We start from the raw sequence: 119,644 nt of genomic DNA on the forward strand, positions 1-119,644 counted from the left end.
CTGGGCAGGAAGGGAGTGTAAGTGTCTGGTAGGCAAGTGGTTAAAAAAATGAAAAAAAATATTTATTTTTTTATTAAATTTTTTTACCAAGGTTTACAACCACTTTAATGTTTGAAATTATTTCAAAATTGACTTTGCTTTTAATATATGATTTTGGAGCAAATGACCTTTCCCCATACAAATGTTCAATCCTGTTCCTTCAAATTTTCCTGACACTGCAGTCCAAAAATGAACGGCGATTTGACCCGAATAACGGTTAGTAAATGGAACGTACGTTTTTCAAACAAAGAACTCTGAACAAAAATCTACTGTTGCATATGAGTTTATTACAAGCTACACTAGTTAAAACTTTTCTTTGTGAACTTTTTTTTTTATTTGCCCAGAGGGGCTTTCTCTAGTCGTCACCTTCCATGTGTTTCTTGTCTTATTCAGTCATTGGTTGTGCTCCTCCCGCCCAGTCTTTTCCTCTGGATACATTGTAAAGCCCTCTCTGTCCATGTGTCATAGGAAACACCAGCCTGCCTCCCCCCACAGCTGACACTCTCTGCAGGCAGGCAGGCAGGCAGGCTCCTTGAGCAAACGGTATGACTGTGCAGAGGGGCTGGTTAGATATTGACTGAGAAGTGCAGACAAATAGAGGGGGTGAGTTTCATGTAGAGGAGGAGTGAGGGAGAGGAGGTCATAGACTGAACTAAGAAAAGGGAGGGAGTTCAGGCCAGAGAAGGAGAAAGGCACACAAGTCTTGGGGGCTGTGAAATAAGCTGAAACGTAGTGGAATCATTGAGAAAGGATTAGCCGGTGACCGAGGACAGTTACTTTCCCTTAACTTCCTGCAGCATCTGGCAAGCTGGAAGCATTCCTGGAGCCGGGATGGGAAGAAGACGTTGAAGCTGCCAAACTCACATAAAGAGAATTCTGAGTTCAGAACAAGCGTCTCACTGTGTGCCCCCCAACGCCTACGATGGGCCAGACGCACTGCCATAAAATGAGTCGCCCAGGACCCCGACAACTCCAATCAGGTGTGTGAATTGGGGGACTGGGGGCTGCTGAGGCCACAGCAACACATGGAGACAGAGGAGAGCCTCAAAGAGACTGGTCTACGCTGCCCACAACTGGTAAGTCATACAACACCGCTGCCATCAAATTAACCCGTGTTGCTACTTTAAAATGCCTGCCGTCTCGAAACGAAGGACCGCCGTGTACAGTGTATACAGGTTCGTAGAAAAGTGGTGAGAATCGAGGCGGATTTCAATAATGTGGCCTCCTAGTCCAATTGTTGGGCTTCTCTGCCAGCGCAGATGTTTGTGTCCTCACATTATACAGAGAGAAATAAATGGTACCCGTTTGTCGTTCAATAATTTTATTCCGGGAAATAATAAGACAAAACCTATAAGATAATGGCACCTTGGCTTCCCCCTAAATGTTTACTGTGCCCACCTATGTGGCCTTTCCACAAAGACGGGCCTGGTAACTGTGTTTCGGAGTACTTGGCAACATAAAGTGTTAATGTTCTTTTTTTGTTGTAGCTCAGGATCTCTGGAGAGGATCAGACAGCACAGCTCACTTTTGTATAAACTTTTATTTTAACCCTGATGGTCCATTCATGGATTTCTTTTAGAAGGCCACCATCATTTTGGTGCACAGTTTTTTGCAATAATTCCATTTCCTTTACCTTCTAGGGGAATATCTGAGCTGCTCTAGTTTCTAGAATAAAAAACTGTCCTTTATGGTAATTTTGTGTGCGTAGACAACTTGCAACTGATCGGAAACCGATCAGTTTTCTTCTTTTTTTTTAAGGCAATGTATACTGGTATATTCAATGTTCTTATATGTCCAGTTTGTGAGCCTAAGACCCCATACACACTATACAACATTTGTTGTCTGATTTCCTTAATGCCTCGTACACATCGTCGGACTTTTGACCATGCAAAAGTCAGTCGGAAGTCCGACGGAAAGAAACAGAACAGGTTCTCCATCTAAGGTCCGTCGGACTTCCGACAAAAAAAGTCCGATGGAGGCTACACACGGCCGGACTTTCCGAGAAAAAATGCCTGTCTTGACTTTTTTTCTCGGAAAGTCCGGCCGTGTGTACGAGGCATTAGAGTTACCAAAACCATGTAGTGCAAGGGCCTGCCTAATGGCATACAAATTGAAACTCTTAAAGGGGTTGTAAAGCTTTGTGTTTTTTCACCTTAATGCATCCTATGCATTAAGGTGAAAAAACACCTTGCACTCTCTGGGCCCCCCAACCACCTCATTTTACTTACCTGAGGCACAAAACTCTGTGGGCTCGCTCCCGCAATGGTTTCCCCCAGCTTGAGGCGGCTTTTCATTGGAGATTGATAGCAGCGCAGCCATTGGCTCACCATACAAAATGAATGGGCTCAAATCGCACTGCAAAGAATCGCATGCGATACGATTCCTGTCAAACGCATGTGGTTTCCCGCAATGTCATCTGAAACAAATGGAAAGGAAGCAGAGAGGTGCCAAGTAGCCCAATATAGTTTAGTAACTCGGTTCATTAATACAAATAGTAAAAACTTATAGTATTGCACTTGCATGGTGGAAGCAACAAAGGGTATGTCGTGATCAGATGATTCTATAAGGACGGGCTCGTAGCTGGCTCAAATAGCTGGAGGCTGGGCGAAGAGAGCCGCCTCTGGGAGTGGGGAACAAAACAGTGGGAGAGGCAGGAGAAGCCCAAGCCACAGCCACTGATGTCCGCAGTCAGATCAGGAGCTGGAGCTTGGCTGGTGGAACTCGTCATGCAGGGAAGTTTCCTGCACTGCTCCTGTGTGAACCCAGGCTGAAGTCACTATGACAAGCCTAGGTTCACACAGGAGCAGTGTGGGGAACCGCATGCGATTCGGACAGGAATCTCACTGTATTCCTGTTCAAATTGCATGCAATTCTTTGCACCGCGATTTGGGCCCATTCATTTTCATTCATTCAATTATACCGCAAAGGTATCCGATTCATGTATCGAAGCATTTGTATGTGTACTCGTGCAAATACTCTGTATCGGCACCGATACCAATATCTGTGCAACCTTGGGTTTTACCAATGGCAGAAAACAGAGAGGAGATGGTATGGTTGCCAATAAAGGTGGATATGCCACATACTGATTACCTTCCTGAAAAAGCTTTCACAACCTTTTTAACATGGAGAATAACTTGAAATAACTTTCCAGTCTCAGGAAACCAGTGCTAATAATTGCTAAATCTACAGCTTATGGTATATTCGCATGGTAGCCAGTGGGAATTAAAGGTCCGCTTCCTTCATTCATAGGTAATTTTTTCATTCATAGAAGCTATGTAGAAGTAGATCTAATTCTGCAGCCATCACCCATATATCACACTGACTGCAACTCCCTTTATGTTGATGTTTTCAAGTCTCTAATGACTTGTTGAACTGTGGTTTATAATTTGTGTATCTATTTATTTGGGATACACTGATGGATTTCAGCGCCTTCATATCAGACTTGGCACAGGAGCTTTAGTGCCGGTTCACACAGGGGCAACACGACTTCCAGCGTGACAACTTCAGCGCGACTTAAAACGCAACTTCAAGTTGCCTCCAGGATAGGCGACTTTGCCAGTGGCCAATCAAACAATAATCGGCTCTGTGGGAGGGAGGGGTTTGCCTGAGAAAACAATTTTCTCTTCCTGTAACGTTGCTTCAGTTAAGCCAGTGATCCGACTTTGGAGGCGACTTCCATTAAAATCAATGGGTACAAGTTGCCTACAAGTCGCAGCAATAGGAGGAAGGAGATGGACAGCCGCACTCCGAAATAACTTTTCAAAAAAGTTGTCTTTTATTTTCAAGCAGGAACATGCATAATCACCACAACCATAAACCAGGACAGCCGACTAGTTTCGCACTCTTGCTAGTGCTTAATCATGGCTTGATTAAGCACTAGCAAGAGTGCGAAACTAGTCGGCTGTCCTGGTTTATGGTTGTGGTGATTATGCATGTTCCTGCTTGAAAATGAAAGACAACTTTTTTGAAAAGTTATTTCGGAGTGCGGCTGTCCATCTCCTTCCTCCTATTGCTACTGCTACGTGCATTGCCAGCACCTTGGTAATCCGACCGTCCCTGATTGTCTATAGGGCTCACCTGGAGCAGTGAAAATCTTCTTTTGCCTACAAGTCGCCTTGAAGTAGTACAGGAACCTTTTCTGAAGTCGGAGCGACTTCAGTAGTGTACATTTAAGATGGCTCTCATTCACTTTAATGTAATTTCTCATGTCGCGCAACTTGGGGCAACGCAAGTCGGATCCCAAGTCGCAGTAGTGTGAACCGTCACTTACAGTGTATTGTTTCTTCAACAACTGTGGGCAGTAAAGACATACCACCCTTGTTACTATACTATTGTACTTTGGACTGTGAGATGTAAATTGCATAGGAACTGCATAAATTGTCCAAAACGGGTAACACTCCAGTAGAATATCGACCACAGACTCTTCTGCTTTAGGTCAGCATGGTTAATCATTGTGCCACCATCTTGTTATGATTTGCTCTATCTAGAAGTACCTATAGTCTAGTTCCAGTTATTAAAAAAACAACCCCTACATGTTTTTAACCCAACACTGACATACACATGCCTATGTTTTAAGAACATGTGTTCTGGGACTTGCATCATCATCATCATCATGCTTAAGGCTGCTTTCACACTGTGGCGCTTTGCAGGCGCTATTGCGCTAAAAATAACACCTGCAAAGCGCCCTGACAGCTTTCACACTGGAGCGATAAAAAAAAGTCCTGCCAGCCGCATCTTTGAGGCGCTGTAGGAGCAATGAATATACCACTCCTACAGCGCCCCTGCCCATTAATATCAATGGTGCAGTGCATCCAAAACGCCTGCAAAGGTGTGCGTTTTTGCGGGACAGTTTAACCCTTTTTCGAGTTAAAACCGCTACGCTAGCACCTGAAAATCCCGGCAAAAATTACGGTTAAGCGACGCTAAAAATATATCGGCACTTTAGCGCCGACGCACCCAGCGCTTCAGTGTGAAAGTAGCCTATCTCTTACCAGAGGAAAACAGAATCTGGCTGATTTCAATTTCAGTCAACAATGGTACTGAAAGACGTCTTTTGCTGCATTTTATAACTCAGACATGCTATTGTTTGCCCGAACCTGTAGAATTGCCAGGTATCCAGTCACTAGCATGCTTTCTCAATACCGTAAACATTGAATCTACTGAAGATATTTCTCTTTGTATTGAGTTGCATGTCTGACTAGGTTTTTCTGTTGTCCCATTCTTGTTGGGGAGGTCTTCTACCATACAAAGAACATAGCCGTCAGTATACCCCCAGCCTAAGTAAATTCTTGGTATGTTCCCATGGAGAATCCACTAAATAGCATGGGGCATATAAGGTCTGCATCTCCTGGCCTCCAGGGCATTCTCTGGAGGAAGACATGGGGGATTTGCTTCAGCTGTTGACAGCAGTAGTGCATCTGGAAAAAAAGAGCTCTGCTTTCATGAACATGCTGAGGGTGGGGGGAAATCTTCTGCTGTTATCCAGCCAGCAAAAGGGACTCTGAAGGAATCCAGACTACACCACCCCAATATTGGTGCACTACAGTCATATTAAAAAGCACCATACATAAATACTGCCCTATTTTAACTTTATGCAGTATAATTTGCTAGTGCTACTATCTGGTCCACCAGTAGTCTGCATTTGCTGTATAAACTGTATACTGTAGATGTCAAATGATCAATCATACTTAGGCCGGCCATACAAGTAGCACATTTCTTTCCTGCAACCCAAAAGAAATTCGCTCAGTTCCCCATCAACATAGAAGTGCTAAACAAGACATTGTAAAGTAAGTAATGAGGGAAAAAAATCAGCTGCAGACAGGGCACAGGCCATACTGGTGCTTAGTCCTTTGCCCTCTGCCTGCCTTTTTTGGGCAAAGCTTCCTGAGTCTAGTTCTTTAAGACGGAAGTATTTTTACAGCACATACCATAATCCCAATGGAATTTGAGCAAAACCATAACACTTTCAGGAAGCAATTCTTTCTTATAATAGATATAAACATGGGGAAGGTTAAAAAAAAAAAAAACTATAGAAGCAGTGCATGCCCACAGCATGTTAAAGTGGTGGCGAGGGGGTAGTATAGTGCCCATTTATTCCCAGGAACCTTAATGTATTTGTGAAGTCACTAAAGTCCCATAAACTTGAACATGCTATTGTCATTTCAACAGTCAACTTAAAAAAGAAATGCAGCTTTTATTTGTTCAAACAATTCCTGTTTTGGGCAACAATGCTCTGTCCCTATCTCCTAAGTGTCCTCATTTGTTGTCACCCTGTCACACAGATTTCTGATGGAGACTACAAGTGGACAATTCAACAAACATTACACAGGCATGGTCTGCTGTTATCACCATCAGGAAACTCACCCTGGGAAATGCCATGCAGCCATTGCTGGAGCACATGCATACATACAAGAGGTGGCTACAAGATATGTATATATTTATTTCCGGTAGTTCTATAGATCAGAGGTGTCCAACCTTTTGACCTTCCTGGGCCACATTGGAAGAAGCAGAATTGTCTTGAGCTGCACATAAAAAATAGCCCAACAACTCCTTCTCCAGATACTATTAGGCTAGGTTCACACTGTAGCAGGTGGTTGTAGGTTCGGGAATTGCAGCTGTTCTAGGACCCATAACCACCCACAGTCAAAACGTGATGCTCTGTAGAGATGCGTGGGGCTGCCATTTATTTTTACTGGCACCCCTATGTATCTAAACCCAGGCACCAAAACGGAGATCTGTGCCGAAGGGGAGCCACACTGCAGCCAACAGTATATACCAGGAGCCACGGCTGTTCACCTCTGCCATAGATGGAGCGAATTTCGGCAAGTCCCTGCTGAACTGACCAAGATTTTATCCATCTGTGGCCAGCTTACGAAACTCTTGAGAACTCCAACATGTCTCCACAATTGTCTGTGATACATGTACTTGTATACACAGTGTAGGGACACTGTGGCACTGCATTCGTCAAGGCCTCGTGAAACATGAGCAAAGTACATGCACAGTTAACACTCATCTGTTGGCACTAATGCACTGTGGACACAATTTCTGTTGGGGATCACCTCTCCCTAGGTGTGCAGCATTTCCGAGCTGGTACCATGGAGCTTGTCCACCAACCCAGCAGTCCTGTTGCTTCACTCAGAGTGAAAATGTCTGTTGTTGTTTCGGGGGCCCCTACCACATCTTTACCTCCCTGATTCCAGGCTAGGTCCCTAGGTACTCTGTGTCACGTCTGTCAGTGTGGGGAACTGATCGCTAGTGAAAGGGCCAAGCAAAACCAAATTCTTCCCTGCTAAAAGATCTTCTTAGATGCAGCATTAAAGGGACAAGAGAAAACTCCATTGATTTTTTTTTAAATTAAATAACAATATCCACTCACTGGATATAACTTTAAAAGAGCCCTCACAGAATAATTCAGCTTTTGTTCCTAGCCAGTAATGCAAGATGGCGCAGAAACTCCATCCTACATGACATCATCAATCTCCTTCCACTTTCAGTGTTCCGTTGCAGACCTTTGAGAGAGTCTGGCAAGGATGCAACACTTCACGTAGGCGGAGCTTAATGACATTCGCACGTAGGGTGGTGTATCCGCGCCATCCCTGCGTAAATCGATAGGTACTCTGCCTGTCTCAGTATGCCAACTTATACTTGGTCTTAATTGCCTCCAGTTTTGTTATCTACAAACTGGAGGTAATTATTTCTTAATTTGGTGCATTAATAGCTTCCTTTTTTTAAAGTGACGCTTCTAGGAACTACTTGAATCTGTTGCACATCTCAATAAAGTTACTTGAATGGGCGGTGCAGGCCATTTTAAAGCGGAATAATGGCAAAAAAGATGTCATTAACAATTCATTGAATTCCTTCCCTCCTGGTCTCTTGGTAGACGAACCACATTTACCTGTACAGTATATATCTGTGCTATACTCCCTCACTACTCCATTTGAACTCTCACAAAATAATGTTTTTTTTCGGCTATGGGGGAGCATGTGACCTCCTCCCATAATTCTTGTTCAATAGTTTTTAATTGAAACTGTAAAGAGGTAGACCGAAAAATACAAAAATAAGGCCTTCAATCGGCCTTGCTTGAATTATCTAAGGCCTCGTACACACGACCGAACATGTCTGCTGAAACTGGTCCGCTGACCAGTTTCAGCAGACATGTTCGGTCGTGTGTATGGCCGACCGGACAAATGTCCGGCGGATCGGACAGGTTTCCAGCGGACAAATGTTTCTTAGCATGCTAAGATACAAAGACCTCTCTATGGTTTGTCTGTCCGCGTGGATTTCGGTTTGATGGTGTGTACAACCATCAGACCGAAATCTCCGAGCGGACATGTCCACTGAAAACGGTCCGGCGGACCGTTTTCAGCGGACAGTCCGCTCGTCTGTACGGGGCCTAAGATTCAAAGATTCCAAGATTCAAAAAGTGCAAAACTGCGATGCAGGCGGCATACAACATTCCTCCTCCCATAATTCAGTGCTAATGCTGTTACATTCAGTGGTTGGACTCCTGAACACTATCATGTGCTGTCAACAATCATATGTAAGCACTAACACAAGCTTGCGTATAGTTTGATTTTCACCTCCGATGGGGGGAAAAGAGCCCTGGAGGGGTGTAGAGTGGACAAAATGATTTGCAGGGTGTACTACCAACAGCATGTTTTTCAATGATTTAAGAGATCATCTCAGTTGCATCCTGGGAGCTTCTCTGCCACTATAAACCATAGAGAGGTCTTTGTTTAGACTAGGGCTCTTTAAAATAGGCCACTTTTATTACTGACAGCTGTGTGTCTTAACAAGCTTTACAGTGGATATTTCTTAATGAGTTGTCCCTAACCAAATGGGCCCCAAGATCCTGCAGGCGTGATAACATACAAATACAATGTAAACATGATGGCTATTGACCACCTTTATCTGTGACCTGTCAGTGACTTTCTACCTCCATCGAGGGCCCAACTAACAGCCAATCCTCCAGAGGCCTAAAAAGCCCCCTTACTGAAAAACTCAAACATTCATTTCATTGATTTCCAGCTCTTGGCCTGTAATCCAGTCACTTGAATGACAAATGCTCCCATGAACAAACAATCCTTCCAGTTGACCAAGGGCCCCTACACGTTTCTTAGGGAGGAATGCTTTGATTGCTTTGATGCTCTTTTCACAGCTTCACCATTCAAAAGCTGCAAACTGAAAACAAGTGTACTTTTGGACTCCGTCAGCATAGCCGTCCCTGTGGCTTCCACAGTGAAAATAGAAATGAAGCCCTGTTCAGTGTAAGAGCACCCCAGATGTATTATGTTTTCTTCTTCTGTCAGAGTTGAAATATACTTTTGGCATTCCGCAGATTGTGAATTTGGCTTGTGACTTCCTGCAGTAGTGCTCCAACGATCCACATTCCGCATATTTGACATCCACTGTATATTGTGATAATGAGAAATCTGCTGACATAAGAGAAATGGATCACACAATGTTTTCTTAATGTAAAATAATCTTAAATGCTAATTTAACCCAGTACTATAAACTCTGCGGTATGAGTGGAGCCTGGTATGTTGAAACCCACAAGTGCCTCACCTCCTGGCCTCCATCACTAGGAACTTTTGGCTGAAGTACCTATTCCTTTTACAACCATTGCTATCACACCTAGCTTTATAGTAGTACTAAAGGTAAAACCAACAATTACATACAGTAGATGTTGAGGCCTGCCAATCGCATTAGTAAAAACACACAGCTGAGCAGCTATTTTACCAGCCCCCTAACTGCTCCCCCTTAAAGTGGATTTCCGTCGAAAAATAAAAAATTAAAGTCAGCAGCTACAAATGCATTAAGTTAAAAAATGTTGAGGTTTTAGAACCACTTTAAAGCATGGTTCCAACCACAATTAGCATTTTTTAAATGTATGTCCTTTCATCATGCGTTTTTATAATATAAATCCGGTCACTTAGGCCCGGATTCACATACAGCGGCGCATAGTTATACCGGCGTAGCGTATCGAATATACGCTACGCCGACGTAGCGCAGAGCGGCGAGCACAGTATTCACAAAGCACTTGCTCCCAACGTTGCGCCGGCGTAACGTAATTTCATGGGCGTAAGCCAGCCTAATTCAAAGTAGGTGGAAGTGGGCGTGATCCATTTAAATGAAGCGTGACCCCATGCAAATGATGGGCCAAACGAACGGCGCATGCGCCGTCCCGTGGACGCATCCCAGTGCGCATGCTCAGAATCACGTCAAATACTCCCTAAGATACGCTGAATCACTGCCTACGACGTGAACGTAACCTACGCCCAGCCCTATTCACGTACTACGTAAACAACGTAAAATACGACAGCTGTGTTCCCTGGCGCAGCCATTTGCATTGAGGGTGCTGACTTACACCTGCTATGAGTCGTAACTTTACGCCGGACGTACGACTTGCGTAAACCGCGTATATTAATGCGCCGGGCGCAAGTACGTTCGTCAACCGGCGTATCTCACTCATCTGCATATTCAAATTGTAAATCAACGGGAGCGCCCCTTGCGGCCAGCGTAAATATGCGCCCACGATACGACGGTGTAGGAAACTTACGTCGGTCGGGAGAAGCCTATTTTCAGGCATATCTATTTCTGTGGGCACAGCGCACAGATACGACGGCGCACATTTACACTTACGCGGCGTATCTCGAGATACGCCGGCGTAAGTGCTACGTGAATCCGGGACTTACAATTTAACAAACCGCCGTGGCTCCACAAAGCTATTCAAAAAAGATAATTTATAAAACTGTCCACACCGTTGTCATTTTGCTTGTGGGCATTGTGAAGCCCACAAGCACTTACTTCCTGGAAGTCTTGGATGGGGAGTGATAATTGGGTAGCGCACTGCATCCTGGGAAATGATGACGCACATTTCCCAGGAGCATTAGAGGGAGATGATGTCAGGATCCTAGGTGATTCCAAAGGCAGATTTCGTGGGACTGCATAGCAACAGGCATTTCCAGATGAGTAAAAACATTTTTTTTTCTTTTTTAGGTCTAATGAGCACAATAATTAAAAAAAAAATTTGGGATGGAAACTCCACTTTAAGTATTGTAAAATGCAAGGTGGGGTCTCCATGAATCAAACTTGTTTATCCAGCACATCCCGTAGATGATCGATTGGCTTGGGATCTGGAGAATTCAAACTTGTTGTGTTCCTCAAGCCATTCTTGAATTTATCAGACCCGGCCACCTTCTTCCATTACTCCATTGTCCAGTTCTGATGCTTATGTTCCCATTGTAGTCAGGAGTCACGGATCGGATCATTTTTCGGATCGGCAAATTAAAAAAAATATTCTCCCCACTGTAATATACACATCTCCCCCCCCACTGTAATATACACATCTCCCCCCCCACCCCACTGTAATATACACATCCCCCCCACTGTTCACCCCACCAACTATAGTACCCCCTCGGTGCAAACACCCCCCCTCCTCTAGGGGCAAGAGACCCCCCCTCCTCTCGGGGCAAGAGACCCCCCCTTCCTCTTGGGGCAAGAGACCCCCCTCGGGCAGTACAGACACTCCCAGAATGTGCTTCTTCTCCACGAGTGCGGGCTCCTCCTCTGTGGGTGTAAACAGAGGAGGGGGTAGGCCGAAGCCGCGGCCATAACATTAGGAAAGGCCGCGGCTTCAGCCTAGCTCTGGAGCCGCGGCAATCCGCGGATCACAGTGTGTTCTGTTTCGAAGGGGGTGACCCGTTCGGATCACGGATCAACTGTGATCCGTTGCACCCCTAGTCATAATGTTCTAAACGGTCGGTGTAAATACCGGATATAAAGTAATTATATAATGATTTGTAGATTTGTGAGGATTAATGATTTGTGATAACCAACAGTAAAGGACAACCACTGTATGCAGAGAAAGTATGGCTGCCCCCATATAATTATGTAGCTACAAAGACACACAACATATTATAACGTTGTTGAGACTTTTTACAATAAGTTTATCTCTACTGTACGTGTATACAGTAAGGGAAAAAGTATTTGATCCCCTGCTGATTTTGTATGTTTGCCCACTGACAAAGAAATGATTAGTCTATAATTTTAATGGTAGGTTTATTTTAACAGTGAGCTACAGAATAACAGCAAAAATGACTTGGAGAGGATCTGCAAAGAGGAGAGGGACAAAATCCCCCCTGAGATGTGTGCAAACCTGGTGGCCAACTACAAGAAACGTCTGACCTCTGTGAGTGCCAACAAGGGTTTTGCCACCAAGTACTAAAGTCATGTTTTGCGAAGGGGTCAAAAACGTATTTCACTCATTTAAAATGCAAATCAATTTATAACTTTTTGGAAATGCGTTTTTCTGGATTTTTTTGTTATTATTCTGTCTCTGACTGTTAAAATAAACCTACCATTAAAATTATAGACTGATCATTCCTTTGTCAGTGGGCGAACGTACAAAATCAGCAGGGGGTCAAATACTTTTTTCGACTCACTGTACTTGTAACAGCATGCTCGTTCCAGGTCGTTGACTCCAAGTATTGGAGTAAAAGTCTGAGACAGCCAAAGAACCAACAATTTTAGGAGGAGGTCAGCAATAGCAGCTTTCATATATCCTCCAATACAGGTTTCCTTTAAATTGAATGTTATTGTATTCGCCCAAGTGGAAAGATGTTAGGTAATCATCAGCCTCTGGCCTAGAAGATGAGAAACGCTCTGGTTTGTAATTAAAATGAGAAATGCTACAATATATTTATATCTTGCCTGTGCTCTCTCATTGCCAAGATTCGCCATTCTGAAATTCCTGAGCCAAGCACTTCTGTTTTCAGCTGTATCAGCACGTTTGCTTCTTGGCTTGAGTGGGTAAATCTTTCCACTACGTAGACAACCATTGACAAGTTCAGAACACATCCGCACCTGAATTCAAAACCTCTATCTAATGTTTTTTTTTCTATTGCTGGACTCCACCTTGAGACAGGGTTGATGAACCTGTAGACATGAGATGGTGTTCACTTGATAGATGATGATCTGATGGTGTAGGCCTCCCTGGTTGTGTAGCTTCGATCCATTAGATCCCAACATACTGGTGTGGATGGGAGGTTTAGATGCACCATCCACCCTTGCAGCTGGAAGATTGAAAAACGATGAGAGGCTGAAAATTTCTGCGGCTGACAGGACTGGACGATGCACTGAGCAGTATGAGCCCAGGAACTAATGCTTGGAAAACAGACTGCGTGTGTTAATACTGCCCTAAACATTAGTACCACTTGGTGCACCATCCATTCCCATCAAGCTGCAACAGTTTTCAGCCTCACATAAAGTTTTCTAGGCTGGATCTTTCCAATCACTGATCTACAATCTACAGTTGCGACACGCTCTTTGAACCCAATTCGTAGACAGTTTCCCCCAACCCGCAAACTTTGTCCCTGGTTGACGTGATCATCGGGACAGACCCAGCCAAACTGATATCCACTTTATATAATATCATACAAACTCGATCAGTAATCCGAATTATTGATATGGCTAGAATCCATTGGGAAGGAGATATAGGCCCCGTAGAGGAATATGACTGGGACGAGGTACTGGAAAACACTAAAAAGGCTTCCCCTAGGCTCTCAGAGCGTATGACACAACTATACATTATACACAATTCTGATCCCGGCGCGAATCGCCAAATACCACCGTATTTATAATCTACTATGCCCTAGATGTGCCAGCCAATCATGTACATTTTTTCATATGGTCGTGCCCAGCTATCCAAACCTACTGGACACAAATCATAACATTTTTGCATGACCACATGGGTTTACCCCTTCAACTGGACCCAAAGCGATGTCTATTGGGCCTACACCCAGAAGTATCTATTGACAAGTTTCTGGCCGCCTTCTTATACGAAACCATCTTTGGTGCACAGAAGTTAGTGGCCCAACACTGGATGAAGACTACCCCCCATACCCTTCAGGCTTGGATTGGGGAAATTAATCTGACTCTATCTTTATAGGAAAGTAATTTACAGACATAGGGGTTGCCCAGCCAAATATAATAAGATCTGGGATAGATGGCTGGATACTTCAGACACATGCAGTGAATAAGTCTGTATTCCCGAACCAATATGGGGGTATGAGAAACATCTTGAGCCTCCCGCAGGCCTTATACTATAGTGTAATCTGTTAGTCGCCCAGAGGAATCCCCGGTACAGGGAGTTGTGACATAACATGACAAATGTGTGTGGGTAATGTTTTTGAAATATGTTTCATGGGTAATCCATATGCTTGAGATTGATCTGTATGCTTCTTTTGTACTGCATGACATGTACTGTATCTATATGCCTCACTTACACTTTTTGTTTAAAAAAAAAAAAAAAAGTTTTACAGGCTGACAAAAGTGGGGCTGGACAGTGTGACTGTGCCTTCCACCTGCTCCAAAACATCAGGATTTTATGTACCAAACACCTAGTGTACATGAAACCTTAAGACTAACCTTCACCTTCCATAAACAGACTCAGAGTGTTGTGTTCTAATCTACTCCACCAGCTGTTTCAAATGTACTAATTTCCCCATAGCATGCAGACTACACAGACCAAACAACTTCTCTACTGATATACTAGATTTGACTTTTTGTCAAGTCATCAGCTTAGCCCTCCTCTCTATTTCTAGCCACTCCCCCAGCTTCTAATGTATGCAGTGGCACAGTGACACATAACATAAAAAAGACTTGTGTCTTTCACATAGACTGTGATTTTACGGCCTGACGTTGCCCATCTCTATACTATAAAAGGCAAAACTTGAATTGTGGTTGATTGCTCCAGAGATCTCCTCCTCTGTACTTTGCTTCTTTCAAATGAATATTTAATTAATTGCCATTTTAGTTAAAACATTTCTTTTCATTTTCAGGTCACATTTGAATGTGGCGAAAATGGCAGTGGAGGTTAACCCAAGACAATGTATCCCTGCTGGAGAAGAGAAACCGAGTGCGGTGTACAAACCCTCAAGGAAGGTCAGAGCTGCAGGTGGTAGGACCAGTACTGAACAGTTGGATAAGCCAGTAAAGCATGAAGAAGAATATGGGGCGAGGACTTCTGTGTTACAAAGTAAGGTGAAGGCCCTGAAGGAAAAGAACATGAAGGAGAAAAAGGAGACCAACATTTTGAAAGATGAAGGTGGAGAAAAGGACAAGGAAGATGTTCTCGTGTCTCCTCAACTTCGAACCTACCTGACGGAGGAGTTATTAGAATGCACTAAGAATGGAAGGTATTCTGGTGTTCACCAAGGGAGCTGGGGATCTGATGAGCTGTGGGGGACGTACAGCTCAGATGGGTCCTCAGATGCTCACAGCAATGGCTGCAAAATAGTAAACTCATCAAACCACAGTCAAAACCCACAGAACAACTCTTCACTCTGTCTTCAGGAGCAGCTCCAGCCTTCATCTAATGATCTGAGTGTGCCGGAGAACACCACAGCACGGGATTCGATCTCTCTGACCCTGGCTGAAAAAGTAGAGAGAAACAGACAGGAGCTGAGGAGTAAATTTGGCAAATCAGTCAATCGTGGTGGAGAGATCACTCACAGTCAAGGGCAAACCAGCAAAAGCCGTGAGTATAACTAAGTGGAGCTAGTGGGGTATATGATATGGAACAGTGAACGCCATTCTTGTATAACTGTACTTCTTTCATTGCAGGGATAATCACGGGTGATGTAGATGGAGACTTGGGGTTGGAAATACCTGTGATTGAAGAGTGTGGGTAAGAGTAAAGCCGATGCTAATTCATTGTATTCCAAAAGTTGAACTATGGGAAGTTATAAAACCAGCAGCATTATAACTAAACTTGACTCTGTGCCAACCTCTTGCACTGCCCTGTACAATGGCATTCAGACTGGGAGAAGGAGGGGCGGGACTGGGAGCCAATCATAATTGCCACAAGGAATATGCTTATAGGCTAAGGCCCCGTACACACGGTCGGACCAAACCGATGAGACTTGCCCGTCGGACCGTTTTCATCGGTTCACCTCTGAAGTGGCCGTACGGCCTGATATGTGAACACACCATCAGTCCAAAATCCAATCGGGTCAGAACGCGGTGACGTCAAACACACAACGTGCTGAATAAAATGAAGTTCAATGCTTCCAAGCATGCGTCGACTTGATTCTGAGCATGCGTGGGTTTTTAACCAATGCTTTTCTGTACTAACCATCGGTTTGGTCCGATGGGGCAGCGGTCCATCGGTTCGGTTTTGAAGCATGTTTCGAAATTTTGGACCGAAGGAAACCAGACCGATAGCCTATAGACACGGTCGGTTTGGTCCGATGAAAATGAACTTCGGTTTATTCTCATCGGACCAAACCGACCGTGTGTACGGGGCCTAAGTGAGCAGAGGGATGACTTTATTTCTGCTGCTGCTCTTTCATTGTTTAATCAACACATTGGAAGTGTAAAGAGATTACCATGGCATTCTTTAACTACTTTCAGCCCAGGCCATTTCTGATATTTCTCTCTTACATGTAAAAGTCAAGATTCTTTTTGCTCGAAAATCACGTGTTATTTGCGCAGCAATTTTTCAAACGCATTTTGTTTGTTTTTTTAAATACCCTTTAATGAATTTAAATGCAAAAAACACAATAAATAACCCAATTTGTAAAGTATAAAAGATGATGTTATGGCGAGTAAATAGATGCAATAAAAATAGAAACGTGACGCTTGCTAATTAATAAAATTAACAATAAAGTGCAATGATTCCAGAGGACACTTAATGAAAAAAAAAACACAACACAATATAATACAATACAATAATTACAATGACAAGGACAAGTAAAAAGATACCTAACATGTCATGCTTTAAAATTGCACCCGCTCATGGAATAGTGACAAGCGCTGATACTTTAAAATCTCCATATGCAACACTTGAAATTTTTTACAGGTTACCAGTTTGGAGTTACAGAGGTCTAGCGCTAGAATTATTGTTCTCACTATAAAGTTTCCAGTGATACCCCACATGTGGTGCGAACACCGTTTATATACTGTATGTGTTCATGACCTTCATATGCGTTTGCTTCTGTGCGCAAGCAGCAGGGGATGATTTTTTTTTTTTACACTGTTTTCTTAATTTTTTTGTATCACTTTAATTCCTATCACAAGAAATGTGAACAATCACTTGTGATAGAAATAAGGCATGACAGGTCCTCTTTATGGAAACATCTGGGGTCTATAAGACCTCCTATGCCCTGAAAAGCATGAGATAAAAAAAAAAAAAAAAAACATTGATCTCATGCTTTCCAGAGCAAAAAATTGCAGTATTTACATCTGTCAGAACCGAAAATGACATGTCATCGATTCTGGCCTCCCAGGACCAAAGAGATGGCCTGGGGCTCTATGATAACCTGGCAATCCCACCAAATCGGATCCCTGGCTTCCCGATCACACAGAAGAGCCCCAAACGGCGCTGGTGGTTTGCAGGAGGGGGGACGTCCCCTTCCATCGCCTGTAAAAGTAATCCATTGACTAGTTGGCTGCTAGGATGGATTTTACATAAAAGGGAATCACTGGCTGAAAAAAAAATCTAGTAACAGATCTAGTAACCCGTAAGCGATGTCATGACATCACTTCCAGTTTACAGAAGACTTAAAGGCGCCAATTTAAAAAAAATAATTACAGCATTCAAAACAGTAGCAAGGCTGTGTAAATATCAGTACTAATTGGACAGGAATACAAATCCTTTAGAAGGTAAAGAGCTACATTAAAGCGGAGGTTCACCCATAGCGAACACATTTTCCCCTTAGCTTAATGCTCGTTTTGTCTAGGGGAATCGGCTATTTGTTTTAAAATATGAGCTGTACTTACCGTTTACGAGATGCATCTTCTCGGCCGCTTCCGGGTATGGGCTGCGGGACTGGGCGTTCCTTCTTGATTGACAGTCTTCCGAGAGGCTTCCGACGGTCGCATCCATCGCGTCACGATTTTCCGAAAGAAGCCGAACGTCGGCGCGCAGGCGCAGTATAGAGCCGCACCGACGTTCGGCTTCTTTCGGCTACGAGTGACGCGATGGATGCGACCGTCGGAAGCCTCTCAGAAGACTGTCAATCAAGAAGGAACGCCCGCTCCCGAAGACCCATACCCGGAAGCGACGGAGAAGATGCATCTCGAAAACAGGTAAGTACGGATCATATTTTAAAACAAATAGCCGATTCCCCTAGACAAAACGAGCATCCAGCTATGGGGAAAATAGAAAAAAAAAACGAATTGGGTGAACTCCCGCTTTAAAATATATGTATTTAAATTGTGCGTTTAGCGGTTTGCCTGGAGTTTATCTTTAATGTAAATGCTCCAGGACCAATATTCTTTCATTACTTTACTGCTTAGTGAGTCACTGAGTATCTCATGTACACATGCTTATTCCTGGTCAATGACTCACCAATCAGTGAAGAAAGGATGGCAGCCATAGAGCTTTCATGCTAAAAGACAGAAATGGCATCTGTTAGATGTCTGGAATCTGATTTCTGTGGGTAGCATTAAAATATTTTAGAATAGTGATTATTGCCCACAGCAACCAATCAAATGCCTGCGTTTAAAGGGACGCTATAATGGTAATTTTTTAAAAGCCTTTAAGTTTATAGGTTTTTGAGCTGAATTTTCTATATCTTTACTTTATCTTTATGATATATGTATCTATTTTTACAAATTAAAATTGAATACAATACAGAGTATACCTATAACACACGATATGTAGGGAATAAATCAGACGTCTTCAAAATAGAAGGCACAACAGTAGCCATTTGCTTTCAGACTTTCTCTCTCGGAGGGAGGTGGACGAGCCACTCTCCTAACTTATTCAGTTGTCTATATTCATTTGAGTTTGGGCTATTGAGCTCTTAACCACTTAACGACCGCCGCACGACGATATACGTCGGCAGAATGGCACGGCTGGGCAGATGGACGTACCGGTACGTCCTTTACATCTACCCAGCCGTGGGTCGCGGGCGCGCGCCCGCCCGCGACCCGGTCCGAAGCTCCGGGACTGCGAGACCCGTTCGGCTCTGGTGTCCCGCGATCGGTCCCTGGAACTGAAGAACGGGGAGAGCCGTGTGTAAACACGGCTTCCCAGTGCTTCACTGTGGCGGCTGCATCGATCGTGTCATTCCCTTTTATAGGGAGACACAGTCAATGACGTCACTCCTACAGCCACACCCCCCTACAGTTGTAAACACACACTAGGTAAAACATAACCCCTTCAGCGCCCCCTGTGGTTAACTCCCAAACTGCAACTGTCATTTCCACAATAAAGAATGCATTTTAAATGGTCCCAAAAATGTGTCAAAATTTTCGAAGTGTCCGCCATAATGTCGCAGTCACGAAAAAAATCGATGATCGCCGCCATTAGTAGTAAAACATTTTTTTTTATAAAAATGCAATAAAACTATCCCCTATTTTGTAAACGCTATAAATTTTGCGCAAACCAACCGATAAACGCTTATTGCGATTTTTTTTTTTTTTTTTTGCGTTATAAACAAAAATAGAGCAAAAATTTTGAAAAAAATTCAATTTTTTTTACCTTTTGCTATAATAAATATCCCCCAAAAATATATATAAAAAAAAAAAAAAATTTCCTCAGTTTAGGCCGATACGTATTCTTCTACCTATTTTTGTTAAAAAAAAATTGCAATAAGCGTTTATCGATTGGTTTGCGCAAAATTTATAACGTTTACAAAATAGGGGATAGTTTTATTGCATTTTTATTATTTTTTTTTACTACTAAAGGCGGCGATCAGCGATTTTTTTCGTGACTGCAACATTATGGCGGACACTTCGGACAATTTTGACACATTTTTGGGACAATTGTCATTTTCACAGCAAAAAGTGCTATAAAAATGCATTGTTTACTGTGAAAATGACAATTGCAGTTTGGGAGTTAACCACAAGGGGGCGCTGAAGGGGTTAAGTGTTACTTCATTTGTGTTCCTAACTGTAGGGCGGTGTGGCTGTAGGTGTGACGTCATTGATTGTGTTTCCCTATAAAAGGGAACACACGATCAATGACGGCGCCACAGTGAAGAACGGGGAAGCTGTGTTTACACACAGCTCTCCCCGTTCTTCAGCTCTGGGGACCGATCGCGGGACTCCAGCGGCGATCGGGTCTGCGGGTCCCACGGCTGGGCACTTAAAGAGGACGTACCTGTACGTGCTTGTGCCCAGCCGTGCCATTCTGCCGACGTATATGTGCAAGAGGCGGTCCATAAGTGGTTAAACATCACTTATCAACTGTTTCAGTTACCAGTTGCTTGAATTGCCCCATATTGCTGTCCATCCAAGCTCCAATGCCCGCCATGCCTACCTGGGATTAGTTATTATGGATGTTATGTAAAGTATTGTTTTGCATGTATATGCATTTTGTATGGTGGAAATAACTTTTTATAACTCAATAAAATAAACTTAAAATAAAAAAAGGACTCGTGCCGTGACCGGCAGCTCTCGTGCGCAGGCGCGTGAGTGACGTCATTGTGGCTCTGGCCAATCACAGCGCCGGAGCCGCAAAGTAATTACAGTGGAAGATGTTGGCCCTGTACTCAGTGCTGACGCCGATTCCAGGCATCGTTCTGAGGTAAGTATTTCATAATGAGCTAGTATTGTTAGTATTTGCTCCGGCCAATCACAGCATACTATGCATTTGTCTTGCAGGTTTTTTTTTTATAGGGTTTACAACCACTTTAAGAGAGTGCCCCTAATCTCAGCTGGCTGCCTGTATAGAGGACACCTGGGAGCCAGAAATCTTGCTGATTGATAGGGGATCAAATACTTATTTCACTCACTAAAATGCAAATCAATTTATAACTTTTTTGGATATTTTTGTTGCTTTTCTGTCTCACTGTTAAAAAAAAAAAAAAAAAATACCATTTAAATTATAGACTGATTATTCCCTCTGTCAGTGGGCAAATGTACAAAATCAGCAGGGGATCAAATACTTTTTCCCCTCCCTGTATTATCATGTTCCTTGGCACTGCAGCACAACAGATTGGACTTTGCGCTGCTTTTCCCTCTCACAGGCTGAGCTCTGCTGTATGGGTGGGGGCTGCAAGAGGCTGATACCAAGTCAAATTCAGGCATTCATACTGTTTGCATTTAAAAGTAATGATGTTTTAATGAATAGAGCTGCATTAATTGTCTTTTATACCTCCCTAAAGTTCAGCTTTAATGAAGTGTAGTCTGCTCAGATAAACAACACACTTGTGTCTTCTTACACACGAGGCGTATTGTGCTGTCATGGAGGAGGATTCTGGTAGTGCAGCTGTTGTTGGAATGGAATTTCTAGCAATACTTAGTCGCTGGCTGCCAGAACACAATGGGAGATCCAATTCTGCAACAGCTGAGCATCGAATGGTTGCTTAATCTTAGACAGATGCATTTCACGGGATTCTACTGTATAAAGAAGTGATCTCCATGAGCTCCCTCTTTTCTCTCTAATGCCGCCTACACACGATCATTTTTCAGCATGTCTAAAAAACAAAGTTTTTTCCAACTTCATCAATAAAACGACGTTGCCCACACACCATCGTTTTGAAAAATGATCTAGCAAAGCGCGGTGACGTACAACACGTACGACGGCACTCTAAAGGGGAAGTTCTATTTGCCTTTGGGCTGCTTTAGCTGATTCCGTGTTAGTAAAAGACGATTTGCGCTTTTTTGTCTGTTACAGCGTGATGAATGTGCTTACTCCATTATGAACGGTAGTTTTACCAGAACGAGCGCTCCCGTCTCATAACTTGCTTCTGAGCATGCGCGGGTTTTTTTCGTCGTTTTAGCCCACACACGATCATTTTTTACAACCCGAAAAACGATATGGTTTAAAATGACGTTAAAAATTGCAGCATGTTCGGAAAAAATTGTCGTTTTTCAGAACCTGAAAAATTATGTGGAGCCCACACATGATCATTTTAAATGACGTTTTTTAAAAATAAAGGGCCAGATTCACGTAGATGGTCGTATTTGTGGGTGGGCGTAACGTATTTGATTTACGTTACAACGCCGCAAGTTTATCATGCAAGTGCTTTATTCACAAAGCACTTGCCTGTAAAGTTGCAGGGGCGTAGTGTAAATCTCCCGGCGCAAGCCCGCCTAATTCAAATTAGCCGGGTAGGGGGCGTGGAGCATTTAAATTAAGCGTGTTCCCGCGCCGAACGTACTGCGCATGCGCCGTCCGGAAAATATCCCAGGGTGCATTGCTCCAAATGACCTTGCAAGGACGTCATTGGTTTCGACGTGAACGTAAATGGCGTCCAGCCCCATTCACGGACGAGTTACGCAAACGACGTAAAATTTTCAAATTGCGACGCGGGAACGACAGCCATACTTAACATTGGATACGCCACCTAGGGGGCATGTTTATCTTTACGCCGCTTATCTCTTACGGAAACGGCGTATCTTTACTGCGACGGGCAAGCGTACGTTCGTGAATCGGCCACTCATTTGCATATTCTATGCCAAACTCAATGGAAGCGCCACCTAGCGGCCAGCGTTAATATTGCACCCTAAGATACGACGGCGCGGGCCGTCGTATCTTAGGCATGTTTAAGTGTATCTCAGTTTGAGCATACACTTAAACATACGATGGGCTTAGATTCGGAGTTACGTCGGCGTATCTACTGATACGCCGGCGTAACTCTTTGTGAATCTGGGACAGAGTTTTTTTCATGCTGAAAAACGATCGTGTGTACGCGGCATGATTCTCAGTATAGGTGCTAGAATGGAAAACTCCCGGGCACATCTTGGTATTTGTGTGTGCTTACTGTAAGCTTGTAGAATTCCATTTGTCGATCTCTCCTCTGCACTTCACATTAGTGCAATGCCAGAAGTGACAACCGCCTTTAATCTTTAAGCCTAAACCATATGTCATGTATCAGTGTCTGCCCGTCGCTGATGTCCTCGTCTAATCATGCCCTAAAATGGGTTATGTCCTAATATTACCTCCTAGTGCGTTTTGTGTGTGTGTGTTTATTTTATGTTTTATACCCAGGTCCATTAGGGGGCACTGTAAGCGTTGGCCTCTCTTCTCGTCCTATATTTTTCTACAGTCTGACGTTGCTTGTAGCACTCGGGGAAGTGGCGTCATTATTAAATCTCTTCTAATCCTCTCCCAGGGAGCTCAGCGCCCGTCACGAACAGGCCAAGCAGCTGCTACAAAGAGCACGGATGAAAGCGAAGGGGGCCAGTCCCTTGCGAGCATCCCACTGTGTCCTTGCACATCCACACTCGCAGCCCACTCTTCGCCGGTAAGCTGGGATAAGGGGGGGAACATAAAGCCTGAATGAGGAGAGTAAAATGTATGGAGGCGTGAGACTAGGCAGAAAAACAGGGGGGATTAAAAGATTCCATAGAAAATCAGAAGTCATAATGTATGAAAACGGAGAAAAGGGATCTCACGGGGACGTGATGGTGTCACTGGAGTCGTTTTCTTTGTTTAAATGTTATTTGTATAGTTGATATAAAGTTGTACTGTTGTCTTGACTCTGCTATAGCCTCCTAGGCACTTCCCACCGTCCCTGAAGGGCTTATTGCTTTATAACCATCTTCAATAAATAATGTCACATGGTACTGAGAAAATCTATAGGCTGCCATTTCTGACCTCTCTATTTTACAATTGCCAGTTCCACAACTCTTATGGTGATCAAAAGACTTTTCTGACTCTCCGAACAAGTGGGTAGATCAGAAGCTCTGATTTTGGCTTTTCTTTGGTATCACTAGCTGCATTCTTGTCTTTGGTCAGTGAGAAGAGAGCCAGGCAACTAGCATTTTCACAAGATGGTTGATCAGTGATGGTGGCCTCCAGATTTTTTTTGCGCGACAGGTGTTCATTGAAAGGCACCTTAGCTGTCAAGTTTATTAACTTGCCAGTTGCTTCTTTTTCCTCTGTTGGCATGGATACATTGATTTCTAGTTCCTCCTTTATAGGGGAATGCAGCACGAAGGGTGAGACTTTTTGGGCAGGTGCATGTTATGAATATGGCAGAATGTTCTTGCTGCTGGGATACAAAAGAGATATTAGAGGCCAGGAAACTATTCAACTAACTTAAAGGGGTTGTAAAGGTTTGTTTTTTTTATTTTCTAAATGGTTCCTTTTAAAGGGGTTGTAAGGGTAAAAAAAATTCCCTTAAAGGGGATGTTCCAGTAATTTTTAATGTCCATTAAAAGTTAGCAGCTACAAAAAGCATAGCTGCTGGCTTTTAATAAACATACACTCGCCTGCTCCACGTTCCAGCGACGCGCCGGCCAGGGCTCCGTTCCTCCCCCCCCCCCCCCTCTCCGGCTGGCGTCTTCATTCTAAGTGTGGGCACCCGGCCGTGACAGCTTTCGGCTTCACGGCCGGGCACCCACTGCGCATGGGCGAGCGGCACTGCGCCATCCGATTGGACAGGCGATCGCCTGGGACCTGTCACGTGTCCCAGGCGATTGCCTACAGGAAGGGGTTGCCAAAAGGCAATTAGATTATTTTAATTTTAATTAGATTACAGCCCCTCGGCAGAAGGAGGAAGTGGGACAGGAAGTCCCACTCCTCCTGAAGCCCCCACTCCACCCCCAAAAAATTACATGCCAAATGTGGCATGTAAGGGGGCGAGAAGTGAATTAAACGGAAGTTCCACTTTTGGGTGGAACTCCGCTTTAAATAGCTTCCTTTACCTTAGTGCAGTCCTCCTTCACTTCCCTCATCCTTCCATTTTGCTTTTAAATGTCCTTATTTCTTCTGAGAAATCCTCACTTCCTGTTCTTCTGTCTGCAACTCCACGCAGTAATGCAAGGCTTTCTCCCTGGTGTGGAGTGTCATGCTTGCCCCCTCCCTTGAGGGGGCGAGCAGGAGAGTCAGGATGCTATCTACGTTTCAGATAGAAAAAGGAGCTGTATGTTAGTGGGCATCCTGACTCTCCTGTAGTCCAAGGTGAGGGGGCGAGCATGACACTCCACACCAGGGAGAAAGCCTCGCATTACTGTGTGGAGTTAGTCAGAAGAACAGGAAGTGAGGATTTCTCAGAAGAAATAAGGACATTTAAAACAAAATCGAAGGATGAGGTAAGTGAAGGAGGACTGCACTAAGGTAAAGGAAGCTATTTAGGGGAAACATGTTTTACCTTTACAACCCCTTTAAGCTAGTGCATTGTTGGTTCACTTACCTTAACCTCCGATTTCCCTTCTAAATGTTTTTTTCTTTGTCTGAATTTCTCACTTCCTGTTTCTCCTCAGTAAGCTTGCCCCATCATCTGGCTGGGGGTTAGTCAGCCAGAACAGCTTATTGAGGAGGAACAGGAAGTAAGAAATTCAGACAAAGAAAAAAAACCTTTAGAAGGGAAATCGAAGGAAAAGGTAAGTGAACCAACAATGCACTAGCTTAAAAAAAACTATTTAGAAAATAAAAAACAAACCTTTACAACCCCCTTTATCCTGCTGGTGGAGCTACCTGATCATTTAGACCAATGTACATGACTCCATTCATCACAATTTTAGGAACTACACAACTAGATAAAATATCGCAAGATTTGAGCACAGACACGGGAATTGTAACTTAGAACAAAACTCCATGCTGAGTTGTATTTAATGGTGCAGCTTCCAGGGTTGTCATTTTAAACTGACTTTGGATTGCCGTAAATAGCTAATTTGCATACTCAACGCGGAATTCGATGGAAACGCCACCTAGCGGCCGCCGAAATATTGCACCTTAAGATCCGATGGCGTACTAAGACGTACGCCTGTCGGATCCCTCCGAGATGCCGTCGTATCTTGTTTTGTAGATACAAAACAAAGATACGACGCAGGAATTTTAAAATTACGCCGGTGTATCAATAGATACGCCGGCGTAATCCTTTTGTGGATCTGCCCCTAAGTGTATATATTCTAGAAGGTTTACATTAATTCACTGATGTTTCTTAAAACCATTTCCTGGGCCTCGAAGACTGGAGTTCTGCAATCCTACTTTTAATCCTACAAGGAAAGAATGTCAATGACGGGAATATTTGTTATTTTGGTCATGGTGGAAGCAAGTTGTAGCATGTATGGTGGGATATAAGATGGGCTGCATTCATTTAAATACATTCTTTCTAAGAACTCAATTTTAGGAAGAGTTTGTACCTGTTTTGATTGCATTGTCTGCATATAGGACACAAACAAAAGAATAATTATGCCTGTAAGATCCTTACATGGCTCATCTCCTCTGGTATTGTCCCTACAAAAGGTGACGCTAATGAAACATGTATACAGACTGTAAATTGGCCAGTAATTGTTTCCTTGTTCTCCTCCTCTGAGATATCAAAGAGAAGTACAGTGCTGACAGATATATAGAGTAGCTTCCTTTGTATTCTGGGTAATAAATGTTTGTTTATACAAAGGCTTAAGCCTGGTGCTCACTATAATTTTTTTTTTGTTCAACCCAGCGGGCTGAATGGAAAAAAAAAAAAAAAACCTGACAGATCGCTGTACTATTGCAAGCAATGATAGTACAGTGATCTCCCCTCCCTCTGCTATTATGTTCTGACAGTAGGACTGCCCCCCCCTCCCCACCAGAACACACTGGTCAGCGCTCGCAGCCATTGGTTACCAGTACTGATGATTTTCCAGCATGCCTGATCGACAGAAGCCAGTTGTGAGACCTACTTCTGTCAGACAGGGAGCTGTATATACGACCCGAAAAGTCTGCCGGTTCCTGCTGAACCTAATAATTTTTGTTTGAATTTCGCACCATTAGTGGGCTGCAGCAACAGCCAATTTTCGTGCTGCCATCGAATTGGAGTAATCAGGCAACAAACGATTTTCTAATCAATGATGGGAGAATCGTGCGAGAAATGTAATTGAAAAAGAAATGCGCATGTGCAAGAAAAGAAAATTCACAGAAAGAAAAGGAGATTCCCAGCCACGAAAATTATTTTCTGTAGCAAAAGGAGGTGAAATTGAAGGCTTGGTTGGTAGAATTTCGAAATCAATGGTGGCACCATTGGATCACAGACGCAAAAATTTCTGATTTTCAAAAGAAAATTCTTTTGAAATTCGATCATGCCTTAAGCTGGCCAGAGATCACAATTTTTTTCGATCGGGCAGAAGGCTGAAAATAAAAGGATTCTTTCATCAACATAGGACAGCCACAGGTGGATCAAATTCAATTCATCTATGGCCAGCTTTAAAGTGATTGTAAACTCTGTTACACTACTTTTCACTACAGGTAAGCCTACAAAAAGCTTACCTGTAGGTACTGTGAATATCTCGTAAACTTGCACAGTTTAGGAGATATTCACTGTATCTGCATGTGCCGATGTCATCGGCACATGCGCACTGAATAAACAGCCTGCTCGTGCCGTTTCTTCGGTAGCTGTGTCGTAAAAGGCGGCTCCTGCGCGCATGCGCAGGAGTGACGTCAGCACGACTCCTGCCAATGACAGCGCCGGAGCCCGCGAACTTGGAAATAACTATGGGAGACATGTCGCCAGTCGCAACAGTGTGCGGGAACCGCTGCAACAGCTTCAATGGAGGGTAGGTATTTCATAATGAGCCAGTATGCAATGTTACATACTAGCTCATTATGCCTTTGTCTTGCAGGTTTTTTTTTGAATTAACTGTTTTTCTGCAATGTGACCCGATCCTCGTCTAAGGCCGGGTTCACACTGGTACTACACAACTGTTGTACGACTGTCATCCTACTTTGCCCTGTGACATCGGTCCTAATTCCATCTGACTTGAATGAACAGGATAGGATTTTTCTCCAACTTTGAGATACTCCAAATTGTCCTTTGACCAATCAAAACAATCCCATTGTGACATAAATTCCTTTTCTTGCTGCTGTAATCACCACGTCGGTGTTACAAGTCAGATGGTTAGGACATGGTTCTGACTTCAATGTTCTTGAATGGGTTGAAACCGGACCAAAGTGAGGGGAACATTTTCTAAAGTCGGACCGACATGTGTCGGACCAGTTATGACGGCTCTCATAGGGAACCATTGATTTGTACACGTCATGCGACATGCTCCCAAAGTTGGAGTCTTTGTCGCACCAATGTGAATCGGGCCTAAATCAAAACAATATAAAACATAATGTGCTGATAACACACAGACAATTCAAATTTTTCATGTCCTGAACACACCCATTAAACATTCATAGTTATGCAGGAAAAAGTAGGCAAACCCTTGGAGTTATGGGTAATTAGTGCAGCGCTAGACGTGTCAAAACACAATACTTATAGTGACATAAGATCCATAATAATAGATATAAAAAATGTGACTAAATAAATAATGAAAGAAGTCCATGTGCAAAGACCAGACACCACAAACAATGTGATGCTGGAAAAAAGTGTACACAAAACACTATATGTGAAATAGTCAGTGTACAGAAATGAGTATATCTTTCCAATCGCTGACGTACACTGCTGAATATCTAGTTGTCTGCAGGGATCACCAAGGCAACAAGCATGAATAATGAGGTACTCTTACCATGGGGTGTGGACTCAGCTGTTTTGCAACAGTAAGTCTGATGCGCTTGATGGATGGCCTCTGTGGACCTGGATCACTGCAACAAGGACTCCAAGGATGATGGTGCGTTCTCAATCACTCAGGTGGGATGAATGCCAGGAACGACGGGAACCAAACCGCTGGACCTTCAGATGCAGGATGAGTGTGGAAAAAACAATTCCAACAGGCTCGGAAAAACAAAAAGAAACAGAGTGCTCCAGATGGTGCAGGTCAAAAATAAACCATGACAGGTTTTATTTAAAAGGTCATGAAAAAATGACAAAAATATGTAAGTTAAAAGTGATCACATAAATAAAAGCAGTATAGGGTGCTGTAAAGCAAAATATCATCGGCAGCCTGCATGACAGTACAGCGCCGAATGACATCATCCCCACTAAACTGCTGAAAGAATGTGCCGATATTTTGGCACCCTCAATCTCACACCTGATAAACCAATCATTTAAGAAAGGCTTGGTACTGCCATCCCTAAAACAAGGCATAATAAAACCCATTCTAAAAAAACACAACCTCGACCCGAAGGACCCAAACCACCGTCTACCTATAACCGGCCTCAATGTCTTCTCCAAGATTATTGAGAAAGCTGTAGTACAACAGCTACAACACCATTTAGATACCCACAAACTACTGGACCCACTACAATCGGGTTTCCGTCCAGGTCATGGCACTGAAACGGCACTTCTCAAAAGACGAAGGAGAATCATGTCTTCTGATACTGCTGGACCTTAGTGCGGCGTTTGACACAGTAGATCACAAAAGGTTGCTGTCTCGGCTCACAGAAGTAGCCAGAGTCGCTGACTCTGATCTACCATGGTTCGCATCATTCCTGGAAAATCGATTTCAGATAGTGAATCTGGGACCGTTCACCTCTGAAGCACGTACTCCGACATGTGGAGTCCCTCAAGGGTCTCCCCTGTCTCCCATGCTATTCAATATCTATCTTCGCCCACTTCTCAAAATTATAGTACCACTCCTACGCTGACGACACTCAACTCTACTTCCGAATAAACAACAAAAAGGATAAAATACGCCGGACTAGAAAAATGCCTCACTCTGATAGACAACTGGATGACAGAGAGTCACCTTAAACTCAATGGATCGAAAACAGAACTCCTTCTGCTCCACGCAAGCAAAAAGAGACTTGCTGGTGCGACATGGATGCCCCCGCCCATATTGGGACAGACCATTACCCCAAGCACCAAAGTCAAAAGTCTTGAAGTCAAAATTGGGTTAACATGCACGCACTTTGACCACGCGGTCTCTAAAAAGAGAGGCGAAGGACTAACGGGGCTGGTTGAGCAGGCTAGATCCTCTCACTCCCTTATAGGGAGTCCCTCTGTCCCGTTGGGCTTCAAAGCGGAGCAGGTAGGGCGGGCTGTGTGGGAGGACCCCCTCACACACCCGCCATTGCCACCCGGGGCATGGAGAAAGGTGGCAGATTGCCTCTGGGGGAGGCCTGCCTACTCCCAACTCCTGCAGTCCGCCTCCTCTCTCGAGTACACGCACAAAATACACTTAAAAAAAAAAGTCTCGGAGTCACTTTTGACAATGGATGCACAAATTGGGTCCGTAGTCAGCGGATCCCACCATCTTCTGCGGTTGCTACGAAGACTCGTGCCCTTCATCCCGGAAAAAGACACCGCAGTAGTGGTAGGTACAATAATCAACTCCAGACTCGATTATGCCAACTCCCTTTACCTCGGTCTCCCAAAATACCAGATTGCTTGTCTACAAGTAGTCCAGAACACGGCGGCACGACTGGTAACAGGGAAAAAACTCTGGGAATCAATTACCCCGTCCCTGAGGTCCCTCCATTGGCTGGCCGTAAAGGACCGAGTCACATTCAAGGCCCTCTGCTTGACGCACACACGTGTACAAGGAACCACCCCCCAATATCTATGTGAGAAAATAAAACACCACAACCCCAATCGCGTTCTTCGGTCCACTAACCAAAATCTACTACAAATCCCCAAGGCCCGCTACAAGACCAAAGGAGAATGAAGATTTGCAGTCCAAGGACCATGACTGTGGAACGCACTACCAACCGATAATCCGAATAGAAGAGAATCACCTGGCCTTTAGGAAAAAACTCAAGACCCATCTTTTCTGAAGGCTAAATAGAAGCAAATGGATACCAAGCGCCTTGAGGCGATATCGTTTGCATTTGTAGCGCTCACTCACTCACTCATCAGTCTACGTCAGCGATTGGAAAGATATACTAATTTCTGTACATGGACTATTTCACATATAGTGTTTTGTGTACACTTTTTTCCAGCATCACATTGTTTGTGGTGTCTGGTCTTTGCACATGGACTTCTTTCATTATTTATTAAGTCACATTTTTTGTATCTATTATTATGGATCTTATGTCACTATAAGTATTGTGTTTTGACACGTCTAGCACCGCACTAATTACCCATATTTCCATTTACTTTGTTTGTTTGAGTGCTGGCTGCTTTCTTGTTTTTGTGGTTTAGCGCAGTTTTTTACCCCCTTTAAACCCTTGGAGTTAATATCTGGTCAAACCTCCTTTGGCAGCAATGACTTCAAGCAAGTGTTTTTAGTAGCTCTGGATCAGACCTGCACAACAAACACTCAGGAATTTTTGCCATTCCTCTTTAAAAAACTGCTTCAGCTCAGACACATTTGTAGCATGTCTTGTGTCATTCCACAGCATCTCTATGGGGTTAAGCTCTGGGCTCTGACTGGGCCACTTCACTTTTTCTGAAGTCAGTCTGGCTGGAGTAGCCACTGTACTAAGTCATCTCTATTTATTGTCGACTGATGGATGCCTTAAGCCCCATCCACAAATATTGGGAGACAATGGGCAGTTAAAAAATCAAATAAAATGGGCAACATTGATTTGTGTGTATGTCTGTCTGTCAGTCGGCTGTTCAGCAGTCAGCCGACACTCGATCAGCGCTCTCAGCCAATGGCAGAGAGCGCTGATTGGAGTGTGCTGGCAAGGGGGCCGTCCCCCTGTCAGAACACAACAGCTCAGCTGGGAGATTGCTGAATTGACCTTGCAAGATTAGTACAGAGGCTCTGATCTGAGCTGTCATTTTTTTTTCATGCAACTGCCTGGGTTGCATGGAAAAAACTGTACTGTGTACCCGGCTTTAATATTTCCTCCAGCACTGTGAATGATTAATAGGTGTGTTCAAAAAAGACGCAGTTAATTAGAATTGGTTGTGTTATCAGGGTAAGCACATTGTGTTTGTCTAATGTTGTGACTAAAGCCGGGTACATACTACAGTTTTTTTTATTGCAACTCACTGGGTTGCATGACAGCTCCGATCATAAACACTGTACCAACCATGCAGGGTTAGTCCAGTGATCTAATCCCTTGCTGAGCTGTTGTGTTCTGACATGGGGATGGGCCCGCTCGCCAGAAAACTTTGATCAGCATTCTCTGCCATTTGCTGAGAGCGCTGATCGGGAGTTTGTCGCCTGCTGGTTTTCCAGCATGCACGTCCGACAGAACCCGGCCAAGCGGCTGGCTTCTGTCGGGCATACTGCCATATACACGGGAAGAATGTTGTGCGTTTTTTTTTTTAACCAGTAAATGTCTCCCGGCATTCTTCCCATGTGTACAGGGCTTTAGGCTGGCCATAGGTTGTTTAAATCTCGACCGGTTCAGCAGGAACCATTCAAATTTATGTATGGGCAGGCTGAATGTACCAAGTTTGATCAAACAACTTGGGTACAACCAGCCTGCCGGATTTGGCATGCGATTATCGCTAGTGGCTGGTTTTGCTGCTAGCAATAATCACTGTCTTATGCTCCCCGCCATACTTTTTCTTGCTACTGTATGTGGCTACAAGGATCAATACACTTAAAACTGGTATTTGGTTTTACTTTACAGGGCAAAAATGCTTCCACCTAACCCCCCCACCCCCATTATAGTTTTATTTTTTTTGCATGTACAGTGCTAATACTCATTATACCAAAAATGCACTTAGCTCCCAATTTTCTGTTGTGGGCTGCAATTACAAGAAATACTGTTGGCCTTGCCCTGTTATTTGTTAAGCTGCCCATACATTAATCATGCATTCATGACCCGATTCCCCGATCCATACATTCAATGAGGATAAGGGATTCACTCACATTTTGCTATTGTGTTCTGGCGGCGGGGAGACTTCCCTGTCATCAGGATACACTGATCAATGCTGCCGGGTATAGCCAGCAGCACTGATCATTCAGGGAAAACTAGACATGCTGGTTTTACAGAAGACAATTGGCAGTTCGACTTCTGTACAACTGGCCTACCCATTCATGAATCGTAATTCGACCATTCACCCTCTCTAATTCTCCTCTTTATCATTATCACAAAAGGTGAAAGTTACCAAAACAGGAATATTAGTGAAATCTTCCAAAGGGGCCAGCTGTTCCAATAACACTGGTGATAACCAGGGATTCCCTCGGTTTAGATGGATTTCCTCTCACTTCCTGTTTTGGAAGTGAGGAGAAACCTTCCCAAGGGGACACAGATGTAAAATAAAAACTAACGGGTTATAACCCTCCCTTGCTCAAAAAAAAACTCCCTTACTGAAAAAAAATGGAGCTCCTCTTTATGGAAGGTTTTGGTGCTATTATTTTATAACTTTACAGCAACTGTAATACAAGTTTTCTGCCTTATTTTTCATATTTTATTCTTATAGGGGCCCCAACATCTCAGGTGCTGTGACAGACGGAGGATCCTTAAGTGACAGCTCCAGCAGTGAGTATTCTACTTGGCAAAAAGGTTTTCGAGGGAGTTCACCTTCTCATGTACGCTTCCAGGATGAGTCTGAGCGGGAGGCTGAAGAAAGATACAGGGAACGACAACAGGTTCCACAGAAGGTCTCTACTCCACCACCCAAGAGACAGCCAAATGGTCCTATTTCCTGGACGGAACAACTGTCACCTTCAGGGAATGGACAGTGTGGAACGTGTAGCTCTTATGTCAAAGGAACAGGCACCAGTCCAGCTGCCACACATGGTACAAACCTACGCAATGTCCATTTGGGTTCTAAAATGACTCAGGATGGCTCTGTGAGCTGCCCTCTGGGGGTTAAACCTTCTCCCCACTGGATTTTGCCCACTCAACCATGGCGAATGTATACCGAGTTGATCCGTGAAACGCACATTGGCAGTGACTCTACTCCTGATTCTTCTGGAGAGGATGATGGTAATCGAAGCCACAATAAGAAAAGTCGTGACTGGGGCATGCACAGACACTGTAGAAATAACTCAGCCAATGCTACTCCTGAACAAGGCGCCAAGGTACACCTTTTAGATACATATTCTGAGAGCGAAATACGAGTGGGAAGATCACTCATCGATCAAAATAATGGAAATGGAATTGGTACTTCAAGCAATGTTTTAACAAATAGGGGGAAAAATAAGTCAAACCACTTAGAACCCATAGGCAAAACATCAGAAACAAATCGGGAGAAAGGCACTGCTGCAAGAAGTTATTGTGTGGACTCAGTGAGGACCGGCTTAAGGAAGAGTCCACAAAATACAGAAGCAAAATCCACACAAAGACACAAAAATTCAGCCCTAGAATTTGACACTAAACCGAATACATCCATCCAAGAAACTGGAATTGGGGCTATTGTGCTAAATATTGACACTAAAGATGGAAATTCTAGAATGCATTTGACAGACTGTAGAGCTCCAGTTACTCCAGTGATTCAGTGCACGTCACAAGCTATTTCTTCCCCTTTTCCATCTGGCCATGTGCCTGCCCCACCTTCTGGGAAAGCGCCCATAATGATGCCATCAAGAAGCAGACTTTCACTACGGCCGGGAGGCATCAGTCAGCAGCCACACAACTCACAGGAAGGCGGCATAGTGCAAGCCCCCCATGAGAAAAGGGAATCTCTATCCAAACCAGTGCCAAACAGCAAGAAAACCACGCAAGAAGCCCTTGGGGCTTCAGATGGTCACCAACTTTCTCAAGGAATGACATCTAAAGATAACAAATCTAGAGAACGGACTCAGAAATTGAAGAAACACACAGAAAATAAAAAGACAAAAGAAGTCAAGGAAAACGGGGACGTCATAAAACACCAGGAACCCAGGGAACTTGACAGACCCTACACCAGCAGTAGACAAAAAGACTATGAGAGACATCCGTCGTTTAAAGACCAAAGAGACAAAAACCACGGTTCGGGAACCCTATCTAAGGAACAGGAGAAGAATGAAACGCATCATTCTAAAAGGGAAGAAAAGTGCACTGAAAATTCAGGAATAAACGGGCAGCTAACTTGCAGCAGCAACACAAATACAGGTTAGAAAATCCTTTACTGTATTTATGCTGCAGGCCATCTAATGGTGGCCTTACCCTTTTCAGAGTTGTGTTTAAACGAGTTATATACAATCATAAGCAAGCGATTCATCATTGATTAAAGAAGTGTGGGAATGCTAGAAAAACAAACATACATACTCACCTCCATGCTGCATCATTGGTCTGATGCAGCTGTACCTTGCCGGCTCTAATGCCGCGTACACACCATCACTTTCTGCGATGGAAAAAAACGTCATTTTCAAAAACGTCAATTTAATTGACCGTGTGTGGGCAAAAACGTCGTTTTATGTCTTCTAAAAAACGACAGAAAAAAATTGAAGCATGCTTCAATTTTATGTGTCGTTTTTCAAAAGTGCACTTTTTACCTCACAGAAATTGACCGTGTGTAGCAAAAAACGTCGTTTTCTAAGACGTTTTTTCATCTACGCATGCCCAGAAGCTAGCTTCAATGGTAAAACGTGGTGGAACGTAACCTGACTTTGCAAGATCATTGTGAGAAAACGATGGTGTGTATGCAACTTCGTCTTTGAAAATTGAAGTTTCAAAAACGTCATTTTTTACTTCACAGAAAGTGTCGTTTTTTTTCATCACATAAAGTGATGGTGTGTACGGGGCATAAGCCCAAGAACTGAGCGATCACATGACCGCTGATTGCTCAGTTCTCAGACAGCTATGAGCAAAGGGAGGTGACTGTCAGTTACTGCTTTCTGCTCTGCCCCTCCAGCTCTCACTAGAGTGCTTAGCTTCGGAGGGGGCTGGAGCTGCTGGCTCAGGATTTCAGTGGTATGCTGAGAGGCTGAGGCAGCTGCCATTCATGCAAATGCATGGATCTCCACATTATTGTCAAGATCCTTCCAAAGCCTGGAGCAGCTCTGTGATGTCAGCTGACAGCAGGCTTTCACCTTCTGTTGGTTGAGTCTGAGTCACAGAAGAACACAAGTAAGTGCACTCCTGTGACCCAGAAGAGATGTATGCCCAAAAAAGCTTTGGCCATATTTCTCTTTTAGAGCTCTTTCACACTGCAAGTGCGAGGGTATCGGCGGTAAAGCGCTGCTAAAAGAGCGCTTTACTGACGTTTTCTGCATCACCTTTCAGGCTCTTTTGCCCTGCTAGAGGGCAAATAAAGGGTTAAAAGTGCCTGCAAAGCGCCGCTGCCGAGGTGCTTTGCAGGCACTACGGCAGCCTGCCCATTGATACACCGCTCCTAGAAGAAGCTGCTTGTAGGACTTTTTGTGACATCCTGCCAGCGCAATGCCACAGTGTGAAAGCACTCAGGCTTTCACATTGGGATCGCAGATGAGGCTTTTTTCAGGCACTTTACAGGTGCTATTTTTATCATTAAAGCGCCTGAAAAACTCCTTCAGGGTGAAAGGGGTCAGAGAGTATTGACACAATAGGGAGAATTTACCGAGACTGGAGCCGCCAGAATCTGTAGCAGCTGTGCGTGGCAACCAATCGGCTTCTAGCTTTTTTCCAAAGATTAATTGAACAAACTGTAGTCAGAAGCTGATTGGTTACTATGCATGTCTACTCCAGTTTTAGTCAATTTCACCGACCCCACTGTATTTTTCTGATCAACCTGAAAAATCAAAGCTATGTTCTATTAGTCATAGATCTAAACAATCTATTAAAAATATAAATTAATTGATCTGTATTATGATTGGTTCTCTGATACACATAGAGATAGTTGTTCGAGTGGTTAAAAGCGATCAACAAAATGTCACCATACACGATCGATTTGGCAGATTCATATGTGAGCAAGAGTAAATCGTATAAATGGAAGGTCTCTGGTTGCTCATTTATATTCAGTTCAATCAGTCTCGTTGCACTGAAGGATCAATTAAATATTCATATCACTAATGTGTGGTCACCACAAGGCTGGTCAAAGAACTATGAAGCCTCGTACACACGATCGGATATCTGATGGAATCCAATCTGATGGATTTTTTCGTCGGATATCCGATGAAGCTGACTTTCATCAGTCTTGCCTACACACCATCAGTCAAAAATCCGATTGTGTCCAAACGCGGTGACGTACAACACTACAACGAGCGGAAAAAAATTAAGTTCAATGCTTCCGAGCATGCGTCGACTTGATTCTGAGCATGCGTGGATTTTTGACCGATTGAGTTCCATACAGACGATCGGATTTTTCTATCGTTTTTTTATCCATAGGAAAAATTTAAAACATGTTCTATTTTTTTTCACCAATGGAAATCAAACCGATTGGGCCCACACACAGTCCATCGGTCTGTTTTCATCGGACAAACCGATCGTGTGTACAGGGCTTTACTGATATCAACAGATGGTGAGAAACTTGCACGTTCCTCCTGAATTCCCGAACTGCCAGGACTCACCGTGACCTTATCACTAGCTGACCAACAGATGCATGCAGAGAGTATATGCCCGTGTCACTGTAGAAAAGGAAAGCCAGACGCATTTTACATGTCAGAAATTCTCAATGGGGTTGATTTACTAAAGGTTAAAAGACAGTGCACTTTGCAAGTGCAGTTGCACCCATTTTCCTTAGTAAATGTAATGTGGTAAAGCTTCACCTTGTGAAGAATACTCAATCAGGTGCAAGGAAGGAAGGGGAAAAAAAATATAGCATTTTTGCTTGCACATGATTGGAAATCAGCAGAGCTTTACCACATGTTCTAAGTAGGGTTGTCCCAATACCGATACTAGTATCGGTATCAGGACCTATACCAAGCATTTGCCCGAGTACTTGTACTCGGGCAAATGCTCCCGATGCTTCACCCGATACCTGTACTGTCAGCGGTGATCAGTGCATGGGGAAGTTACAAGTTCTTCTTCTCTCTCTCCCCCCCGTGCGCGGCTTTCAGCTGCTTTAAAATCAGCGGTGATCAGTGCTTGTAACTCCCCCACACACGATCACCGCTGACTGTCCCGTGTCCTCCTCCAGCCCCCCTTTCGTTTTGCTGCAGTCTCCCTCCCTTCGTGTCCCCCGCCAGGTTTCTCTCTCCCTCCGTGTCCCCCGTGTTTCTCTCTCCCACGTGTATTCCCGCCGTGTATTTCTCCGTGTATTACCGCCGTGTATTCCTCCATGTATTCCCGCCGTGTATTCCCTCCATGTATCCACCGTGTATCTCTCTCCTTCCGTGCTCCTCCTCCACCCCCTGGAACTGGAGAGCGGGGTAGGAGCCGGTAAATCTGGTTCCTTACTGCTCTGAATGGACAGAGTCAGTGATCACTGACTCTGTCTATTCACATAACTGAAACATTGTAAACTGTGATTACAATGTTTCAGTTTATGAATGAAGAGAAGACGCTGTCTTCTCTGCATTCATTTTCAGCGCAGATGAGGCTGCTGAGAAAGGAACTGGGGAATCTGTGTCCCTAGTCCCTTTCTCTGTCTCAAAGGGGAGATGTCAGAGGTCTGTTAAGACCCCTGATATCTCACCAAAGCCCCCCAACAGGGCTGAAAAAAATAAAATATAATAATAATAATAAAAAAATATTATTGTAGAAAATAATAAAAAAAAATAAAAGAAAAAACACACGGACACGGTCCACCCCCCCCCCCTTAAAAAAAAGAAAGCATTATAAATTTAAAAAAAATTGTTAAAGATAAAAAAAAAAAAACCTACTGACACATGTGCCGCTGTCACATGAGATTAAAAAAAAAGTATCAGTATTCGGTATCGGCGAGTACTTGGAAAAAAAGTATCGGTACTTGTACTCGGTCTTAAAAAAGTGGTAGCGGGACAACCCTAGTTCTAAGTGAGTGCAACAGTCTATTTGCCTTTAGTAACTCCACCCCAATGTGTGTTAGTAAAAACTTCCAATGGCAAGAATTTATATCACCAACAACGGCATTGTAAACTGGTTGTCACAAACAATTCTCAGATCCGTGGCTTGCCATGATGAAAGTACCTACGGGGTCACATCAGTGTATATGTAATAATTTTAGAGATAAAGCTTTTTGGCATTCGTATGTAAAATATTTACTTTTCAGGATATGTTGGTGGATCATGAAGCTTATCTTCAATGCTGACCACACATATGGAAATTTCAGCCGCTTTTAACCTGCTTTCTTTGGCAAAAACAACCAAATGGAAGAGCACAACCAGCTTCCAACAGTTTCTGTTGACACTGTGAAAACATCTAAGAGGTATTGGTGGAATGTGTCCATTTGGTTGTTTCTGGAATTTAGGGCAAGTTAACTTGCCTTCAATCTGCTTCCTGTGACCAATGAAATTCTGTCTCAAAGGGATTGTCCAATAACTAAAAAAAAAATCTTAAATATCTTCCACCCAAGAAAAAAAAGTGTCCAAAAAGTAAGGATCTCTGGTTAAATTCAAATAAATCTTTGACACAGATTCCCTACGGGACTTGGTCAGTCCTTCCTGTTATTGAAAACCAAAATGAAGGAGTAAACCAGGCATTATCCACTGACTGATGTTTTCTTTCACCAAGGGAAACATCAGTGGCTCCATTCAGTGCTGTCTGCAATGGTATATTCTCATTTCATTTTCCCCAGAGTCACACAACTTGCTTGGGGAGCACATGTGCTTAGCATTTCTTTTAATACATCCCTGGTATTACTTTTAATACATCCCTGGTAATACTCTGTCGTCTTACCCTTCCACCTTCCTCCAGACACGGCAAAATAATGGAGATCCTGTGAACTCTTATGAACCAGCTTCAAGTTTGCAGGCTCATAGAATGCCTTCCTTCTGATGGAGTAAATTTGGGATTACCGATATTGCATGTCTTTGGATATTGTGTTAATTATTTGCAGTGGCGGCTGGTGCTCAGAATTTTTGGGGGGCGCAAAGAAACTGAAAAAAAACATCAATTACAGCCACTGTGCCCATCAATTGCAGCCACTGTGCCCATCAAACACAGCCACTGTGCCCATCAATTACTGCCAGTTTGCCCCATCAAACGCCGCCTGTTTGCCCCCTCAAACGCCGCAAGTTTGCCCCCTCAAACGCCGCCAGTTTGCCCCCTCAAATGCAGCCAGTTTGCCCCCCTCAAATGCAGCCAGTTTGCCCCCCTCAAATGCAGCCAGTTTGCCCCCATCAAATGCAACCAGTTTCCCCCATCAAATGCAGCCAGTTTCCCCCCATCAAATGCAGCCAGTTTCCCCCCATCAAATGCAGCAAGTTTCCCCCCATCAAATGCATCCAGTTTCCCCCCATCAAATGCAGCCAGTTTGCCCCCATCAAATGCAGCTTGTTTCCCCCCATCAAATGCATGAATCTATCTGATGTTGAGTGACGGGTGCAGGGGAGAGGGGGCGGCGCTCCTACGCCCACTATGGACGCATCGCCACTGATTATTTGGTGTATCAGGAACTCCTTGTGGATCAGGTATGTACTGTATGTACAGGGTATAAATGTGAAACTGATTTTTTTTTACTTACATTACTCTATTTTTTAAAGGATCTGGCCAATGTTTCCGTGAAAACAGCTTTCACTGCCAAACAAGTGACTTGGGAATTTCAACCAAGGACCGCTACCCGGAACTACCAGATGAGGGGTGAGTGAATGCTACAGACATAGGTAGCCTTAAAGGATACCTACACCGAGAAAAACCTGAGACTTCTTCAGAAACTAATCGTTGGCTTACTGGCATATTAACCATTTGTCTTTAATATATTACCGTATGTGTGGATAACTCGGAGCAAGTTCAAATCAAGAGGTGCGATTTTACCTGCTGCATGCTTGTTCCAGGTCAATAACATAAAGAGAGTCTGATAAATAGCATTTTCAAAAGGAAAACAAAGAAAGTTTTTTTGAGTACAGCTTTCCTTTACGGTATAACTAATGGCAAAACATTTTATTTTCATTTTGGATAGAGTGGAGAGGGATTAGAACTACTGTTAGATTTGTATTTCTCTCTGTGTCCCCATGGGGTAAATTCACCCTCTCTATTTGTCCAGGCGATCATCAGCAATAGTGAAAGAAAATCCTAAATTCTGAGTGGCTGTTAAAATTTTTTTTTAAAGCGTCTCGTCCCAACAAGCTCACGTGCAAAAGCAAACGCATACGTGAGCAGCGGCCGCATATGAAAACCACACACGTGAGGTATCGCCGCGATCATTATAGCGATAGCAATAATTGTAGCCCTAGACCTCCTCTGTGACTCAAAACATGCAGCCTGCAGAATTTTTTAAACGCCGCCTATGGATATTTATAAGGGTAAAAGTTTGACGCCATTCCACGAGCAGACGCAACTTTGAAGCGTGACATGTTGGGTATCAATTTACTCAGCATAACATTATCTTTCACAATATAAAAAGAATCGGGCTAACTTTACTGTTGTCTTAATTTTTATTTGAAAAAAGTGTTTTTTTTTCAGATTAAATTGCGTTTGTAAGACCGCTACACAAATACGGTGTGACATAAAGTATTGCAACGGCCGCCATTTTATTCTCTAGGGTGTTAGAAAAAACTATATATAATATTTGGGGATTTGAAGTTATTTTCTAGCAAAAAATATTTTTTTAACTTGTAAACACCAAATCTCAGAAAGAGGCTCGACATTATGTTTGTTTATAGCAGTGAATTACAATGCTATAAGCAAGCATTTTACTGAATGAAACTGATTGTTTTATGGTGATTAGCCAAAGCTAATCCCATGGTACTGATGGGCTGTGATTGGCCCTGTTTGTACCATGTGATCAGTGCCGATCTTGATCTCCCTGGGGCCCTAAGCAAAATGACATGTCAAATTAAAGTTGGGAAAATGACATGTCAATTTAAGATTACTGTTCAGAGGGTGTGTTCTGCTGTCAGAAATTACACCTTTTATTAAAGTGAGAAGCAGGGGGTGCTGACTTCTTATCTCTTCTCCCATGCAGCCAGCGATTTGAGAAGATAATGACTTCTCATCAGGCGGGGCCTCTAGTAATTTGGGGGGCCCTCCGCAGCTTTGTGGTACCCTAAGCAGCTTGCATAGTGAGCCTATAGGGCGGATTGGCCCTGCATGTGATCAAGTTGACCAATCACAGCTAGCAACACAATTCACAATTGTACACAATGGATGGCATAAAATAAAGCCATGTGATTGGTCACAGTGGTCACATGGTACCAACAGCAAGCTGGTACACTGATCAGTCATCAACTGTGTTCCGCACTCGAGCGCGATTCCTGACAGGACATTATATGACATTCAGTCAGGATGGGAAAGCCACTGGCCGTTATCCTGCTATAGTCCAGGCAGGAAGGTGTTCAATATATTGCAGCTTACTTATCATTAAATGTATTGGCTACATTTTTTTTTTTTTTTATGATTTATTTTTCCTTTGTTTTAACAATACTGTTTAGCCATGTCACTAACAGGCATCCTCATGTCTTGCACCCCACAGCTCATTGCAGCCTGCAGTAAAAAAGGGAGACATCCGTAGCGGGATGAGGAAAATCTTTTCCAGTATTGGCCTGACCTCGCGGCCCAAGCTGGAGCGTTTCCAGTCCTCTAGTCTGGAGCAGATTTCTTCCCCTGGGTCCAGTTCAGCAAATGGAGACTCTGAATCGTTTGATGGATCCGTGAAGTCTGGGAAGATAAAGAAGAGTCCCTCGCTGCAGTCCCTGAAACTGGTGAGTGGAGCAGACTGCTGGCTGGGTAAACATGAATCAGCACAGCTAGTTCTATATACACAGCAGCTGATGGCCGATAAGTACCTCTTATAACACCTACTGACTGTCCCTCTGGCAGCTCCTTATCTGCCGTCAGCACCTGCTTTATCTCTATCTGTGTACTGTACATAAAGCATTACACCTGTTCTCCACTATTAGTAGTCAGCTGATAATCACATCACAGCCAGTGACTACAGCATTTAACTTGTTCCTGTCCAGATAGGAGAAAAGGTGATGACATGAAATGAAGGATGAATTTCTGGGCAAAAAAAGAAGAAGGAACCCCCCTATTTAGCCCATCTCTGTAATACATGCACATTGTCCCCACTTCATAATACACTGCAACTACATAAAAAATATCCATTGATCCTGACAGATATCCAGCAAGCTCCTTACTTCCTGTATTAACCGCTTGCCGACCGCCCACCATAGTTTTACGGCGGCAGGTCGGCTCGGCACGTAATATAACGTGATTTTGCATTTCAGCCACTAGGGGCGCGTGTGCCCCTGGTGCCGATGCGCGTGCCCGGCAGGCACAATCACTGCCGGGCACCCGCGATCACTCGTTACAGAGCGAGAACCGGGAGCTGTGTGTGTAAACACACAGCTCCTGGTCCTTTCAGGGGGAGAAATGACTGATTGCATGTTCATACAATGTATGAACAGCGATCTGTCATTTTCCCTAGTCAGTCCCACCCCCCCTTCACTTAGAACACAATGAGGGAACATAATTAACCCCTTCCTCGCCCCCTAGTGTTAACCCCTTTCCTGTCAGTGACATTTTTACAGTAATCAATGCATTTTAAAGCACGGATCGCTATAAAAATGCCAATGGTCCCAAAAATGTGTCAAAAGTGTTCGCCATAAGGTCGCAGTACCGATAAAAATTGCACATTACTAGTAAAAAATATTTATAAAAATGCCATAAATCTATCCCCTATTTTGTAGACGCTATAACCTTTGCGCAAACCAATCAATAAACGCTTATTGCGATTTTTTTTTTTTTACGAAAAATATATAGAAGAATACGTATCGGCCTAAACTGAGGAAAAAAATGTTTTTTTTATATATTTTTAGGGGATATTTATTACAGCAAAAAGTAAAAAATATTCATTTTTTTTTTCAAAATTGTAGCTCTATTTTTGTTTATAGCGCAAAAAATAAAAACCGCAGAGGTGATCAGATACCACCAAAAGAAAGCTCTATTAGTGGGAAAAAAAGGACACCAATTTTGTTTGGGAGCCACCTCGCACGACCGCGCAATTGTCAATTAAAGCGGCGCAGTGCCGAATCGCAAAAAGTGGCCTGGTCATTGACCAGCAAAATGGTCCGGGGCTGAAGTGGTTGAGGTGCCAAATCAGCCTCTGTACTGAAATCCCAAGCAGTGCTGTCAGTCCTGTCTGAGTTCTCCTCCGCTGGATTACAGCACACCTCCCCCTTATGTTATGGAGACAAGGTAGGGGGGACTTGCATACATTGCAAATATGTACTAAATATGTGTTTGTTTGTTTTTCTGCTCAGACATAGACTAATTCAAAAACAAGTAAAAGGATTGAGTCGCCAACTCTGTAGTCGACCAAGGCTGTTGCCGAAACGCGTCAGCTGTTTTGCTTATCACTTTTTGTAACCAACCATTAAAATCGCTATATGGATTACAGAGTTCTTGTCTCAATCCTTTTACTTGTTTCTGCTGTAGTGTGTTAGGACACACCGAGCCTGAGCACCTGAAAGGATCTTGCAAATTGGACTGGGAGTTGTGTGCGCTGTGTCTCTTCAAACTTTCCCGATAGGCTCTTTCACACCAGACCCTTTTAGCTGCACTGTACAACGCATGCGCAACACAAGGACAAGCCAATTTGTCCTATCCCTTCAGTGCACACCACTGCATTGCAGAAATATACACTGAAAAATGTAGGATGTGCTGTACTCCTTTTTTTATTATTTTTTAGCACACAGTGTTGCGATACACTACACTATATCACAAAGCACTGCAGTGAATAAAGACAAAAAAAATGTAATTGTAAAAAAATTTGAAAAACTGTTAATTGTGTGCTGCATCCATGCAATCGCAATTGCCACCCTTCCTATCGCTGTACCCAACTACCGTTTCGTTTTTTTTCCCAACTTTATTGAACATGTTCTTGCCTTAACGTGGTTGTAAAGGCAGAAGTTTTTTTTTTTTTTTTTACCTTACTGCATTCTATGCAGTAAGGTAAAAATCATTCTGCATGCAGCCCCACTAAATACATACCTGAGCCGATTTTGATTCAGCGATGTGCACGAGAGCTGAGGCTCTCTCTCTCTCCTCATTGGCTCAGATACAGCAGAAGGAACCATTGGCTCCTGCTGCTGTCAGTCAGAGCCAATGAGGAGGTAATAGGGGGCAGGATCGAGTCCCACTCTGTGTCTTATGGACACTTGGTGGGGGGGGGGGGGGTGGAACCAGAAGCGTTGACGAGGGTGGCTTCCGTTTCCGGGGGGAGTGGTTTAGGTATGGCGGAGTGAGGGAGCGTGAGAGGAGCCCCTAACGAGACTACAGCGTGCACACGACAGGAGGACCGTGCAAAAACAGGCTATACCTCCCGATTGCAACGGCTCATGTCGCGCAGAGGCAGAGGGACAAGGAGGTGTACTGCTCTATCGGGTGTCTCAACCCGATCGCACATTACCCGATACCTCAGAGCGAAGGAGGGCTGTGCCCCACAAACAGACGTCAGTGACGCCAGCGACGCCAGCGACGCAGCTACAGACGCCACAGACGCAGCTCGAGAGATGGCGGGGAGGCGAGATTCTCTCTCAGAGGTGGTATCACAAGCGCCCGCAGTCACACACACGCTGGATAGAGGTATGTCTGGAGGGGGAAGCACAGGACAGCCGGAGCCTTCCGCTATGATGCTGAGAACGAAGGAGGTGGGAACAAAGGTATGCCTTGGCAAGTCAAAGGACACACAGACTCAGGAGCAAGAAGCTGCACTTGACATAAGACAGCTTAGTGTGCTAATACAGGCACTTCCCACGAAGGAGGACATACTAACAATGACAACCAGCATAATGGGCACTCTGCAAGCGGAGATAGAGGAAGTTCGCACTGGGGTGACGAGGGGAGAGCTTAAAATTAATAATTTAGAAGAGCAAAATTTTACTATGGGGCTCAAAATGGCGAATATGGAGGACGAGCTCAAGAGACAGTATCAGCAGATAGCTATGATCCAATTGCATGCAGAGGAAGCCGAAGACAGGAGCAGGAGGAACAATATTAGAATAAAGGGGGTCCCAGAAAGTCTAGAAGGGGCTGCACTGCGTGAAAAGGTTATGTCTATATTAAACCGAGTTCTGAAAAACCCTCCAGAGACAGTGATCGAATTAGACCGGGTGCATAAAGTCCCTACCACCCGTTACTCGGCACAATCAAATCCTAGAGATGTGGTTTGTAGGATTCATTTTTATAGGATCAAGGAGGACATAATGAGAATCGCATGGAAGGAAGGAACAATAAAATGGGAGGGGGGGGACATACAGATCTTCCCAGATCTCTGCCGGCAAACAAAATGGAGGCGACGGATGCTAAAACCCCTATTAGAGCTCATACGCGCCAAAGAGGCTACATATAGATGGGGGTACCCCTTAGCAATTATTACGAAGAAAGGAGGGCAGAGTTTCAATCTGAGGGTCCCCGCCCAATTAACAGAATTCTTTCAGTTTCTGGAAGCAGACCCTATAAATGTTCCTAACTGGTTGGAACTGCCGACAGTAATAGACAGATTCCCTATATAGGCTCTTTATTGCGATAACACACAAGAACTAGATGAGAGACTAGAGGGTAGAGAGAAGAAAGGGGAGAAGAAAGGGGAGAAGAGAGGCGGACGGCGAACAGAGGAAGAGGGAGAGGGAAGAGGAAAGAAGAAGGAAAGAGAAAGATAAAGTGAAAGAGATGTAAAGAACCACATTACGATGAACAATTTTTACTGAACAACTTATTTTTTTTTTTTTTTTTTTTTTTTTTCCCTCTGCATGGGGGTTGGATTCCCTTTTTGCAGGGTTTTTTATTTTTTTTTTTTTTTTTTTTTTTTTTTTTTCTCTTTTTTGGGGGGGGTTTGGGGGGGTTTTTTTTTTTTTTTTCTTTTTGAGAAATTGAGGGGGATAGGAAAACTGACTCTTCTCCCCGTTCTTTTTTTTTTTTTTTTTTTTTTTTTTGGCATCTCTGATTAGGGCCCTTGTTTCAGTCCCCTGGAGAGAAGGGGAAAGGGATACAGAGGCAGAAGGGATGTGGGGGAAGATAAGTATAGAAATAGCAGCCACACAGATAGAGACAGCAAGAAGGTAAGAGGGTAAGGGTTGAAATAAAATAGAGCGCACAATACACATAAAGAGGACAAGTGGACAAGGTGCTGCAGATAAACGGACGATTGACGTCCGTCTGGAACTAGATTATCCTCTGTTTTCCCACTCCCCTTGATCTCCTCGGGGTAGAGGGGGGCAATGAAACTAATTTTTTTTTATTTCTATTTTTATATATGTATATATTTTTTATCTTTTTTTTTTTTTTTTTTTTCTCTTTTGGCAGTTTTTTACTTTTGGACATATAAAATGATATGTGACATTGTATGTTATTATATAGTATTATAAGTACCGGTATTATATATGTGGTGTAAATGAGGTAAACGATATAAGTTAAGGTAATCTCCGAGGCCCAATAAGGGGGAGGGTGGAGTTGTGTATTTGCTGCGTGTTTTTTTTTTTTTTTTTTCTTTTTCTTTTTTTTTTTCTGGGGAGGTGGGCAAAAATGTTGCCACAGTATGGGTAGCAGGGGAAGGATAAGAGGGGTTGGAGAGGGGGGTGGGGGGGAGGGAGTAGGGCACGGAAAATATAATAAAAAAAAAAAACCCACACATTAAAAAACACGTTAATACACGGGATAACAGATTTTACAGCTCTCTCTTTCTTTTTTTTTTTTTTTTTTTTGAGAGGATTTTGATTAAGGGTATACTAAATAGTATACCAACTACATTATTTACACGAATGACACTAATGACACTATACACTAGTAGGGACACGAAGAGAAGGGATATAGAGGGGGGGGGTAAAGTAGAGAAGATTAAAGGGTGGAAGGGTCAAGGGGCCTCGGATAAAGGATGAAAGTATGGAAAATGGACCAGAGCAGTGGAATATATAAGGGTACTAAGGATTTTGGATTCATATCTTTTAGGGGGTTAAAGGAGGGTTAAGGATTAAAGGAGTAAGATAGGGGGTCCCCTTTTTTTTTTGGCATTTTGCTATATATTTGCTATATATTTGCTATATATAGGGAGGGTGGGTACAGAGAGAATGTAAAAGAAAGAAAACAAACAGAATAACAGGCTAACATGAAAATATATAAGCACAGGTCATTTTGACAAGATTGGTTGTTGCATTAGGGGGTACAGATGGGGGTTTGGAGTTGGAGTTGAGAAGAAAGATGTGTGGCAGCTGTAGGGCCTTATTTGCTTGCCTACTAGCTGCGTTAGTCTTTCTCTTTTTTTTTTTTTTTGTTTTTTTTTTTTTTTGGTTCCGCTTCCTTTTTCTCTCTCTCTCTCTTTTCTGGGTTATTTATATGACTAGCTGGCCTGGGATTGTACATACGATATAATGATACAACGAGGTTGCAGATTTACGCCAATAAGATATTCGTCAGCTGGACAAGATATTGATTAAATTAAGGATGAGGGGCGAAATGCATATTATTTTTCGTTTATTTAAAACCAGGTCGAGGATACTAGGATCTATAGTAATTAGATATAGAGTCACGTTGGGGTCTCATTCCCTTTTCTTTCTTTTTTTTTTTTGTGTGCTGTCGATATTTTTCGGTTTCTCTGTTATCGGGGTAGGATCACCCACACTGCACTTACCATGTTGAAGCAAAGAATGTAAAAGACTGAAGGAATGTATATACAGTATACAGTAGGCAGAATGTATAAGAATGTATAAGAAGGTATAAGAATGTATAAGAAGGTACAAGAACAAAGGTATTTAAAAGGAAGAAGGCGAGTGCAGTGCGGGAAAGAGGTGAATAGACCTATAATAAAATAAGACTAGCAAGTGTGCACGCGGGTAAACGTGGGGGGGCTCCGGAGGCGCCCCACGCTCTGTACTGCATATACACTCTCCCCACCTATAACGCCTCTCCTCCAGGTGGAGGATAAGCCAGAGGCGTTTAAAAAGAAAGGGGGTCTTTTTTTTTTTTTTTTTTTTTTCCCTCTCCCCTCTACTATTCTCCTTTTTCATACCGGGGGCAGCGTAGATTGATACGGGGCCCGCCAGGTGGTGAGGGGAGGGGGGGAGGGGGAAAAAAAAAAAAAGGAAAAACATTACTCGGGAACTGGGACGTGTGACCAGCTTCCGAGGTACGGGGGGGGGGGGTACTTAGATTTTTTTTTTTTTTTTCTTCTCTCTCTCTCTTGCGCTTCCACACTCTCTCTCATCCCTCTCTTGCCATCCCTCTCTTTCCCGGCGCTCCGGGCCCCCCGTATCTCCGACTCCATTCTGTGAGACGTCTGGGTCGGACGTGAGGCTCCGGGGATCCGCAGTACGCCCCCTCTCATTAGAGGGGCTAGTAGAGTAACGGTCGGGGGAGAGAGGAGGGAGAGAGGATAAAATGGAGACAGTAAACTTTACGTCCTATAATGTAAAGGGCCTAAATAGCCCAGAAAAACGTAACAAATTAATGGCGGAATTGAGTAGAATCAAAGCACAGGTAATCTTTCTGCAAGAGACACATTTTAGAATTGATAAAATCCCAAAATTGGGAGATTATAGATATCCAATTGTATATCATGGGGCCTCTCAGACATCTAAAGCGAACGGAGTAACAATTTTGTTTTCAAAACAACTGCTTTGGAAAGAATCCGAGGTAGTAAAAGATGAAGTAGGACGGATGTTAATAGTAAAGGGATGGCTAGGGGACCAAAAGATTACCCTTGTAAATCTATACTTACCCAATGAAGATCCCATATCTGCTCTGGTTAGATATCTGGAAATCGTCCAGCAAAAAAGAGAGGGGGTCCTAATTGTAGGAGGAGATCTGAATATAGCCCTAGAGCCGGCACTGGATGTTTCAAAAGGGGTATCGCATTTATCCAGCAGAAAACTACGAAAAGCAAAACGCATATTACAGGAGTTGCAACTGATAGATAGTTGGAGGATCCTGCATGTTCAGGAAAAAGATTATAGTTTTTTTTCTCCCAAATACAAGACATATACGAGAATCGATTATGTCTTGGTTGATCAGAATATCCTTTTACGTTTGCAAGATGCATCATTGGGTTCATTTACCATATCCGATCATGCACCCACTAATTGTAGCATAGAATGGGGGGAGAGGAGTCCACGTGAATGGAACTGGAAAATAAACGAAACCCTTTTGAAAGACCCAGAGTACGAAAAGCAGCTGGCACGGGAATTAGAGACTTTTTTTTCAATTAATGACTCAGGTGAAACAAAGCCAATGTATATATGGGAGGCACATAAGTGCTATCTGAGAGGGGTTCTCATATCTCTGGGGGCACACAGAAAACGCTCTCTGGGTGCTAAACTGGATAGTCTGCTGGGAGAGATTCGAATGTTGGAAACGGCGCATAAAAAAGCTCAGACGCAGCGGCTCGAGGAGCAGCTGACGGGCCTACGAGAAAAATTAAATCTTATGTTAACAGATAAGGCGAAAGCTAAACTAAATCGTTGTAGAAGAACCTATTATGAATACGGGAATAAACCTAGCAGACTTTTGGCTAACGCACTCAGGGAAACGAGAACCCGGAATCAGATTGAAAAAATTAAGGGTCAAGGAGATGTGACGGTTAACTCTACGCAACAAATAGCAGAAACATTTAGAGACTATTACTCAAATTTGTATCAATTAGAGAGACAGTCACCAAGGGCAAAAATATATGACAGAGAAGAAAGGATAAAAGAATATTTAAGGGCCTCAGGGATGCCGAGGATATCGACTGAAGATGCAGAGAAAATAGATAACCCTATCACAGTAGAAGAGTTTTGTGGTGCCCTCAGATCATTAAAACCGGGTAAGGCCCCAGGCCCCGACGGGTACACACTACGTTATTATAAAATCTTTTCAGAAAAATTAGCGCCTAAATTTGTTGCGGCGTTTAACTCGATACGAGAGGGACAGAAGATGTTGGCAGAAACTTTAATGGCCGAAATAACGGTAATTCCGAAGGAGGGGAAGGACCCCGCTCAATGTGCGAGCTATCGCCCAATATCCTTGCTAAATGTAGACCTAAAAATCTTTGCAAGGATATTGGCCGATAGACTATTGACACACATTCCTATGCTGATACATGCAGACCAGGTAGGGTTCATTCCGGGTCGAGAAGGTCGAGAAAATACTCAAAGAGCCTTAAGTACAATACATTTATCTCAGCAACGAAAACAGCCGCTAATACTGGTCTCCGCAGATGCGGAAAAAGCCTTTGATAGGGTGGAATGGGGGTTTTTAAAAGCTGTACTACAACACATAGGACTAGGGAGGGGGTTACAGAATTGGATTACAAGTCTTTATTCTTGCCCGACAGCAAGAGTAAAGATAAATGGGATAAAATCGGACCCTTTCCCCATCCAGAATGGAACTCGTCAGGGATGTCCCCTCTCCCCTATTATATTTGTCCTTTCTCTGGAACCATTTTTGAGAACGGTCAGAGCGAGCACAGATATAAGGGGTATTCAAGATAAGGGGGACGAGTATAAAGTGGCAGCATATGCCGATGATTTATTGTTTACAATAACTTCCCCAACAACATCGCTACCATGTTTATTTGCAGAAATTAAAAGATATGGGGAAATATCAAATTTCAAAGTGAACTATAATAAGTCGGAGGCTATGGGAGTGGAGGTAGACAGGTGGAAACAGCAGCAACTGATAGCTAATTTCTCTTTAAGATGGACAGACTCCCATGTAGAATACCTGGGGACTTTTTTTTTTTTTTTTTTTTTTTTTCTCTTTTTTGGGGGGGGTTTGGGGGGGTTTTTTTTTTTTTTTTCTTTTTGAGAAATTGAGGGGGATAGGAAAACTGACTCTTCTCCCCGTTCTTTTTTTTTTTTTTTTTTTTTTTTTTTTTTTTTTGGGGGGGGTTTGGGGGGGTTTTTTTTTTTTTTTTCTTTTTGAGAAATTGAGGGGGATAGGAAAACTGACTCTCTCCCCGTTCTTTTTTTTTTTTTTTTTGGCATCTCTGATTAGGGCCCTTGTTTCAGTCCCCTGGAGAGAAGGGGAAAGGGATACAGAGGCAGAAGGGATGTGGGGGAAGATAAGTATAGAAATAGCAGCCACACAGATAGAGACAGCAAGAAGGTAAGAGGGTAAGGGTTGAAATAAAATAGAGCGCACAATACACATAAAGAGGACAAGTGGACAAGGTGCTGCAGATAAACGGACGATTGACGTCCGTCTGGAACTAGATTATCCTCTGTTTTCCCACTCCCCTTGATCTCCTCGGGGTAGAGGGGGGCAATGAAACTAATTTTTTTTTATTTCTATTTTTATATATGTATATATTTTTTATCTTTTTTTTTTTTTTTTTTTTCTCTTTTGGCAGTTTTTTACTTTTGGACATATAAAATGATATGTGACATTGTATGTTATTATATAGTATTATAAGTACCGGTATTATATATGTGGTGTAAATGAGGTAAACGATATAAGTTAAGGTAATCTCCGAGGCCCAATAAGGGGGAGGGTGGAGTTGTGTATTTGCTGCGTGTTTTTTTTTTTTTTTTTTTTTTTTTTTTTTTTTTTTTTTGGGGAGGTGGGCAAAAATGTTGCCACAGTATGGGTAGCAGGGGAAGGATAAGAGGGGTTGGAGAGGGGGGGGGGGGGGGGGGAGTAGGGCACGGAAAATATAATAAAAAAAAAAAACCCACACATTAAAAAACACGTTAATACACGGGATAACAGATTTTACAGCTCTCTCTTTCTTTTTTTTTTTTTTTTTTTTTGGAGGATTTTGATTAAGGGTATACTAAATAGTATACCAACTACATTATTTACACGAATGACACTAATGACACTATACACTAGTAGGGACACGAAGAGAAGGGATATAGAGGGGGGGGGGGTAAAGTAGAGAAGATTAAAGGGTGGAAGGGTCAAGGGGCCTCGGATAAAGGATGAAAGTATGGAAAATGGACCAGAGCAGTGGAATATATAAGGGTACTAAGGATTTTGGATTCATATCTTTTAGGGGGTTAAAGGAGGGTTAAGGATTAAAGGAGTAAGATAGGGGGTCCCCTTTTTTTTTGGCATTTTGCTATATATTTGCTATATATAGGGAGGGTGGGTACAGAGAGAATGTAAAAGAAAGAAAACAAACAGAATAACAGGCTAACATGAAAATATATAAGCACAGGTCATTTTGACAAGATTGGTTGTTGCATTAGGGGGTACAGATGGGGGTTTGGAGTTGGAGTTGAGAAGAAAGATGTGTGGCAGCTGTAGGGCCTTATTTGCTTGCCTACTAGCTGCGTTAGTCTTTCTCTTTTTTTTTTTTTTTGTTTTTTTTTTTTTTTTGTTCCGCTTCCTTTTTCTCTCTCTCTCTCTTTTCTGGGTTATTTATATGACTAGCTGGCCTGGGATTGTACATACGATATAATGATACAACGAGGTTGCAGATTTACGCCAATAAGATATTCGTCAGCTGGACAAGATATTGATTAAATTAAGGATGAGGGGCGAAATGCATATTATTTTTCGTTTATTTAAAACCAGGTCGAGGATACTAGGATCTATAGTAATTAGATATAGAGTCACGTTGGGGTCTCATTCCCTTTTCTTTCTTTTTTTTTTTGTGTGCTGTCGATATTTTTCGGTTTCTCTGTTATCGGGGTAGGATCACCCACACTGCACTTACCATGTTGAAGCAAAGAATGTAAAAGACTGAAGGAATGTATATACAGTATACAGTAGGCAGAATGTATAAGAATGTATAAGAAGGTATAAGAATGTATAAGAAGGTACAAGAACAAAGGTATTTAAAAGGAAGAAGGCGAGTGCAGTGCGGGAAAGAGGTGAATAGACCTATAATAAAATAAGACTAGCAAGTGTGCACGCGGGTAAACGTGGGGGGGCTCCGGAGGCGCCCCACGCTCTGTACTGCATATACACTCTCCCCACCTATAACGCCTCTCCTCCAGGTGGAGGATAAGCCAGAGGCGTTTAAAAAGAAAGGGGGTCTTTTTTTTTTTTTTTTTTTTTTTCCCTCTCCCCTCTACTATTCTCCTTTTTCATACCGGGGGCAGCGTAGATTGATACGGGGCCCGCCAGGTGGTGAGGGGAGGGGGGGAGGGGGAAAAAAAAAAAAAAGGAAAAACATTACTCGGGAACTGGGACGTGTGACCAGCTTCCGAGGTACGGGGGGGGGGATACTTAGATTTTTTTTTTTTTTTTCTTCTCTCTCTCTCTTGCGCTTCCACACTCTCTCTCATCCCTCTCTTGCCATCCCTCTCTTTCCCGGCGCTCCGGGCCCCCCGTATCTCCGACTCCATTCTGTGAGACGTCTGGGTCGGACGTGAGGCTCCGGGGATCCGCAGTACGCCCCCTCTCATTAGAGGGGCTAGTAGAGTAACGGTCGGGGGAGAGAGGAGGGAGAGAGGATAAAATGGAGACAGTAAACTTTACGTCCTATAATGTAAAGGGCCTAAATAGCCCAGAAAAACGTAACAAATTAATGGCGGAATTGAGTAGAATCAAAGCACAGGTAATCTTTCTGCAAGAGACACATTTTAGAATTGATAAAATCCCAAAATTGGGAGATTATAGATATCCAATTGTATATCATGGGGCCTCTCAGACATCTAAAGCGAACGGAGTAACAATTATGTTTTCAAAACAACTGCTTTGGAAAGAATCCGAGGTAGTAAAAGATGAAGTAGGACGGATGTTAATAGTAAAGGGATGGCTAGGGGACCAAAAGATTACCCTTGTAAATCTATACTTACCCAATGAAGATCCCATATCTGCTCTGGTTAGATATCTGGAAATCGTCCAGCAAAAAAGAGAGGGGGTCCTAATTGTAGGAGGAGATCTGAATATAGCCCTAGAGCCGGCACTGGATGTTTCAAAAGGGGTATCGCATTTATCCAGCAGAAAACTACGAAAAGCAAAACGCATATTACAGGAGTTGCAACTGATAGATAGTTGGAGGATCCTGCATGTTCAGGAAAAAGATTATAGTTTTTTTTCTCCCAAATACAAGACATATACGAGAATCGATTATGTCTTGGTTGATCAGAATATCCTTTTACGTTTGCAAGATGCATCATTGGGTTCATTTACCATATCCGATCATGCACCCACTAATTGTAGCATAGAATGGGGGGAGAGGAGTCCACGTGAATGGAACTGGAAAATAAACGAAACCCTTTTGAAAGACCCAGAGTACGAAAAGCAGCTGGCACGGGAATTAGAGACTTTTTTTTCAATTAATGACTCAGGTGAAACAAAGCCAATGTATATATGGGAGGCACATAAGTGCTATCTGAGAGGGGTTCTCATATCTCTGGGGGCACACAGAAAACGCTCTCTGGGTGCTAAACTGGATAGTCTGCTGGGAGAGATTCGAATGTTGGAAACGGCGCATAAAAAAGCTCAGACGCAGCGGCTCGAGGAGCAGCTGACGGGCCTACGAGAAAAATTAAATCTTATGTTAACAGATAAGGCGAAAGCTAAACTAAATCGTTGTAGAAGAACCTATTATGAATACGGGAATAAACCTAGCAGACTTTTGGCTAACGCACTCAGGGAAACGAGAACCCGGAATCAGATTGAAAAAATTAAGGGTCAAGGAGATGTGACGGTTAACTCTACGCAACAAATAGCAGAAACATTTAGAGACTATTACTCAAATTTGTATCAATTAGAGAGACAGTCACCAAGGGCAAAAATATATGACAGAGAAGAAAGGATAAAAGAATATTTAAGGGCCTCAGGGATGCCGAGGATATCGACTGAAGATGCAGAGAAAATAGATAACCCTATCACAGTAGAAGAGTTTTGTGGTGCCCTCAGATCATTAAAACCGGGTAAGGCCCCAGGCCCCGACGGGTACACACTACGTTATTATAAAATCTTTTCAGAAAAATTAGCGCCTAAATTTGTTGCGGCGTTTAACTCGATACGAGAGGGACAGAAGATGTTGGCAGAAACTTTAATGGCCGAAATAACGGTAATTCCGAAGGAGGGGAAGGACCCCGCTCAATGTGCGAGCTATCGCCCAATATCCTTGCTAAATGTAGACCTAAAAATCTTTGCAAGGATATTGGCCGATAGACTATTGACACACATTCCTATGCTGATACATGCAGACCAGGTAGGGTTCATTCCGGGTCGAGAAGGTCGAGAAAATACTCAAAGAGCCTTAAGTACAATACATTTATCTCAGCAACGAAAACAGCCGCTAATACTGGTCTCCGCAGATGCGGAAAAAGCCTTTGATAGGGTGGAATGGGGGTTTTTAAAAGCTGTACTACAACACATAGGACTAGGGAGGGGGTTACAGAATTGGATTACAAGTCTTTATTCTTGCCCGACAGCAAGAGTAAAGATAAATGGGATAAAATCGGACCCTTTCCCCATCCAGAATGGAACTCGTCAGGGATGTCCCCTCTCCCCTATTATATTTGTCCTTTCTCTGGAACCATTTTTGAGAACGGTCAGAGCGAGCACAGATATAAGGGGTATTCAAGATAAGGGGGACGAGTATAAAGTGGCAGCATATGCCGATGATTTATTGTTTACAATAACTTCCCCAACAACATCGCTACCATGTTTATTTGCAGAAATTAAAAGATATGGGGAAATATCAAATTTCAAAGTGAACTATAATAAGTCGGAGGCTATGGGAGTGGAGGTAGACAGGTGGAAACAGCAGCAACTGATAGCTAATTTCTCTTTAAGATGGACAGACTCCCATGTAGAATACCTGGGGACTAAGATACCTAAAAAACTAAGCAGAATTCTTGAATTAAATTTTGTCCCATTGATAAAACAAATAAAACTTGATTTACAAAAATGGGACAAAGAAACCTTCTCGTGGTTCGGTCGAATCAACATAGTTAAAATGAATGTGATGCCAAGAATACTCTATTTATTCCAAACTTTACCGATAAAAATACCGACTGGTTTTCTGACAGATATGAGAACCAGAATCATGAAGTTCATATGGGCAGGCAAACCCGCGAGAGTACGAAGAAACATACTGACCTTATCGAAGGAAAGAGGTGGAGTTGGACTCCCAGACCCAATGGGTTACTACGAGGCCGCGCATTTGGTACGTGTAGTGGACTGGTGTACACAGCAGACAGACAAACCATGGGTAAATATGGAACGCGAGACGAGTAATATCCCGTTAGAAGGACTGGCGTGGCTAGCAGAAAGTAAAATACCTCAGTCTGCAAAAAAACATCCAACAATAAACGCGACACTTAGCGTTGTCAGAAAAGTGTGTAAAAAAATGGAGCTGTTGAAACAGATCGGCCCTATGACACCTATTCTGGGTAACCCGAGCTTTGAGCCAGGTCTGAAAGACCGACGATTTAACAATTTGAGACGGAAAGGCATCGGCAGACTGACACATTTTATGATAGACAATCATGTGATGCAAAATGAGGAGATGGAGCAGGTCTATGGTGAGGACATAGATTTATGGAGACGCAATCAGTTGAGAACGTACATAGGATCCTTAAAAATACGAATGGAAGATATAGGTGCACCATCGAAATTTGAGGAAATATGTTTAAAAAGGGAACCAAAGAGACATATGTTATCATATATGTACAATTTAATTAACGAAGCAAAGGCACCTCAAGAACTAGTCTTCATAAAGGCGTGGGAAAGGGAACTGGACACAAAGTTTTCAGAGACACAGAAAAATAAGATTTTCTCATTTACACACAAAGCGTCGATGGCATCTAGATATCAGGAGGGAGGATATAAAGTTCTGACTAGATGGTACAGAACACCAATGATATTAAATCGGATCTTCCCAAGTACATCAAAAATCTGTTGGAGATGTCAGAAAGAGGAGGGCACCATGATACACATGTTTTGGAGCTGTCAAAAACTAAAAGAGTTCTGGAATATGGTCTCGGACATTACTCGAGAAATCACCGGGGTGAATCTGGGAGACAGACCAGCAGCATATCTATTATTTGATATACCAATGTCTCTGGAAAAATATAAGCAATCTTTGCTAAGACATCTGTTAACAGCGGCGAAGGCCTGTATACCAATATTATGGAAGAGTACTGCTCTACCAACAAGGTCACAATGGCTTAGCAGGATAAATGAGATTCAGTTGATGGAAAATTTAACGATGGGAATCCGAGAACGAGAGGAGGAATATCGGAGGACTTGGACTCCATATTCGGAGTACAGAGATCGGAATCCCTAGGGAGGGGGGGGGGAGAGAGAGAGAGAGAGAGATTAGGATTCTTTTTTTTTTTTTTTTTTTTTTTTTCCCCTATTTTTGTTTGTTCTAGAGGGGGGGAAGGGTTGAGGAAAGATGGAAATTAGTCTGATTAAACCTATAGAAGACGGTAATTAAAGGAAGTATTGACCTATAAAGGATAGTAATATAATCAACGGGAGATTGGGTTGAGATGGTATAGGTTGTAGAAATCGTAAACATTTAATGTGAGTTGATTAACGGATGCTACAGATGGAAAATATGACAAATTAGCGGTATTATGTTTTTCTTCTTTTTGTGTTTTATGTGAAAAAAAAGATAAGAAAAGATAAATAAAGAATTATAAAAAAAAAAAAGAAGCGTTGACGGGGACCTGAGAAGAGGAGGATCGGAGGGGACAAGCCTTTAGTATTACTTTAAGAGATTTGTGGGATTTAATGCAAACAGCAAATAACAAAGCTGAATACAATTGAACTGTTTCAGCTCCCAAAGCATTCCTATATCATTTCAGCCAGTCTTGTGTTTAACAAACCCCCCTGCCATACTGCACAGCCAGGCAGGTGACACCACTTAGGCCTGGTTCATACCTACCGTATTTTCCGGCGTATAAGACGACTTTCTAACCCCTTAAAATCTTCTTAAAAGTCGGGGGTCGTCTTATACGCCGGTAACCTAACCTTACCTTATCCTACAGACATGCAGAATCGCGATTCTGCATGTCTGCAATCCATGTCTTAGGAGAAGGTAAGGGCTTTAGATATACTTTACCGAACAGTGGAATAACTGATTTCCAAGGGCAGAAAACCCCCCAGGTCTGCTCAGCGAGTCTGGCATGTAATGGGGCACAGTCTGGCATGTAATGGGGCACAGTCTGGCATGTAATGTGGCATAGTCTGGCATGTAATGGGGCACAGTCTGGCATGTAGTGGTACAGTCTGGCATGTAATGGTGGCACTGTGAAGCAAGGCATGACTAGTAGGAAGGGGGTAGTCTTATAAGGAGAGTATATCCCAAAACCAACATTGTGGCTGGAAAATTAGGGGGTCGTCTTATACGCCGGCAAATACGGTATGCATTTTTAGTGCTTTTTGCGGATTTGCACTGCAGTCCATATAACATGGTTTCCTATGGAATACTTTATGTTACAAATCTGCAAAATGCAAAAAGCACTAAATATACATAGATGTGAACCAGGCCTAATTCCTTCCTGTAGATTCACGCTTCACCAGGCTGCTCTTTGAACAGTAAGTCAGCATGATCACTTTTGATGGATTGCCTAATATGCAGTCATGTGACACACAAAGCTGTCATCGTCCTGTCTGTTCTGTTAGGGCTTAGCCCCGTTGAGCATGTAGAGTGGTTTGTTAATGTTTCCTACTAATGCTGATCTGCATGCAGACAGCCTATATAAAGTGAATGGAGATGCATCAATTGTATGGACTCATCCGCAAAGATGAGTTGGCGGGTACACAGACCCCGACACACAGACAGTCTTCACAAAAGGGCACAGTTCAACAACCCCCTTAGTCCTAGACATCTGTGTCATTAACTGAGGTCCTAAACACAAATGGTGACCCTGAGAAACAATGGGCACCTTTGGGATTTAAGGATCACCATCTGCTTAGAAGCAGGAGCTGGCATTTCTATTACTGCTTCAATCCAGACACTGATGCTGCACTGACATCAGGTGGGCTCACACACTGAGCAACACAAATCAGATTCTTTTCATCTTCAATTTTATCAATGCAGGAATTATTGACTGCCGAACACTCATGGTGTCACCAGAATCCATAGGGGTCGCTACGATTAAGCCTGATTGGGTGAAATGCATTAGTGGGGGGCGGTCCTAGGGCAGGGACTGTCGTTGCAGTGATTGTAGTTGGTACATGAAATAAACTTGGATTCCAATGATGCCATTTGTGTATGGCAGCCTTTCTTTCCTGCATTATGAGTGTAAATGGTTCAGTTTGATTCCCAGCACATGGCATTGAAGTGGCAGTGGGGTGGTGCAGCTTGGAAGGGAGAGGAATCTGTCATTTTGGTTATTGATTATGTAAGAAAAACGGTTTTTATCATTGCTTTACGTTCTGCCCTTTAGTGCATTTTTCTTATAAAATCTCAGCTATAAAATATTATAAAAGCTCATTAAATAAGAGTTACCAATGTGAATACACAAACGCTACATCAGGGCTGGCCCTATGATGGGACCGGGTGGTACCATGCGGCACTTTTAGGGGGTCTTCTTTTGGTGATATTTGATCACCTCTGCGGTTTTTATTTTTTGTGCTATAAACAACAAAAAAACGACAATTTAAAAAAAAAAAATATATTTTTTACTTTTTGCTATAATAAATATCCCCAACATTTATAAAAATGTCTTCAGTTTAAGCTGATATGTATTCTTCTACATATTTTTGGTACCAAAAAAACCCACAATTAGCGTACATTGATTAGTTTGCGCAAAAGACATCAAGGCCGCCGGCAATTCACAGGTCCCTTTATTTTTCTGGATACATATAGAGCCATGACAGGCCCTCGTTATACTCCTATATACATTTATAGAGCCATGATAGGTCCTCTTTATACATGTATAGAGCCATGACAGGTCCTCTTTATACATCTATAGAGCCATGACAGGCCCTCATTATACTCCTTTATACATGTATAGAGCCATGACAGGTCCTCTTTATACTCCTTTATACATGTATAGAGCCATGACAGGTCCTCTTTATATTCCTATACATGTATAGAGCAATGACAGGTCCTCTTTATACTCCTATATACATGTATAGAGCCATGACAGGTCCCCTTTAGTTATCATGATATAAAATAATGAATGTGGGGGCCTTTTGGTTGGCGTGATTTTTTTTGGGGGGGGGGGTGGGGAGCGGGCGGCATTTCATTCTTGGTCCCAGGCAGCACAATGTCTTGGGCCGGCACTGCGCTATATTATAGGAAATTAGTGTGATTCATGTTCACGTGAATCTCTCACTTGACCAACCCTGTTTAGTATCACAGAAACAGAGAATGGAACCGTTTTTATTACATGCTAAGGAAAAGTTGTTACATTTACAGAAATAAATGACATATTCACCATCCTTTGACCAGTTTTTTTAATTTTTACCTACAAGCAAGCTTATAATAAAGCTGTAGGTAAAATGAAAATCTCCTAAACGTGCACTATTAAAGCGGAGTTCCAACCACAATTAGCATTTTTTAAATGTATGTCCTTTCATCCTGCGTTTTTATTATATATTACTGGTCACTTACTATTTTACAATCCGCCGCCGATACGCATAGTTATTCAAAAAAGATAGTTTATAAAACTATGTCTACACCGTTGTCATTTTGCTTGTGGGCATTGTGAAGCCTACAGGCACTTACTTCCTGGAATCTTGGATGGGGAGTGATAATTGGACAGCGCACTGCATCCTGGGAAAGGATGACACACATTTCCCAGAGGCATTAGAGGGAGATGAAGTCAGAATCCTAGGTGCTTTCAAAGGCAGATTTCGTGGGACCGCATAGCAACAGGCATTTCCAGATGAGTAAAAAAAAATGTTTTTTTTACTTTTTTAGGTCTAATGAGCACAATAATGAAAAAAAAAATTGGGGATGGAAACTCCACTTTAAGGAGATATTCTAGATAGCCGCAGCCGGTGACAACACTGGCGCATGCTTTTTGAAGGAATGGCATACCCGTGCCGTTCCTTCAGAGCTGTGTGCCGTGGCCGAGATTCCCGGGCATGAAGTTATCGATGCTCAGCCAGCCAGTCAGACAGAAGGAAGGAAGACCGGGTGGAGGTCTCTGCAGCGGTGACAGTGCACCTCCAGGGAGGGCTTCCTTTTAAGGTAAGTGCCTTGAAAAAGTATTTATACCCCTTGACATTTTCCACATGTTACAACCAAAAACGTAAATGTATTTCTTGGGGAATTTTATGTGATGCACCAACACAAAGTGGCTCATAATTGTGAAGGAAAATTATGGTTTTCAAAAAATAAATAAAAAATCAAATAAATATGTGAAAAGTGTGGCGCGCATTTGTATTCAGCCCCCTTTAGACCCGGTTCACACTGGGGCGACTCGTCAGGCGACGCAGCCGCCTGACAAGTCGCGTCCCATTCTAGTGAATAGAACCGTTCTAATAGGAGCGACGCAAGTCGCTCCGACATAGAAAAAGGTTCTTGTACTACTTCGGGGGCGACTCAGGGCGACCTGCATTAACTTCTATACAGAAGTAATTTTGCAAGTCGCCTTAGATGTTGTCTTCATGTCGCCTGGCCGAGTCGCCCCCGAAGTCGTGCCGCCCCTGTGTGAACCAGCTCTTACTCTGATACCCCTAATTAAGATTCAGTGGAGCCAATTTTCTTCAAAAGTCACCTAATTAGTAGATAGAGTGCACCTGTGTAAAATTTCATCTCAGTATGAATATACAGCTGTTCTGCAAAGATTTGTTAGAGAACCTTAGTGAACAAACAGCATCTTGAAGGCCAAGGAACACACCAGACAGGTGAGGGATAAAGTTGTGGAGAAGTATAAAGCAGGGTTAGGTTATAAAAAAATATCCCAATCGTTGAACATCTCACAGAGCCACGGTTCAATCCATCATCCGAAAATGGAAAGCGTACGGCACAACTTCAAACCTACCAAGACATGGCTGTCCACCTAAACTGACAGGCTGTGCAAGGAGAGCATTAATAGGAGAAGCAGCCAAGAGGCCCATGGTAACTCTGGAGGAGCTGCAGAGATCCACATCTCAGGTGAGAGAATCTGTCCCCAGGACAACTATTAGTCGTGCTCTCCACAAATCTGGCCTTTATGAAAGAGTGGCAAGAAGAAAGCCATTGTTGAAAGAAAGCCAAAAGAAGTTACATTTGCAGTTTGCGAGATGCCATGTGGGGGACACAGAAAATATGCGGAAGAAGGTGCTTTGGTCAGATGAGACCAAAATTTAATATTTTGGCCTAAAAACAAAGTGGAAAACTAACACTGCACATCACCCTGAACACACCATCCCCACCGTGAAACATGGTGGTGGCAGCAGCATCATGTTGTGGGGATGCTTTTCTTCAGCAGGGACATGGAAGCTGGTCAGAGTTGATGGGAAGATGAATGGAGCCAAATACAGGGCAATCTTAGAGTCTGCAAAAGACTTGAGACTGGAGCGGAGGTTCACCTTCCAGCAGGACAACAACCCTAAACATACAGCCAGAGCTACAATGGAATGGTTTAGGTCAAAGCATATTCATGGGTTAGAATGGTCCAGTCAAAGTCCAGACCTAAATCCAATTGACGGGAGAGTATTTTATAAGGAAGACCCTAAAAAGTTGACAACACCCCTGGTTTAAGTGAGAAAAAGGAGAAGTTCCCCCAGGATGGGGCTTTAACGGCAACAATAATGAAGAGAGTATAGGGTATTATAAAATTTATTATATGAGGAAATTACAAAAAAAGGAGAAAAAATATATATATAAAGAACAACACAATAGTTTAAAAGCAAGGTTCATCAATGGGTGGTTTGTACATTCGCAGGGATGGGTTCAGGCCCTACGCGTTTCGAGGTTCCGTCCCTTCTTCAGGGGCCAGAGTCCATGCGAGCTATTATACTGTATGTAATAAAGATTATAATAAAGTAGATTACAGATTGTGTTCATATACAAGAAAAAAATCCAATTGACAATCTTTGGCAAGGCTTCAAAATTGCAAAATAGCTCAAGCTCTGCCACATTGGATGGAGAGCATTTGTGAACAGCAAAGGGGAAATATTTCACTCTCTAGATGTACATAGCTGGTAGAGACATACCCAAAAAGACTTGCAGCTGTAATCACAGCGAAAGGCGGTTCTACAAAGTATTGGCTCGGGGGGGCTGAATACAAATGCACGCCACACTTTTCAGATATTTATTTGTAAAACATGATTAAAATTTATTTTATTTTTTTCCTTCCACTTCACAATTATGTGCCACTTTGTGTTGGTCTATAACGTAAAATCCCAATAAAATACATTTACGTTTTTGGTTGTAACCTGACAAAATGTGGAAAATTTCAAGGGGTATGAATATTTTTTTCAAGGCGCTGTAAGTCTTTGATAATGTACTAGTATGTGAATTTCAATCCATGTATAGGCACCCTGGTTGTACACAAGCAATTTTATCTTGTATACAACTAGCCTGTTGGGTTTTTCCCAAATGGTTAGTGCCGCTGGATATAGCCGGCAACACATCAGTGTGTTCTGCTGGCAGGGAAGGCTCCCCATTGGAAGAATTCAATAGCGCTGCCGTAGGGATTCCCCCATCAACACGGACTGTGTTGATGGGGGAAGTCAGGCAATTTTCTTTCCTTCCATCCATGATGGAAGGTAATACAGTGGCATAATCTATGGCTTGCCTTATGCAATTAATGTAAATAAGAAGGTGTGCCCCCTGTGATTCCCTTACCCCCTTTCCTTCTCCCTGTTTTTGACCTTTTTCCCCTTCTTTGTGTTCTATTTTCTCCAATGTCTTCTCCTTTTACTATTCCTCGTTCTTTCTCTCCCTTGCTTAATTCTGAAGCTGGATTTGTTTCATATGAATGCCCCTAATTGGAATTGCTTGCCTTTGGTATTTGTTGAATAAACAGTACTGGAATTTTTTTATATATATATATAAAAGATTTCTGGTATGTTAACCTGTAATCAAACATTGTACCACTACCATGTACAGAATCTTCTTCTATGCCTTTCTTATTGTCGGGCTATTCTGTTATGACATATTTTTCAATAAAAAGAATTATAAAAGAAAATAAATATAATACATATAAAAAAGATCAAGTAAATCTTGCTACCCAAACAATGTGTATTTCTCACCCAGAAGGTAGATGCCATCATGGTTCAGGCATTATCTGAGGCTCTCTCAGACCTAACATTGTATGAATTCACCATGTACCGTATTTATCGGCGTATACCGTGCACTTTTTTGCCCTGAAAATCAGGGCAAAATCGTGGGTGCGCGGTATACGCCGATACCCGCTTTCCCGCCCCGAGTTTGAATACTGTGCCGACATATACCGAGCGCAGTACACTCGTGTATTGTCGGGCAGTCTCGGCTCCTCTCGTGCTGACGTCCTGGACGTACAAGACGTGAGCGCGACAGTAGCCGAGCCTGTCCGAGTGTACTGCGCTCGGTATATGCCGGCACAGTATTCAAACTCGGCGCGGGAAACGAGCGAGAAGGACGCCGGACCCGACGAAGAGGACACCCGAAGCCGCAGACGGACACCGGACCCGACCAAACTGTAAGTACAAAAATCTTTTTTTCCACAGGAATTAGGGGCAACTTTAGGGGTGCGCGCTATACGCGGGAGCGCGCTATACCCCAATAAATACGGTACATACATTTCATATAGAAAAGCCCCTGCTTAGCCAGTAAGTGATCTCTGCGGTAGAAAAGACTGGGGAAATTCCTCTTCCAGCCTTTAACAGATGAAGGTGAAATAAATCACCCAAGATGCTCCTCTCAGACCTCTTAACATGGCCATAGATGGACCTTTTTTTTCCGGTTAGCCAGCAGGCCCGCTGGGACATTGTACACAGTTCAGCAGCTTTCCAGCGTGTCCATTTGATAGAAGTTGATCTAATGAATGATGTGTGTTCAACAGAGATGGCCACACATCGATCGAGATTCATTGGTCCACTGGCTGATTTTTGATCCATTTATGGCCAGCTTTGGAGTGACCCTAGGCACATGTACTTGACTACAGCTCAAGAAATCTTTTTTTAATGGTATATATTTTCCATGCACTGGTACATGCACTATATTTACCAAAAGTATTAGGCCTGCCTTTACACGTACATGAACTTTAATGGCATCCCAGTCTTAGACTCCATACACACGATTAGATTTTCTGCATATTTTTGCCTTCAGATTTACCAAAACCATATAATATGAGGTCAAACCTTAATGCCGCGTACACACGGTCGGAATTTCCGACAACAAATGTTCGATGTGAGCTTGTCGTTGGAAAATCCGACCGTGTGTACGCTCCATCGGACATTTGCTGTCGGAATTTGCGACAACAAATGTTTGAGAGCTGGTTCTCAATTTTTCCGACAACAAAAGTTTTTGTCGGAAATTCCGATCGTCTGTAGACAATTCCGACGCACAAAAATCCTACGCAAGCTCGGAATCAATTAGACGCATGCTTGGAATCATTGAACATCATTTTTCTCTGCTCGTCGTAGTGTTGTATGTGACCGCATTCTTGACGTTCGGAATTTCCAACAACATTTGTGTGACTGTGTGTATGCAAGACAAGTTTGAGCGAACATTCCGTCAGAAAAAAAAAATCTACGGTTTTGTTGTCGGAATGTCCGATCGTGTGTACGCGGCATTAGAGTTTCAATTTGTATGCAATCAGGCAGGCCCTTGCACTACATGGTTTTGGTAAATTTGAAGACAAACATCTACAATCTAATAGTGTGTATGAGGCCTTCGTCCATAGGGTTCAATATTGAGTTGGCCCAACCTTTGCTGCTATAACAGCTTCAACTCTTCTGGGAAGGCTGTCCACAAGGTTTAGGAGTGTGTCTATGGGAATGTTTAGCCATTCTTCCAGAAGCACATTTGTGAGGTCAGGCACTGATGTTGTCGAAGGCCTGGCTCACAGTCTTCGTTCTAATTCATCCCAAAGGTGTTCTATTGGGTTGAGGTCAGAACTCCTCCACCCCAAACTCGCTCATCCATGTCTTTATGGACCTTGCTTTATGCACTGGTCAAAATCATTTGGTGGAGGGGGGTTATAGTGTGGGGTTGTTCTTCAGGGGTTGGGCTTGGCACCTTAGTTCCAGTCATGGGAACTCTTAAGGTATCAGCATACCCAAGACATTTTGGACATTTTCATGCTCCCAACTTTGTGGGAACAGTTTAGGGATGGGCCACTTCCTGTTCCAACATGACTGCGCACCAGTAAAAACGAGGTCCATAAAGACATGGATGAGCGAGTTTGGGGTGGAGGAACTTGACTGGCCTGCAGAGAGTCCTGACCTCAACCCGATAGAACACCTTTGGGATGAATTAAAGCAGAGACTGCGAGCCAGGTCTTTTCCTCCAACATCAGTGCCTGACCTCACAAATGCACTTCTGGAAGAATGGTCAAACATTCCCATAGACACACTCCTAAATCATGTGGACAGCCTTCCCAGAAAAGTTGAAGCTGCAGGGGGTGGGCAAACTCAATATTGAACCCTATGAACTAAGACTTGGTTGCCATCAAAGTTCATGTGCGTGTGAAGATATGGCATCCCAATACTTTTGGTATAAGTTATATTATTACTGTATATTGTGACCTGCCTGCAATGTATTCTGTAAGATTTGGGAGTTCTTCTTGAACTTCTGTGGTATATTATATATTTGTAACAGCGGTGTGTTTTCCAATGTCTGTACACATACATCTTTTAAGCTTTTCAGTATTTACAACACATAGGCTTTACCAGGTGGCACTAGCAGTCAAGTTCAGCAATCTGTAAATGACTGGGTGCTTAGCAGGAAATTGAACTCATTACATATGCCAATTACAGCACATTTCTCGGAATCTTCTAGTAATTATCATTCTGCTGAGAGCGCCATCTATATCACCCCTGACATTCCCTAGGGACTCGGCGCAGCAGAAGAGCCCTGTGGGCATCAGCCTGGCAGTCTAGTAATGCTCTGTGCAGTAGGTGCCGGCTCAGGGAATAGGGAAATATAACAAAGCCTGCAGGGCTTTATTTCATCAGAGGAAGAGCCCTGACAGCACAAGAACAAGTTTAATTGCCTCTACAATGCATTAGATTATATATACTTCCTACCTAGTTTTGTGCGTTTCTAGCAGGTAATTATCTGCTGCTTCAGCTTACTTCACTCAAAGGGCCCCTTCAACCTTGTGGTCCATTGGGTTGTGTTATCGCGGGCACAGCAGCAGACCAAAACCTGGCTCTTTTTTTATCCTAGCGATTGTTGGCACCTATAATACTTGTACATTGGGGTGCCATTCCTATTGCGTGGCAATGCACCACGCAAAGTGCAATGTGTTGCAGTAACGTGCAGTAAAATGTGTGTTGAAATTGTCCATTAGGAAAAAACAAAACACTCTAATGCCACGTACACACGATCGGAAATTCTGAAAAGGAAAACGTGGATTTTTCCTGACGAATGTTGGCTCAAACTTGTGTTGCGTACACACGGTCACACAAATCTTGTCGGAAATTCCGACCGTCAAGAACGCGGTGACGTACAAGACGTACGATGAGCCGAGATCAATGAAGTTCAATAGGCAGTTCGGCTCGTCTGCTTGATTCTGAGCATGAGTGTTTTTTTTTGCACGTCGGAATTGCATACAGACAAGCGTATTTTCCCATGGGAACCTTTTCCGTCGGAAAAATAGAGAACCAGCTCGCAATCTTTTGTTGGCGGAAATTCCGACAGCAAAAGTCTGATGGAGCATACACATCACATGGAATTTTCGACCAAAAGCTCACATTGGAGTTTTCTTGTCGGAATTTCCGATCGTGTGTACGCGGCATTAGGCTCTGTTAACATCAGTGCAGCTCATTCATTTCAATGGACTGCCCTACCTGCAGAAACACGTGTTAATAAAAAAAAAAAGTCCCCTTTTTCAAATTGTGCTGCACAGAATGGCATGGTGCTACGGCCCCATACGGTTTCATGTGTGTAAAAACGCGGGCGTGGGAACACCATTAGGAATAAGGGCCGGACCGGGAATCGCTGAGGTATGCGCTTGTGTTCCTGTGTGATTTGAGTGCAGTGCGTTTTCAGCTCATTCTTTTGAATGCATGCACTACTTTAACAAAAACGCACTGCAACCGAATCACATGGTACTTCTGTATATGCAGGTTTCCATCACCACATTCTGGTGTGAACGGGCCCTCAATGGTACCCCTGCACCTCTGATATAAAGCATCATGTTTTGCCTGTCGGTCGGGAACGCGCGCGATTTTGTGAGCATTCCTAACCCGCACAAATGTAAACGTAGGCTAATATTTGGTGACTTTTCCTCCTCAGCTTATCATAGCTGAGCAGATTTGGATGAGGGGGAAAAAATATGTTTCTTCCATGCAGTGCAAGGACAAGGTCATCTAGAGTCCAGTGTGAACATGCCAAATTGTGACCCCCCCCCCAGATGTATGAGCGTTATGTGTCAACAAAATTTCCCACATTCCCCCATATGCCCCCAGTATAAATCCACCCCCCAGTACAAATCCTCTACCCATCAAGTCCTTTCTTCGCAAAAAATCCTCTCCCCCCTACTCCAAATACCCCTCCCAATACAATTTCTCCCCAATCCCCCATCCTAGCACAATCCCAAATTTCCTCTCCTAGCAAAAATCCCCTCCCCCCTACCATTTTACCTTTTCTAGCACAAACCCACAAAAATTCCCCCTCCTAGCACAAATCTTCTTTCCCTGTCCCCACTCCCAACACAAATCCCCTGAAATCACTACAGCTATCACACCTCCCCAAATTTCCTCTCCTAGAACAATTCTTATCCCCTACAGCCCCCGAATTCCCCCTCCCAACACAAATTCCCTCTCCCTTGTGGTGCCCCTCGCCACCTCACATGATACCAACAGTGCCCAGCCCTTGTGCCAGCTGTGCTTCCATGAACCAATAAACACTTTCCTCCTTGTGCCAGTCATGATGATGGAGGGTGGATGCAAAATTACTCCCTCCGACAACCAATGACTATGACTAATGACTACTATCCAAGACAACTTATTGGGGGGTTTTGGAAAAAAAAAAACAGCACAGCATGCCAATATCAGATACCGGCAAAGCACAGATTTTTACTAACAGGATATTTTTAGATTGGAAGCTCTTAATGAGCAGGGTCCTCTGATTTCTCTTGTATTGAATTGCATTAGACTCCCCTGTACAGAGGCGGCTCTTTAATTAGGCAAATTAGGCGGTCGCCTAACTTACCCAATGCATTACCCCAGTTTTGAGGGACAGGGCACCTTAACGCTGCTGTGCTCAGGCAGGGTTAAGAGCCCTGATTTAGGAGCGGGCCGCCAGCATTCCTAACAACCAGTGAATATCGGTGACACCGGCCCTTGTGACGTCAATGACCCAGCATGCCCTCAGTCAATGACGTCACAAGGGGGCGGGTTCACCAGGTGACATCACTGGATGTCCCCGCCCCTTAGTTATTAAAGAGCAGGATCTGGGGGGCCGCCTTGTTAAAGGGGGCTTCCAGATTCCGATAAGCCCACTGCCGGCAGACCTCCACAACCACTGGCCAGGGTTGTGGGGAAGAGGCTCATGGCCTTGAACTATTTTTCCCATCATGGGCGAGAGTGGGGCCCCATGTCGAGTTTTGCCTAAGGCCTCACAAAGCCTAGAGCCGCCTCTGCCCCTGTACCCCTCCATTATTTAATTTTTACAGAGTAGTGCAAACTGTTGGCGCCATATAAATCCCGCTTTATATTCATAGTAACAATAACAAGTGCATGGAATAGTGGTATTCATCATTTCCCATCTTCCAGACAGCATTAAAGCTGGATTCCAGGCCGATGTAAAAGACATAAATCATCACAGCTCTGTATTCACCGATACATCATTAAAGCGGAAGTTCACCCAAATAACATCTATATCACACCAACTTCTTTATACTTCCAACATGTACAGTCCGCATTTTTTATTTTTTTTACGCTGTACATACCGTATAATCTATATTTGCTACCTGGCTTCCGGGTACTTCTCCCCACGGGAGTAGGCGTTTCTACGCTGAGGAGGAATGTCCTCTGGGAGGTCGCCCAGATGATTGACGTCCTTTCAGAAAAAGTTCTTCCTGGCGAATAAGGCCCCGCCCCCCGTATTGCGTAGGCGCGTCACGAGTCACGGCGTTTCCGAAAGAAGCCGTACATGTTAGAAGTATAAAGAAGTTGGTCTGATATAGATGTTATTTGGGTGTACCTCCGCTATAAGGCCATAAGCGCCTTTGTGTTTTTTTTCCAGATGCATTTTCCATTTCAATCAATTCATGGATGGGTGTTTACATGCGTTTTTATGTGTTTCCATTGATTTCAATTGAAAACGCGTCAGTAGTAAAAGCACCTACCCGAAAGGTGAATTTCCAGACTATTTCTTGTGAATTACAAGCAGCACAAGTAGCTGAATTGGACCTGATATTAGCCTTGCTGTCCACTGTACATCTGATAGAGAACAGAGTGACTGATGAGCTCATCCATGTGCTGCTTTTCCTTTCACTGTCGAGTCAGGCTATAGGAGGGACAAGACCTGTAAGTGATACTTTAAGCCTAGTTCCCACCAGTGGGACTTGTCATGTGACTTGACAGTTCAAAGTTGCATGACAAGTCGCACCACATTTGCGGCAATGGAACCGTTCCAAAGCTGTGTAAATCTCAGTACTGGATGGACAGAAATGGAAATCCTTTGGCAGGTAAAACGGTTCCTATATATGTATTTTCTCTTTAGCTGTTTGCCTGGAGTTTAGCTCTAAGCATATGTGAGTAGTCATTAGAATGTGACTAGACATTTGCTGGTACACAACATGCTCACTGTGCTTTGGAGGCCCTTAGCTTGGTCCTGTAGAGGTTCCCAGCATTCACATTCTCATTGTGCTAAATAGTCACATGCAGCTTAGTGTAAGAAGTTTTACCATATTATATACAGTGAGGAGGGGGGGAGCTTTTAGAGCTGACATCTGTCCATACAGTGTTTTTTTTTTTTTTATGTTTTCTTTACTAGTGTCAATGGCCCTTCGCTTGCCTTTATCCAGCCCTTGGGGCACTATCCCTCCCAATGATACGAGACACTATTCTGCCATCTGACACCGACAATGGAGCACAATTTCTCCCACTGACACAACTAATAGGGCACTTTTCCTCCCTATGATACCAGCAATGGGGCACTATTCCTCCTCCTAATACCAGATGTTTACTAACAATGATGCCAGGAAAATTTTCACTCCAACTGGCTAAAGTCCGGCCCTCCAAGAGTCTGAAGGACAATAAACCGGCCCTGGTCTATAGCAGTGGTCTCCAAACTGTGGCCCATGTGCCGGATGTGGCCCTTTGCTTGTCTTTATCAGGTCCTTGGGGTGCTATTCCTCCCACTGATGCAAAGCACTATTCTGCCTACTGATGTTAACTATGGGGTATAATTCCTGTCACCGATACCAACAATAGGGCACTATTCCTACCACTGACAGCCATGATGAGGCACTATGGCTTCCACTGACACCAAATGATGGGGCACTGTTCTTCCCAATAATACCAATGATGGGACACTATTTCTTCCCCAATACTAACAATGGGGCAATATTCCTACCACTGACAGTCATGATGAGGCACTATTGCTTCCACTGACTCCAAAGTAAGTGGAAGAACAGGTATCACTGTTCTTCCCAATAACACCAATGATTGCACATTGTTCTTCCCAATAACGGGGCACTATTTCTTCCCCCAATACTAACAATTGGGCAATTTTCCTCCCACTAATACCAATGGTGGGGCATTGTTTACTCCCATTGACGCCAGACCATTTTCGACTCACGTTGGCCACAGTCTGGCCTCCCTTAACTGCTTGCCGACCAGCCGCCGCAGTTATACAAGCGGCAGGTCGGCTCTGCTGGGCGAGATCACGTAGCATTACATCATCTCTCCCAGCAGCCAATAGAGGTGCGAGCGCGCCCCCTGCTCGTCCATGATCCCGTTGCGTGTTCCCGGTGGACGCGATCGCGGCTGGGCACCCGCGATCGCTCGTTACAGAGCGACAACCGGGCCACAGCTCCCGATCCTGTCAGGGGGGGAAATGCTGATCCTCTGTTCATACAATGTATGAACCGCGATCAGTCATTTTCCCCAGTCAGTCCACCCCCCTTCAGTAAGAACACACCCAGGGAACATACTTAACCCCTTCCTCGCCCCCTAGTGTTAACCCCTTCCCTGCCAGTGGCATTCTTATAGTAATCAATGCATTTTTATAGCACTGATCACTATAAAAATGCCGATGGTCCCAAAAATGTGTCAAAAGTGTCCGAAGTGTCTGCCATAATGTCGCAGTACCGAAAAAAAATCGCTGATCGCCGCCATTACTAGTAAAAAAAAAAATATTAAGAAAAATGCCATAAAACTATCCCCTATTTTGTAAACGCTATAACTTTTGCTCAAACCAATCAATAAACGCTTATTGCGTTTATTATTTTTTACGAAAAATGTGTAGAAGAATATGTATCGGCCTCAACTGAGGAAAAAAAATATTTTTTTTTATATATATTTTTGGGGGATATTTATTACAGCAAAAAGTAAAAAATATTATTTTTTTTCTAAATTGTCGCTCTATTTTTGTTTATAGCGCAAAAACTAAAAACCGCAGAGGTGATCAAATACCACCAAAAGAAAGCTCTATTTGTGGGGAAAAAAGGACGCCACTTTTGTTTGGGAGCCACGTCGCATGACCGCGCACTTGTCAGTTAAAGCGACGCAGTGCCGAATCGCAAAAAGTGCTCTGGTCTTTGACCAGCAATACGGTCCGGGGGTTAAGTGGTTAAAGTCTGAAGGACAGTAAACTGGCCCTTTGTTCAGAAAGTTTGGAGACCCTTGTCCTATAGCAATTCTCTTGCTATCAGAAATTACTGACTTTTATTTTATTATAATACAGTATGGATCAACTGCTTTTGTTTAAAATGCTATTTATATGCCAGATAATGCTAATGATAGAACAATACTCTGTATGTTGGTATTGGGTGGACAAGGATGTACAATGCTAACATGCTGATCTTCTAATTTACCACCAGATGTCGCCATTTCACCTCCCAAGGAAAGCCTCCTCTGTGCAGAACCTGCTGGGAAAATCTGACCGCTCTTCTGTCTACATTACAGGAGATATGAACACCGCTCCAAGGTATGAAGGCCACACTTGACACTAAAGGGGAGAATAACAATGTTGCGCAATGTATGGCTATAAATACTGGGAACTGTATGACATGTCCCAGATAAACATCACAGTCATATAATATAATACTACTGAAATGTAAATTGCAATGTTTTCCTTTCATTACAATAGAGCACACTATTTTTCAATAATGTAGGAGGGATAGGCAAGCAGCGCAGAGCAGTCCTGTTCTGTTCTGTCTTCTCAAGGAGAACAAAATCTAATTAGATACCCAAACCAATCCAATCACTCATTTCTGTAAATGGCGGCTTGCTGGAGGCATTGGAGACACAGACATGAGATTGTCGCCCACTCCGAATGAAAACATCTAAAGCCCAACACCATTTTCGCAGATAACTGGCTTAATAGCAGTCATTTGTGGCTAACCTTGACTACTTGGCTAGTATCTAACTAGTACAGGGGCTTGAAGCATATCTAAACTCAAAAACAAAGAAACAAATATTTTGCAGCCCACCAGTTAGGGTTTCCACCTTTTTTTCCAAACCAAACCCAAACACTTTAGCAGCGGTGAAGGGAAAAGTCTGGACAGCCGCACTCCAAAAGATGTCGCTTTTATTGTAAAAACAGGATCACAAAACACATGCCACAGAAAACGGGATACAAGCTGACGCGTTTTATGCTATAACTTTGTGCTTAATCATATGATTAAGCACTAAGTTGTAGTGTGAAATGCGTCAGCTTGTATCCCGTTTGCTGTGGCATGTGTTTTGTGATCCTGTTTTTACAATAAAAGCAACTTATTTTGGAGTGCGGCTGTCCAGACATTTCCCTTTATTTGCATTGTGATATGCATTGCCAGCACCTGTGGCTTCAGATCCTGTGAGGGCTCATTACTTGTCTTCTACCTTGAACAGTGATTCCCTTTCTTACTTTAGCAGCAGTGTTATCACATTGCTCGGCAAAAAATGTGTGTGTGACTATCTTGGTTACTTGGGGAGCCACAGTCCGGTCTGAATAATGTGTCCAGGTTTCAGTCCGCCTGAAATCCGGACACATGATTTAAAACCTGGACTGTCCAGGTGAATCCTGGACAGGTAGAAACACTACAACCAGTTCATATTTTTATTTTATTTTTTTAACCTTGTGATCTTGCCAATAACACACTTTGGCCCGGATTATTAAAGCACTTACGCCAACGTATCTACTGATACGCCGCGTAAGTGCACGGATGCGCCGTCGTATCTATGCACCTGATTCTTAATACAAGATACGCCTGAAATTTGGCTTCATCCGACCGACGTAAGTTTCCTACGGCATCAGAGCCTGGGCGCATATTTACGCTGGCCGCAAGGGGCGCTTCCATTGATTTACGCGTCGAATATGCAAATGACCGAGATACGCCGATTCACGAACGTACTTGCGCCCGTCGCAGTAGTATACGCCGTTTACGTAAGGCGTACGTCCGGCGTAAAGTTATTCCACCTACAGGAGGCGCATCCCATGCAAAGGTATGGACGACGGAACAGCCGTCGTATTTTACGTCGTTTACGTAGTAGTACGTGAATGGGGCTGGGCGTAGGTTACGTTAACGTCGTAGGCATTGAGCCGTCGTATCTTAGGGAGTATGTTCGACGTGATTCTGAGCATGCGCCGTTCGTTCGGACTATCATTTGCACGGGGTCACGGTTCATTTAAATGAATCACGCCCACCTACTTTGAATTAGGCGGGCTTACGCCGAATGATTTACGTTACGCTGGCGCAACGTAGGGAGCGAGTGCTTTGTGAATACTCACCTTGCCTCTCTGGGATACGTCGGCGTAGCGCATATGAGATGCGCTACGCCGGAACAAAGATGCGCCGATCTACCTGAATCTGGCCCTTTGTGTCCTGGGTGGCTACACTCACTCCTCCATTGTATCTATGGAAGGAACCATGGTTGCCACACAGGATGGATATCACACATGCTAGCCTTTAAACTCCATTACATGTGGGCTGATTGGATAAGTAGATTACACAAGAAAGACACAATCGATTTTGCTTCCAATTTATTTCACAGGAGTGACAAGGACACGGTATTTCCAGCAAGATCAACAGGTATTTTCTGTTCTTGTTAAAATGTTGTTAGCATGAAAAATAATGCAGCCATCATGTGTAAGGACTGGTTAGCTGTAATATACTGAATATTTGTTTTGGGGTTTAGTTATGCTTTAAGAATTACTTGCTTAGATGCCCAAGGGTACTGTCAGATACACCAGCCTTCTGGTCATTGCTGGAGTCACTAAGGTGCCAGTCCAGGCCTGCTTTATACTTTTAGTAAGGGATATTGCTTCAGATCATTCTCTGCAAGTTTTAAACTGAATCACTGATCAGATGGGTTAATACCCGAATACAATCTTGGGATCCAGGTCATTGGACCCTTGTCTTTGATTATTATTAAAGGGGTTGTAAAGGTAAAAAAAAAATCCCTAAATAGCTTCCTTTACCTTAGTGCAGTCCTCCTTCACTTACCTCATCCTTCCATTTTGCTTTTAAATGTCCTTATTTCTTCTGAGAAATCCTCACTTCCTGTTCTTCTGTCTGTAACTCCACACAGTAATGCAAGGCTTTCTCCCTGGTGTGGAGTAAGCCTCTTGAGGGGGGAGGGGGCGAGCAGGCAAGTCAGGACACTCTCTACTTTGCAGATAGAGAAAGGAGCTGTGCTGACACTCCTGGTCGCCTCCTTCCCCCTCAAGAGGCTTTCTCCGCACCAGGGAGAAAGCCTTGCATTACTGTGTGGAGTTACAGACAAGAACAGGAAGTGAGGATTTTTCACAAGAAATAAGGACATTTAAAAGCAAAATGGAAGGATGAGGTAAGTGAAGGAGGACTGCACTAAGGTAAAGGAAGCTATTTAGGGGAAAAAATGTACCTTTACAACCCCTTTAAACTATTGTTTAGGCACATATTCTGCCTACCAGTCTTTTGTGTTATTAAATGGTCTTTGTTGTATCAAAAACTCTCCTACCTACTATATTTCTTATAGGTTGGCCATAGACGAGACGAAAACCAAATGGTCTGTCGATCAAAAAAACTAAAATTGGGCATGCAATTGTGCCATCATTTGTTTTGTTTTTCTAAAAAAAAAAAAAAATCCAGCAGTTGGATCAGGCACTTTGGATTGCGGCACAAAATTAGGGTGTCGCAGCTGACACACTAATGATGCAAAAACCAAATGACCTGACGATCAACAAGAATTTCCGGTGGATTTTTGACTAGTCTATGGCCTGCTTAAGAAGAGGCGGTGGCTGCATATACAAGAACCAGGCTAAGAACACTTACTAGCTATTGTTCCAAAAGGCAGATTAGCACTATGCCTGGATCATGCATCATTAATGTGCTATCTCTTTGCTCAGGCGTACCCTCAGTGTGGAGGATATCGGATCTCCTGGAAAAGCACGTGCGTTAGGGAAAGTGGCAGAAGTTTACCCAGATGGTACGCGCCTTTTAGAACTGCAGCGCCCTGAAAATGGCACATTTGGCTTCAGGATTTCAGCTGGTAATGGAAGGCCGGATTCAGGTGAGCAAAAGCCCAGAGGTCCTCTCATCAGTATAAAGGGGAACTGTCAAGGTAGAAATGTGGAAGCTGATGTTTCTGACCCCCTTTTTTTTTTAATTCCTGGCTGTCATCCTTCCTTGATTCACCACTTAGCCATCGACCTCCCCTGATCGGAACTCCTGACCTACTTCTGAGGCAGGGACTCACTAAAATGATAAATAAAGACGCATAGTAAATTAAAGTGAAGTGACAGTTGGGTTTGCAGTGTTCATTATTTGCGCTATTTTCCTGGTTTACTGCAGGGGCATAAATATTGTAGCTGGGGCCCCCTGGACATCACTATAGACTCTAGGCATCTGTCTACATCTCTTATTTATACCATCTTATTTATTTATAACATCTTATTTTTGGCAGGTGTTCAGGTGTTTCCCAACCGTTTTGGCACCAGGGACTGGTTTTGTGGCAGCCAATTTTCCGGGGGGGTGTTATGGAGTCATCCCTCAGCCCCCCTTTACAATACTGCCCCCCCTTTAGATCAGTGTCCACAGTCCCCCTTCACATTACAGTGCCCCTTTACAGTGCAGTGCACATTAAAGTGCCATGTAAAGGGGACTGCACTATAAAGGGGCACTGTGATGTAAAGGGGACTGCACTGTACAGTGTGCAGTGCTCATTAGTGTAATGTAGAGGGGACTGCACTGATAACAGTGCAGTCCCTTTTATATTACAGTGCCCCTAGCAATCACAGCCCCCCCCATCACTGTTCCCCTTGCAGTCATGCCCCCTTGCTCTCTTTCAATCCCTGCCTTCCCTGCAGTTCTACCTTTGGCAGGGTGTCCTCTCCTGGGTCTCCTACCCCACAGCCAAAGTCATCCTATCAGCAGGGCAGGGTGCTGCAGATCTGGATAGAGGGCGGGAGATGCCCAACTTATGTTAACAAGAGAATGATTACCCGCTGGTAATATGAAAAGGCTCCCACCCTCTGTCCAGATCTGCAGCTCCTTCTGCACCCTGTCCTGCTGATAGGATGACTTTGGCGATAGAGCAGGGGACCTGGGAAAGGACATAGACCACAGTTGATGCTCACCTCCTCCTGCTGGGAGGTCCGATTACTAACAAGCCTTGCGTCGGTACTGGTCTGCGACCCGATGTTTGAGAACCTCTACTTTAAAAGGGATAAAGCATGGGGAAATGCATATATTCTGCAGAGATTTACTTTATATGTATTTTTTTTGCCCTAACATACAATTTAAAGCTGAACTCAGGGCAAAAACAATATTGGGGCATTAGCTTGGTACCAAAAAGTTTGTCCCACTTGTCAATGCTACCTTTTTCCTGAAAACTGTTAGATTAATGCACCCCCTGACAGCGCTGAACTTCTACCGCGGGACTGGAGCACAGCAATTACAGTCACTTGCTCTGCAGTTCCTTTATTTAGAAAAATGTTTGTATATTTTTCAAAAAATGAAGGCATTCTGTGACTGGACAAGGGTCACAATGAATATATTTGCCAGCACACTATGGATCTTAAGTCCAGATGTTTTTTATTAAAACATGATAACATCGCAAACCAGAGAGTGCAATGTTTCGGAGTCATGCAAGACCTCTTTAGCAGATGCCTCACTCGCCTGATGAAGGGGGTCTTGCGTAAATCGGAAACGTTGCACTCTCTTGCTTGTGATGTGATCATGTTTTAATAAAAAAAATGCACTCGTCGACTTGAGATCTGTGACGTGCTGGCAAATATTAATTGTGGCTTTCATGATCCAGTATCCAGCTGGTGGTTGCTACAGCACCCAGTATTCTAGAGCTCTCCCCAGGAACATGTGCAATGGGAATATGGATTATTAAATGAATGTCACACTCCCTTTGTCCAATCATAGAATGTTGTGCCCCAGTCCCAACTGTGAGTTCAGTGCCTTCATCACTGTTAGGGGGTGCATGAATCCAACAGTTTTTAGGAATGAAGCAGACACGAGTGGACACATAGCATTAAGGCCTCATTCACACGACGGACCGTTCGGGTCCGCCTGTCAGTTTTGAAATCCTATGGAGTGTCGGATGTCAGCGGAGACATGTCCGCTGACATCCGACCCTATCCGATCCGCTAAAAACAGAAGTATGGGGGGCACGTCCCCATCCGTCCATGCGGATCGGATTGGGTAAGATCTGATGAAAACGGACCTGCTGTCCGTTTTCAACAGATCGCTCCATAGGAGACAGCGGTGCCCGACAAGCCCCTCCCCGCTCAGTGAGCAGAGAGGAGCTTGTCATCCGTCAGCTCAGCGGAGATCTGCAGACTGATCTCCCACTGAGCTGGCGGGAGCAGGCGGACTCCGTAGGAACGGAGTCCACCTTGTGTGAATGGGGCACACTATAATGAAATCGGGTGAACGATCGTCCATTTTTTCTCATTGATTCACAGCACATCGGAACCGATGAACGAAAATTCTTGTACAACAAAGGCTTTTTTTTTGTTTATCGTTTCTGATAATGTTCAGTCTTTGCTTTTGGATTTTTCTTGTACGAAAATCGTATAAAAACGGTACACATTCAACAAAAATTGTTCGATCTGTTCCCATACTAGAAACATTTTAGTTTGTCCCTTCAGGAATTTTCTAACGGAAATTCGGAATCGGCTGTCGAAAGTTGTGTACACACTATACGAAAATTCTTTGGACGAAAATGTCTGATTTTCTTATAGAGTGTAGGAGCCTTTAGAGATACCTTTATGGTACCCATAAAGGTATGTATATTGTTTTTACCAGGAGTTCATGCTCCGTTTAGGGTTTTTGCCTTATTTCCGATGACAACAACCTCAAACAACTATAAACCATCCACACTTAGTAATACTCTAAAGAAAAAAAATAGGATAACACTACATGCATAGGTGTGTTTTTTCTTCTTGTACTTTGGTGTGTATATCACTTTTTAGTTGCAGCTTGTATAGGGCTTTAGCGCTGTATTTTTCTCTGTTTGCATAGGTGTGCGCAGCCTAATGCATTAGGGTGTGCACCCTTAGGCTCAAACACACATGCATGTGTATGTATCTACATATATATAACCCCAGACACATTGATCTCCCTGCTGGCACAGTGAAAGAGAAGAGCATAAACACTTTTCTTATGGCAAAAGGGAGATCTTTCCCATGTTCCTATAGCTACACAGACTGATAACATTAATGCGCATGGGCACACCCGGCACACCCTGTGCGCACACCTATGCCTACATGAATACTGAGCTGCCAGTGTCTTTTTCATGTACCTCAATATGTGACCCATGTTTGTTCTTGTGCAGGTATCTATGTACAGGAAATGAGTGATCCCGACACGGCCAAGCTTTACTCAGGTCTTCTACGTGTCGGAGATGAGGTCCTGGAGGTGAACGGTACAAAAGTGTCAATACTTGGAAAGACTCGCCTCACTGAGCTTATGAACCGGGAACCTGTCTTATCATTACGTGTATTGCACCAGAGACGGACCAAGTGTTGAGTGCACAGAAAATATATGAGTAATTGCATTACATTCGTATGGTGAGCTGATTATTTGTGCTAAAAAAAAAAAATATAGAAAAATCCTCTCGCTGTTATGGAAATGATTCTCTATTGAGGTCATTGTTTCCGTGACGTAGGGAAAGGTTGAAGTATTAGGAAAGGACAGTATTGAGCTCTTTGATGTATTTTTCATAAGGCCTCTTTTTGTTTACCAAACTGTTTTGCACTGTCTTTTGACATCACGTTTTGTTTAACCTACAACACTGGCGTGTCACTCAGAAGAAAAGCCTATCCGGTACGGCTCTGCGCACAAATAATCCTCAGCATGACTATGGAGCTCTCATGCCAAGCAGTATTAAACTGAATGAAATGGACTTTGTTTATTGCCCTGGGTGGGGGCTTGACCCAGTTGCACAGTCCTTGTCTATATATGTGTATTTATGAGTCCTACGCGCCTCACTGCCTGATTTTAATATATTAAACGTTTCTATATACAATGTGTTTTATATCCATGTCATGTCTTTTTTAATATTATGGTTTAGGTTATTTATGTCGGAGGTGAAAGTGTTAAAGCGGATGTAGGGTCAGATATATATTTTAAGGCCCCATGCACACTAGGCATTTATCCCCAGTGCACGAGGCTCTGGCATTTAGGTGGACCGCCCAGACCCGCTACCGGCAGGCTGTAAAAGTCTATGAGAAGCTGATGTGGCTGGAACATGCACCTAGTGCTACCAACGTTTAGCACAGTAATCCCCCAGGGATGAACAAGCTTTCATCACTGGGCGCATACTACCTTAAACAATAGTAGCGCCAGGTGTACCGTCCAGCCACAGCAGCTGTCAGCCTCTCATATAGCCAGATTCAGAGAGGTTTACGCTGCCGTAACTCTGAATCTGCGCCGTCGTACATTTAAGTGTATTCTCAAATTGAGATACACTTAAATGTAGCTAAGATACGACTGCCTGTGCCATCGTATCTTAGCTGTCTAGTTCCACCGGCCGCTAGGGGCTTGAACGCTGATTTACGCCTAGAATGCGTAAATCAGCGAGATACGCCTATTCACGAACGTACGCTTGCCCGTCGCAGTAAATATACGCCGTTTACCTAAGGCGTTTTCAGGCGTAAAATTATTCCACCAAAAAGCTGGCCTAGCCAATGTTAAGTATGGACGTCGTTCCCGCGTCGAATTTTGAAAATTTTACGTTGTTTGCGTAAGTCGTCCGTGAATGGGGCTGGATGTAATTTACGTTCACGTCGAAACCAATAAGTCCTTGCGGCGTACTTTGCAGCAATGCACACTGGCATATGTCCTTGTACGGCGCATGCGTCGTTCGTTAAAAACGTCAATCACGTTGGGTCACGATTCATTAACATAAAACAAGCCCCCCTGTTCCTCATTTGAATTAGGCGCTCTTACGCCGGCCCATTTACGCTACGCCGCCGTAACTTAGGAGGCAAGTGCTTTGTGAATACAGCACTTGCCTCTCTGACTTACGGTTGCGTAGCGTAAATGCGATACGCTACGCCGGCTGAAACATACGCCGCCCTACCTGAATCCAGCTAGATAGACTGCATCTGTGCCTTCCACTTGCACTTGAACACTGGAGCCTCATGCACAAGGGATAAAAACCCAATGTGGATGGGACCTTATAGATATTTATTATCTATCACAGAGATCACAGTACTTTCTCTGGCAATGTCTTCATCAGCTTTCCTCTCCAGAAAGACAGAGCCTTCTTTTTTTCAGGCATCACCCAAGGTCAGCATCTACTGCAGGGCCTGAAATGCTGGCCCGGAGATGAGATAATCATGTAATGTTGGTGCCTGTGCAGGTCTTGGCTCTGCTCACACATCAGACAAAAAGCTTCTTCTGCAAACTCTCATCTTATGCCTTGCTACAAAGCTACAATGTCACAGCCTGATCATTGGAGGAGAAAAGACTAGGGCTAAGCCAAGGAAAAGTCAGTTGGGAAAAGATGAAGGGCTGCTTTTTAATGATTAAAGGTAGAGCTAATTGAAATAAATGATACTGTTACTGTATATTGTATCATGTTAGGAATGTATTCATGCAGACTTTTAAAGTTACCGATAGGTCCAGTTTAAAGAGGAAGTAAAGCCAACTGAAAAAAAAATTAATAAACCCTGCAAGACAAAGGCATAATGAGCTAGTATGCATAGCATACTAGCTCATTATGAGGTAGTTACCCGAGATCGAAGCCCCCGCAGCGGCCCTTGTTCGCCTCCGTCGCCGCCATTACTCCCAGAGTGACTTCCAGGTATCGCGGCTCCGGCGCTGTGATTGGCCGGAGCCGCGATGACGTCAGTGACGGCACAATCGTCTTCACTAAAGGCACGCATGTGCCGTAGACATCGGTGCAGTCTTTTCTGCAAATATATATTTCTTATACTTACAGGTAAGCCTTAATCTAGGCTTACCTGTAGGTAAAAGTGGTCTGTAAGGGTTTACAACCACTCAACTGGGCCAAAGAGCAATATTATGCCTAGGACCTTCCAAGTGCCACCTTATATCATCAATGCACCTAACAGTTACTGTATATTTTAGTTGGCTAAGCCCTGGTTTACACTGGTGCGGTTTTGAAAATCACCCTACTTCAGCCGATTTCAAAGCCGCAGATCAGTGCAACTTGCATTGCCTATTTTATTGCGGCTTCATTTAACAGAAGTCTATGCAAGTTGCAATGAAATCGTAAAAATAGTAGTGGGGGAAACTTTTTCATAATCGCTGTTACATGAGTCGCAGCGATATGAACGGTTCCGATTGGGTGCGGCTTGTCATGTGATTTGGAACTGTCAAACCGCATGACAAATCGCACCGGTGTGAACAAGGGCTCATCATAGAAAGTTAAATGACCAAACAGTTCCTTGTGACTCTTGGGGACTCCCATTGTATACTTTTCATTATAAGTAGACATACCTGCTTCAGTGATTATAATATTGTTGCCATGATTTAGGTGCGGATTGCCAAAAGCTAGAGTAAAAACTAAGCATTCATCCATAGGAACCAACCAAGTTTTATCTTTCAAATGAGGCAAATGATCTGATTGCTACCTGAAGGCAACCCGCCCATTTTGCTCCTATTTTGTACAATATCCTCGATTTTTAAAGCCGTAACTCACCTGGACAGGGTTATGCAAGGATATTTGCCTCTCATAAACCCCTGTGTTTTATTTTGCTGTCAGAATTCAAATTAATACAGTCACAGAGATTCACTGTCTGGTTATAAGTTCAAATAGCTTCATGGAGATAGAAGTTGAAATATAATCTGCTAGGTTGCGGCAGGTCACACTGATAAAATGGGCCGATATGAGTGAATTTTTAACTTGGTATCTTTGTCTCTAGAAACTGAGCTAAACAAACCTCATCATGTGCAAAGGTCAGTATCCCCCCTCCCCCCCCCCCTATTTGTTTTGTACTGACCTTTCCTACTAGTAGTCAGTAGAGTAAAACAGGAGATAAGCGGGGAGTTGCATGTTTGGAGGGTGGGTGGTGATAGAAAGTAATGGCAAAATACAGCTTGGAAATGACTTGGAATCCACAGTAATTAGGCTGTCAGTGCCTCACAGATCAGTGGTCATTTGCCACTGGGAAAGAGGAGAAGTGCAAGAAGAATCAACACTGGGAAGTATAGCCAATTACTGAACTGTTAGAGCTATCTGGTACACATAAAGGACAGGTTGCAGTCTAAGGTAACATGTACACCAGCCTAACCTGAATGTAGGAAAATGCATTTTTGATGCGTTTTCCAGCAGCTGGTGGTCAAAATATTCCTATCTTGAATGCGATTCTTCCTCGTTCGAGAGGGGGAGGTTTAACCTTGCCTAAATGCAGCAGCTTCTAAACGTCTATGGGCCAGATTCAGAGACATGAGCGGATCTTTGTGCGGGCGTAGCGTATCTTATTTACGCTACGCCGCCGCAACTTAGAGAGGCAAGTGCAGTATTCACAAAGCACTTGCTTCCTAAGTTACGTCGGCGTAGCGTAAATTGGCCGGCGTAAGCCCGCCTAATTCAAATGTGCAAGTGGTGGGCGTGTTTTATGGTAATTACTCGTGACCCCACGTAAATGACGCTTCTTACGAACAGCGCATGTGCCGTCCGTGGACGTCTCCCAGTGCGCATGCTCAAAATTACGCCACAAATACTCATTGGTTTCGACGTGAACGTAATTTACGCCCAGCCCCATTCACGGACTTACGCAAACGACGTAAAACGTGAAAAAATCTACGCTGTTCCGACGTCCATACCTAACATTGGCTACGCCTCATAGAGCAGGGGTAACTTTACGCCGGAAAAAGCCTTACGTAAAAAAATGCGCCGGGCGCACGTAGGTTTCTAAATCGGCGTATCTAGGTCATTTGCATATTGGAGGCGGAAAATCTACGGAAGCGCCCCTAGCGGCCAGCGTAAAATTGCACACAATTATACGCCGGCGTATGCAAGTTACGTCGGCGGAGGAAGCCTATTTTTTCAACGTATCTGGCTTTGAGAATCGGCCTAAAGATACGACTTTGCAGATTTGAAATTACGGTGGCGTATCTGGAGATACGCCGCTGTAAATTGTTTCTGAATCTGGGCCTATGTGTACATTGACGCATAGGTTTTTATGGAGTTGGTTTTAGGAGCTTTGGCAAAAAAAACGCCAAAAGCTCCTAAACTCAAGTTTAGGAGCTGCCACATGTACATGAAGCCTAGAGCGTCATGTACACTACAGCTCCCAAACCATAAAAGCCTGTGTGTCAACTGCTGCAGTTAGGGGAGGTTAAATTTCTCCTGAACGCGGAAGAATCGTGTTCAGTATAGGAACGTTTTGACTGCCAGCAGCAAAACGCGGTAAAATCGCAGCTGGCGGTAATAATAGGCTATGTGTGCATGAAGCCTAAGTCTGTTTGGCTTATCTCTATCTGAGTCCTATGTATGTAGTTACATTTCTGATATTCCAAGACCCCTGTGGGCTGCTGCAAAACAGCCTGTCTGAGAGAGACAACAATTGGCCTATACTAGGCAATACAAGGAATACCTGACCTGAACATTGACATAACTCAACAACTGGAGTTCCCAGAACATCATTACATTAAGCCCTTATCCTAAAGCAGGGCTTGACAAATGTGCTTGGAATCTAGGAGCCAGCTAAAAAAGTTAGGAGCCAGGAATGCGCCCCGTTCCCGCCGAGCTCGCATGCAGAAGCGAACAGTATCGTATGAAAGTGGTATTTAAACCACACATGTGAGGTATCGCCACGATTGGTAGAGCGAGAGCAAGAATTCTAGCCCTAGACCTCCTCTGTAACTCAAAACATGCAACCTGTAGGATTTTTTTAAAGTCGCCTATGGAGATTTTAAAGGGTAAAAGTTTGTCGCCATTCCACGAGCGGACGCAATTTTGAAGCGTGACATGTTGGGTATCAATTTACTCGGTGTAACATTATCTTTCACAATATAAAATAAATTGTGCCAACTTTACTGTTGTCTTATTTTTTTATTTAAAAAAGTTGATTTTTTCCCCAAACAAAGTGCGCTTGTAAGAACGCTGCGCAAACACTGTGTGACAGAAAGTATTGCAACGACCGCCATTTTTTTCTCTAGGGTGTTAGAATAAAAAATATATATAATGTTTGGGGGTTCTAACTTCTAAGTAAAGGGAAGGAGATGGAAACAGACAGGGAAGCTCCATTAGCATTGCTGGTTGTCTTGTCATACTAACGGCCACTACAAGAGGGAGCCATATTCCAGAAGGAACCATAGGACTGCAGAAGGCCGCAAAGCTGCGGCCTCAATTACCGGCCGTGATCATGAGGGGGGTGCACACGGAGACCAGGTACCCCAGGTGTGCCGCGCCAGGCCGCTAATTCTAGTTGCAATTGCGACCTGGCACCCGGGATTTGTCGAGCCCTGTCCTAAAGCATAACTTCACTCAAAAGGGGAAGTTTCACTCTTCCCCTTCCTCCCCCCTTCCATTGAACATTTACATTTGGCATATTTTTTTTGGGGGGGGGGGGTACCTGGTTTTGACAGGTAGCTTCTCCCTCTTCCAGACGGAACACCACGCCGGATCCACAGGAAGACACATCACAGGTCCCAGAAGGCTGCTGGACCATTAACAAAGCGCAGCGTGGCTTGTGCATGTGCAGTGGGCAGCCAGCTATAAAGTTGCAAGGAGTCACAGCCTGCTGCCCGCAGTTTACATGCGGGCACCGGTGAAGAACCGACTCGGGTGAGGACAGAGCTGGATCCCTGGACAGGCGAGTGCCTGTATATTAGAAGTCAGCAGCTACAGTTTTTGTAACTGCTGACTTTACTGAAACTACTCTTTAGGCACTTATAGATATGAGATGGTAGCCACTTGTTCCATGTGAAAATGGCCAGATTCAGTGACAATGTTAAGCCTTTGGGGTTTAGTACAAAATGTGAGCTCACCACTGTTGAGGGGAATCGGTCACCACACCGATTAGGAATCTGGTTCCTGTTGCTTCTGTTGTCCATCTACACTTGTAAATCTGACAAATCATTCCCTAGGGCAGTGGTGGGCCTTTGTTGTCTGCTGATTCACCATTGACAAAAACTTGTACATTTAACACATTTAAGGAATTTTCTGAAGACTCCTTATCCTGAAGGCAGCAATAATGTTCCTGTATGTTCAGCCACTTCTCTGAAGTCTGTCAGGCTTGAGGGACACAGCAGTTATCAGCCAAAAAAATGTTCAACCAACTTTTCCCCACCTCCCACTTCGGCCAAAAACAAATGTTGATGGGTATTATGAAGTACCATATTTATCGGCGTATAACGCGCACTTTGTTCCCCTTAAAATCAGGGGAAAATCGTGGGTGCGCGTTATACGCCGATCCCCGCTGTCTCTGAGCGCCGCCGACAAAGACCGAGCCGAGTGTAGTGCGCACTCGGCTAGGCTCGGCCCGCAGTCACGCGAGAGGAGCCGAGAGAAGCCGAACACACCGGAAATCCGGCTCTGCACAGCTCGACCGAGGCGCCAAACTCAAACACACAACGCTGCAACCCCCGACAGGCGGACGCAACGGACACCGACAAGGCTGGACGGACCGGCAGACAGACACCGCCAAGGCTGGACGGTCCCAGCGCAAGGCCACAGACGAACGCCGGACAAGGCCACCGATGGACGCCGGGCAAGACAGCAGGCGGACACCGACAAGGCTGGACGGACTCCTCGCAAGGCCGCAGACGGATGCCGGACAAGGCCGCCGACAGCAGACGGACACCGACAAGGCTGGACGGACGCCAGACAAGGCCGTCGATGGACGCCGACAGTAGACGGACACCGACAAGGCTGAGCATCCAAAATGTAATTTTTTTCCTAAACTTCCCTTCTAAGCTTGGGGTGCGCGTTATACGCCGGTGCGCGGTATACCCCGATAAATATGGGATACATTCATGAAATTTTTTCCTTTATCTGGCAGAAATAAGGCCATCATTTTACTTTCTTGATACCAGAAGTCCAGCAAACTCGTGCTGTGTCCATCTTGTCCCACGTTAGGGGTCCCATCATGCTGGTTGATTGCATGAAAAGTTTGAGAGGGTTTTTGCAGAAAGTGACTGAATCGCATGACTGGTATTTACCGCAGCCAAAGATTCTTTGGAGCCAGCTGTTTGTATTTAGTCTGGGAAATATGACACATTTTAAAGGAATCAAGTGAGTTTGGAGGTTACGGGAATATTCCTCATAAATAGAAACTCCCTGAATGGTTTAAAAGGGAAGTAATCTCCGAATGTAAGAAGTGAAAGGGCTGAGACGAGACCCACAACAACACTGGTAGGAGGATGAGAGGGGGGGGGGGTGTTACACAGGAAGCTTATTACACTTCATGGTCCAGAAATCAGGCTGTTTGTTTGTCCGCAGAGATACTTACTCAGTTCCTGTCAGTTGTATTACTAGCAGTGGCGGCTGTGCTATCTTTACTGCACACGCTGTGTCACCGAGGGCGAACTGTGACCTTGGTACCCTCTGATTTAAAGGACCAGGAAGGCGAATCATAAGTCACCTGTATAAATGGAGACACATATTCAACCACTTCCATACCAGGCACTTATACACCTTCCTGCCCAAGCCAATTTTCAGCTTTCAGCGCTGTCGCATTTTGAATGACAATTGCGCGGTCCTGCAACACTGTACCCAAACAAATTTGTTATCATTTTGTTCCCACACATAGAGCTTTATTTTGGAGGTATTTGATCACCTCTGCGATTTTTATTTTTTGCGCAACAAATAAAAAAAGAGCGAAAATTTGGAAAAAAATTATTTTTTCTTTGTTTCTGTTCATTTATTTTGTAAATAAGTACCTTTTCTTCTTCAATGACGGGCACCGATAAGGCGGCACTAATGATGGGCACTGATAGGCGGCACTAATATGCGGCACTGATGGGCATTCATAGGCGACACTGATGAGCATTCATAGCTGGCACTGATGGGCACTCATAGCTGGCACTGATAGGTGGGCACAGATGAGCACTGATAGGTGGCACTGATGGACACTGGTAGGTGGCACTGATGACACTGGTGGGTGGCATTGCTTGGCATCACAATTTTTGTTTGTGCCATGATGGTGCCAGTCAGTGCCTATTTGTGGGCACTGATTGGCATATGTTATGTATACATTTGTACATGTGGATGGCCATGGGGACTTACCTGGCCATCCACATGTTGGATGCTTCCCTGGTGGTCCTGGGCGGCATCCTGGTGGCCCAGTGTGGGCATCCGAGGGGGGGGCTGCACTGATAAACAATCAGCGCAAACCCCCTGTCAGGAGAGCCGCCGATCGGCTCTCCTCTACTCACGATCGGCTCTTCCTGTTTACATCGTGATCAGCCGTGATTGGACACGGCTGATCACGTGGTAAAGAGCCTCCGCCGGAGGCTTTTTACTGAGATTGGTGTTGCGTTGTGTCAGACTGACACACCACACCACCGATCGCCGCGATGTGCGCCCCCCACGGGCGTGCAGCGGCTGTTATCCTGCAGGACGTCAATAGACGTCCAGTCAGGATAATACAACCACTTCCCGGACGTCAATATGCTATTGACTGGGCGGGAAGTGGTTAAAATGCATATATAGAATTGTAGAAAAATCATCCCAACTAACCGTATGAAATTTTTGATCAGTGTAAACAATTGTTGGCACACATTGCAATTACAGCTTAAAATACTTCTGTTTATGTTGAAAGCACAAACACTTATGTGTTACCTAAAAAATTAAATTTTGATAAATCGTATTCTATATATCTTCTTTAAATCTTGCCAAACGTCATCACATGTTTTTCTTAATTTAATTTAGATTTATTCTCAATATTTATGATACAAAAGCAGGTAAGAATCTGCAGTTAAAGCTGGGTTCCGGGCATCATTTTTTTTTTTGCAAGCTAAAACGAATCACATTAAATAGTCCCTAAAACATATTAATAGCTCCCCAATCGTTCCAGAAATCATTGCAAACACTTGCCTTATATCCTCCAGCTCATGTTGTGGCCGTATCCATCATGTGTGTAGGCATGTGAAGCCCAGTTCCTTTTTCTTCCTGGTTTTCAGGGAGAGGTGCATGCTGGGCGATTTTTAGGCACAGTAATGCCCAGAGACTCCTGGGAAATAAGTGTCATCATTTCCCAGGAGGCAATGGGGTCTTAGGACAGGAAGTTGAACCACCTAGGACCAGGAACTAGGCAGATTACAAAAACTGCCTAGTAACAGCCAGATAGAAGTGAGTAAAAAAAACAAAATGTATTTATTTTTTTACATTAAAGGCAAGCTGTTAATAGAAAGTAAATTTTTAGGGTGGAACTCCACTTTAAAGTGAAACACTTTTGTTGACCGAAAAAAGAGAGCCCATTAGAGGAAACTATGAGGATGGAAATATGGGAACTGACCTCACTGATTGGTTTATAAACATTGTCATAACGGATTGGAGAAAAATCACAGAGATGGTCATGTTTCTTCAATCTAGGCCAGGGGTCTCCAAACTTTCTAAAGGGCAAGTTTACTGTTCTTCAAACTTTAGCTGGGGCCTGTGGAGGAAGAAAATGGCTTGGCGTCAGTGGGAGTAAACAATGTTCCAACATTGGTAATAGTGGGAGTAATAGAGCCCCATCATTGGTGTCAGTGGGAGGAATAGTACCCAATCCTTGATATCAGTGGGAGGAATAGTGCCCCGTCAATAATGTCAGTGGGAGGAATAGTGCCCCATCAATAATGTCAGTGGGAGGAATAGTGCCCCATCAATAATGTCAGTGGGAGGAATAGTGCCCCATCAATAATGTCAGTGGGAGGAATAGTGCCCAATCATTGATATCAGTGGGAGGAATAGTGTCCCATCAATAATGTCACTGGGAGGAATAGTGCCCCATCAATAATGTCAGTGGGAGGAATAGTGCCCCATCAATAATGTCAGTGGGAGGAATAGTGCCCCATCATTGATGTCAGTGGGAGAAATAGTGCCTCGTCACTGTTATCCATTGGCAGAATAGTGCCCCATCATTGGTATCAATTGAAAATATAATGTCCTATTGTTGCCATCAAGAGGAATAATGTTTCTTCGCTGGTGTCGGTGAGAGGACTAGTGCCCCATTGTTGCTGTCACTGGCCCAAGGGCCAGATAAAAGCAAGCAAAGGGCCACATCCGGGGCCTGTGGAGGAAGAAAATGGCTTGGCGTCAGTGGGAGTAAACAATGTTCCAACATTGGTAATAGTGGGAGTAATAGAGTCCCATCATTGGTGTCAGTGGGAGGAATAGTACCCAATCCTTGATATCAGTGGGAGGAATAGTGCCCCGTCAATAATGTCAGTGGGAGGAATAGTGCCCCATCAATAATGTCAGTGGGAGGAATAGTGCCCAATCATTGATATCAGTGGGAGGAATAGTGTCCCATCAATAATGTCACTGGGAGGAATAGTGCCCCATCAATAATGTCAGTGGGAGGAATAGTGCCCCATCAATAATGTCAGTGGGAGGAATAGTGCCCCATCAATAATGTCAGTGGGTGGAATAGTGCCCCATTATTGGTGTTAGTGAGAGGAATAGTGCCCCATCATTGGTGTCAGTGAGAGGAATAGTGCCCCATCATTGGTGTCAGTGGGAGAAATAGTGCCTCATCATTGTTATCCATTGGCAGAATAGTGCCCCATCATTGGTATCAATTGAAAATATAATGTCCTATTGTTGCCATCAAGAGGAATAATGTTTTTTCGCTGGTGTCGGTGAGAGGACTAGTGCCCCATTGTTGCTGTCACTGGCCCAAGGGCCAGATAAAAGCAAGCAAAGGGCCACATCCGGCCCCCGGGCCACAGTTTGGAGACCATGGATCTAGATTATGACACCTTTAATGTTTTGTATAACCAGCCACATGAGTGTTTTCATCTACTAGCCTTCCCCTTTCTGGAGAATGGTGACTTTCCTAACTACAGTGTGGTTTTTAACTGACAACTTCCTGTTACTTAAATGCTAAATTTAGATCTACGCTCAGAAAGGAAATAAGCTGAAAACACTTCAAGTGACACTGTCACTATACAGGTAACCATGTCTCCACAAAGCCCCCCAAACCCCTTTGTTGTGCTCCCTCGCTGCACTTACCTCTGTTGTAGTAGGTGACACTACTCAGCGTTTCCCAGTATTGGGGAACGTGACCTCCTTCCCGTGCCAGTGCTCGGTCCTAGCAGCCAATTGTTATGCCCAAGCATATGACAAGGGGGAGGAGCCAGAATCACTGAGAACAGGACTGGGGCTACTCTGTGCAAAACCATTACACAGAGCAGTTAAATATAGTTCAGGGTAAAGGGCCAATCACAGCAGCACTTTACCATGTGATCAGCTGTGTCCAATCACAGTTGATCACAATGTAAACACACTTGCCAGTTATCGGCATTCCTTTTCTCTCGCTGTCACATCGTGAGGAGAGGAGAGGCGGTAACTGGCAAGTGTGAAAGGGGACATCTGCACTGGTAATCAGGGCACTGATCGTTAGTGTCCTGATTATCAGTGCAGCCCCAAAGGTGCCCATCAGTGCAGCCTCATCAGCACACATCAGCGAAGGAGAATAATTACCTGTTTGCTAAATTTTATAACAGAAACGTTGGAGAAATGTATTTTTTCCAAAATGTTTGGTCTTTTTTTGTTTGTATAGCAAAAAATAAAAAACCCAGTTGTAATTAAATACTACCAAAAGAAAGCTCAAGTCTGTCCATGATTTCGGAGGGTGCCTCGAGATCGCCCAAAATTTTAAAGGGTGCCTTAACTGAAAAAAAAAGGTTAAGAAATACTGGGCCAGATTCACAGAAAAAGTACGCCGGAGTATCTGCTGATACTCCGGCGTACTTTCAAATTTGCTGCGTCGTATCTTTATTTGTAATTCACAAACAAAGATACGACGGCTTTTGGCTAAGATCCGACAGGCGTACGGCTTCGGATCGTAGGTGTAATTCTCCGGCGGCCGCTGGGTGGAGTTCTCGTCGTTTTCCAGCGCCGGGTATGCAAATTAGCAGTTTACGGCGATCCACGAAGGTACGCGTGTTCGTCGGTTTTTCGCGTCGTAAAGTTAAGAGTGCTATTTCGATGGTGTAAAATTACACCATCCATGTTAAAGTATGGCCGTCGTTCCAGCGTCAAATTTTTTTTTTTTTTTTTTTTTTGCGCAAGACGTCCGGGAATACGAAAGTACGTTACGCACGTCGCCGTTCAAAAAACACGTTGGGGCGCTGTAATTTCGCGCAAAGGACGGCAGGAAATTTCCTAACGGAGCATGCGCAGAACGTTCGGCGCGGGAGCGAGCTTAATTTAAATGGTACACGCCCCATTTGAATTAGACGGGCTTGCGCCGGACGGCTTTACGTTACGCCGCCGCAAGTTTACACGCAAGCACTTACGCGAAAAATTTGCGGCGGTGTAACGTAAAGGGGATACGTTACGCCGCCGTAAATTTTCGTGAATCTGGCCCACTGCTTTTAAACCATAAGGCCCTATGTGTTTTCCCTCAGTTGTTTCAATGACTATCATCTTGCCTGTCATTCATTGGCAGGAAATATATATGCTCCAAAATTGCTTTCTGCTTAATGATCCTGCAGCATGACGTCCAGCATTGCTTATGGGTTTATGGTACAATGATCATTTGCATTATACTGCCAGATCCTCTCTCTGCAGCCACAACAAGGTCTAATCAGCTGCTGCTGTCAGTCTAGCCAAAGGCTTCTCATGCCTTGGTCCTGTTACTATGGGCAATGTTTTCAAATGAAGGTAGATGAGTAAAGCACAACAAGCAATGTTCATATAGGGAATCGGTATATCATTTACATTCAGTACATAAATGGCACCGTTATGAAACAAAAAGCAATGAATTAAACGAGGTGTAAATATCTCTCAAGCCTTATTACATCATTTTCATCCAAGACTGCTGCTTGCTATTGGTGGTGTATCAGACAACGCAGGCAAGTAGGGGACATAATTTAAGGGGAGCTACTTTGTATGTATTTAATGTATATACTCTAGTTGCATAAAGGTGATCGGCTTGATGTAATCTTTAACTGAAGTTTATATTTTCTTGAAAATCTTGGGCTAGATTCAGGTAGCCGGGTGCAATGTTACGGCGGCATATCGTATTTACACTACGCCGCCGTAAATCAGAGAGGCAAGTGCTGTATTCACAAAGCACTTGCCTCCTAAGTTACAGCGGCGTAGCGTAAATGGGGCCGGTGTAAGCGCGCCTAATTCGAATGAGTATGAGGGGGGCGTGTTTTATGTAAATGGGTGGTGACCCGACGTGATTGACGTTTTTTACGAACGGCGCTTGCGCCGTCCGTGTACATATCCCAGTGTGCCTTGCTCCAAAGTACGCCGCAAGGACGTATTGGTTTCGACGTGAACGTAAATTACGTCCAGCCCTATTCGCGAACGACTTACGCAAAGACGTAAAAAATTCAAAATTCGACGTGGGAACGACGTCCATACTTAACATTGCGTACGCCTCATAGAAGCAGGAGCAACGTTACGCGGGAAAAGCCTTACGCAAACGACGTTAAAAAATTCCGCCGGGCGCACGTACGTTTGTGAATCGGCGTATCTAGGTCATTTGCATATTCTACGCTGAAATCTACGGAAGCGGCCAGCGTAAAATTGCACACAATTATACGCCGGCGTATTCAAGTTACGTTGGCGGAGGAAGCCTGTTTTTTAACGTATCTGCCTTTGAGAATCAGCGTAAAGATACGACGGCTCAGATTTGAAATTACGGCGGTGTATCTGGAGATACGCCGCCGTATGTTGTTGCAGAATTTAGCCCCTTGTGTCTATTTCCATTTAATTATACAGTATTTGTATATCGGGCAGCCATCTTTGCAGGAGCAGCAGCTGTCAGAGTACAATAGATGCCCAGGTGTGCTTCCACCATATGGTATGAGTGGCCACCAGAGGGAGTGGACTGTAGATTATAAGGGTCATAAACGCAGTATGGTAGGATTTCCTTTAAGACAGAAATCATCAACCCTTTCTCGTTTACAGCAAAACTTATCTTTCCTTTAGTGTCAATGGGAACAATGACATAGGGAATGGTAGAAGGTTCAGATCATGCATGAAAGATGAATAAAAAAAACTCCCACTTAAAGAAAATGACGTACATTTAAGTAATTTGGCGACAAATGGTTAACGATAAAAGATGGCAACTACTAACTTAAAGGCAGTTGGAAAAACGAGCATATATGCAGTATGTATCTGTCTTGGAAATCAAGCCGATAGCCTCGTGGGATCAGCGGGCGTGGTGACGTCACGAGTATGAACTCTGCCCAACGCGTTTTGTGAAAGATCACGTCATCGGGGAAATGACAGAACCCGCTTGTATATTAGATGTATGTAATATTAGTAATCTTCCACTTAGAGAAGGTTCTAATTCTCTTATTTACCTACAGATTTAGTGCAATATCCTGTTTGGTGAGGGCAATTACTCATAACCACCCAAAAGACGTCTACACTTGCAATGAAATGCAGAGATGTTTCACTTTGTGCAAAAAGAATTGAAGCTGGCCATAGACACAGTGGTCAGAAATGTACAGTCCATCTTTAAAACAATCTTTCGTGTGAAATTGAAGTGCACAGCCATGTCTCTTTATATTGATTGCGAGTATGTCCAGGGCCGGATTCCAGACAAGGCCAACAAGGCCAGGCCTCGGGGCGGCAGTGGGTGCAGGGGCGGCACTGTGGCTGAGAGGAGAGGACACTTTCACTTTTCATTTCGGGAGTTCCCCCCTGTCATGCGGATGGTGAGAGGAGGGAAAAGGAGGCGAGATGGTTCTCGGCAGCAGCACCCCTTCCGGTTCTCAATGTAATTTTGTCATTTTTGGCAGCAGAACCCCCCAATGCTCAATGTCATTTTTGGCAGCAACACCCCCCAGGTTCTCAGTGTCATTTTCGGCAGTACCAATCCCATTCCCCCACCCCCCCCTCCGCTTCTCAATGCATCTCAGTATCCTGCCGAAAAAGTCCCCCCGGCGGATAATGTCTCCCCTGTACTGTGTAGACGAGGGCGGCATTGAGGGACCCGGCCTTGCGGCGGCAAAGGGAGTAAATCCAGGCCTGAGTATGTCTGTCCGTTGTGTAGCCACCCCCAGTGCTGGCTTTATTTCAGGGAAAGTACACTGATGAGGGCTAACCTGGAATAGAATCACTAGAGCTTTCTGCTGATAGTGTATGGCATGGGATATATAGAGTCTGCCACTAAATTATTTAAAAAAAGGACTCACCATAGAGCACACATTGTACACCATAAATACACAGTCTACACCTTAAAAATATTAATTTTTTGATTTCTACATCTAAAGTAATTTTGGTATTTCGGCATTAGGGCCCACGTAAACTGTCAGTTTAAATAGATCTAAACCCATCACTAAAATCTCATGTAGGCTTTAACATATAAATATTCAAATGCTGTTTCCAATCTCTTTAAATCTGCAGCTCCCGTTAAAATAATTCCTGATGATCCTTCCAAGAAGGTCCTTGTTTAGGTACTTGTGGAGTGACACAAGTTTCCTTGCTGTTCTCTAGTGATGTCTCCCTGTCACATGTGCTCGAGGTTGAGACTACAAGAGTCTATGCCGACACACATTCCACAGGCGTGGGCCACTCCTCCTCACTATTAGAAAGTCGGCCCTGATCTTGTGCAGCCAGAGCAACCCGACTTTAATTTACCAACAATTATGTAGTGGTAAGGCCAGGATTTATTTTTTGTTGGAATATGGAGGAGCTCCGTTTCACCACCTCCGGCACTGACCCTGTGCTCATTGCATTAGCTTGAAGCTTGGCTTCTCTGTTTAAAAGTGACAGTGCAAATTTCCTGGGGGCTCCACACAGAGCATATACTGTGTGGGAAAAACAAGCCGTGGCCACGGGGAGGTACTATACCTGGGTTGGCCACTATGCGGTGCTTTTTTGCAAAGGTAAGCACTTGAAGAATGGTGTAACATTGAAGGGAAGGGGTGAAGATGAAGGCAAAGGAGGAAGGGTGTGTGCAGAAGTAAGGGATGGGGAAAGAGGGTACAGAGTTAGAGCTGAAGAGGGATGCAGAAGAAAGATGTGGATGGGAGATGCAGAGTTAAGTAGCTGTGGAAGGGGGCTGAACCCTGCACCCTCTGCGTAGCACACTCCTGAACCCTGTATCCTGTGCATAGTGCACTCCTGAACCCTGTGCATAGTGCACTCCTGAACTCTGCATCCTATGCATAGTGCACCGCTGAGCCCTGCACCCTCTACGTAGCACACTCCTGAACCCTGTATCCTGTGCATAGTGCACTCCTGAACCCTGTATCCTGTGCATAGTGCACTCCTGAACTCTGCATCCTGTGCATAGTGCACCGCTGAGCCCTGCATCTGGTGTGTGATGTATTTCTGAATCCTTCACCCTCTGCGTAACTCACTCCTGAACCTTGTGCATAATGCACCGCTGAGCCCTGCATCTGGTGTGTAATGTATTTCTGAATCCTTCACCCTCTACGTAACGCATTTCTGAACCCTGTGCATAATGCACCACTGAACCCTGCATCTGCTGTGTAATGTATTCCTGATCCCTGCATGCAATGCACTCCTGAACCCTGCACCCTGTGCATAAATGTGCTCCTGTTAGAATCTCCTGGTTTTATTTAACAGTGTCCCTTTAAAGACCCTCCCCTTCAATTTGGCCAAGCTACTTGAGGGCAGGGCATGGCATGTTGTGAATGTATAGTATGTAAAACACTGTTGGCATCATAAAAAATACCTGTAAAAGATATACAGATAACAGACCAGATATGCTTTAAAATTCAAATCTACTGTTATACTGTATTTCCCTTCTACATTATAGAAAAATATGATTTCTGACAGTCATTACACAAAGCCCCTCTTCCCCACTCACGTCTACAGCCTTTTGCCCGCAGTCCCCGCAGGGAGCTTGTGCAGCTAATGAGCCCAGGTGGTCCCAGGCCCCTTCTCCAGGAACAGTGCACATTATTGGGCTGGAGGAAGGGGAAGATTGCTGCCCTCAGCTGTGAATGAAGACAGCGAGGCTGGAACGCAGCCTGTGTGATCTCCCCACCACCTCACCCAGCCCCTGTCACTTACCTCCCCAGACTTATTTAGCATCAGCATATTGCATCCTTGGCTTTGAAAGCAATCAGTGGGTGTCACTCAGAAGCAGCACAATGCGTATCCCTTCACTGCATCCAGACAGCTTGGAGAAATTAGAAGGACACAGTCTGGCGGGTGATGGGCAGAAGAGATGGGCTCTGAATACGGATATTCTTTGTACACCTTGGAGGGCATCCAAAAAATCTGTGTGATGCTCTGTGACAATATAGGAATTATTAGATGAACTATTGGCCAAAAAAAAAATATTTTCACAGCATGATTAACACTACTCTTGATTCTGATTGGACTGTTGGTTCACCAAAGAAACATTTTATGCATGTTTAGTAAAAGAGATCCTCACAATAGACTGACATCACTAGAAAATTGGATCGTAGGATCATACATTTTCCTAGTGGTCACTTATTGCGCACACAATTTTCCTGCTTAGTTAGAGCTGAAAGTCTCTGCAGCCTGTTATTATTATTATTCTACAGGATTTATATAGCGCCAACAGTTTAGGCAACACTTTACAGTAAGTACCGTATTTATCGGGGTATAGCGCGCTCCCTCGTATAGCGCGCACCCCTAAAGTTGCCCCCTATTCCTGTGGAAAAAAAATTTTTTTTGTACTTACAGTTTTGGTGTCTTGCGCGGCGGCCTCTCAGGGTCCGGCGTCCGTCTGCGGCTTCGGGTGTCCTCTTCGTCGGGTGCGGAGTCCTCGCGTCCTCCCCGCTCGTTTCCCGCGCTGAGTTTGAATACTGCGCCGGCATATACCGAGCGCAGTACACTCGGGCAGGCTCGGCTACTGTCACGCTCACGTCCTGTACGTCCAGGACGTGAGCGCGGAAGAAGCGGAGACTGCCCGACTATACACAAGTGTACTGCGCTCGGTATATGTCGGCGCAGTATTCAAATTCGGCGTGGGAAAGCGGGTATCAGCGTATATCGCGCACCCACGATTTTGCCCTGCGAAAGTGCGCAGTATACGCCGATAAATACGGTACCTACACATCCCAACAACCAAGCATCAGCAATATTCGTATAGATTTCTCAGCGCTCGGGTAGAAACATCCACTCCCAATCCCCCAGCTGCTGGTAATTCTTGTCCCCTGGACAGATACCATGAAACTATAAGTGATCCAGCACTTCCAGAAAAGAATACACCCCCCAAAAAAAATGTGATTTGTGCAAAAATGTCATGCAAATCCCCAAATTCAATAAAAGTCCAACATCTAAATATTTTGTGATAAATTCTTCCTTCTTCCCTTAAAAAAAAAGGGTAAAGGGTAAAGGTTCATGTTTTTTCACCTTAACCACTTAAGACCCGGACCAAAATGCAGCTAAAAGGACCTTGCCCCTTTTTGCGATTCGGCACTGCGTCGCTTTAACTGACAATTGCGCAGTCGTGCGACGTGGCTCCCAAACAAAATTGGCGTCCTTTTTTTCCCACAAATAGAGCTTTCTTTTGGTGGTATTTGATCACCTGTGCGGTTTTTATTTTTTGTGCTATAAAACAAAAATTGAGCGACAATTTCGGAAAAAAATGCAATATTTTTTACTTTTTGCTATAATAAATATCCTCCAAAAAATATAAAAAAAAATGTTTCCTCAGTTTAGGCCGATACGTATTCTTCTACCTATTTTTGGTTAAAAAAAAAAATCGCAATAAGCGTTTATCGGTTGGTTTGCGCAAAATTTATAACATTTACAAAATAGGGGTTCGTTTTATTGCATTTTTATTAATTTTTTTTTTTTTTTTACTACTAATGGCGGCGATCAGCGATTTTTTTCGTGACTGCGACATTATGGCGGACACTTCGGACAATTTTGACACATTTTTGGGACCATTGTCATTTTCACAGCAAAAAATGCATTTAAAATGCATTGTTTATTGTGAAAATGACAATTGCAGTTTGAGAGTTAACCACAGGGGGCGCTGATGGGGTTATGTGTGACCTGAAGTGTGGGGGGATGACACGATCGATGCTGCCGCCACAGTGAAGAACGGGGAAGACGTGTTTACACACGGCTCTCCCCGTTCTTCAGCTCCGAGGAACGATCGCGGGCTCCAGTGGCGATCGGGTCCACGAGTCCCGCGGTCCCGGAGCTTCCGGACCGGCGCGCGCCCGCGACCCACGGCTGGGTACTAGTACAGGACGTACCTGTACGTACATGTGCCCAGCCGTGCCATTCTGCCGACGTATATGTGCAGGAGGCGGTCCTTAAGTGGTTAATGTATCCTATGCATTAAGGTGAAAAAACATCCGACAGTACTGGCCCCCCCGAACCCCCGTTTTACTTACCCGACCCCCTCGAAAGTCCCGCGCACGTCCACGTGATCCTCTTCGGTTCCTAGCCTGGCCGTTTATTGGCTAGGCTGGACGGATTGATAGCAGCACAGCTATTGGCTGGCGCTGCTGTCAATCACAGCGGATGACGCGGCGCGGCGGGGCGGGGCTGAGTGATACTATGCCAGCCGCTGTATCACGGGAGCGCGCTCGCAAAAGCTTTCCACCATGCTCGCTCGCATGAAGGTGGAAAGTATTTGCGAGTAGGAGCCGAGACAGCCGCCGAGGGACCCCAGAAGACAGGGTTAGGGGACACTGTGCAAAACAAGCTGCACAGTGGAGGTAAGTATAACATGGTATTTACAAAAAAAAAAAAAGTTTGCCTTTAGTGACCCTTTAAGGTGAAAAAACATCCAATGCTTACTGGCCTTACTGGCCCCACAGCCCCCCCCCCCCCGTTTACTTACCTGAGCCCTTAAAGGTCCCACGTCGAGAACGCGCTGGATTTCATCCCGTCTTCTCGGCTCTTCATTGGATAGATTAATAGCAGCGCAGCCATTGGCTTGTGCTGCTGTCAATTAAATGACGTGGGCGCCGGGGCCGAGTCCGGCATTCGTGTCTATGGACACAAATGCTGGACTCGGGAGCATGCCCGCAAGGTAACCCCCTTGGGAAAGCGCTTCCCAGAGGGGTTAGCTGATGCGGGGAGGAGCCGAGAAAGGGAGATATGCTCTCTTCATATTTCATGTCTGAGGTTTACAACCACTTTAAGGCAGGCAAACATCTTAAAGCTCCTTGGGGTAATCAGATGGACAAGATAAAAAAAAAAAGCGAAAAGCTCATAGTGCAGTATTATCTAAAAACCGATACCGTGATTCTAGTTCCTGCCTGTGTGTCTGACCCCACTTCCTTGACATGTTTCGTCACCCGACTTCCTCAAAGGGATTCTTGTGAATTTTTACCCTTAAGTGTTTCTACACTTAAGGCTGGTGACATTGGGAAATGACAATCCACATCTGGTGACAGGCAACAGTGGCAAGTAACAAGCTCAGGGCTCCCACTGATTCTGTATTATGGCGAGTTGAACTATTTCATTTTATATTACAATGTAATAATATAAATACCGTATTTAATCGGGGTATTGCGCGCACCCGCATATAGCACGCACCCCCAACCTGGAAGGGAAATTTCAGAAAAAAAAAATACTTACAGTTTGAATGCTCATTGTCGGTGTCTTGCCCAGCGTCCATCGGCGGCCTTGTCCGGTCCGGCGTCCGTCTGCGGCCTCAGTGGTGTCCTCCCGCGCTGTCTCTGAGTCGAATCTCCGCTTCCCGCGCTGTGTTTGAACGCCGCCGACATATACCGAGCGTAGTACACTCGGGCACGCTCGGCTTCTAGGAGGCGTCACAGAGCGTGACCGCGAGCGAAGCCGAGCCTGGCCGAATGTACCCGAGTGTACTGCGCTCGGTATATGTCGGCGGCGCAGTTCAAACTCAGCGCGGGTATCGGCGTATATTGCGCACCCACGATTTCCCCCTTATTTTAAGGGGAAAAAAGTGCGCGGTATATGCTGATAAATACGGTAATGCGCTTTAATCATCCTGACACCATATCAACCATGGTGCCGTGATGATTGAAGCACCAACACCAGCCATTACCCCGATAAATTGCCCACAAAATATTCTGGTAGTGCTCCTCCCGAGACTAGATTCTGGATCCGCCCCCAAAAAATTAGAGTACCAGCCGGCACTGGCCCTCAGTATGCATGTATGTGAAATATGCTCCTTACATTGTTAGCTCTGATACTTTGTATCAATTTCTCATTGCATCCCCAATTTATAAAAAAACGAAATGAAAAATAATGGGGTAGATTCAGGTAGGGGAGTGCACTGCTACGACGGCGCAGCGTACCATTTTTACGCTACGCCTCCATAATTTGCGGCGGCGTTTCGTAAAAGGGGCCGGCGTAAGCGCGCGTAATTTAAATGATCCCGTAGGGGGCGTGGATCATTTCAATTAGGCACGTTCCCGCGCCGAACGTACTGCGCATGCTCCGTCGGGAAAATTTCTCGACGTGCATTACGATAAATGACATTGCAAGGACGTCATTTGCTTTGACGTGAACGTAAATGGCGTCCAGCGCCATTCACGATTCACTTACGCAAACGACGTAAATTTCGAAAATCGCGACGCGAGAACGACGTCTATACTTACCATTGGCTGCGCCTCCTAATGGCAGGAGCAGCTTACGACGAAAGCGACGAACGCAAACGACGTAAAACACGACCGCTGGGAGCACGTACGTTTGTGAATCGGCGTGAGTATGCAATTTGCATACTCTACGCTGACAACTACGGGAACGCCACCTAGCGGCCAGCGTCAGAATGCAGCCTAAGATACGATGGCATAAGAGCCTTAGGCCTCTTTCACACGGAGCGGACCGTTTTTGTGTGTGTCCGTTGGCTCAGCGGGGATCCCCGCTGAGCTGTCGACGGACAGGGCGGTCCCCGCACACAGTGCAGAGACCGCCCTGTCTCTGCTCCGCTCTCCCCTATGGGGAATCGGATGCAGACGGACCGTCTGTTCGTCTGCATCCGATCCGTTCCGCCGGACGGAAGAAAAATAGGGTTTTCTTCCATCCGCAAAAGCGGATCCTGACGGACGCGGATGCTCCATCCGCTAACGGACGCGATCCTATAGGGATGTATTACAAGTCCGTAAACGGACTTGTAAGAAACGGACGAACAGAGCGGACGTGTGAAAGGACACAGGATACAGAAAGTCGATACGCCGGCGCTACTTAGCAATTACGCTGCGTATCTATGGATACGCAGGCGTAATTGCTTCCTGAATCTACCCCACTGTATTCCAGTGGTTAGCACAACCATAAAATAATAAAATCCTGCTACTGGGAAGAAAAATCAAGTCTTTATAGACTAGAACATGCCCTAAATGTAGATCATTTGCCACCTTATCAGTATGTAGCTTTTTTTTTTTTTTTTTATAGAAATGGCTACTGAGATAATGCGCATCCCTTGCTTCTTCAGCTTAGTTCAGGCCGGCTTTTTTCTCCCAGCCAGGAAGATAGGATATTATACATTCCATGACCCTGTTTCATGATCAAGTGTCAGAGCGAGCCTCAGAGATGGTGTGCTGGAAAGGATGGCCCCAGCATGCTGATTACAGCTGTGAATTAAGTTGCTGGACTCATGACAGAAAAGGTGTTTGCGCATCAAGGCTGTGCAGAAATTGTACAGATAATGTATTCGGGAACTCACAAAGGTCTGCCGTGAATTGATGGATTTAGAAATAGTCTGAAGGTCTGTAGAGATGATGAATACAGCAATGCTTCAATGATCTACAGCAGAGGAACAATGAATCCGCACTGGCAGGCGATGGGTGATTTGCTGTTGCTGCGAGGTAGAACCTCACATTGGCGTGATCTTTGAAGGGAATGATGAAAGAGAATGGGAAACGGAGGCGCCGGGCCAGATTTCAGGCATGTTCTTATTATCACAGCAATTTACTTTAGTATCCGGGATGAGGCAGGCTGCATTAGGTCTTCCACACTGCACCCCCTACATGCTTTCGAATTAATAATTCCTATTTTGCATATGGCAATAATGCTTTTTATTTTACATGTACATTACAGTTTAGATCTAGCAATAAATCAATGGCTGGATGCACACAATTTCTACTATCTGACATACAGACCTTCATTGAGCTCAGTTCAGTAAGCAACTAAATGTAGCTCATCCTGGACCCAGGGGTGGACTGACCACTCGGGCACTGCCCGAGGGCCCCATGCCACTAGGGGGCCCCATCAGGGTTGCCAGCCTCAGGAAAACCAGGGACAGTATGTAAAAATCTGGACAGCGCTTCCAAAGTGCTGCAACACGGGAATTTTTAACCCCTTTTTTGGGGTTCAAAGCGCGCCACTAGCGGGCGAAAAGAAACAGCACCTAAAACGAGCAGCGCTTTACCGCAAACGCACGGGCTGTCCCAGTGTGAAAGGGGTCTTATGCTGGACACTTGAATTAAGCCTGCAAGCACCACCCAGTTCAACAAAACAAGTGTAAACATTCAAGCCATGTAAAAAATTGATCGCTGAACAGTGTTTCCGATCATATATTGCAACTGCTGACCGAGAATTTTTATTTTTTTGCATTTCCCTTCAACAGAATTCAATTAAACAACCAACTTGTATGAAGCGGGTACAGGCGCACACTGATTGAAATTTGGCCAGTCCCTGCTGAACTTCAATCAGTGCCTTGACAGTCCCATACCTACGATCCGAAAAGTAATGTCATGTGTTCAGGGCTTTTTTTCTCAGACAATAAGTGCAGGAACTCCCCCCCCCCTCTCTGAGTCACCCCTTTCTCCGCCCCCTACCCACCTCCGAGCACTGTCCCTTGGTTCCATCCCCCTACCACCCCTTTTAGACAATACAGAACCAAGTATAATTTTTTTGAAAAATTTGTATGGAATTTGGTAATGATATCAAGAAAAGCCGGATCCCCTGCAGCCAGCAACTGGAGACCCTGCTAACCGCAAAGGATCAACCCACAATAAAATCCCCCCCCCAAGCAACAATAGACTCCCGGGAGCATCAACAGATCTCTGCACAGCCAGCATTAATAGACTCTCCGGCAGCCATCAGCCAACAATAGACCCCCTCCCCCTAACAGTAGATCTCTTTCAGCAACAACTGACCCCCCCCAGCAACTTAAAGTGGAAGTTCACCCAAAAATAAATTTCTAATAATACTGCGAGGATGCTGTTGTTTTTTTTTTCCATACATACCTTGTTAGCGGTGTTTCATCCCTCGGCTTCCGGGTACGATTCTAGCGGGGCTGGGCGGTCCTAGTTGATTGACGTTCCTCTGACCGCCGCATACTGCGCGTCACGACTTTCCGAAAGAAGCCGAACGTCATTGCGCAGGCGCCGTATAGAGTCGACTCTATACGGCGCCTGCGCAGCGACGTTCGGAAAGTCGTGACGCGCAGTATGCGGCGGTCGGAGGAACGTCAATCAACTAGGAACGCACAGCCCCGCTAGAATCGCACCCGGAAGCCGAGGGATGAAACACCGCTAACAAGGTATGTATGAAAAAAAAAAAACAGCATCCTCGCAGAATAACCTGTCAGCTCAAGGTATTAGAAATGTATTTTTGGGTAAACTTCCACTTTAAGATCTCCCACCAGCAATAGAGCACCCCCTGCAAAAATAGATGCCTTACAAATAAATATGTGAAAAGCGTGGCATGCATTTGTATTCAGCCCCCCCTGAGTCAATACTTTGTAGAATCCCATTTTGCTGCAATTACAGCTACAAGTCTTTTTGGGGGTGTCTCTACCAGCTTTGCACATATAGAGAGCAACATTTTTGTCCATTCTTCTTTGCAAAATAGCTCAAGCCCTGTCTGATTGGATGGAGAGCGTCTGTGAACAGCAATTTTCAAATCTTTTCACAGATTCTCAATTGGATTTAGGTCTGGACTTTGACTGGGCCATTCTAACACATGACTATGTTTTGATCTAAACCAGGGGTCTCCAAACTGCGGCCCGAGGGCCAGATGTGGCCCTTTGCTAGCCTTTATCTGGCCCTTGGGGCACAATTCCTCCCACTGATATGAGGGTCTATTCCTCCCATTGACACCAACAAAAGGGCACTATATTATCCACTGATACCAATGATGGGATACTATTCCTCCTACTAACAGGGGGAATACTCCTCTTCCGATTGACCACCAACCCTGAGGCCATATTTGCTCTCACTGATGCCGGGTCCGTGACAATTTTCTTCCCTTGCTGGCCCCAATCCGGCCCTCCTAAAGTCTGAAGGGCAATAAAGTGGCCCTTTGTTTGAAAAGTTTGGAGACCCCTGATCTAAACCATTCCATTGTAGCTCTGGCTGTATGTTTAGGGTCGTTGTCCTGCTCAGGGGCAGACTGACAATTTATGGGGCCCCCGGGCGGCAATAGGAGATTATGAGGCCCCCGAGCAATAGGAGATTATGGGGCCCCCAGGCAATAGGAGATTATGGGGCCACACGGTATACACACACACACACACACACACACACACATATATATATATACAGTATGCATACACAATATATACATACACACAGAATACACATACTGAAAAGGTACTGGAGAGGCGGGGCAGCTACAATCTTGGGATTTTTAGACCAAAAGATGTCAGTAAGTGACATTTCAAGGACATGTATTGTGACACGGATTATGGATTGAACAGTGCTCCGTGAGACGTTCAAAGCTTTGGATATTTTTATTTAACCTAACCCTGCTTTACACTTCTCCACAGCTTTATGACTGACCTGTCTGGTGTGTTCCTTGGCCTACACAATGCTGTTTGCTCGCTAAGGTTCTCTGAGGGCTTCACAGAACAGCTGTATTTATACTGAGATTAAATTACAGACTCTATTTACTAATTTGGTGACTTCTGAAGGCAATTGGTTCCATTAGATTTTAGTTAGGGGTATCACAGTCAAGGAGGCTAAATACAAATGCATGCCACACTTTTCAGATATTTATTTGTAAAAAGAAATTGCAAATCGTTTATCATTTTCCTTTAACTTCACAATTATGTGCCACGTTGTGTTGGTCTATCACACTAAATCCCAATAAAATACATTTACATTTTCGGTTGTAACATGACAAAATGTGGCAAACTGAAGGGGTATGAATATTTTCAGAAGCAGGCCAGCAATGGCAGTTGCCGCATACTCCTAAATATACACACACCGCCATACCCTGACTTGCAAATATTCTACAAGTCAGAAAGCAGTAAACCCAGTCAGCTCTGTCACTTCAATTACCAAGTCATAAATTCAGGTGATGAACCAATTCAGATTTCACAGTAGCAGGAACTCCCAGAGATAATAACCTCCCCCAGAGAACACTAGGAGCCCCCCCCCCTCAGTCTCCCTTTCTGTGCAGTGAGGCCCACACACACACAGTGGGAACACTGGAGGCCTCAGGCCTGTCACATTATATAGTGGCGGCCTCCTGGAGCTTTTGTATGACCCCCCCTCCCCCAGCCGGCAGACACCGAGCACCTCTCCCCCCTCCCTGCACCCTGGAAGACAAAGCACCTCATACATGTCTGCCCCTTCCCCCTCTCCCAGCCATCTTTCTGGCCCCAGGCTCAGTAACCAAGAATCCTGCCGTTAGATAGTATTGATAGTCATTTGCAGAGCTGTCATGTCTGCATACTGACCTACAGCATCAGACACGACAACCCCCGGCAGGTTATCAGCATTCCTATACACAATGCTCATTTCCAAGTCTACAGGCACATTAATTAGGGATAACCTCGCTCTAAACTGCTGAAAATAACTCATTTATTAGTGAGGTGAAAGGTGTCCTGCGCATAATGTAGCGGGAAAAGGGTAATTGCTGCATTGCATTGTAAATAAGGGATCAGCCTCAGAATACACATTTGGAGATGTATTATTTATCCTGGTGAATGGCCTCTTGTATGAGGTGGAGGTGGTGGACAGATGAACCTGCACTGAGGGATTTCTCTCATTGCAGGTATACTTTGTGGCGCAGTCTCTCTCAATCTTTTTCCCCCTAGAACAAGTTCTTGAATTAAAATTCATGGGGGTCCGGATTATAAACATTTCTTCTGGCAGAGGTCCAAATTTCATGTTTGTGCTAAAACACATCACAGCCCCCCCTGTATGTACCTCACTGTCCTCAGCCCCCCCATTAATATCAGGGCTCCCCCTTTAGATCAGCATTCACAGTCCGCCTTTACATCACAGACCCCCCTGTATGTACCTCACTGTCCTCAGCCCCCCTTCCTGCCCATTAATATCAGGGCTCCCCCTTTAGATCAGCATTCACAGTCCGCCTTTACATTACAGACCCCCCTGTATGTACCTCACTATCCTCAGCCCCCCTTCCTGCCCATTAATATCAGGGCTCCCCCTTTAGATCAGTGTTCACAGTCCACCTTTACATCACAGACCCCCCTGTATGTACCTCACTATCCTCAGCCCCCCCTCCATTAATATCAGGGCTCCCCCTTTAGATCAGTGTTCACAGTCCACCTTTACATCACAGACCCCCCTGTATGTACCTCACTGTCCTCAGCCCCCCCCCCCCCCATTAATATCAGGGCTCCCCCTTTAGATCAGTGTTCACAGTCCACCTTTACATCACAGACCCCCCTGTATGTACCTCACTGTCCTCAGCCCCCCCCCCATTAATATCAGGGCTCCCCCTTTAGATCAGCATTCACAATCCGCCTTTACATCACAGACCCCCCTGTACGTACCTCACTATCCTCAGCCCCCCCACCCATTAATATCAGGGCTCCCCCTTTAGATCAGAAGCACTGGTGACATAGCCCTGACCTCACAGATGCCCTTTAGGATGGCAATATCACCAGTACTTTCAGGGATATTTCATAAGAACTCACGGTGTTGTCATACTGCACATTCAATAAATTAAAGCGGAGGTCCGCCCTAAAAAATAATAATTAAAAACCAGCAGCTACACATACTGCAGATGCTGGCTTTTAATACTAGGACACTTATCTGTCCTGGAGTCCAGCGATGTCGGCACTGTAGCTGATGTTTCCATCAGCTGTAGGGTGCTGCCGCCACCATTGCGGGTAAGGGTACACGGCAGTCTCGCCAAAAACCCTACTGCGCATGCGCGAGGCCCACTCCTCTTTCCTACTGAACAGGGGAAGGAGGAAGCCCCAACCGTGATGTCAATATCCGCGGCTGAGGCCCCCGGAAGTGGGAAAGGATACCTGTCAAAGACAGGTATCCTGTCCCCCCTCCCCCCCGAAATGTGGCAATTGTGGCACCGGAGGGGGGAGGAATCAGATGAGAGGAAGTTTCACTTTTGGGTGGAACTCCGCTTTAAGCAAATTACATCAATTTGGCTCATCTCGCGAATGTGCTGTACATCACACCTATTTGTTGGTGAAAAAGGAAATAAAAAATGCTAAGAATTAATAACTAGAAAGAATTGCAGCGCTCGTAAATGAGTATAATAAAATAAAAAGCAGACATCAAATGCAATGATTCATAAAAATGCAAAAACTCAAGTTGCGCCACACTCCCTCCTGTGTCCCCACTCACCGGATGGAATGGACCCCTAGCTTTTCAGTCTGGGGGGCGTTCAGGCTTTGAGAAAGTGGCCAGGGATGGCTACATCACATCAGTGCATCAAGAAGATCTCTGTAATTTGTAAACATCAAATGTGGATCATGATACCAGAAATTATAAAACGAAAAAAAGGTGCTATAGTGAAGTACTGTTGGCCAAGAAATGTATTGCGCAAGTGGACAAGTACTTACAAACTGAAGGTTAAAAAAGGAGCATGAATCCAGCAACAGTTGAAAACAGCAGGCGAACGCCGTCAGCGTGCGTTCCAATCGAAAACCGAAAGTGACGTCTCATGGATTAGAAACCAGAAATTGCGTCAATGCATTTTGCCCTCCCACAGGGCTTCTTCAAGTGTTAGCACTTTGTACAGCAGCTGCAATTTTACGTGTTACACCTGAATTATTTTATTATATTTTATCTGTACTTTCAGAAGTTATATATTTACATATATTTTTGTTCACAAGGTGCTAAGAATTGCTTCAAGAGGCAAAATCTGATGGGGGGGGGGGGGGGGGAAGTCTGCTAGGAGTGGTGATTTAAGGGTTTTGCGCAAGAAGAGGTGATATGGTAGAGGCGGGATTGTGCCAAGAGGGGTAATTTGGGGGTTTGGGGGGGGGTTGTGCAGGGAGGGGGTAATTTAGTGGTAAAGGATTTATGCTAGGAGCGGTAAAAAAAAAAAAAAATTGTGGGGGGGGGACGGACGACAACAAAGATTTGTTCTGGGTGGGGGGGGGATTTCAGCAGGGGGGCAGATTTGCACTGCGAGGAGGGGAAATTATGCTTAGGGTGTAATTATGCAGATTAGTGCTCAGTTTTAACTTTGGAGGGGGATTTTTGCTAACACAATGCTCATGCATCTTGGTGGGGGGGAGCACAGTGGGGGGCATGTTCGCCCTGGGCTCTAGATAACCTTGTCCCAGCATTGCATGCACAGTATGGCAATACTCTGCCCTGAGGCGCAAACGTCATTTGTGTGCATAGGGAACAAGGAAGAAGTCAGCTACCAATGACTATTTTTTTAAATGATGGCGTGGGACCAGGGGCACAGGCAATACAGGGGCTTCACGAAAGATGCTAAAAAATGAAGACAAGGGCACATTGAAATATGTAAATGCACTCATTTAGGTTCACACTATTATACAAGATTGTTTTTTTTTTTTTTTAAGAAAGGGGGCAGATACGGTGCACCTTAAAGCAGTTCATTCATTTAAATAGGCTGCCAACACACAAAAAAGTGGATCTGTACAGTTACGGTGCTTTTCAACATCATTAAAAATAGGGTTGTCCCGATACCACTTTTTTAGCACCGAGTACAAGTACCGATACTTTTTTTCATGTACTCGCCGATATCGAATACCGATACTTTTTTAAAATGTCATGTGACAGTTTTCAAACCACAATACAGACTAAGGATATTTTCTTTAGAATTATGAAGAACTCTAACTCAAGACATTATAAAATAATTAAAATTAGTAAAAATGAATAAAAATGTTTTATTTGCTTGTCACGCAGTAGTAAAAAACTCAAAGTATTTTCATAGAACATGTTGATAAATAAAAAAAAAGTATTCTATCAGGCATCGGGAGCATTTGCGCGAGTACAAGTACTCCCGCAAATACTCGGTATCGGTCCCGATACCGATACTAGTATCGGTATCTGGACAACCCTAATTAAAAATGAAGAGTACAATAATGCACTAATGCATTTATGGTTTAGATCAATGCACGGGCATGAAAAGGGTTTTATTGTACAAAGATCTTCAATGTAGCTGAAAAATCTGCTTGTGAGCAATTTTTTTAAACACTGGCAGATCTGCAGCAAATTTGTCCACTCACATTCATAGTCAGAGTTAAAATGAATGACCAGGACAGAAGTTGATTTCTAATATCATTCAGCAGAAGAGCAAATGTGATCTATGACAGCAGTATACATGGCCCTTGGTGAATCTTGAATTGTATCTTCTATCTCACCCTTTTAGTATCTGCAAAGGTTGGCAATAAGTTATTATCAGCCTATCTCTCTCTGCAGGTAAACTGCATGTGGATTAGAAAACTGATCATGACACTGTTGACTTCTCTTTCTGAAAATGCAGGTTCCCTGGCTATCATAATGGCTCCATTACCGAGTCAGGAAGTATGCATGTTGTGAGTTCTGACTTCATTTAGAGCAGTGGTGCCCAACCTTTTGACGCACGAGGGCCACTTAAGCGACTTGGTAACCCACCACGGGCCACAATCAGCAGAGCGGGTGGATGGCAGGTCCATGTCCACTCTGTATATGCAGAGCGGACATGGGCATAGTCGGATCAGATTAGAGGTAGGACACAAGTCAGTTTACATCCATCACTCCTCAGAGGTGAATGGAGGGTCCAATTGGGTTGGACTGACCGTGTAAAAGGGGCCCATGGCTGCTTCACACTAATGCGCTGCGGTTTACCCTCACCGCGGGTGCAATGCAGTGTACCCTTGGCTTTTCTGCCCTTTGCAATAGACTTCTACTATATTCTGCAGGTTTGATGCACTTTCAGAAAGCTCAAACTCGCAGGTAATAACAGAAGTCTATGGCTCAGTACAGGTAACCCGCAGGTGCTCTGCATCTGTGGATCAGTTTGAAAGCAGCCAAGTAACCACTGCAGAACAGATATGCCCATATATACACTCCGATTTTAGTAAGAAACTGACCTTTAATAACAGTATTCTCTTTTATTCCATCCCAGAGCAGGAGGTCGCGGGCCACATCATTGGGCTCCGTGGGCCACTGGTTGGGCACCGCTGATTTAGAGCAAACCTTAGCCAAAGCACTAAAACCAGTGGATCGGTTTGATGCCCAATAACGGGGCTGTCAGGCCTAGACAGACAGCATTGTCAGCGCCTTTATTTCTCACAAAACAGATCTACCGTGACCGTGTGTAAAAACTTTGTTCAGATCCTCTGACACAGGAAAGGGTCATTTAGGTTTATTGCCTTATCAGAGGAATCCTTTGAACCATTAAGGAACTTGAGTAGGACTCACTGTCCAAGTCATTAGTCCACAATTGAGGATTAGTAAATATATCCCTGCTGACCACAGTATCCAAGTCATTAGTTCACAAGTGAGGATTAGTACATTTTCCTGATGATCTCATTGTTATGATGGTGACAGAGGAGTTGGAAGTTTTTCCACTAAGGAAATATCTGGCCCGTGTTTCTCCGAAGCCAAGTCAGACCTGTGAAAGGAGCCTTCTCTGGGTTTCTGGCTCTCCAAGAACAATATTCTACTTCCAGAAGTGATGAGCACCTGGAAACTTTATTTTCTCAGTTTGATTCCTTTGCCTTGGAATTGGTAGTTGATGCACTTTATTCTTAGTAGTATCAGCTCCTGTTTGACCTTGAGGTGTTTGCCGCCTGTTCAGACCTTATTCTGTACATAAAATTAGACCTAGCCCATTGAAGTCTTAATAGATGCAATGTAAAATGAAACATGTTAAGCTATGACCAAATCTGCTGATGCGATGGCTGCCTGCAGAATATTTTTGGCTCAAGACAAGGACTGCAGATGTGGATTCCAAGCAGTCTTTCGATTCCAAGAACTCCTTAAGTTCCCTCTCATTTTCTGGCAAACAGCTTCTTGAGGCTTTACTAAGGGAAGTCATCAAGAAGGCCACCTGTGAAAAGACTATATCTTCTGCAAAACCGTTCCAGATCTTTTTCCACCAAAAATCTAATTAGGTTTGTGGTTAATTAAATAGAGTATCCTAAATTGCATGCTACTGAGGAATTTAATTTTGTTGTTGCTGGTCATCTCGGCAACACACTAAAAAGAAATAAAAAATCTGCTGCAACTGAGGTACAAAAACATTACCATATTTTCCGGCGTATAAGACGACTTTTTAACCCCTTAAAATCTTCTTAAAAGTCGGGGGTCGTCTTATACGCCGGTAACCTAACATCCCTTACCTTATCCTAAGACATGCAGAATCGCGGCCGTCCATTTTTCAAAGCCGCGCCTCCTACTTCTTCTGTTCCATGATAGGTGGAACACTCAGCTTCCCAGGAGGCACTTTGTTTAGTGTCCGCCCATCACGGAGGCCCTCTCGCCCTCGGACGAGAGGGCCTCGGTGATAGGCGAACACAGTGCCTCCTGGGAAACCGAGTGTTCCGCCTTTCACGGAACAGAAGAAGTAGGAGGCGCGGCTTTTGAAAAATGGACGGCCGCGATTCTGCATGTCTTAGGATAAGGTAAGGGATCGTCAAGACACAGTCAGGTATGTCATAAGGGAACAGCGAGTCTGGCATGTAATGGGGCACAGCGAGTCTGGCATGTAATGGGGCACAGCGAGTCTGGCATGTAATGGGGCACAGCGAGTCTGGCATGTAATGGGGCACAGCGAGTCTGGCATGTAATGGGGCACAGCGAGTCTGGCATGTAATGGTGGCACAGCGAGTCTGGCATGTAATGGTGGCACAGCGAGTCTGGCATGTAATGGTGGCACAGCGAGTCTGGCATGTAATGGTGGCACAGCGAGTCTGGCATGTAATGGTGGCACAGCGAGTCTGGCATGTAATGGTGGCACAGCGAGTCTGGCATGTAATGGTGGCACAGCGAGTCTGGCATGTAATGGTGGCACAGCGAGTCTGGCATGTAATGGTGGCACAGCGAGTCTGGCATGTAATGGTGGCACCGCGAGTCTGGCATGTAATGGTGGCACCGCGAGGCATGACTAGTAGGAAGGGGGTAGTCTTATACGGCGAGTATATCCCAAAACCAACATTTTTGGTGGAAAATTAGGGGGGGTCGTCTTATACGCCGGCAAATACGGTAATAACAGCTAATCAGGTCAGAATCAGGAACAAACAACATATCCAATGAACCTATACGAGCTTTCCTTCTTTTGTTTCATGTTAGGCCCCTTTCACACATATGGATCCCGTGAGGATCCGTACCTTTCTCATCCACTTGCTCAGCGGGGATCGTTCCATTGATCCTCGCTAAGCCGGCAGATGGCGGTCCCTGTACACAGACCGCCCTGTTAGATCTCCGCTCTACCTTATGGGGGGGGGGTCTCATGAACACGGACCGTCTGTCCGTGTGCACCCGATCTGACCCGCAAACGGATGGAAAAATAGGATTTTCCTTCGTCTGCAGAATCGGACCATAGCGGGGACCGATGAGATCAAGTGTCAGCGGATGTTCATCCGCTATCCCATAGGGATACATGTATGTCTATTTCATCCGAAAACTGACATACGGTCCGCACGTGTGAAAGGGGCCTTAAGATGGCCATAGACTGTTAATTTTCCTGCTGAACCGTCCAAGATTCGAATCACATATAGACAGGCTGAACGTGCCCAAGTTGATAAAATCAAATCAGCTCAGGTACAACCAGCCTGCTAGATTTTACAGCCGCTAGCAATAATCACTGTGTTCTCCCGGCGAGGACCCCTGCTGGGAGAACACAATGGCTCCATGGGAGGGATTCCCCTGTCAACATTATGTTGATAGGGGAATCAAGCCAATTCCTTTCCTGTAACCTGGATTGCAGGAAAGAAATTTGCTCCATCTATGCCTGGCCTTAGACATGATACAGTGACAAAAGTGGGCAAGGTACTGTACCTTATCCAGGAAAACTGCTCTGCCATTAAGACACCAGTTCTAGGTGTACACGTCAGAGATAGATGGCGTCGCTGGACCCAGCTTTCAGCAGAACAAAGCTGAATATGCAAAATATGATTTGAGAATAATCTTGCCAACCAGAGATATAAAAAAAAAAAAAAAAACAGTGAAGCTCCTGTTTAGGAATATAACACAGTTGGTTAGGTCAGAGATGCTTTGTGAACGGCTAGTGAAAGAGAAAAAAAACAAACAAAAAACTATTATATAAAAGAAATACACTTTATTTCACTACTGCATCTAATGGAAATTCACAGATTCAAGTCTTAAAAATATGTTCATGAAATGGAAGTTTATACAAAGGGTCTGAAATGTACTACAGAGTAACAGGATTCGTCCCCTGCCACTCCAAACCGTAGAGATCAAATCCCGAACATTACCAGTTTCATGATCTAAGCAGCAGTATAGATCCACAAAATATCAGTGCTGAAAATCTCGAGGAACCGATTGAGTTCTTCAAAAGACACACTTCTACTTCGATATTTTCCAACAACAGTTCATAGGTATAAAAACAAAGACACACAAAAAAAAAAAATGGTACAGTACCTCAATCAAAAAAAAAAATACTTAGCCTTTAGTGGGAATATTAGTAGTGTGTACAGTGCTATCTTGCAGGCAATAAGAAATACTCACTTTCCTACACCTCCGTTCTATTTTGTTTTTTTCTTTTATTCATCATGGACCCAAAGCATATAATGCCAACGCTATACTATATAGAATGAATGGCCAGTATTGTGCTTTTTTAGTATTGTTCCTCTACAAGAAGGGACATTTAATGAACTCAAAACCACAGGATTAACAGTAATTGCGTACAGCAATCACATGTACAGTCAATCCGGAAAGTATTCACAGCACTTCACTTTCCACTTTTGTTATGTTACAGCATTATTCCAAAAATAATTAAATTTATAATTTTCCTCAAAATTCTACAAACTATAATGACAGCGTAATGACGGCTTGAAAGAAGTTTGTTTGAAATCTTTGCAAATTTCTAAAAAATAAAATAAAAAAATCACAAGTATTCCCAGCCTTTGCCGTGAAACTCAAAGTTGAGCTCCGGTGCATCCTGTTTTCACGGTTCATTCTTGAGATGTTTCTAAGCCCCGGTTCACATTAGTGCGATTTGACATGTCAAATCGGCGGCAATGTCACTGTTCTAATAGGTGCGACGCCGGATTTGCGGCACCGCAACGATTATAAAACGTTTCTGTACTACTTTTTGCGATATCGGGTGCGTTTTCCATTGACATCTGAGCAGAAACCTACAGAGATGTCTCTGAAATCGCCCCCGAAATCAGGACTGGCATGCGAGAATGAAATGGTGTGAGTTCAGCTGAACTCACACCATTTCACTCCGCAGTCAGTGTGAAGCTATGACTAAGCACTGAACCCCAGTGCGAAACGCGTCAGCTATATACCACCCTACTGCTTGCTGTTTTTTGTAGTGCCTTCTTTCCTGTACCATTAAAATGCTACCTTTTTAAGTTTTTTTGGTGTGCGGCTGTGCATATCTTCTTTCTAAGTTTTTGCAGTCAGTGTGAACCTGGGTTTAAACTTGATTGGAGTCCACCTGTGGTAAACTTTGAATGGACATGATTTGGAAAGGCACACACCTGTCTATATAAGGTCCCACAGATAACAGTGCATGTCAGAGCACAAACCATTCCATGAAGTCAAAGGAATTGTCTGTAGACCTCCAAGACAGGGGTTGTATCAAGGCACAGATCTGAAAAAGGGTACATAAACATTTTTGCAGCATCAAAGGTTCCAATGAGCACAGGGGCCTCTATCATCCATAAATGGAAGAAGTTGGGAATCACCAGCACTCTTCCTAGAACGGGCCACCTGGCCAAACTGAGCAATCGAATAGAAGGGCCTTAGTCAGCGAGGTGAACAAGAATCCGATGGTCACTGACAGAGCTCCATCATTTCTCTGTGGAGAGAGGAGAACCTTCCAGAGGAACAACCATCTCTGCAGCACTTCACCAATCAGGCCTGTATGGTGGAGTGCCCAGAAGGAAGCCACTCCTCAGTAAAAGTGGCATGACAGCCTGCCTGGAGTTTGCCAAAAAGGCACAAAATTCTCTGGTTTGATGAAACAAAGATTGAACCCTTTGGCCTGAATGGCAAGCGTCATTGTCTGGAGGAAACCAAGCAGTGCTCATCACCTGGTCAATACTATCCCTACAGTGAAGCATGGTGGTGGCAGCATCATGCTGTTGGAATGTTTTTCAGCGGCAGGAACTGGAAGACTAGTCAGGATCGAGTGAAAGATGAATACAACAGTGTACAGAGACATCCTTGATGAAAACCTGCCCCAGAGCGCTCTGTACCCCAGACTGGAGCGAGGGTTCATCTTCCATCAGGACAATGACCCAAAGCACACAGCCAAGATACAAAGGATTGGCAACAGGACAACTCTGGGAATGTCCTTGAGTGACCAAGCCAGAGCCCAGACTTGAACATCTCTGGAGAGATCTGAAAATGGCTGTGCACCAATGCTTTCCATCCAACCTGATGGAGCTTGAGAGGTCCTGCAAAGAAAAACGAGAGAAACTGCCCAAAAATAGGTGTGCCAAGCTTGTAGCATCATACGCAAGAAGACTTGAGGCTGTAATTGGTGCTTCAAAAAAGTATTGAGCAAAGGCTGTGAATTTTATGTACATGGAGTTTTTTCGCTTTTAATTTTTTATAAATTTGCAAAGATTTCAAACAAACTTCTTTCACATTATGTGGTATTGCTTGTAGAATTTTGAGGGAAATAATGAATTTAATAAATTTTGGAATAAGGTTATAACATAACAAAATGTGGAAAAAGTGAAGCACTGTGAATAATTTCTGGATTTACTGTATGTGCACCAGAAATTAATTTACTCAATTCTCTATCTGATGGAGAATAAGCAGATCTAAAGGGGCACTCGTACTTTGCAAACTACATATGTAGTTTTATATTTTACTCTTCTCCACACACAACTCTATAAAATCACACAAGATCAATCATGTAGATATAAGGGAGAAAGGTGATCGATTGTGGAAAATGTACACAACGCAATTAAATACACTGTTTATATGGCAATAATTACAGGAATCCATAGGTTAAAAAAAAAAAAAAAATTCCAATTACAATTCATCCATGCAGATCTGTCTGAAGTAAGCTCAAGGCCCCTTCCACGTGTGGTGCGCCCCATTGGGGTCCACCTGGTCAGCGGGGAAGCTGTCCACGGATCCCCGCTGAGTGGGTGGATGGTCGGCGCCTGCTCATGCAGACGGGACACAGACACAGCCCACTCTCCCCTATGGGCAGTTGAATGTAAACGGACCGCCTATCCATTTACACTCAACTGGCATCCAATCCGCCAGACGGATGGGGAATGGATTCCCATCCATCCGTTTTTAGTGGATAGGATCGGATATCAGACACATGTCCATCGACACCCACCACTCTATAGAAGAGACTGGAGAGTCCGATCAAGTCCACCTAAAAAGCTGACAGGTGGACCCTAACAGTCCGCTAGTGTGAAAGGGGCCTTACAGCATATAAGTCTCTATCTGCTCGCAAAAACTGAATGTTTGTGCTAAAACTTAACTCCCGGTGGGTTAAATAAAACAAAATTAAAAACACCAATTCATGTAGGTATATGTTCATTAAAAATAAACGATAAGTTCACCTTTGGAATATGTTCCATCTGTTTTTAGACTTAGCATGCACCACGCATGTCTGATTCCCCCTCCCTGTGACAGTGGGCTGGGATCTTCTTACCATACTCACTGTCACAAAAAAAACAAAAACAAAGCTGCAATGCAGGGCCCCGCCCACTTGGCCACATTATTCATTCACATGTTCCTGTGAATGGATAAACTACAAGTATCATCAGCCGCTTATAGCTTTCAATTAACCAAGAAAAGCTGGAGAGCGCTCTGGTAGTACACTGTAATATCCACAGACATCTCCCCCACTGTAATATCCACAGACATCTCCCCCACTGTATAGGAAGCTTAGTGCTGGCTTAGTCTTACCAGAGAAGCCGGCCGAACACAAGCAGTTGAGGCCGGGTGATGACGTCAGCGCGCCGCTCTAGGCTCACCAAGGCTGCCGCCGGGTGGACCAAGATGGCCACCGTGCCGGGAGCTAGGCCGCAGCCTTTTCTTATGGCCGAGGCAGCAGTGGAGCTCCGCGGATCACGTGGTGTGCCGATCCGCATATGGTGAA

The 119,644-nt window shown here is 44.2% G+C and overlaps 1 protein-coding gene across 2 annotated transcripts; it reads left to right on the plus strand.

Annotated features, from left to right (window-relative positions):
• Positions 1–581: 581 nt before the first annotated feature.
• On the plus strand, positions 582–81,241 carry KIAA1614 (KIAA1614 ortholog). Of its 2 annotated transcripts, none has more exons than XM_040360241.1 (10): positions 582–1,115; positions 14,880–15,589; positions 15,664–15,727; positions 23,109–23,240; positions 33,129–34,744; positions 40,174–40,270; positions 42,102–42,330; positions 73,609–73,715; positions 77,100–77,263; positions 80,540–81,241. In XM_040360241.1, the coding sequence occupies exons 2-10, from the start codon at positions 14,902–14,904 to the stop codon at positions 80,731–80,733; spliced, it is 3,291 nt and encodes a 1,096-aa protein (XP_040216175.1). In that variant the 5' UTR covers positions 582–1,115; positions 14,880–14,901; the 3' UTR covers positions 80,734–81,241. The 2 variants fall into 2 exon arrangements, with proteins under 2 accessions (XP_040216175.1, XP_040216176.1); XM_040360242.1 differs by having other exon boundaries at positions 583–1,115; positions 14,880–15,577.
• The last annotated feature ends 38,403 nt before the right edge of the window (positions 81,242–119,644 follow it).

Source organism: Rana temporaria, chromosome 7, assembly GCF_905171775.1.
Source record: "Rana temporaria chromosome 7, aRanTem1.1, whole genome shotgun sequence".
Classification (NCBI taxonomy): Eukaryota; Metazoa; Chordata; class Amphibia; order Anura; family Ranidae; genus Rana; species Rana temporaria.

Excerpts from the sequence above, each read along its gene's own strand:
- KIAA1614 (XM_040360241.1), top strand. The coding sequence starts at position 14,902 with ATGGCAGTGGAGGTTAACCCAAGACAATGTATCCCTGCTGGAGAAGAG. Across the intron at positions 15,728-23,108 it reads CCTGTGATTGAAGAGTGTGG|GGAGCTCAGCGCCCGTCACG; the intron begins GTAAGAGTAAAG and ends ATCCTCTCCCAG. Across the intron at positions 77,264-80,539 it reads TAATGGAAGGCCGGATTCAG|GTATCTATGTACAGGAAATG; the intron begins GTGAGCAAAAGC and ends GTTCTTGTGCAG.